Source organism: Mercenaria mercenaria, chromosome 17 (assembly GCF_021730395.1).
Source record: "Mercenaria mercenaria strain notata chromosome 17, MADL_Memer_1, whole genome shotgun sequence".
Taxonomy (NCBI): domain Eukaryota; kingdom Metazoa; phylum Mollusca; class Bivalvia; order Venerida; family Veneridae; genus Mercenaria; species Mercenaria mercenaria.
The window spans coordinates 70,647,200-70,791,378 of record NC_069377.1 but is presented as its reverse complement, the minus strand read 5'-3'; the positions used below and the strand labels follow the sequence as shown (position 1 = coordinate 70,791,378).

At 36.4% G+C, this 144,179-nt stretch overlaps 3 protein-coding genes and 1 pseudogene across 4 annotated transcripts in view; 2 read left to right on the top strand and 2 right to left on the bottom strand.

The window, feature by feature from the left end:
• LOC128550145 (uncharacterized) overlaps window positions 1-3,749 on the top strand; it is a 4,478-nt gene extending 729 nt beyond the window's left edge. Inside the window, exons 2-3 of one of the 2 annotated variants that reach the window (XR_008368133.1) lie at window positions 960-1,131; window positions 3,525-3,749. Coding sequence is in view for 1 of the 2 variants with exons in the window: in XM_053528572.1 (XP_053384547.1) it covers window positions 559-1,131; window positions 3,525-3,587 (636 nt within the window). In the remaining variant the exon portion in view is untranslated. Of the gene's footprint in view, window positions 1-522; window positions 1,132-3,524 lie in introns of those variants that run through there. The other variant, XM_053528572.1, reaches the window with a different exon arrangement.
• Window positions 3,750-49,878: 46,129 nt separating this feature from the next.
• LOC123537030 (uncharacterized protein K02A2.6-like) lies at window positions 49,879-51,362 on the bottom strand (annotated as a pseudogene).
• Window positions 51,363-52,456: 1,094 nt separating this feature from the next.
• Window positions 52,457-76,997, top strand: LOC123537026 (uncharacterized). The gene is made up of 3 exons (XM_045320567.2): window positions 52,457-52,891; window positions 63,365-63,562; window positions 75,551-76,997. The coding sequence occupies exons 1-3, from the start codon at window positions 52,477-52,479 to the stop codon at window positions 76,150-76,152; spliced, it is 1,215 nt and encodes a 404-aa protein (XP_045176502.2). The 5' UTR covers window positions 52,457-52,476; the 3' UTR covers window positions 76,153-76,997.
• A 14,577-nt stretch (window positions 76,998-91,574) lies between these two features.
• LOC123535611 (uncharacterized) lies at window positions 91,575-118,924 on the bottom strand. The gene is made up of 2 exons (XM_053528571.1): window positions 118,837-118,924; window positions 91,575-97,202 (listed from the first exon to the last, which is right to left on the bottom strand). Exon 2 carries the CDS (start codon window positions 97,187-97,189, stop codon window positions 96,176-96,178), a length of 1,014 nt encoding a protein of 337 aa, XP_053384546.1. The 5' UTR covers window positions 97,190-97,202; window positions 118,837-118,924; the 3' UTR covers window positions 91,575-96,175.
• Between the last annotated feature and the right edge of the window lie 25,255 nt (window positions 118,925-144,179).

Below are 144,179 nucleotides of genomic sequence, written 5' to 3'. Positions count from 1 at the left end.
GATTTAAATGAACAGTATCAAATCAGAGATTTTGACGAGTTGAGTTTGCAACCTGGCAATAATGAAATGAGACAAATGTTACATGATGGGTCATTTAGCAGGTCTGTCTCGCCACATCGTTCTATTTTGTCAGAAAATAGCTCTAAGGTTAGCCATTCCCAATCAGGGTTGTCCGACTCGCCTGAAGAAGGTGAAATTGAGAGATTTAGCAGATATCAAAATATTACAGGCAAACATAAATCTCCAGAAGTTTTAGAACAGCCAGATACTTTAGGGAAAAAATTTGGACATGATGCCTTAGTTGCTAAACCAAAATCGCAGGCTGGTCTTGTTTTAGAAAAGAATCAAACTGACATTTTGAAACAATCTTGGCGTTCAGCAGATCCATCTAAAATGTCTTGTTATCGGGACAGTTACAAACAGTCTTTTCCTATTCATGAATCGTGTGAAGACTGGTTCAAGGTACCTACTCATGAAAATACAATAGAAGTGCTATTGACAAAGAGATACGGACATAGGGCAGCTTTTTGGAATGCTCCGTCTTTATTTGGTAGAAATATGAAATCCTTAGAAAAACTAGCTTTCCAAGGTCAGCTTGCTTCAAGAATGGCGCTTATTACTACTTGTTACGCTCAACAAGCCTTAGGTAGTCTTTTGGATACACTTTCTCAAAAAAATGTGGACAGTGCGGTTCAAAATGTACGTGATTTATTTGCTATCACATCAAAAACGCTTGACCAAATTGGGAGATCAGGGGCTCTCCACCACCTTATAAGAAGAAAGTCTGCCCTATATGACACAGGACTTAGTGAATACAAAGACTACGCATCTACTGTTATGTCTCTACCTCTTGCAAGTGATGGTATGTTTGGTTCAGAGTTTGATCAAAAACTGAAGAGCAAACAAGAAGTTTCTAAACAATTATCTGATGTTTTACCAAATATTAGCTCTCGTTACAGCGGCTACTCAAGCCAGTACAAGAGGAAAGGCAACACTTTACCTCCAAGAGAGTATGTTAAAAGACCACGTCTGGAATCTGAATATAAACCTAGAAGCTCAAATTTTTCCAGAATACCAAAGACTTCGTTCTCATCAGGACGACGTTCAGCTACACTTACTGGAAAGCCTATGGTAAGTTTTCACAATGATTTCAAAATTCCGCATTGCTCCTGACAGCAAGATTCTAGCTTGCAAAGAGCATATACCTGTTGGAGGTCGCCTAAAATTTTTCATAAAAGAATGGGAAAAAATAACAGACGACAGATGGGTGTTGTCAACAATTCAAAACGGTCTAAAATTCGATTTTGTTCAGACACCAATAGAAACTGGTCTGAGAGAAACTCGTGTAAATGTTCAACTTTTTCCTATTTTAGAAAAAGAAATTCAAAGTTTATTAGAAAAAAATGCAATAGAACCTGTCCCTTTTATGGAACAACATCAAGGTTTTTACAGTACACTTTTCCTGGTTCCAAAGAAAACAGGAGATCTCAGACCAGTGATAAACCTTCGACCTCTGAACAAGTATATGCTAAAGCAGCACTTCAAAATGGACAGTATTGTAAGTCTCTTGAATACAGTGAAAGTAGCAGACTGGACGTTTTCGGTCGATCTGAAAGACGCATATTTTCACATACCAGTCCATCCGACACACCGCAAATTCCTTCGTTTTGGTGTAAAGGGGAAAGCGTATCAGTTCAGAGCCCTTTGCTTTGGGCCAAGCCAAGCTCCAAGAGCATTCACGAAAATAACTGCAGTAGTAGCAGCTTACTTGCGCATGCAAAACATTCGTCTGATTTCCTATCTGGACGATTGGCTTGGGATGAATCAACTTCGAACAAAATTGATCGAAGATTTAGATACAACCCTGAAACTCCTATGTCGCTTAGGTTTCATAATAAATCTGGAAAAGTCAGATTTGATTCCAACTCAAACAATAACATACATAGGTGCTCTTTTCAAACTGAAACAAGGCCTAGTCTTTCCAACATTAGAAAGGTTACTGAATCTAGAAAAAGCAGTGAACAATCTATTACAAGGTCAGGTCACGGCACACAGTTACCTTCATTTACTAGGATTAATGGCATCCTGCATAGAATTGATTCCCAATGCCAGACTATTTATGCGTCCAATTCAGTTACATCTACTCAGAAATTGGAAATACACAGTCCAAAGTCTGGACTTCCAAATTCCCTTAACACAAACATTAAAGAACCATTTAACATGGTGGTTACAAAGAACCAACACGGCCAAAGGCCGATCGTTACACCAGTGGTCGGCCTCAGTAACAGTCACAACAGATGCCTCGAAAACAGGGTTTGGGGGTCATGTCAACAATCAGATTTATCAGGGCAATTGGTCGGAGAAAGAAAAATTACTGCACATCAACTATTTGGAGTTGGAAGCAGTATATCGCATGTTTCTCAGATTTCTACCAATCCTGAAAAATCAAAAAGTACTAGTACGTTGCGACAATACCACAGTAGTACAGTACCTGAACAAACAAGGGGGGACAAAGTCCCTATCACTTTGCAGTCGAACGTGGGACCTTTGGCAATGTGCTCTCAAAAATCAAATATCGATAAAAGCAGCTCATCTTGCCTCATGTCACAATGTTCTAGCAGATCAGTTGTCCAGAACGAAAATCAGACATTCAGAATGGTCTCTGAACAATCAGATTGTTCAGAAAATTTTCAAGTTATGGGGCTATCCCCAGATAGACCTATTTGCGTCACCAGAGAACCACAAACTTCCAGTCTTCTGCACTTGGACTCCCCATCAAAGAGCTTTAGCTGTGGATGCACTGTCAATTCCATGGCAACATGTTTGGGCTTATGCCTATCCTCCAATATGCTTGATACCAAAAGTTCTAGAACACATGTCAAATTATCAATGCCAAATAATTCTGATAGCGCCCCAGTGGCCAAGACGCACGTGGTACACAAGTCTCCTCCAAAAGCTCATAGATTACCCAAGGAGACTACCACTGATCGAAAATCTTCTGTATCAACCAAAAAACAGAAATATTTCACCCATCTCCAGAAATTTTCAATCTAGTGGCATGGCCATTATCGACAGTCACTTCAGAAACAAAGGCTTTTCAAAGAAAGCTTCAGAATTACTCAAAGCATCTTGGAGAAAAGGCACAAGATCAGATTATGATTGCAAGTTCAACAAGTACCATAGCTGGTGTCTTGAACGGGGTAAAAATCCCTATCATGCCTCTGTAACAGATTGTGCAGAATTCCTTACATATTTATTCCATAAGGGGTTACAGTATAGAACTATTTGTGGCTACAGATCAATGCTTTCTTCAATTTTACCCCCAGTTGACAAAGTTTTAGTTGGTCAACACCCAGATATTATCAGGCTGTTGAGGGGTGTTTTTAATTTGAGACCACCCACAGTGAGACTTGTTCCTGAATGGGATTTACTAAAAGTTCTTAGAATGTTACAAGAACCCCCTTTTGAACCTTTGAAACATATTTCTTTAAAATATTTAACTCTTAAATGTGTATTTTTAACAGGTATCACAACGTTCAGAAGGTGCTCCGACCTACAAGCGCTCCGGCTTGGGGAAGGATATGTAAACATACAGAGCAGAGGCATAACATTTTTAAGACAGGGACTTTCCAAGCAGGATCGCCCATCTCACCAAGGTTCTAAGATTTTTGTTCCTTGTTTTAATGACAACAAGAAGTTGGATCCAAAAAGGACACTTTATTTTTATCTGAAAAGAACAGACATTTTTCGAAAACAAACTTCCAGATGGTACAGATGAAGTGAAGTTATTTCTGTCATATGTTAAACCACATAAGCCAGTTACGAAACAAACTATTTCAAATTGGATTGTTTAGACAATCAAAATGGCATATGAAGAAAAAATCCAAGTCAAGGCTCACTCAGCTAGAGCTATTGGCCCTTCATGGGCACTGTTTAATGGAGCGTCTGTAAAGAGCATCCTTGACTCCGCTGATTGGTCAAGGGAATCAACTTTCACTAAGTTTTATCTAAGAAATGTGGATATGAATGTTTTTTCGTCAGGCTGTAAATAGGAAGAATTTTGAAAAGTTTTAGTTTCTGCGAGTTGGAACAGACAGTAAAATAAAATTACAGTGAATGTTTTTAACTTTATCACAGGATGATATCAAAGTTTATATGTGTATGTAAATAATAACAGTTACAAAGAGTAACTCTGATGTGCCCAACCATTCATAGATTGGATGTGCATTATATATATATATATATATATAAGTGTGTATTAATTTTTTTTGTGTGTGTACATATTCCTTTTTGTACTGTGAAGTTTGAAGAAACTGAAATACAGAAAGAAAATTCCCAGCTATCCTTGAGAGGTAAGGCTTTTAAATCTATCCTAATGTAGAATACAGTGGTAAGAAGAAAACGAGTGAAATAAAATTGATGAATTTTATTTATAAAGTTGTAATTTTATGAAGGAGTTTTCTTCTTACCACTGTCATATAACCCTCCCATCTTCCCCTCAACATTTTCTTTGGGGAAAGAAACAAAACTGAATTTACTCAGTTAGTCACATGTATTTATTGTATAAATGTGACTTCCGGTTTGGGAATATCGTTGTCATCTTGACTAGAGTTACCTCCCCTGGGTGAGGTAAAAAGTTTATACTGCGAGTTCCGATTTCTTGGAGACGAAAATCCTAATGTAGAATACAGTGGTAAGAAGAAAACTCCTTCATAAAATTACAACTTTATAAATAAAATTCATCAATTTTATTAAGTATATGCATTTGTAAACCTGAGTTTTCACATTTCTCTTTGCAAGACTAGACTTATGGCCATTGACTTAGAAAAAAATATGCATAAAGGGCATCAACGTTTGCGTCCAATGTACATTTGTTTCTTTAAAAGTATTTGACCTAGAGTCATAAAACTTTAGAGGACTGTTGTATAGCATGTGGAGTTGTGCATCTGGTATTCTATTTTGAATTTCTCCCAGGCAGACCAGAGTTATTTCCATTAACTTTTTGAAAAATACACATACTATACAATAAAGTGCTGAAAAGTTGTGTTGCATATATCTAAAAAATATTTCACATCAGAATCATGAAAATCCATGTACAGTGACTAGAAATGGGGGCATTAGTGTATTATGGACACCTATCTAGTTTATGAGCACAGTTCTGTTTACTATTGCCAGTGATTCAGTGTTTCAGTAGTGTACGATACTTCACATTTTTCTTGCATGCCAGACAGGACTTCCCCGTGTTTTTGCCAGTGTTAGAATAACTCGTCTGACATCCCGGTATGTAAGCTCACTTACGTATTGTAGTTTATGAATTAATGCGTAAACATACGTTACTATTATAAAAAGAGCTTAAAAGAAAAGGCATTTTGTTTTACTTTAGTTCTGATATCTATTGAAGTATACGACATGCAAGAAAAAGAATCTATCACTAGTTGAAGGTGCAGACGGAAATATCTGGCTCTTAGGTTACTTTTTGGGGTAACGCGGCAGATTCTCGTTACCGTCTTAACAGTTACCCTCGGGCCAGATATTTCTATCCACACCTTCAAACAGCGAAAGATTCTTCTAGTCTTTAATGTTTTTAAATTCCAAAAGTATGAACAAAGTTCCATAACTCTAGATTTCATTTTGATAAGATTATCTTCCATTTTATGAAAGAAATATAAGACACTGGTTATTTTCTTTTTCAAATTTGCTTCTGGATGGGAGGTGGGTGTAAGGGGGACAGACAGATGGGCGGAGATACAGATATAAGAAAAGCATTTCTATATTCTCTTTACGACTTACATACAGGAATAACAAGACATATTCAAGAAAGACGAAAGAAACAGAATTTTGCAATCTAATTTGTACTAAAATGTCTGTTGTGCACTTGTACAAAATTATGCACATCTTGCTTGACTTTTCGAAGTATAGTGAGAACTATTCTGCCCACCCGGGCGTTGATGTTGGCGTCGGTGCCGGCGTCGGCATCATACCTTGGTTAAAGTATTGCGTGCAAGTTCATATCTCGGTAACTGTTGCGTGTATTGGATTGAAACTATACACAAGACTGACTTAACAATGTTAGATAACTCTTGGTTGCGTCTAATTAAAATTATGGCTCTTTTTGGACATAGAAAATTTAGTTTAAGGTTTGCGTGCAACTGACAAGCAATATTTCCATAATAACTACGTGTACTGAATTGAAACTTCACACAGTGCTTTCCAGTCATAACGCCTATTCAGAGAACTAAGTTAGATAACTCTTACTTTAAGTTAATTGAAATTATGGCTCTGTTTGATAAAGAAAATTTGATGGAAGTTTTACATGCACGTTATGTTGTAACTCAGTTACATAAAGTTTGCCGAGCAATAACCCTTGTTTGACGTAGAACCTGTAGAATATTCGAGCACGTTAACTTATGGACAGCTCTTGTTTTGATTTTTTGTTGTGAATTTGCTGCTATCTCGGTAACCACTAATGAGAATGGATTGCAATTTCACACACTTAATCATGCGCATTGCTAAGGTTCACTACTACTCATTTTTATGTTTTCATAAGTTGAGCCCATTTTTCTACTATTTAATGTCCCATAAGGCCAAAAACAGATAAAGCAATTGCCCATTTAGATGAAATGCATAATTACTGTTCACATTTTATACAGAGACATTATGAGCCTTTAACTCTTTTAGTGACAAGGCTTTTGAGTAGTATATTGTACGGAAGCATAATTGATTCGTTACAGAATTATTCCCTTTTATTGTTTTGGTCCCACATGGCTCTTGTTGATAACAGAATTTATTTATAGTATAAAGTATATGGGCCATATTTTTACACGGTGTCTTCAGTTGCAATTGGATATAAGACAGCAATTACACATTGAAATATTTCTTTTGATATATGTCATAGTCCCTCGAGTATTGATGTTCTAGTTGGACTATAGATATGGCAATTACATGTACTTCCCCTTTTTGTCTTCAGTTATCATAAGGTTCGTTTTATGGAATAAGTGTTACATTTATTTGAAATGAATTTTGGACTGAAAATTAACTGGCAGACACTTTACCATTCATTCCTATTTAAAAAAAATCCCAAATGAAAAATGATTGCTAACTTTTGTTGTCTTTTTTGTAGACTTTCAACACTTTTGCTTCTTTTCAACTTTGGGATGTATTTACAAAATTTTTGAATTCCAAATGAAAGGTAATTAAAGCAATAGAGGTCACGTCAAATCTTGACTAAACGTCTGCGCACTGAAAGTGCTACAGTAAATATAAACAGAAATTTTGATTTATTTAGATATATGTGAGGATATTTTTTCCCAATTAAAATAATTAACAATGCTTTTTTCCCTAGCTTTGGCGGCATTTCCAAACTAATGGGAATTTTCTAATACTCGAATCTTCTGCTCAGATACTGCTGGCTCGCAATTATGAAATTATTATTACCAGTGTTTCTTTGTCTAAACATGTAACTAGTATATGTCAAATATTTGGGCCCCTAAGAGTTATGGTCAGCTTTCATTATAGAAAGTTGAACAGTGTTTACACAGAATTACATATCAAATTATTTTACATCTTCGACATAGGATGCTATGACGGACAGTCACCTTTGAAATTAATGAACTTGTTAAAACTGAGGTTTTAAAGAGAAACATATATACATGTATTACAATTGACACAAAATGTCATATTTGCATTTTTTTGCTGGTTTCCTTTTAGACATCCCATCATTTTTCGGCGTTTTATTTGTTGCTCAAATTATGCCTTTCTGATTGCACCAGTAATTTATCAATATTCCCCAGTATTTCTGGTACATGAATATGAATTCTTGCGTTTAGTGATTTTGAAATCCATCAAAGTAACAAAAGGTTGGTTATGCGTTTTCAGTGGTGACCATGGTAACGATTTGATGCTAACTACTCTTTGCTCATTCTGATACATGCGCGGTTTCCTCAGTATTATACTTTTGATAACCCTACAGTAGAAATGTTCCTTTATGATTGATAAAGCAAAGTTGCGTAGCTCACATAAGAGGTGAGAATTTCCAAATGAAAAACATTTGAAGTTGTGACAAGATGGTGAGTTTGTGTGGTCCAGTACTGTAAAGCCGGTCATGCTGAAGGGTTTGGCTAGGCTTTCGATATGGAGTTACCTATATACGACCACTTACATCGCTGTAGCTTTTTGTAAGGTACAGTGCGTGCTTGTGAAACTTACGTTAAAGCATTGGTCGAGAGGGCTAAGACGCTTTCCTACGGGGCGAAGGTCCTGGGTTCGAATCCTGGTCACTCCCATTGCTGCGTATGTTTGGGCAATGCACTTTGTTCTTGAAATCAGCAGGTGATGCTACAAAATCTGTTGCTTTGTAAATCTATAATGTACATATTCTACTGTTGGAACAAAATTCTAATTATGTCAAATAATATGTAGTAATTTCAAAGGGTAGTTAACTTCAACATAATTATATGACAATACAAACATACTGACAAAGGACAATGCAAACGTACTGACAAATGACAATGCAAACCTACTGACAAAAGTGACAAGACATTTTCCCAGATGGATATAACGGAACCGTTGTCGTACACTCTGATCATATCAAAAACTGTCCCCGTTATCTGAAGAAAAACATGTATATGGAATAGACATACTTTTATGACATGCATACACTCATACAGATAGACTGACTGACCTAAAAACAAAAAGACAGCTATATAACCAATTTTGTTGTCTTTCGGAATTCAGGGGAGGCATATAATAGATAACAGTAGCCAGACTAGACAGACAGACAGACAGACAGACAGACAAAGGAATTACTGGTAATAATAAGCAAGCGTGTGAAGGTCAAGGTACGATTTTCTTTGGGTGAAGAGATGTATCTATCGTAACACCTGTCAAGTTTAAACGGAGGAAAATACATTGTTAATTACATTTTGGGGGAAAACACCAGACTTTCCAAAATGAATTGGCTAAAAATATTTAAACGTGAATGAAATACCGTTTTTGGATGACATATACATTTCTGATGATGATGGTGTGAACACATCTTGATCACTTATTTTTGTTCCCTAATAAAATGTCATTTTTTATAACTTACATGCTTTTTGTTTTTTCCCCACAAAAATTATGTTTATAGCGTTTTACATGAAAATGTAGGGCCCAACTTTCCTCAGTAGCGGATTTGGGAACCGACAGAAAGTGGAATTTCCTGTCGTTATTAAGGAAAGGGGGAATAAAGTGGAATTTGTAAAATTGACGTTTTTTTGATGATGATTTTTTACAAAAACATTTTGTCTTGTGTTTTGAAGTATAAATATGTTTCAGGAAACGTCAAACGAGGGCACTGCTTAAATATAATTATTTGAAACCTTATCAACAATGAACTCTTTGTCAAAAGATATCCAAATGATGATAATAATGCAGATTTGATAAACTTTCGGGCACAACTTTACACCCTTTTTCTTGTGTTTTTATTGCTTCCCATTTGAGAAAAAAAAGGTCATTTTCATTTGGCGAATAACTTTATTTACTGAAGTAAATCAGTGACAGTTAGGAAGAAAAAAAAACAACCTTAAGTGGTGCATATTTTGTTCACAAGTAAAATAAAATAAATGGCTTGTTATGTATTTTGAATAGAATTGTATCCTATCTATTTGATGATGATGATAATGCTGCTGGTGAAGACTGATTATGATAAATGAAAGATTTGTTTCTTTTAAATATCTTGTATATATTTTGTTATTTCCTGATGTGAAATGGAAGGGGGTTGGGTGGTTGTGGCGTGGTGTGGTGTGGGGGTTAGGGGAGGGGGGGGGGGGGGGTGGGGGTAGAGAAATGCTGTTTATACACATATGTGTCCGTTTATCTGTTTTTGACCCTTCACCCTCACATACAAACCCAACTGAAATCATTTTTGCTTTTAGTTTCTTATGTTACTTGATTCCCGTAAAATAGCTTTTTACGTTTCTTTCCTTGTGTTTCTTGATGTAGGGGCGTCCGTAACCGATGACTTCAAATCACTTGCCCCTCATCGATGTGGGTTCGAGCCTCACTCGGGGCGTTGAACTCTTCATGTGAGGAAGCTATCCAGCTGAATTACGGAAGGTCGGTGGTTTTACCCAGGTGCCCGCCTGTTATGCAATAATGCACGCAGGGGCACCTGGGGTCTTCCTCCACCATCAAAGCTGGAAAGTCGCCATATGACCTATAATTGTGTCGGTGCGACGTTAAACCAAACAAAAACAAAAATAAAGTTTTTTGATGTTGCTTCTTCGTGTTATTGAGCATCATACAGGGTCAAAGTTCTACGACTAGTGTTGCCCCTTTTGTAGTTGTTTATGCCCAATGTTTTCACTATTTTATTGTTTTAGTGACAAGGCTTTGAAAAGTCAAGCGTTGTTGTCCTCCAATAGCTCTTGCTTTAGTTTGCTGTGTTCCTTAATATTGTATTCTTTCGCGTCTAAACATAACTTCCTCTCCCCCCCCCCCCAGATAAACACCTATCCCTCTTAAAACAAATAAAGAAATACTATAATTACTTGTGTTTCTTGATATCCTATGTTTATATCCTGTCATATAAACCCACTCACATTCCCCCTTGTCCCAACCCCCAACATCAACACACGAACACAAAACACTTTTCATGTTTATTTTATTGTGTCGCCCAGTACTGTCATTTTCTCAATCAATTCAACTAACCAAACATTCAGCACCCAGATATATCCCCTTTTCAGAATGTGTTTTTAATTTTTTCATCTGTTGCGGCGAGATTCGTTAAATAATTTTAAATAATTAAAAAGCTACCCGTCCCGAATTTATAAATGGTCGCAAGCTTCTTTCTTTGCTGACAACACTTTTTTCCTTGTGGACATGCGTTAAAAAGCAATTTTGATAACAAATCAAGTCCTATGTTCTCGCCTACATGGTGATTCTGTTTTGGTCCAAGATGGTAAATGACTAGCAGAATTTTCGATACAAACAATGAAATGACCTTGAACTAGTCTCAAAATATCTTCCTTTCTCAAAGAGATCTTACGCTAAAAATTTCCGTCCACAAACCTTCTTTATACATTTGTATCTGTTTTTGTTGCCAAAATAAGCGCAAATGTACTTCTGTATAAAACTACTGGAACGGCACTGATTAAGCCGTAAGGGGCTTCTGTGACCTCTGACCCTGGCCTCTGTGGGTTCAAGAGGTGTAGTATTCTTTCATGCGAGAAACTCAACCAGCTGGATTACGGAAGATCAGTACTTCCATCCAGGTACCCACCCGTGCCTGTAGGGTCACCTGAGTATTTATCCGTATGTATCGTTGTGACATTAAACAGAAGGATGTATCACCACAAAATCAAATCTTCTGTTTCCTCATGAAGACATACTTGAAAAATAGTCATTTTGTATATACGAACCAATCACCAACACAAATTTACGAAACACCAGAGCAGCCTAGCAGTACAAAGAAGCGTGTATATGTCACGATATTCTACAAACCAAATATTAATTTCATTGCTGCTTTATATACACGTGTAGGACCCCCAAATGTAAAAACGGTTACAAATGTGAAAACAGTCATCAATGTGAAATGATTGAACAGCAAATGTACAAACTTTTCACAAACGTGAAACCTAGTAATTGTAAACGTAAAAAAGACGCTGGTCACCAATGTCATAAAAACGTCACACATGTAAAATCATTGTTTTGGTCACAAATATAAAAATCAAAAGCATGAGTAGCGAGCGGATAATGTGGTAGATATCGCGAAGCTGAATAACAACCTTTTTCGGCAACTTCGGCAAATGTTGGCATCATATTATGACATATTATCTTTACTACTTCCCCTTTTAACTTCAAACTTCATATAAGTGTTAGTCTTGGTAAGGGACAGACATCTATTACTTTTAGAGTCTGGCTTCCTAAACGTCAAGGTCACTGGGTCAAACATTATAACAGTGCTGGTTAAAGTTTGACAAACTTCTCAATTTCACCATATCCTCTTAACCATATAATCACCAAACCTTACATAAGGATTGACCTTAGGAAAGGGCAAACATCTTTAGGTTTAAGATCAGGTAGGTCAAAGATCAAGGGCACTGGGGTCAGATTTTATAATAATGTTGGTTAAAGTTTTATGGCACACTTCTCAGTTTGACATATAACTCATACTGTTTCTTTGCACTGGTATCCCGTATATCCCACATTTTTAAGCCCTACCCACACTGTCTATACCCCAATCCCGACACCTACCCAAAGATACATTCCTCACACAAACTTACATTTCATATTCCCCTCATCTCCACTACCCACCTGTCTTCACCTACTTCCACCAATCCCATTTCACCACTTCTCGCTCAAAACAAAGAAGATTTATTTTACATTTTCTTTACAATTAATTATATTGTAAATTAATGTATATCTTGTATATCATATGTTTATATGATGTTTAAGTATCCCTTATTCCCACACTTCTACTCCCAACCCCACTCACTTCCAAATTTTTTTCCTATACATGTATATTGTTTACATCTCTCACACATCACATCTCACCCTTATCTCCTATTCTACAGCAACACCCCCTCACTTTCTCTATATTTCTTTTACATCTTTCATACTCCACTTGTATTTCATTTGGATTTGTTTACCCCTCATAACCCTTACCCCTCCCTACATACACTGCTACCTCTAGCCACTCACAGAAAACCTTTTTCGTACATTTCTGACACATATTGTTTTTTAGATTCTTAGATTCCCTCATCTCCCAGCACCTACTTCCACTTAAAGACACTGATTCTGGTATGCCTGGTATGTGGCCTATGGAGATGATAAGGTCTGCGTATTGGCGATATGGGCCAATACACAAGTCGGGACCATTGGTAGACTTGCTTCTGTTTATTAAAATAAGCTACTGTATAGCTACTGTGCAGTAAATAAATTGCAGGTGATATTTCTCACCTTTATAGCAAACCAGTTCTCACCTTTATAACGAGTTTAGAAAGCTTGACTGAATTAGGGCTAAATAAACAAAGTGATAAGATACAAAAGTGTTTTTATCATATTTTTAATAAAGTAAGTTTTTTAACAATTACATCTCATTATTGCTGTTTTTATTATCAAAAATATAAAAAAATGCATTCAGGCACATAGCTTTTAAAAGTAATAAATTATTGTGTATTTTGAACAATGATATATCTTTATTGCTGGATTTTATTATACCTAAAAGAAAGTTAACTTTATTTAGACAACACAAGAGGAATTAAACATTTTTAATATATAACATCCTTCTGTCTATATACCTTCTTTATCTATTAAAAATGCATCTGAACGCTTCTTTAATTTCTAATAAAATCCAGCAATTATCTTTTTTTTTTTCGTTTTTATTTTGTGACTTTTGATAAAAAGATCATAATCATTGAATAAACAAACTTGTAAGTTCTCTTATTAAGTTTTGAATAATTATTTTATAGTGAGAATTGCTTTGCTATAAGAGTTATAATTTAATGGGCCAAGACATTACTCAACATGACTGAGCAATCAAATTTAGTATCTTATCAATTAAAATAATTTTGTGTACATTCTAAAAAAAAGACTAAAAAAAAACAACAACATTTCATGCAAAACACCGGGATAACCAATTTACCTGTAGGCAATAAAATTTATGATTCTCTGACAATAATTAGGCTACATGTCAAGTCTACAGGGGTTTTATGGACCCTTATCAGACTGGACCAGACAGGATCTTGTATATTGGGGATTAAAAAGTCTGGTATTTGGGGGGGGGGGGGGTCACTTATATAGGAGATTTTCTTTGCCTTAACGTTGATCATTAGGTTCATGGGCAAAGTCACACATGAAGGTCAAAAGTCATGGTGACAAAGTCTGGGGGTATTAATCACTTTCAGTGATAGCTTTAACTCCTCATGTTTAAGCGGCCTAAATGTATAACAAGAGCTGAATTGTATCATTTATTTTACAAGTGTTTGTTAAATTTTAGGATAAATAGTTTCAGTAAATTTAGAAAATTATATAATTTAAGATCGGTGATACAGTCGAACTATTTTTAGACGATTCATATACTTCTAGCTAGCCTTATGTTTGTTTTTGGCCTTGAAATTATGCATTTTTATTTTTATTGCATTATTTAAAAAATACATTTTTGAACACAAAATTCACATTTGACTTTGATAAATAAAATAACAGGGGCAGCCAGTATTTGTAAGAAACCACAGAATAATACTGATTTGGTTAATTATTTCAAAAGCATCTCAAATATAAGTTACTTTTAAACTGGACAGGGATAGTTTTCAAAGATAAATAAATATGTGTAGATCTGTTTATGAACACAAATAAACAACATTTTGGGACATGAGTTATACTCCGATATTTGTTTGTTTCAGTGATATATCGAAATAAGAATCATTCTAGACTCGACTCCCGCAAATATAAGCATTTGAAATAATTCAGTTTTACTTATAAATTAAAGATTTTTTTTCATTATCATGTACAATTTATCAGTGTACGTCACACGTAACGTTACGCTTTTTCTTATGGCAATAAATATGTTGGAAAAAGTAATATAGTTCTACGAGACTGATTTCTTTTTCATTTTAATAAAGTTATTTTCTACTGTTTGTTTTTTTTGTTAAAAAACTATCCGATTATGTGTAGATCTAATTCATATTCTTTCGCGTTAGATTGATGTTGCGTGCAAGTGAAAGTTGCGTTTGGATTTCTCACTTCTAAATCTGTGGGTTTATCAGGCTATAATGTGTCGTTATGTTTCAGTAATACTCTGAATGCTTGAAATAAAATTTCATACTCTAGTAACAACAAAATGTACAGATAAAATCGTAATAGTTTTATTCAAACACACATTCTACCGTCTTTTGTCTGGGTCAACCTAATGTAGCTTTTGAAAGTCATTTTGGCCTCATTTCTTGTACACTGAATTTTACACTGTTTGGCATAACTCTTAACCGCATAACTCTTAACCGACACCTTACTCTTGAGCACTAACATTAACTCTTGGGGCTGAAATGAATTTTAAAGCAACTTTGTCTTTTATAGGAACAATGTGTTAAACTTTAAATGTTTTTAGAAATGATGTAAAAAGATGTACTGATCAAATGTTTAATAGAATTGTGGGCAAACATTTTTAGTTCGCGCTTTTGAAGGATTACTGAAATATAACGTTAGATTATAACATGATAAACTCATTGTTTCAAACGGAGAGAAATCCAAACATGATTTTCACTAGTACGGAACAACACTTGAACGCGAAAGGATATGACTGGAAATTTGTTTCAAAAAGACAAAGATGTATAGTAGTGCTTACAAAACCACTAAAATAAATGCCAAACGATTAAAATGTAAACGAAATGCGTATCTTGTAGAACTATCAACATAAGCATTATGACGTCATGAAATACAGCACGACGTTACGTAACACTCGTGTCTCTGCGCGGTGGAATAAGATAAGATACGATTAGATAAATTTATACTATAGCAACTCGACAAGATATAAAACAATACAACATAAACTGTAAGTGAGCTTTTAAACCGACCATAATTGTAAGAATAAAAAAGAACGTGTAATACTGAATTATCTTGCACTCGGGAACACCAGACTTAAATTTACTCAGTGAAAGATATTTCGATCTTGTACTGAAACAAACAAACAAACAAACGAATGCCCCTTTCTATATCTTTTTATAGCAGGAGTAGGTAACAAACATGAATATTTTGAGGAATAACGGCTAAAAATAAAATTAATACACTTAAGACAGAAAGTAGTCTATTTCATGTTTGATATTATTATAATCACAAGAAGAGTGCACATTTCAATTTTCACATTTGAATTTGAAATTTACTATTTTAAAATGACATTCAAAATTACAGTATCTGTATAACTGTTGTTAGATATTTCATGGCTTATAATCCTGACTTAAGAAGAGTACATTTTCACATTTGAAAATTAACAATTTCCCTCTCTTACCATGTCTGTCTTCTAGATGTATTAATTATATACATTTTATACTTTATATTATAGTAATGTATGATTTTCTTTCTAAATGTCAGAACTTTAAATATATTAGTAAGCTTACCATTTTCATTAGGATTCAGTGAATTTTTAATTCATGTATTAAATTTTAAGATCTATTTTTATGCCCCCGAAGGGAGGCATATAGTTTTTGAACCGTCTGTCGGTCTGTCAGTCTGTCGCAATTTTCGTGTCCGGTCCATATCTTTGTCATAGATGGATGGATTTTTAAATAACTTGGCATGAATGTGTACCACAGTAAGACAACGTTTCGCGCGCAAGACCCAGGTCCGTAGCTCAAAGGTCAAGGTCACACTTAGACGTTAAAGGATAGTGCATTGATGGGCGTGTCCGGTCCATATCTTTGTCATCCATGGATGGATTTTCAAATAACTTGGCATGAATGTGTACCACAGTAAGACGACGTGTCGCGCGCAAGACCCAGGTCCGTAGCTCAAAGGTCCTAAACTCTAACATCGGCCATAACTATTCATTCAAAGTGCCATCGGGGGCATGTGTCATCCTGTGGAGACAGCTCTTGTTCAGAACTTTAACACTAAAATTATACTTGAAAATGTTTTTTATGTTATTTATTGTTGCTTGAAAAATGAATAAACGCCACTGAGTTGTGTTGTTTACTTTAAAAAAAAATGAAATGTCAAACAATTGCATTAATTATTGACGTTTCGGAAATCTTTTCAACATTAAATATGACCTTCCTTAACTAAATTTACTTCCTTTATATGCAAAATTCAAAGAGGAGTATCCTGACCAACTTGTACTATAAGGTGAGGTTACATTCCGAACCGTTTTAAGGTCACTCTTACTGACCCGTTTTATAGTCACCCAGAGTTATTTCCCCTTCCTCCCTCGACACCATTTGCAATGTAATAGGGAGGTCACTCTTACCTACCCGTTTCATAGTCACCCAGAGTTATTTCCCTTGCTCGACGCCATTTGCAATATAAAGGAGAGGTCACTCTTACTGACCTGTTTTATAATCATTCCTCCCTCGACGCCATTAGCAGAATAAAGGGGAGGTCACTCGTACAAACCCGTTTCATAATCGCCCAGTTATTTCCCCTTGACGCCATTTGCAATATAAAAGGGACACTTACCTACCCGTTTTATAGTCACCCAGAGTTATTTCCCCTTCCTTGACGCCATTTGCAATATAAAAGGAGAGGTCACTCTTACCTACCAGTTTTATAATCTCACAGAGTTATTTCCCCTTCCTCCCTCGACGCCATTTGCAATATAAAGAGGTCACTCTTACTGACCCGTTTTATAATTACACAGAGTTATTTCCCCTTCCTCAATTGACGCCATTTGCAATATAAAAGGGAGGTCACTCTTACCCGTTTTATAGTCACCAAGAGTTATTTCCCTTCCTCGACGCCATTAGCAGTATAAAGGGGAGGTCACTCTTACAAATCCGTTTCATAATCGCCCAGTTATTTCCCCTGCCTCGGGCCATTTGCAATGTCAAGGGGAGGTCACTCTCACAGACCCGTTTAATAGTTGACCAGAGTTATTTCCCGTTCCACTCGACGTCATTTGCAATATAAACGGGAGGTCACTCTTACCCGTTTATAATTGCACAGAGTTATTTCCCCTCCCTCCCTCGGCGCCATTTGCAATGTAACAGGGAGGTCACTCTTACCTACCCGTTTTCTAGTCACCCAGACTTATTTCCCTTGCTCCCTCGACGCCAATTGCAATGTAAAGGGGAGGTCACTCTTACCCGTTTTATAGTCACTAAGATTTATTTCCCTACCATGAAGCCATCGGCAATATAAAGGGGAGGTTACTCTTACCGACCCATTTTTAGTCGCCCAGAGTTATTTCCCCTTCCTCTCGACGCCATTTGCAATATAAAGGGGAGGTCACTCTTACCTACCAGTTTTATAATCACACAGAGTTATTTCCCCTTCTTCCCTCGACGCCATTTGCAATATAAAAGGGAGGTCACTATTACCCGTTTTATAGTCACCCAGAGTTATTTCCCATGCTCCTCCGACGCCATTTTCCCTTCTTCCCTCGACGCCATTTGCAATATAAAAGGGAGGTCACTATTACCCGTTTTATAGTCACCCAGAGTTATTTCTCTTCCTCTTTCGACGCCATTGGCAATATAAAGGGGAGGTCACTCTTACCTACCCGTTTTATAGTCACCCAGAGTTATTTCCCTTCCTCCTTCGACGCCATTTGCAATATAAAGGGGAGGTCAATCTTACTGACCCGTTTTATAGTCACCCAGAGTTATTTCCCTTCCTCCTTCGACGCCATTTGCAATATACAGGGGAGGTCACTCTTACCTACCAGTTTTATAATCACACAGAGTTATTCCCCTTCTTCCCTCGACGCCATTTGCAATATAAAGAGGAGGTCACTATGTCCCGTCTTATAGTCACCCAGAGTTATTTCCCATGCCCCTTCGACGCCATTTGCAATATAAAGGGGAGGTCACTCTTACCTACCCGTTTTATAGTCACCCAGAGTTATTTCCCTTCCTCCTTCGACGCCATTTGCAATATAAAGGGGTGGTCAATCTTACTGACCCGTTTTATAGTCACCCAGAGTTATTTCAATTCCTCGACGCCATTTGCAATATAAAGGGGAGGTCACTCTTACCTACCAGTTTTATAATCACACAGAGTTATTTCCCCTTCTTCCCTCGACGCCATTTGCAATATAAAAGGGAGGTCACTATTACCCGTTTTATAGTCACCAAGAGTTATTTCCCTTCCTGCTTCGACGCCATTTGCAATATAAAAGGCAGGTCAATCTTACTGACCCGTTTTGTAATCGCCAAGAGTTATTTCCCCTTCTTTCCTCTACGCCATTTGCAATATAAAGGGGAGGTCACTCTTACTGAACCGTTTCATAGTCACCTAGAGTTATTTTCCTTCCTTCGACGCCATTTGCGAAGCCCGCCCGCTTAGCTCAGTAGGTAAGAGCGTTGGTCTACGGATCTCGGGGTCGCGAGTTCGATCCTCGGGCGGGGCGTATGTTCTCCGTGACTATTTGATAAACGACATTGTGTCTGAAATCATTAGTCCTCCACCTCTGATTCATGTGGGGAAGTTGGCAGTTACTTGCGGAGAACAGGTTTGTACTGGTACAGAATCCAGGAATACTGGTTAGGTTAACTGCCCGCCGTTACATGACTGAAATACTGTTGAAAAACGGCGTTAAACCCAAAACAAACAAACAAAATCGATGCCATTTGCAATATAAAGGGGAGGTCACTCTTACAAACTCGTTTTAGAATTGCCTAGAGTTATTTCCCCTCCCTCCCTCGACGCCTTTTGCAATATAAAGGGAAGGTCACTCTTACTGACCAGTTTTATAATCACACCGAGTTATTTCCCCTTCTACCCTCAACGCGATTTGCAATATAAATGGGAGGTCGCTCTTACCTACCCGTTTTATAGTCACCCAGAGTTATTTCCCCTTAACGCCATTTGCAATATTAATGGAAGTAACTCTTACCTACCCGATTTATAGTCACCCAGAGTTATTTCCCTTCCTCCTTCGACGCCATTTGCAATATAAAGGGGAGGTCACTCTTACCTACCCGTTTTATAGTCACCCAGTGTTATTTCCCTTCCCCCTTCGACGCCATTTGCAATATAAAGGGAAGGTCACTCTTACTGACCAGTTTTATAATCACACCGAGTTATTTCCCCTTCTACCCTCAATGCCATCTGCAATATAATGAGGAGGTCACTCTTATCTACCCGTTTTATAGTCACCCAGAGTTATTTCACTTCCTCCTTCGACGCCATTTGCAATATAAAGGGGAGGTCACTCTTACCTACCCGTTTTATAGTCACCCAGAGTTATTTCCCTTCCTCCTTCGACGCCATTTGTAATATAAAGGGGAGGTCAATCTTACTGTCCCGTTTTATAGTCACCGAGAGTTATTTCCCTTCCTCCTTCGACGCCATTTACAATATACAGGGGAGGTCACTCTTACCTACCAGTTTTATAATCACACAGTTATTTCCCCTTCCTCCCTCGACGCCTTTTGCAATATAAAAGGGAGGTCACTTTTACCCGTTTTATAGTCACCAAGAATTATTTCCCTCCTTCGACGCCATTTGCAATATAAAAGGGACGTCAATCTTACTGACCCGTTTTGTAATCGCCCAGAGTTATTTCCCCTTCCTCCCTCGACGCCATTTGCAATATAAACGGGAGGTCCCTCTTACTGACCAGTTTAATAATCACACAGAGTTATTTCCCCTTCTTCCCTCGACGCCATTTGCAATATAAAAGGGAGGTCACTCATCGGTTTATAGTCACCAAGTGTTATTTCTTTTCCTCCCTCGACGCCATTTGCAATATAAAGCGGAGGTCACTCTTACAAGCTCGTTTTAGAATCGCCTAGAGTTATTTCCCCTCCCTCCCTCGACGCCATTAATGGGGAGGTCACTGGCAGACCCGATGTTTTAGCCGCCCAGAGTTATTTCCCCTCCCTCCCTTGACGCCTTTTGCAATATAAAGGGAAGGTCACTCTTACTGACCAGTTTTATAATCACAGTTATTTCCCCTTCCTCTAGACGCCATTTGCAATATTAAGGGGAGCTCACTCTTACACGTTTATAATCGCACAGAGTTATTTCCCCTTCCACCCTCTGCGCCATTTGCAATATAAAAGGGAGATCACTCTTACCTACCCGTTTTATAGTCACCCAGAGTTATTTCCCCTTCCTTGACGCCATTTGCAATATAAAAGGGAGGTCACTCTTATTGACCCGTTTTATTATCACACAGAGTTATTTCCCCTTCCTCCCTCGACGCCATTTGCAATATAAAGGGGAGGTCACTCTTACAAACCCATTTCATATTCGCCCAGAGTTATTTCCACTTCCTCCCCCGACGCCATTAATGGGGAGGTCACTGGCCGACCGATGTTTTAGCCGCCCAGAGTTATTTCCCCTTCCTCCCACAACGCCATTTGCAATATAAAGGGGAAGTCATTCTTACCTACCCATTTTATAGTCGCACAGAGTTATTTTCCCTTCCTCTCGACGCCATTTGCAATATAAAGGGGAGGTCATTCTTACCGACCCGTTTCTTAGCCGCCCACAGTTACTTCCCCTACCTCCCTCGACGCCATTTGCAATATAAAAGTGGGTGGGCGTTGGGGAGGCTTTGGGGGTGGTGAGGAGGCGGGTCACTCTTACCGACCCGTTTTATAGTCGCCCATAGTTATTTACCCTCCCTCCCTCGACGCTATTTGCAATATAAAGTGGAGGTCACTCTTACCTACAAATATTTTCTAGCCGCCCAGAGTAACTTCCCCTACCTCCTTCGACGCCATTTGTAATATAAAAGGTGACTTCTACCAACCCGTTTTATAGTCGCCCAGAGTTTTTCCCCTTCCTCCCTCGACGCCATTTGAAATAGAAAGGGGAGGTCACTCTTACCGACCCGTTTTTTAGCCGTCCAGAGTTATTTCCCTTCCCTCCCTCGACGCCATTTGCAATATAAAGTATAGGTCCTTCTTACCGACCCGTTTTATAGTTGCCCAGAGTTATTTCCCCTTCCTCCCTCGAAGGCATTTCCAATATAAAGGGGAGGTCACTCTAACCGAACCGTTTTAAATCGCTCATAGTTATTTCCCTTCTTTCTTCTACGCCATTTGCAATTTACCTCATTCTGCCCTAAAGCGTTATCTCCACTTCTACTCTGCTGATATTTATCTTTCAGCCACCTAGGAGGCTGATAAGCCAATCTACCCTGAATACCGAGAGATGTTTTGAGAGATAACATTGATTTCGTAGTTTTTTGCTTCGGATATTGTTGTTTATTAGTGACATATGACATCAAATATGTGCTAATAGGTATGGAATTTGCACTCTTTGTAAGTAAATTGAAGAAGCTACGCAACAAAGTTAATTTCATGCAGCTTTGTAGTACAACAGACTGTTGAATTAAAGACACAAAACAAATGACCGTATTGTCTCATCAGATATTGTTTTGGCTAAACAACATTTATAAAATCTAAATTTTATCATGCACATATTTAAACAACAAATATGAACATTTCTTAAAAATAATTTTATAAATACATATTATAGTCATTTTCTAACACTGGTTTTACTCATTTATACGCATCCAGGCAATCAAAACGCATCAAAATAAAAATATTTCTCACAAAAAAATAGCGTATGTGTTTAGTATGAAGATGTAATAAAATGAATATTTTAGCTATTTTAGACAGTAACTATTGTGCTGAAAACGAGATTATTTTGGGCTAATTTTCAGAAAACATGTACATGTACTTTATGAAAATTTTAATTTTGAAACAATTTTGTGGAGTTTCTAAAGTATCACAAACTAGCTGTCGAAATAATTGAATTATTATTAACACTTTATTCTATGGATCAAGAGACAGTCTCGAAGTTTAACAACAAATTAAATAGATGAATAAATAAATAAATAAATAGATAGATAGATACCAACGAAGATGTTTTTACTTTTTTATACACACATGAGCATTGTTATATCGCATACGTAAGAATCGAAGATCTGGTGTGCATGAGTTGAAGATAGTTTAATCTTACATGTAAAAGAAAATATTTTAGTTCTTTTCTTTTTAATGATATAATCCACAATTCTACCAGTTTTGTTCAGGCAGTGTTGTGTGCGTTCACGGTCACGACGCAAAGATGTGACAATGTTCACGCGGTATGAAAGTGTAAAATAATTCTATGAAATTTTTGTTTTGCATTTCGGTATGATACTTACACGTTATTTTTGTGCGGTAATTATGTGCGTCCGTCTTTACTGAAGTGTATTTTTATAACAGTACCCGATCATTTATAATTCAATTTTTTTCCGCACTCAAATGTTTAGAACCCTACTTATAAAGAATATACTCAACGCCTTTTATAGCTCCATAGCTATGTTTTTATATTTATCTCTGTTAAATTTTGACAGATTTAAATGAAACTCTGGCACAATGTTTAATGATAATTTTATTGTAATAAAACATAAGAATGATAATAATGAGAATAAAACTCATTCAGCTGTAAAATTGTTTGATCCCGCAGATGGTATTATTTGCCGCATAGGGACGAGCGAAAAAGTATATACTTTTAGGTTGCATTATTTAAACTGTCATTTCTCAATGAATATTTGTTGGTATCTATTTATTTCTTTATTAATATTTTTTTATGTTTCGATCATATAAAGAATCAGGCATCGAGAAATCAAAACAAATTATAACTCGAACGGTGCTCGCTTTTACAGCTTTTTCAACGAAAGCATTTTTTTTCACAACATCCGGTTTTATTTATGTTTTAAAAATGTTACGCAACAAAAACATTGATTGGTCCAACTTGTTAGAAAGAACTAAAAGATTTTATTTAAGACCAATGAAATGTGACGACTGAATGCGTCATGCGGAATTCAGAGCTATTACTGTAAAGACGCATGTATGCGGCGTGCGGTTTCCAGATGTAGATAACAACACCGCCTAGAAGCGGCACGCGGTATTCAGATAACAATTGGTCGACGCATTAATGCGTCGCGCGGGCAGAATGAGTTAAAGGCGAGGTCACTGTAACCCACTGGCACCAGACCAGAAAGAAAATGCCTCTGTACTTTTTATATCCTACCCCTAGGTATTCTATAAGAACCATGGTCGTGAACGGGAAAATATACTAACCTATTTCAATTGTGCATTTCATAACTAAAACACGCAGTTCGGTAAATGTGTACTATGGATATTAAACATGCGATAATTTATCTTCCATTGTGTACCGGTCACATTTCTTCAACACCTCTTGTCTTAGAAAAACAACGCGTAGTTTACAGTTTTTCAACGTTACACAAAAAAACTTGCTTGAACTTCCCTGGTGAAGTTCCGGTCTAGATTACAAAACCATTCTGATTGGCTGATGTGAAAATGTATGTCAATCGTCATTTTACCACACGTGTATGCTAAAATGTGTATATGCAGGATAAATGTGCAAAATAAACAGAACAGATGTTTACCAATGTATGATTTCAAATTCAAAATCACATACAAGATGAATTTCATTCATCATTTCGAGTTTTATTGTATAACTGTGAATATTTTGCATTCTGTTTTTGTTTGTTTACATTTCGCCTGACATGTGCACACTGCTGTGACCTCTAGACCGGATGTTCATTAGGGGAGTTCACGCAAGTTTTTTCTGTAACGTTGACGAAAGCATAAAATATGTGGAGCATCTCTGCAATACGGAACATTGAGACAATGTGACTGGTGCACGATGGAAGATAAATTATCGCTTGTTCAATATACTAGGTACGCATTCACCGATCTGCACGTTTTAAGTGAGCAATATACGATTGAAATGGGTTAGTATATTTTCCCGTTCACGACCATGGTTCTTATAGAATACCTAGGGGAAGGATATAAAAAGTACAGAGGCATTTTCTTTCTGGTCTGGTGCCAGTGCTGTAACCGACCCGTTTTAAGCCGCCCAGATTTACTTTTACCTCCATCGCCGCCATTTTCAATATAAAGGGGAGGTCACTGACGGACCCTCTGTAGTCGCCCACAGTTACTTCCCTTACCTACCTTGACGCCATTTGCAATATAAAGGGGATGTGACTGATCGTAGTGACCGGCCAGTTTTTTTAGCTGCCCACAGTTTCTTCCTCTACTTCCCTCGACGCCATTAGCAGTATAAAGGGGAGGTCACTAACCGACCAGTTTGTTTAGCCGCCCACAGTTACTTCCCCTACCTCCCTTGACGCCATTTGCAATATAAAGCGGAGGTCAATCTTACTGACCCGTTTTGTAATCGCCCAGAGTTATTTCCCCTTCCTCCCTCTGCGCCATTTGCAATATAACAAGGAGGTCACTCTTACCTACCCGTTTCATAGTCACCCAGAGTTATTTCCCTTGCTCCCTCGACGCCATTTGCAATATAAGTAGGGAGGTCACTCTTACTGACCCGTTTTATAATCACACAGAGTTATGTCCCCTTTCTGCCTCGACGCCATTTGCAATACAAAGGGGAGGTCACTGACCAACCCGATGTTTTAGCCACCAATAATTATTTCCCCTTCCTCCCACGACGCCATTTGCAATGTAAAGTTGAGGTCACTCTTACCTGCACGTATTTTTTAGCCGCCCAGAGTTACTTCCCCTTCCTCCCTCGACGCAATGTCAAGGAGAGGTCACTCTTAACCTACACGTATTTTTAGCCGCCCAGAGTTATTTCCCTTCCTCTTTCGACGCCATTTGCAATATAAAGGGAAGGTCACTCTTACCGACCCATTTTATAGTCGCCCAGAGTTATTTTCCCTTCTTCTCGACGCCATTTGCAAAATTTTCTTTTTTTTTAATCTTTTTTTTGGATTTAACGTCCATCGACACATGATAGGTCATAAGGCGACTTTCCAGCTTTAATGGTGGAGGAAGAGCCCAGGTGCTCCTCCGTGCATTATTTCATCACAAACGGGAACCTAGGTAGACATTTCCGATGTAAAGGGGAGGTCACTCTTAATCGTTTATAATCGCACAGAGGTATTTCCCCTTCTACCCTCAAACGCCATTTGCAATATAAAATGGAGGTAACTCTTACCTACCCGTTTTATAGTCATCCAGAGTTATTTCCCCTTCCTGACGCCATTTGCAATATAAAAAGGAAGACGCTCTTACCTACCGGTATTATAGTCACCCAAAGTTATTTCCCTCCCTCCCTCGACGCCATTTGCAATATAAAGGGGAGATCAATCTTACCTACAAATATTTTCTAGCCACCCAGAATTACTTCCCCTACCTTCCTTGACGCCATTCGCAATATAAAAGGGAGGGCACTCTTACCAACCCTTTTTATAGTCGCCCAGAGTTATTTCCCCTTCCTGCCTCGACGCCATTTGCAATAGGAAGGGGAGGTCAATCTTACCGACCCGTTTTTTAGCTGGCCAGAGTTACTTCCCTTCCCTCCCTCGACGCCATTTGCAATATAAAGGATAGGTCACTCTTACCAACCCGTTTTGTAGTTGCCCAGAGTTATTTCCCCTTCGTCCGTCGATGCCATTTGCAATATAAAGGGGAGGTCACTCTTATCGAACCTTTTTAATCGCTCATAGTTATTTACCCTACCTCCCTCGACGCCGTTTGCAATATAAAGGGGAGGTCACTCTTACCAACCCGTTTTATAGTCGCCCAGAGTTATTTTCCGTCTTCCTTCTACGCCATTTGCATGTAACCGACCCATTTTAAGCCGCCCAGATTTTTTTGTTTGTTTGTTTTGGGTTTAACGCCGTTTTTAACAGTATTTCAGTCATGTAACGGCGGGCAGTTAAACTAACCAGTGTTGCTGGATTCTGTACCAGTACAAACATGTTCTCCGCAAGTAACTGCCAACTTCCCCACATGGATCAGAGGTGGAGGACTAATGATTTCAGACACAATGCCGTTTATCAAATAGTCACGGAGAACATACGCCCCGCCCGAGGATCAAACTCACGACCCCGCGATCCGTAGACCGACGCTCTACCTACTGAGCTAAGCGGGCGGATGCCGCCCAGATTTACTTCCTTTTGCAATATAAAGGGGAGGTCACTTACGGACCCTCTGTAGTCGCCCACAGTTACTGCCCTTACCTACCTCGACGCCATTTGCAATATAAAGGGGAGGTAACTGATCGTAGTAACCGACAAGTTTGTTTAGCCGCCCACAGTTACTTCCCCTACCTTCCCTCGACGCCATTTGCAATATAAAAGGGGAGGTCACTCTTACCGACCCGTTTTATAGTCGCCCAGAGTAATTTCCACTACCTTCCTCGACGCCATTTGCAACATAAATGGGAGATAACTTACCGAACTGTTTTAGTCGCCCAGAGTTACATCCTCTACCTCAATCCATGCAGTTTGCAATATAAGTGGGGAGGTCACTTACCGATCCGTTTTGTTAGCCGCCCATAGTTACTTCCCCTACCTCCCTCGACGCCAGTTGCAATATAAAGGGGAGGTCAATCTCATTTACCCGTTTTATAGTCGTCCAGAATTACTTCCCCTGCCTCACTCGAAGCCATTTTGACGGGGAGGTCACTCTTACCGAACTGTTTTTGTTTTTTTTACATACAGAGTTACTTCCCCTACCTTTGTCACTCTAACCGACCTGTTTATTTAACCACCCAGGGTTACTTTTCCTTCCTGCTGCGACGCCTTTTGCGTAATAAAGGGGAGGTCACTCTATGTTTTGTTTTGTTGGGTTTAACGTCGCACCGACACAATTATAGGTCATATGGCTACTTTCCAGCATTGGTGGTGGAGGAAGACCCCAGGTGCCCCTCCGTGCATTATTTCATCACGAGCGGGCACCTGGGTAGAACCACCGACCTTCCGTAAGCCAGCTGGATGGCTTCCTCACATGAAGAATTCAACGCCCCGAGTGAGGCTCGAACCCACATCGATGAGGGGCAAGTGATTTAAAGTCAGCGACCTTAACCACTCGGCCACGGAGGCCCCTGGAGGTCACTCTAACCGATTTAGTCTTTTTTGACTTCCAGAGTATCTTCCCTTGCCTTTCTCGACGCCATTTGTAAAATAAAGGGAGGTCACTCTAGCCGACCTGTTCTTTTTAACGTACACAGTTACTTCCCCCTTCTTTCTTGATGCCGTTTGCAAAATAATGTGGTCACCCTAACAGATCTAGGATTACTTCTCCTACCTCCCTTAACGCTATTTGCATAAACAAGAGGACCATGATGGTCCTGAATCGCTCACCTCTTCCCAGTTTTGAGTATGACGTCGTTTTTTCTATTATCTGACATAGTGATCTAGTTTTTGAGCTCATGCGACCCAGTTTTGAACTTGACCTAGATATTATCAAGATAAAAATTCTGACCAATTTTCATGAAGATCCATTGAAAAATATGGTCTCTAGAGAGGTCACAAGGTTTTTCTATTATTTGACCTATTGACCTAGTTTTCGAAGGTAAATGACCCTGTTTTCAACTTTAACTAGATATCATTAAGGTGAACATTCTCATAAATTTTCATGAAGATCTCTTGAAAAATATGGCCTCTAGAGAGGTCACAAGGTTTTTCTATTTTTATACCTACTGGCCTAGTTTTTGACCGCACGTGACCCAGTTTCGAAATTGACCTGGATATCATCAAGGTGAACATTCAGATCAATTTTCATGAAGATCCATTGAAAAATATGGCCTCTAGAGAGGTCAAAAGATTTTAATAATTTTAGACCTACTGACCTAGTTTTTGACCGCAGTTGACCCAGTTTCAAATCTGACCTAGATATCATCAAGATGAACACTCAGAGGAACTTTCATACAGATCCCATGAAAAGTATGACCTCTAGAGAGGTCACAAGGTTTTTTTATTATTTGCCCTACTGATCTAGTTTTTTTAAGGCACGTGACCCAGTTTCAAACATGACCTAGATATCATCAAGGTTAACATTCTGATCAATTTTTATGGAGATCCATTTACAAGTATGGCCTCTAGAGAGGTCACGAGGTTTTTCTATTTTTAGACCTACTGACCTAGTTTTTGATGGCAAATGAAATGACCCTGTTTCGAACTTGACCTAGATATCATCAAGATGAACATTCAGACCAACTTTCATACAGATCCCATGAAAAATATGACCTTTAGAGAGGTCACAAGGTTTTTCTATTATTTGACCTACTGACCTAGTTTTTGATGGCACGTGACCCACTTTCGAACTTGACCTAGATATCATCAAGAGAACATTCAGACCAACTTTCATACAGATCCCATGAAAAATATGGCCTCTAGAGAGGTCACAAGGTTTTTCTATTATTTGACCTACTGACCTAGTTTTTGATGGCATGTGATCCACTTTCGAACCTGACCTAGATATCATCAAGGTGAACATTCTGACCAATTTTCATGAAGATCTCATGAAATATATGGCCTCTAGAGAGGTCACAACGTTTTTCTATTTTTATACCTACTGACCTAGTTTTTGACCACACGTGACCCAGTTTCGAACTTGACCTAGATATCATCAAGAGAACATTCAGACCAATTTTCATACAGATCCCATGAAAAATATGGCCTCTAGAGAGGTCACAAAGTTTTTCTATTATTTGACCTACTGACCTAGATTTTGACCGCACATGACCCAGTTTCAAACTTGACCTAGACATCATCAAGGTGAACGTTCTGACCAATTTTCATGAAGATCTTGTGAAATATATGGCCTCTAGAGAGGTCACAATGTTTTTCTATTTTTGACCTACTGACCTAGTTTTTTAAGGCACGTGACCCAGTTTCGAACCTGACCTAGATATCATTAAGGTGAACATTCTGACTAATTTTCTTGAAGACCTTATGAAATATATGGCCTCTAGAGAGGTCACAAGGTTTTTTTTTATTTTTAGACCTACTAACCTAGTTTTTGATGGCACGTGACCCACTTTCGAACTTGACCTAGATATCATCAAGATGAACATTCTGATCAATTTTCATAAAGATCCCATAAAAATTGTGACCTCTAGAGTGGTCACAAGCAAAAATTTACGGACGCACGCACGCACGCACGCACGGACGGACGACGGACACCGCGCGATCACAAAAGCTCACCTTGTCACTTTGTGACAGGTGAGTTAAAAAGGGGACGTTACTCTAACCGTCCTGCTTTTTTTAACTTACAGAGTTACTTCCCCTACCTATCTCGACGCCATTTGTAATATAATCTTACAGACCTGTTCTTTGGTAGCAGGGTACACTTTCGAATTTTGGCCCCCGTCAATATTTGTTATAAAGAGAACATCGTGATTTTGGATGTCTGTAAATTAAGGTGAGAGATAATGATTATTAATTCTTTAGAAAATTTATACAGCCGATACATGTAAAATTCTGATGTCTGTTGGAAAACTAACTGCTGGTAGCTTTGTATGATCAATGAGACACCATTTCGCGGAAAAAATGTAATTCACGGAAGGTAGGCATTGTAACTGAAAATACAAACTTTACGTAGGAGCTACCTATATTATATGTATGTAAAGTTAACTGCATCAGAATACGAGGACTGAAAAAATTATTAAAATATCATTTCCTGAAAAAGAGTTATTTGAGCTGAAAAAAAATGATCTCGGATGAAATATTTGGAAAAAATGGAGACAACTCCGCAAAGACTTTATGATAGGCTTAGGTGACAATTGACCTAGTACCTCAGGCAAACTACCCACTTTTTACCTCTAATCATGAAAAAAGCATGCCTACTTGCCACATGAATTAGCAACCTGAATGCAAAACTATGTAAAGATCAAATAATTGATTGCACTGGGGAAAGCGGGACATTTTATGTGGTGAAATTTGTCAACAAACAGACGATTTTTTTTAAAAAGTCAAAACCCACAGAATTTCACAAGGTGATATATGTTGAAAAGGCTACTGCTGGAAAGAGAACAATCTCAACTACCCATACATATGCGTCAAAGTATGGGAAAAATATCTAGAAATATGAGAAAATCGAAGAAATTGATTTCAAGACTGTTAGATGCATAACTGTGTAATCATACATGGCATGTATCATAGATAGGTTACTTTTCCTTTGCACTGATATAACAGGGACAGGATTAGGATTAAGAAACGGTGTTCACTCAACAATTTCACCATATAATTAGATTGTTTCCCTTGCGTAAAGAAGGCTTAGGGTAAATCTCTACGGAAGGGTTATATGCTTGTTGATTGATACTCGGGAACATTTTCGTTATTTTCCGAAAAAACGAACTGGATGGGCCCCCATTCCGTTTATGTCCTGACGTTCAGTAAGGACTATTAAATTAAGAAATGCAATAAAATTGGACAGTGTTCTTGCAGCGGGATCATTGTAGACTGTTCAAAAGGTGCAAAATTGATGATTTTGGCACGCTATTTTTCATGGATGATGTAAACCTTTCGCTTTGATAACTTTCTTTATTCTTGTATGAGAATCCTGATCTTGCCATTAATTAAAGCACAAAACATGCACGCAATTTATAAAATAGCCACCCAAATTTTGTCATATGGGAAGTGCAATATTGCGACTCGCTATATGTAAGACCGTCCGTGCCCAAAATTTTCGCATCTAAATGTACCTTGCTACCTTTATGTACAGAAGTACTTCCCTTACCTTTCCCGATGGTATTTGCAAAATAAAGGGTGGGTACTCTAACCGACCTGTGTTTTTAGCAATCCAGAGTTATTTCTCCTACCTCCTTCGGACGCCATTTGCAAAATAAAGGGAAGGTCGCTCTAACCGTCCTGTTTTTAACATACATACAGAGTTACTTCCGCTAGTTATCTCGAAGCCATTTCGATAAAAAGGGAAGGTCACTCTAACCAACCTGTTTCTTATCAAACGGATTTCTTCCCCTACCTCACTCGACACCATTTGCAAAATATAGGGGAGGTCACTCTAACCAACCTGTTTTTAAGTATACAGAGTTAATTTCCCTATCTCCAACATAAAGGGAAGGTCACTCTAACAGATCATTGAAAGTTACTTCCCTTACCTTCTTCCATGCCATTTGCAAAATAAAGGGGAGGTCGCTCTTATTCTATGTACCTTTTTATGTATTCAGTAAGCGATTTGTCTTTTTGAAATACTATATATTACATTTTGAATGAATATCAAGGGAAATCGAATCTGTATAATCATGTTTTGCTATCATTTAATGAAAAGTTTGTTCCATATAAAGACAAAACGGTTCCATATATTGCATTGTCCAATTTATATAATGTGTGAATGAAAACTATAGCACGCAGAATTTGAAAGCACCGTTTTATTTATTCTATTGAATCTCCTCGAGTTTACTTTATGACATATATTGTACAAAATCTTGATCGGAAGTTCAGTAAAGGAAATAATTACAATACACTTATCTGACCTTATCTCTTGACCGTTTCTTGAAACTGAGTGAATTCAATATAGAGTTTCAAATTATTTGTTGATTTTTTAATGTGACCAAAACCTTTGTAATTTTCGTGATGACCTTTTAAACTTAAATGTGGGGAATGAAATGTTTGCTGCCAGTTTATTTGTATACATATGTTAATAGAATGGTCTAAGTATAAAGGTCTTATTAGTTTATACAAATTTATTTTAGCTCGATTGTGATGAAAGTTTCAAGCTTATTTGAACCACTCTCGAGTCCGCTTCTTGGAAAAACCAGTACTGGTATCATATGAGAAGTTAGTGAAACATTTTTGGTGAGAGCTTAATGCTGCGTTGGCAAGCAAAATGGCCTTGGATGAACCTATCGGTCCAAAAGTACAATTATTTTCCCGTTTGTTACATATAAATATATCAATGCAATACTTGACACAATGTTCAGGAGACAAAAGCAAATACCTTCTTTATAGAAATATATCCGAGAAAAACACTAAATTCCATGTTAAGTGACCTGTTGACCTGCTCATTTTCTCCTCACATCTGTTAGAATGACTAGTGTATTGCTTTTAATCAAAATGAAGCGTTCCAGTCTACTGTTTGTATAAATCCGTAGAAAGTCATTTGCTAAGAAATTATTTTCCAGCATTTTTACCCCTTTCTCTTTATTTACACCGGTTCTATAAAAACTTTGGTTACTTTCAGAAGCTCAGGATATCCACTTTCAATCAAATCTATCATGAAATGAGGGACTGCTTTTTTCACGGATTCACTTCCTTTAGGTGGGTAATTAGGGGCAGATAACTGTACCTTATTACCTATTTGACACGATGACGGAAAAACAGTCTTTGTCTTTTTGACACGCATTTGTTACACCTGCTCCGTCTAGACTGAGTAAGAGTGGAACACTTTCAGCAACTGACCAAGCTGAAAGTTCTTATAAATCCGTTTTTCTTACTTAGAAGAACAGTAAAGGAAACTTTGTCTGATGTATCTATTGTAGGTTACATAGACAAATTATTGTAAAACAGTTGATTTTGTTTGTTTGTTTTGGGTTTAACACCGTTTTTCAACAGTATTTCAGTCATGTAACGGCGGGCAGTTAACATAACCAGTGTTCCTGGATTCTGTACCAGTACAAACCTGTTCTACGCAAGTAACTGCCAACTTCCCCACATGAATTAGAGGTGGGGGACTAATGATTTCAGACACAATGTCGTTTATCAAATAGTTACGGAGAACATACGCCCCGCCCGAGGATCGAACTCGCGACCCCGCGAAGTAAAGCAGCTGAGTTACGGAGATTTGTACATTGTCAACTGGAGAGAAGATGTCTGTAAATATGATGGAAGAGGATCCAAGAAGCTCAGCACTTGTTGTCCATTCAAAATTGATTTATGTTATCTTATTTTCCCCTCTTTTAGCTCGACTACACGGTGTATATTGAAAGCTGTCCTACCTGCCCTGGAGTCGGCGTCGGCGTCGGCTTCTGCATCTGCGGTCACAGCGTGGTTAAAGTTTTGATGCACTTTCACTTTACCTCTGTTATTACTTGATGGATTCGCTTCAGACAAATATTTTTTCCTCTTCGTCACCCACATCACATGACACAAGAGACACAATTGTCACACCAATATTTGAACCGCACCATGAGAAAACCAACATAGTGTATTCGCATTCAAATCCTATTGCAATTAGAGAAACCGTTAGCCAGCAGTATGGATCCTGACCATGCTGGTCGAAACTATTTTCTTACAATGAATTCGAGCTCTCAGTTCATAATGATTATAATGTTAACCCTTAGTCTGCTACATTTCTAAAATGGACTGGTCCACCAGTCAATTTATGCAATACCATTCACTATTCGAAAGGGTTTCTCTGAAAATTTACTGACTGAATAGCGAACAGGTCTTGGTCTGCACTGGTCGCAAAGATAGAATCACTTGCCACCTGCAGACTAAAGGTTAATGCATGGTTGAGAAAATATTAAAGCTACTTGCATGCTTGATATTCTGGTTAAGAAAATTACACATAGTGAATATAATGCAAATAACAAAACAATATTATATTTACGCCTGTTTTGCAGCAACAGTATAATTCAAACTGTTCCTGTATTGTAACTTTTAGCCTGCTAATTTTCTAAAATGGACTGATCGATCATTCAATTTGGACAGTACCACTAGTTCATCAAAGGGGTCTTTACCGAAAATTTACTGACCGAATAGCGAACAGTGCAGACCATGAACAGCCTGCACGGCCGTGCAGGCTGATCTTGGTCTGCACTGGTCGCAAAGGCAGAACCACTTGCCGCAAGCAGGCTAACGGTTAAGGAGACAAAGGAAACTAAAGATTGTGGTGGTATACATTTTCTTCTGTTTCTTAAGGGTGTGCTTGTACAATGGTTTTGATCGGGATAAATTACATCCGAAATTGAGGAAGCGACGTCAATGTAGTATTTTAGACAGTACATTGAAAAACGACAAGATGTATTATTGAATGAATCCATATTTTCCGAATTCGTTTTATCTTCTATCTTATTTTGGTTAAATATAACGTAAGCAAATCATGTTCTTTCTCTAGTCTTTAGATGACAACTTTGTAGCATCAAAACCGCATGCCCATACCATGTTTAGCAACATATCAACTTTGTGTAAAACTTCTGAAATAAAATGTTACATGTTATTTATAAAGAGACATTTTGAGGCAAACAAACAGTTTCTATAGAAATGTTTTTAAAGATTTATAACACACCGTTACATTTACCGTTTCTCGAAATATATTTTCTAAACTTGGTCAGTATAAATTCTATTTGATACCGGTATATCTTTTTAAAATTCCGGAGCAATAAAGTTTACCATGAACATGTATTAGTTAAAACTTACAACAGATGTTTGATAAGAATCGGCTGACACATGTATGAAATATTTCTGTCAGACCAAAATAATTTCCACTAATAAGACTGATACGCTGAACTGAAATACAAGAAAATATAATATCCTGTTTTATATGTTTTACAAGGGCAATGATTGTTGTTTGAAGACTATTTTCTTACCAGTGACGCTCGAACTTGTACTAGTCCGCAAGTAATTGTCAAAGTAGTTAACTTCAGGCACAGTGTCCTCTATCAAATTGTCAGACAGAACCTGTTCCTCGCCCGTCGATTGAACTCATGACCCCATGATCCACAAATCTGCGTTCTCCTCCCTGCTAAGATAAGTGGATCGTTTTGCAACGGAGAAATCATTTTGTATATGTCTTGTAAACACACACAATTGTATGAATGCAGTAACAAGGTAACTACGATCTCACTTTAACAAAATTAGTCAGATCGGATTATTATTCATGAGTCAAGGGAGCGTTTTTACTGTGTTATAAAATGTGTGCCTCGTAGAAGTAGACAAAAACACTGCGTCTGCAAGGTGCTGGACAATATGTTAAAAAAGAAACTGAAACTGATTAATTTGATTAAACGCTTATATCTATACAATGTCATAGTCAATGGCGTTGTACATTTGATTTAACGATCTTTGAAAATACAAATGAGGAAATGTAAAAACACAAAAATTTAAAAACTTACACCTGTTGTTATCGCATTTGAAACAATTATCAAAAAATAGAAAAAAGAATTATGGTTATTGGCCTTCTTACTCATATTAACTGATGATAAAAATGTTTGAGATTTCAAAGCTATAGAAAGTATTCAAAAAAGTGAACTTGAACAAAAACAACAAAGAAATACCGACATTCTAAGTTAAAAATGCTCATAATTATGACAAAATGCAAAAGAGAGCTGTGGTTTTTGACCTTCACACTAATTTAATATTTATTAGCAAGTAGAAAAAATGACCTAAATAAAAAAAAAGAAATTCAAATTTTCTAAGTACATAAAGAGTAATAATTCAGACATATCAGACTTACGGCACGTGGCCTACTTACTCACCTAATGATGATAAACAAGTCTGAAAAGTTCTGATAGTATTCAAGTGAAGTGGACCTTAACAAAAATTTGAACAAAGAAATTCAAATTGTGTAAGTAGAAAAAGAACCGTTATTCTGTTGGCAGAGCACCTATGCATTTAACAGAATTGCTTACAGAGTATGTTCCTAGTAGACAAGGTTTGAGATCGTCAGAAAATTCTGAATGTGGTTATGTTGTTCCGTACAACAGGTGCAAAACATTTAGTGATAGAAGTTTCTGTACTATTGGTCCAAAACTGTGGAATGAACTGTCGTTAGAATTATTAAATTAAATCGCTTGATATATTCAAAAAGAATTTTAATACACGGTATTTTATAAACTTCTGTTTTAGATGATAACAGCAGGTGTTAGCTTTCAATTTTTTTTGAGTTTTTACATTTCATCATTTATAATTTTAAGCTTTGTTAAATTAAATGTACAACGCCACTGAACATGTCATTGTATAGGAATAGGCGTTTAATCAAATGAATAAGTTTCAGTTTCGAGCAATTTTATTTGAAAGCAATTTAAATAAACGTGCTTCATTATGTTTATTCCTAGAGAAAAATGCAAATGTTGATGCTGTGCATAGATACATTCTGTACTAAAATAAATTAATAAAACTAATTAACTACTCTAAGCCTTACATTCTGCATAACACTCATGATTTGTTTAGTGAATATAAGTACGACAAATATAGTTACAAGGCCATATTCATGCCTAACGCATCGACCATTGGACCAGATTTCAGATAAAGTTGCATAATATTGCACTATATTTCATAAATCGTGCATTAAATTATATGTTCACGACATTGAAATTTATTAAATGCGCGTATTGTAATTTTGTGTGATATCTTTGTTATAAGGCAGTAACATTTGCAATTGTTGTATAATATTGACTTACAAAAGTATTTCTGGCTGCGAAATACTTTATTTATATCTGTAGGTGTACATGTGTAATACAATTACCTATTTTAGCTACTTTTCAAACACACTTCTGTATTGTTTTATTTTTTAACACCTCTATTAAGTGATGTTTTTTACTTACTTTCTAATCTTAAATGTGTCTCAACAGTTCGGCTTATAGTGAATAATACATTGTGAGGCCAAATATATGACTGTCAAAACGCGCAAATACTTCTCTATTGTTTTAATTCTTTTTCTCAGACAGGACAAAATAACATTATCAGATAATATATTAATTGAAACTAGATGCCCACGGGCAACATGTCGAGCCCACCGACTGTCAAAAGGACTGGGTGTTACATGCGGCTTTGAATTCTTTTGTTGTTTTTTTTTAAGTCCACAAAAAAGATAACTCCTTACCAGGTAGAGATACCTTAAATACATCTAAAATTTGAAAGTAACATCTATGTTGTATCAGAGAAAAGTGGTCTTGGGTTTTCCCTATCGTCAAAAGTTACAATATAAGTTATATGTAGTAACAACAAAGGGAAGTTAATCTAAAAAAATCTAAGTCCACAAAAAATCCTTACCAGGTAGAGATAGGTCAAAATACACCTCAAAATTGGGTTGCGCATGACATTCTGTCTCATGAAGGTGAACATTTGTGCCATATTAAATCAAAATCCCTCCATGCATAAAGAAGAAATGCTCCGGACAAAGTCATTATTGAATTGGACCTTTGACTTGTAAGTGTGACCTTGACCTTTGAGATAGGAACCTGGGGTTGCGCATGGCACTCCGTCTCAACAACGTACATCATGCCAAAATATAAACAAGATTGCTCCATCATGTCAAAGTAGGGTCCGGACAAACAATCGGACGGACGCACCACGGACGCAGCACGCGCACATACACGAAAGCCATTGGACAACTATGTCGGCTCGACAAGCATAAATTGCAATAACATCTAACTTAAGGAAGACTCTTGCTAATATTTGAAAACTTGTGTCAACCTTTTGCCTAATATAGTAACTATATAGTTATCAGTTCTTAGTGAGAAAGTGGTAAGTTCGAAAGGCGATTCAAAAAAATTGTACAAGTTGGTATCGGAACTTACTGGAACAAAGTCTGAAAATCCAATGCCCGCTGAAGAAAGTAACATTACATTGGCAGAGAAATTTGCAGATTTCTTTTTGAGCAAAATTGAAAAGATCCGTGAATCACTTGGAAATTATGAAAGTTACGTACCAGAAAAAAGGGATGTTCCACGTTTTGAGGTTTTCAGAGATCTAAGTGAAGCAGAAGTGAAGAAATTGATAAATGAACTTCAAACCAAATCCTGTGAGCTTGATAAACTACCCACAAAAATATTAAAGATGCTTCTCAATGAATTTGTCCCTTTAATAACTGACTCGGTTGATTTGTCATTACGTCAAGGGATTTTTCCGTCGAAGTGGAAACATGCGATAGTCAGGCCTTTGTTGAAGAAGGTCGGACTCGAACTTGTGCTATCCAATTATCGCCCTGTGAGCAATTTGCCATTTCTATCGAAACTTATAGAGAATGCAGCTCTTTTTTCCTTAAATAAACATGCTAGTGAATACCATCTTCCCAAGAATCAGTCAGCGTATAGACGCTTTCACTCGTGCGAAACGGCTTTACTCCGATTAACCAGTGACTTGTTGGAAGGCTTGGAAAATCAGAAGGTCAGTGCTCTAATTGCACTGGATCTGAGTGCCGCCTTTGACACTGTTGACCACGATATTTTAGTGCAAGTGTTACACTCTCAGTATGGGCTATGTGGTACAGCTCTCAACTGGATTGACTCTTATCTTAGGCCACGCAGTTGTAGTGTAAGTGTAGAAACTGCTGTTTCAACTCCACGCCCATTACAATGTAGCGTTCCCCAGGGTAGCTGTTTAGGCCCCTGGCTCTATCTCACTTACGCAGGAACACTATTTAATGTCATTCCCAGGTCAGTATCAGTGTATGGGTTTGCTGATGACCATATTGCCAACAAACGCTTTCGACCAACTTCAGTTGAAAATGAGAAACAGGCTATTCAAGAACTTGAAAAATGTGCATTCACCATCGATAACTGGATGAAACAAAACAAACATAAAATGAATACGTCAAAACCCGAATTCATCTTATTCGGTAGTAGACAGCAAATTGACAAATGTTCAACAACAGAAATTGACATTGCTGGTGACAAAATCAAATCAGTACATTGTATAAGGTACCTAGGGGCATTCTTAGATGAAAACCATGTCAAGAGAAAATGTCAGACCGCAATGGTTAATTATCTTAGAATCAAAAATATTAGAAAATACCTTACTAATGAGGCTACTGAAATTCTGGTATTATTACTGGTCATTTCACATATAGATTATTGCAATGCAATATTGTATGGTATTCCTCACTGGGAAATTCAGAAAATGCAAAGGATACAAAACATGTGTGCCAAGCTCGTTTTAAGACTCAGCTAGTACGACAGTTCAAAACAAGCTTTGTTCCGACTACATTGGCTTCCTATCAAAGCTGGAATTGAATTTAAGATTTTAACTGTCATGTTTAATTGTTCAATCGGCCAAGCTCCATCTTACTTGACTGAACTATTATCGGAACAAGCACCAAAACGTAGTTTAAGGTCTTTAGACTCTTTTACAGGTTGTTACGAGGTACCATTTAAAAAACGTAAAACATTTCGCGACAGAAGTTTTCAAACTGTAGGGCCGAAACTATGGAACAAACTACCAGCAGAAGTGAGAAATTCTGATTCGGTAGACACTTTTAAGAAAAAGCTCAAAGCACTGTTTTTTAAAAGCTTTGAATCATGTTTCTGATTATTTCCCTGTTGGTGGACTGAATATGGTAGAGACGCTGAGTATACTCTATCATGTAGTGTGATCGACGTATGCTTTATACGCAATGTTGTAATTTGCACTGTATAGAAATTTTGTCAAATATGTCGTGTTTCATTGTTTGATACCATTATGTATATAATTTATCATGATTTTTCTTTTTTAATTTAATGTACAACAGCAGTGAATATACTATGTGTAAAATTAGGCGTTTAATCAAATAAAGCAGTTTCAGTTTCAGTTATATATCCTTTCCGTGCCTGTAACCTAATAAAACATATTGTCTGATGACCCTTTAACGCTTCCGTAGAATCAACATTTATTAAACGAAATTCATTGTTAAACTATTTCTGAAATGTCTAGGTCTGCAGCTCTTAAATACGAAAATATCTAACAACCGAGGCATATACTGAAACTTTAGACAACATCAAAAAGGACGTCAAAAAGGATCTTTTGAACGCAATGGCGATGTTCCAAAAATCTCCATATACCCTTGCTCCGTTACGGACCCCTGTGGGATTTGTGTTTATTCCGAGTTTAAACCTTTTTTCGTAGATGAAAAGCTGACATGTTGTGCTAAAGCCCAGGTATTTTCAAATCGTTAGAAAGTGCTGAAAAAATTGACTCCCCATTTGCAAAAAAGTGGTCCACGCGCATTCATTTAGACGAGGTGGGTCAAAATTTTATATACAAATTCAATAATTCAATAGGGACCCTTTAATGAACCAAATGTGAGTATACATAAATATTCCGAGCAGGATGTAACAACAATAAATTAGCAATGTATTCCAATCAATTCGGTGCAGCTTCAATGAAATCCGGGCAGATGTTTCGAAGATGAAGTACAAAAAAATCTTTTCATAGACTTTATGTATGCTAATCAATGGGGACATTACTTAGTGCAAAATCATTCAACATCTAGCCCGTAATATATGCACAGCTAGGATTGACACGGATCAATTATATGAAACAGCCTTGAAATCCAACCAATTATAAAGCAATTCGGTTCAATCTAATTTAAAATTAACATTTAAGGGACCCTTTCTCCAACAAGAGGGTCATGATGGCCCTATATCGCTCACCTGTTAATCTTAGCCTTGGAATCATCAAGATAATCATTCTGACCAAGTTTCATGAAGACATGGTCATAAATATGGCCAATAGAGTATTAACAATCACTTCCTTTGATTTGAGAGGGTGACCTAGTTTACCCCATACGACCCAATTTCAAACCTGGCTTAGGAATGATAAAGATGAACATTCTGACCACGTTTCATGAAGATAGGGTCGTAAATGTGGCCTCTAGGGTGCTAACAAGCTTTTCGTTTGATTTGACCTGATGACCTAGTTTTGACCCCACATAAACCAGTTTCAGACATGGCCTTTAGATCATCAAAATAAACATTCTGTGCAAGTTTGTTTCAAATCAAAGCATAACAGGGTGGTGGACGTATTTTGCATTTTGCTGCTTTTTAGGCGAGGAAAATGCTGTTTGCAGTTCAAAAGTGTGTTTATTATATACAAATTTTCAAACGATAACGCCCAGTCGGTGGCCATATAATTTAGCTTCACTCGGCTTTTGGTCGTACATGTTTATCGTTGTTTGTTAAAAAGTTATTGAAGGTACAGTGCCAGTTTATAGTGACGAAAAAATGGTAGCCGTGCATGAAAATGTAATTCCTGTACAAAACGAACTCTTTACGGGATGTTTATTGATTTTTACATATACATAAATTTATACTCTAATTTAAGATTTTATCTGCTACTTCTAAAATGGTAGAAACGCATTAATAGATGTGCTAAAGTGAGAAATGAAATTACACTGTAGTATGAAAAGTAGTTCCAAGTTACAACATTTTAATATTGATCTCAGGAAAAATCTCTCGAAAATGGCTTTCTCGCCATCGTGCTTATAATTTGAAAAGGGGCAGGCTGACGCATTTTCTGAGTTGTTTACTTTCTATTTTGGCACGGTTTTCCGAAGTATTTGATAAAAGTGAAACGAGTATTCCTTGATGATCAGAGCACATCTTGCGCTATATGCCGTCTATGACAATAATTTCAAAATAACTGAAAAAGATAATTTTCTGACCAAAACCGCTCCATTTGATCCGAAATCATGCGTTACTGATCCAGTTTTTCCAAGTAACGATTGGACACGGTGTATATGCTTTGATTTGATCCCAGTTCACTTTATTGAAAAGGTGTATTTTACGCAGGGTTTGTTTATCAAAGTTTGGTCTAATATCAACAGAAGCACACACAATATCATGGTCTGAAATAAATTGAATTTCTGGCACATGTCAGAGTCACGTGATCATGGATTCTGTTTCTGCTGGTTTACGTAGAAGGACCACTTCTGTATTAACCCTACAATGTAGGATGACTCTAATCAAGTTTTGGAGGGCTTAAAACCCTCAAGTGTATTCACATGCGCAAGTCGATCATCAAAGTAGTTCAAGTCCAAAAGTGTTTTCAGGAGGAAATAGGTTTTAGATTGATCTGTGTGAGCAAGTAGTATTTTAAAGCACGGGTGTTATTGGCTGCTCTTTTTCCACGATATTTGTTGTAATGAAATCACTGAATATTTTAATATTTATTGACCTCCCTTCGGTTTTACTTGTCAGGTGTACATCAGGGTGCTCTGCCGGCACCTTGACCCTTGAGGTCGTTTACAGCATCACAAGTCTGTTGTAGGTAAAGCGATATTTAATGAAATAGAAAAAGTGGAAAACAACAGGTCGCCCAACAAGGCATAAACGGAAATGTTGAAGGATCGGTTTGATCGAGTCTGTTCATGGACGGTAGTGAAAATGCAAGCTACCGCCCACGCCCTCTAGCCCCGAGTTGAGCAAAACTCAATATTTACTAGAGTTATAAGTACCAGAAAATAATTTAGAGACATCCGCAGATGTATTCATACGGCGGTGCACACGGAACCTCCAATGATGCACAGAGTGCAATTCCATGACAATCGGCGTATGGTCTCCAGATAAAATAATGAGTCAAATTTCAAACTGGTAAGCATTTGCATTACACATCCTAATTCCCTATATGGATAATCATTCATTCCTTCAAGATTTGTATCGTCCATACTTTCCGAAGACGAAACCCAAAAGTCTTCAGGTGTTACATCAACACTTTTGTGTCTCACCTTTGAATAAGTACGGCATTACTTACAGCCGGAACAAAAAAGAAGGCTGATATTCTCAACCAGCAGTTTAACTCGGTGTTCACCAAGGAAGACAAGTCCAACCATCCTAGACTACCAAAGAGCCGCATACTAACAATTGTCACCAAGAAAGGTGTCCAGGACTCAAGTCCCATAAAGCTACTGGCTAAAACAAAGTACTCACCAGACTTCTTAAGAAAGGAGCCAGACAACTTGCACCTGGCTTATCCTAGTTATTCCAGCTGTCTCTAGACCAAGGCAAACTCCCTAAAGACTGGAAAACTGCATTAGTCTCTCCGGTCACTACCGGTCAATTTCCCTGACACCCGTATCCTGTAAAGTATTGGAGCACATCATATACAGTAATATCATGTCACACTTTGAACATCATAACGTCTTAATGGACCTTCAACATGGATTCAGAAGACATCGCTCCAGTTACACCCAGCCGCTTCTTACAGTCAATGACTTTGCTAGAGGCCTCGATACCAACCAGCAAATAGACGCCATACTATTAGATTTAGTGAGGCATTTGACCAGGTGGCGCACGACGTCTACCACAACAGTTAGACCACTACAGGAGACAATTTATTATGGTGGATTCAGGGCTTCTTATCAGGCAGAACTCAACAAGAGGTAGTGAGGGGGAAAGCTCAGACATCACGTCCGTCACCTCAGGTGACCCACAAGGGAGCCTGCTTGGCCCTCGCTCTTCTTAGCTTTCATCAACGACTTGCCGTCAAAAGTCAGATATGCCCACTTGTTTGCTGATGATTTCTTGCTCTGCAGACCAATCAGAAGCCCACCAGACACCCAGAGTTATGTTCAGTGTCTTTAAGGATTATTTGACTGTCTGATTTCTGTGCTGGCTTTTGGGACTGAAAAGATTTGATAGTTGACCAAACATATTTTGGTCCCCTGTCACATCTTTCCTTAAAATATATTTGTATAGATTCCCTTTTAGACCTAGTCTTAAGATTTCTTCGGAGCTTACTGTATTTCAACCAATTTTCATTAGTTATATTCTGTAAATATTCATTTTTAGCCTGTCTTGTTTCATATATCATTATTCGGTACTGAGAATTTATGTAAGGGGGATTCTCTTGGGCTTTTTAATTTCTATAGGGGCAAGCTCATCAGTTACTTCTTTTAACAAGTGTTCATGGGTCCGATAGATATCATCTATATCATCGAAAACATGGGCTACATGGAGGGGGCATAAGATAGATCTTCTTCAAACAATTTGTAGCTTTTTTGTAGATACTGGATGGCATTGTTCTTTTAGAGAAGTTGCAATAAAACTTGACAATCACTAAGACCCCTTTGAAATACTGTTGAAAACCGGCGTTAAACCCAAAACAAACAAAATCAACTGAAATAAGCTATGTATAGCATTTCAGTTTTATCTTAATTCTTCAAAATGAGGTAAGAATTTGTTCTCTGAAACGGGTGTTCTGCTTCGTTCAATTAATGATACATTTTGGCCATGCGTGAGGGGTTAAAAAGTGAAAGACTTTCAGGTTTCCCAAGCTACTCAGTCCACTTAGTACTCCCTGACAGTTGGTGATAAAAAAAGTGCAAAACCTAACACCTTATAGCCCTAAATGTAAAATGTGTACATACATAAGCTGTTGTGCAGGAAAAAAGAAACATAAGTAAGGTTAAAATCAGTTATAAAAGCAAGTATATGTAGTAATTATGGTTGGAACATCGATGCAACCAGTGCTGATTTGAATCCGAGGACAGTTTCAACACTGACTACATGAGATGGTAAGATGTTCCACTCTACCACAGTTCGGGGTAAGAATGAGTATTTGTAGTACTCAACAGTGGTGAAAGTTATTTGCAGAGCTAAGTGTTGGTGATGTCTAGATTGTCTTGTAATTGGAGCGAGATATTGTTTAGGATCGACATCAACATGATTATGAACCCAATGAACCATTTTATAAAATAAAACTAATTGACCTACTATATTGCCTTCTGGATTGGATGGAATTCCAATTTCAATTTGTTATGACATTTGTGACTGTGTCCGGGGTCTTGCTATAATTATTTACTGCAAATCTCGCAGCTTGCCTCTGACTGGGATATTTACAGACAAATCCAGAAGGAGAACCAGAAAAAGTGCCGAACCTCCAAAAACGAGTACGTGCGAAACGTGGTTAGTGAGTCAGGTACCAAAATCAAAACAGTTCTGGGGTTGCACCGCTGAAGAAGGATGGCTCAGGTCACTCCGAAGCAAGCACCAAGGCAGAGATACTCAATGACCAGTTTGCCTCTGTCTTCACTAGAGAAGAGGCAGATGAGTTACCACACATGGGACCAGGCTTCCAAGTCTCAGCACCCCCGCTGAACATTCATGTGAATGGTGTTAAGAAACTGATTGAGGAACTCAACCCACAAAAGGCAACTGGACCCGATATGATTTCGTCCAGATTCCGTAAAGAGATGGCTACAGCTATAGCGCCAGCACTCACTCTTATCTTTCAAGCTTCACATGACCAGAGCCAAGTACCTGACGATAGGACAAATGCACTTGACACACCACTCTTTTAGAAGGGTGACAACAGCAAGGCTGCTAATTACCGCCCAGTTTCATTGACATCAATTTGCTGCAAGATTATGGAGCACATCGTCCATAACCACGTGATGAAGTTCCTCGACGATAATCACCTTCTTGCCGATCAACAGCACGGCTTCAGGAAGAGGAGATCATGCGAGTCGCAACTAATCACCACTGTCCATGACCTTGCAGCAGGTTTGAACAACAAACAACAGATTGACGCCATCTTACTGGATTTTTCCAAGGCGTTCGATAAAGTACCCCACCGACGTCTGTCGGCCAACCATAACCATTATGGGATCTGGGTCAAGACTCTAGGTGGATAGATAGCTTCCTCGCTGACAGACAACAACAGGTCGTACTTGAAGGGAAGACATAATCAACAGCACCAGTGACATCAGGCGTCCCACAGGGGACAGTACTAGGACCCTCCTCTTTTTGGTCTACATCAATGACTTACCAGGGAGAGTCAAGTCTACAGCACGCCTCTTTGCCGACGACTGCCTTCTCTACAGAACGATCAGCTCGAACAAAGATAGCAAGGCACTTCAAGAGGACCTTGGCCAACTTCAGGAGTGGGAACGGGAATGGTTGATGGCGTTCAACCCCGACAAGTGCGAGATGATTCGCATCACTAACAAGCGAAATATCATAGATGGCTCATATTTCATCCATGGCCAAACATTAAAACAGACAAACAAGGCGAAGTATTTGGGCGTTACACTCAACAATACACTATCCTGGAACGACCACATAGACAACACAGCCAAGAAGGCCAACACAACAACTGCCTTCCTACGTAGGAACCTATCACATTGCCCACGCGACATCAAGGCAACTTGCTACAAATCATTGGCCCGACCTCAGCTCGAGTATGCGTCGTCAGTATGGGACCCCCACACCCAATCCAACATCAACAAGATCGAGAAAGTCCGAAGGAGGGCAGCCCGGTTCTGTACTGGTGACTACAGACACACCAGCAGCGTTACCGCTATGATGCAAGACTTGTACTGGGAGACACTAGAATCCCGTCGTCAACAAACCAAGGCAGTAATGATGTACTGGGTCATAAGTCACTTGGTGGACATCCGAGCCCACTTACTGGTTCCAACTGGCGTACACACCAGAGGCCTTGCAAACAGATTCCTACAGCCTTTCACCCAGGTAAACGCATTCAATTACTCATTCTTCCCTTCCGGAATCCAAATTTGGAACAGGCTGCCAGAAGAAGTATTGTCAGTCCCGTCTCTAGATGTCTTCAAGACCAGGATGGGCAGGCTACACATGTAACTCTGGAGCAGAATGTTTTTATCCTGTTTTTATCCTGTTTTTAGATGCACTGATTTTCACTCACACATGTACATAGTCACAATTGTGCGACGATGCTCCAGATGAGTCCAGCACATTATCCGGAAGAAGAAGAAGAAGAGTGTTTTCTAACTTATCTATATCCTTCAGATGAGAAGAATCCCAAACACTGGAACAATACTCTAAAGTGTACTGTATTGAGAAATGAGTAACTCAATAAAACTATTCTACAAGTTTATTTACTAAGGCACTACAAGTGGTCATATCGCATGCATGTATTCAACTAACTTATAATGGTATCAGAGAGACATCCTTCTGCTAGGGAGCTAGTGGGAGGAGCTGCTATCACTTGATTGACATTGTATTTAACAACACTACAATTCCTCCCGGCCAACATTTGAAATTAGCAAGAACAAAAGAATGTTTATACTAATCAAATTCTCCAACAGCAGTGTCATTGTTTCCAAACATTAACTGAGATTACAACTGTTTGTCTTCACGAGTGTCTGTCCAGATAACGAGAGTTTTATTTGTAGCGATGATAGGCCCCTGATTGCTTTATCATCTAATCTCAACGTTAATGTTCAATGGATGATTTAAAGATTGGTTCCGATAGCAATTACTGTCTACACGTGTTCATAAATTACTTTTATGTTTCTAATATTGTGAAGGAGACTGGCATTTCATTCATGTAAATAAATTATATGCCCGATGATACAAAATGAATTTGCAATGAAGGTCAGAATTATTATTCTAAAACAATAATGTAAATCAAGTAACAAAACGGTGTAGGCATATGAATGGCATGTATTATTTCAATGCACCTGTTGCATGTATAAATCATAGTGAATTACATTTTATTGTTTAATCCTTTTACATCTCTTTGATTTTTTTTTTTACACAACGTTACATATGTAAATGGTAGATTATTGATTAACACTTTTAAATTCCAATTTCGAATGCAGCTTTTAAATCAAAGATTATTGATTAACACTTTTAAATTCTAATTTCGAATGCAGCTTTGCGAGTCTGTTTTGAATTATAGCGGATTATGCCGCTATTTATTACTTTGACACACATAATCTTTTAAGTGATCCGGCGTTGTTTTTTGTCTTTGTGTTCGTGGTAATACGGCATCGCCAGACTCGTTGCCTTGGTGTGATTGGGTTTCGTGCCTGGTTTTCTTCTCGAATTGTGATGATACGGTCGTATCATGGTTGGCGTTGGTTTTCTCGTTGTTTGGCTCATTTTTCGACGTTCCGATACGTTTAAAGAATGCATAGTTTCGAGTTATTTGTTTGTCCTCGCGTTCGGCGGTTACCATTGACCCTTTTGTCTTGATTACCTCATAGGGTATTAGATCGTATGGGGTTGAAAATTTGTTGTGTTTGTCTTGTTTTACCAACACATTGTCACCAATTTTAATTTCAGTTTTTCTCATGTTTCTCCGTGTATCAGCATAGTCTTTCATTTTCTGCTTTGATTTTCTGTCATTTACTCTTGCGTTTTTGTGTTTTTTTTTCGAGTTCTTTTGCCTTTGTAAGAATGGAATTTTAATGTTTATGGGTCTTCCATAAAATAGGTCAGAGAGTGTTCGGATGTCGTTCCGTGCGGTGTCGATCTGTAATTTCTCAGAAAAGCATACATGTCTTCTTTCCAATCAGATGATGGACATGGGAAGCTCTGATTGTTTTGCCTATTGTTTTCATGAAGCGTTCACATTCAGCATTTGCCTGCGGCCACAGCGGAGTTATTTTCTTGTGTTTGAAACCCATATGCTTAGCAAAGTCTTTGAACTGGTGTGAATTCATGGGACTTCCGTTGTCTGACTTTAACACTTCTGGAATTCCTGCTTCTGAGAAAATTTTGTCTAGCACAGGAATCACTGTGTTGCCTGTGATTGAATTAAGTACTTCAACGAACGGGAAACGTGAGTATTCATCCATTAGCACGAGTAAATATTTTCCATCCGGAAATGGTCCACAAAACTCCAAGCTAACTACCTGAAACACATATTTTGGCATTTCACTCATTTGCAGCGGTTCTTGAGTCTTTTTATTTGTTGCTGCTAGACACGGAATGCAACTTTTGCATTTTGCTTCTACAAATTGATCCATACCTGGGAAATACACTTTCTCTCTTAATAATTGTTTGGTTTTAACAATTCCCTGATGACCCTCATGAGCTAATGATATTACTTTATCTTGTAATTGCCTAGGGATAACAATCCTGGACTCATGCAGCAGAATTTCACCATTTTGAAGATTTACTACGACAGCTCGTTTTTGCAGCGTGACAGGGTATCAATGATTTTATTTTTGCTTGGATTATTCCAGTTTCCAGATTTGACATATTTAATGGCCATTTGGAGGTCAACGTCCTGGGATGTTGCTTGAATTATTTCATTCATGTTCATGGCTACAGGGGCATCATGATATGCCAGGACATTAACATATTTCTCTGCCACACTTGTTTGTTTGTGTTTTTCTGTGTCTGGGTGTCTGCTCAAGAAATCCGACATGTTCGAATCTCCACTTTTATGTATGACGTTAAAGTCGTATGATAATAGTCGCATTCTCCAGCGTCCAAGTCTTACTGATCCAATTTTTGACTTCGGATTATTGTAGATGTTTTCAATGAATTTCGCATCAGTGATCACATAAAACTTATGTCCATAAAAGTATATATGACAATGTTCTACACTCCAAACTTGTGCCAATTTTTCTCTTCCTTGCTGAGAATATGAATTTCTTTCAATGTCTGTCAATGATCTGCTTGCATAGCACACAACTTTTCCTTCTTGTAGCATTATTGCGGCTACTCCAACGGGACTTGCATCTGTGATGATCTGTGTTTCCTTATTAGGATCAAAGTAGGTCATGAAAGTATCATTGCTGAGAATCGATTTCAACTTAAGGAATGCTTCTTCTTGTTCATTTTGCCATGTCCATTTTACGTTTTTCTTTATCAGGCGTCTTAGAGGCTCTGCAATTGTGCTGTAATTTTGAATGAAGCGCGACACATAATTTGTCATAGTTAAAAAGCTTCTCACCTCTGGCACATCCTTGGATGGTGGTGTGTTCTTGATAGTTTCGACCTTCTTTGGGTCTGCCGACATGCCGTCTTCACCAAATACATATCCAAAGAACTCTAATTTGTTCTGGTTAAATTCACATTTCTTTTTATTTAGCATAATGTTCATTTGCTGTAGTCGCTTTAAGACTGCTTCAAGCCTTCTATCATGCTCTGTTTGTTTTCATTTTTCACAACATCTAGTCCCTCTAGAGTCGTACTTAAAGCGTTTTGGAAAATTTCCGCCGCACTATTTATACCAAAGCTTAGGCGTTTGTATCTTCTCAGTCCAATATGTGTGGTGAATGTCGTAATGTTTCGTGATTGCTCTGATAGTCCCAGTTGGTGATATCCCTGATTCAAGTCTAATTTAGAGAACACTTTAGCACCGTTTAAGTCCACGATCATATCATCAATAGTATGAAGTATATGTCTTGTGCGTTTTATTGCTTTATTAGGCAATCTCATGTCAACACAAATCCTTATTTGGTTTGTTTTGCTTTTGGGCTTCGGGGCCACCACTATCGGTGATACCCAATCTGTCGGACCATCTACTTTCTCAATGATGTCTAACTTTTCAAGCCTTTGGAGCTCATCTTCAGCTTGTTTTCTCAGGTGAAAATGTATGCGTCTGTGCGGCTGGGTGACAGGCTGAACATTTTTGTCAACATACACCTTTACTTCAGTGTCTTTCATTTTTCCAATGCCCTTGAAGACAGATCCATATTTAACGCAAAGTTCGTCGACCTTATTCTGTGTTATGACACTTATTTCAGGAATAACCTGGAGTTCAACAGATGTCAAATAAGATAACAAGCTGCCACTTTTACCTTTTGCCACATATACTGGAGCTGTTGTGATCTTGTGTTTGGTTCCAATTGTAGCCTGGAGCTTTCCTAATAAGTCCACTTTATTAGCACCATAAGCATATACATTCGTGTCTACCTTACTGAGAATCACTTTGTTTTTTAGCTTGTTGTATGTCCTTTACATTTATAGACGACCCTGTGTCTATCAATGCCTTGACAGACTGACCGTTTATTTGGATGGTCAAATTAGGTCTTGATGACTGCAACGAATTCACTTATAATCCAAATATGCTATTTTCATTTTCACTTTCGCTTCTATTTTCACTTTCGCTTCTATTTTCACTTTCAGATTCGCTTTGAGAGCTTTCACCATCCCATTCTGTTTACGTTTTTCCTACGATTTCTCTGCTTGGACCTGCACACGTTTTCAAAATGACCTTTCTTTTTGCAGTATGTGCACGTCTTTCCGTCCGCCGGACATTTTCCTGATTGCTGTGGGTATTTGTATCCACAATATTTGCATGTTGCCTTCTTTCTGGTCGGATAAGAGTTGTGTTTTGTTGATGCTGAATTGTGTTTCGATTTCATGACATTCACTGCATCTTTCTTTGAATTGTTCTCAATTTCGGACGCTTGTAGATCCGATAGTTCCAGGGCACGTGCTTCCTTAATTAAATTGTCCAACGTGAGATCATCTCGTAAAGCCTTCCTACGTAACCGTGTGGAGGCACAACCTTGAATGATTTGTGATTTAGTTTCTTTGTCTGTGTCAGGAAATTCGCAATTCCTGCTTAATGCCATCAATCGCGTGTGAAAACTGTCTATACATGTTTCCGCTCGAGTCCTGTTTTGCCTGTCGAAATTTGAAGATTTCGTACTCAGTGCACTTTTTTGGTGCGAAATATTCAGTCAGTTTTGTTTTTGCAGTTTCATAATCGTCCCCGGTGCCTTGCAATGTATCAAATATGTCGTTGACTTCTTCCCCTACATAGTGAAGAAATAATGCACGTTGTCGCGTTTTGTCTTTGATATTCATTCCAATCATAAGATTTTCAAAACGGTTTGTCCATTTTTTCCACCTTGTGTCTATGCCAGGCTCGTTTACACTAAATGCGGGAAAAACTGGTAATCCTTGTGCCATATTTATTGTCAAAATATCAGTGTTATTGATAAATGACAGTTATTGTAACAAAGGTGTCCAAAAAAGTGTTCTAAACTTTTAAGTTCCTGCTTATATGTGTAATCATAAATTCCAGCGTTTTTTGAAAGTACACTTTTTATTTTGATTTATTGTAGGTCAACTTTTTTATCCTCGTCGCCATTGTACTGTATTGAGAAATGAGTAACTCAATAAAACTATTCTACAAGTTTATTTACTGAGGCACTACAAGTGGTCATATCGCATGCATGTATTCAACTAACTTATAATGGTATCAGAGAGACATCCTTCTGCTAGGGAGCTAGTGGGAGGAGCTGCTATCACTTAATTGACATTGTATTTAACAAAACTACATAAAGTTGGTCTAGCAATGGTGTTATAGGCAGCTGTTTTGGTACAACTCTTAGCAGAATGTATATTACAATTTAAGAAACCAAGACTTTGACATGCTTTACTAGATATTTTGTTTATATGTGGGGACCAAGATAAGTTAGATGTTACTTCTACACCTAGGTAAGTAGCTTGACTGACAACAGACAGAGGCTGATCATGTAAGGTATAGACACTAAGACAGTATTCACTGGTTTTCTGGACCTAGAAACATGCTATATTTGGCAACTATTTAAAGAATGCCAGTTTTATATAGAATATAGAGGGAATACTATTTAGGGGGTGTGACCTGTAGCGGACACATTTAGCTCCTTCTAACCAACACATTAATGATAATCACGATCTAAAATTTTTACAACACTAAAAATGGTCGAAAAGGACGCAAAACGACGGAGAACTGAAGAAACGGGTGTCGATCCCATTTTTCAGTCATTTTGGGGAGATGATTTCACCATCCAAAGAGACGAATTAAGAAGGGCACTAAAGATTTTGGAAAACGGATCTGATGGCACAACATTTGGTCTATTGCAAATCCATTACACAAATGCTAACAGAAGTCACGACTTCACTGCTGCATCGATTGAGTATAGCACGATAAGAGCCGCGAAAGATCCTGTGTCGGGCACTCCATTTGGTATTTTCTTTAGTGATCTTTTCAAGAAAGGAATGGATATACTGAACAATTACTTGGACGACAATTGCTCCCAAGTCTACATTCCAAAAGAGCTGCCAGAGAGAAAAGCATTGCAGAAGTTATTGGAATTCCTTTCCAGTGAGAAAGGTGATGTGAAATAATTAATAATAATATAACTAGTACAGGTTATAAAATGCTTGAAAAAGTAAATGAAATAGCGCTATGACTAGATACCGGAAAGGGCCCTTTCTGCAAAAAGGGCGGAGCACTTTTAGAATCTGTCCGTAGGTAAAATCTGCATAATTTGCAATATCCAGTACCTGTATGGTTTAAATAAAGGTAAGGCTTTTTTAGTTTGTATATTTCATAATTGGGGGGCTGCTGCCCCCCACACCCCCCGCATTTTCTAAACCTGGCGAGGAAAATATATCCATGCTACCATATCGATAAACAAAAGAATGCCCAAATAACGAGAATAGCTACGGACAGATTCTAAAGTCTAGCCAGAAGGGCTTAACATGATCGGAAAGGGCCTGCCATATGTTTATTATTGGAATTTATTTAATTATTTCTTCATATTTCATTATGACATAATAAAAGAAAATAAATTATGAAAAAAAGTTATCAATTTTTTTTTATTTTTAAATGAATTACAGCATAGACAAAATACAAGTCATGGCATAAACCGCGCTGATCGGAAAGGACATAACATGAAGGGAAAGGGCCTGTCATATGTTTATTATTTGAAATTATGTAAATATTTCTTCATATTTCATTTAACAAATGAAATAGAAAATAAATTAAGAAAAAAATATTATCAATTTTCGATTTTTAAATGAATTATAGACAAAATACGGGTCATTGCATAAACCGCGCTGATCGGAAAGGGCTTCAATCGGAAAGGGCCTGTCACATGTTTAATATTGAAAATTATTTAATTGTTTCTTCATATTTCATTTAACAAATAAAAAAGAAAATAAGTTATGAATAAAAAATAGCAATTTTCGATTTTTAAATGAAATATAGACAAAATACGAGTCATGGCATAAACCGCGCTGATCGGAAAGGACATAACATGATCGGAAAGGGCCTGTCACATGTTTATTATTTGAAATTATTTAATTATTTCTTCACATTTCATTTAACAAATGAAACAGAAAATAAATTCAGAAAAAAAAAATCAGTATTTGATTTTTAAATGAATTATACACAAAACACGTGGCAGTACATGAACGACACTGATCGGAAAGGACAGTCCGTATGTTTATTACTGGAACTAATTGAATAATTTCTTCATGTTTAATTTGATAAATTAAGAAGAAAATAAATTATGAAAAATCAGTTTTCAAAAGAATTATATTATGTTTAATATATAATTACAAAAACGTTTACTGCGTTCATTGTCAAAGCACAATTAACATAATGTATGCGGCGTAACAAACACGTGCCTCTGATTAGTCCTGATAGAGTTTGATTGGATTATCACACCTATTGATTATATCAATTAATCAGTATATTTGTAAGCACACACAAGTGACATGCGACAAATAATGTCTAACAATTTCTTTATACTGGACAGATAATCGCCTTGATTTAACTCAATGGCAGATTATTTTAACAACGAAAAGCCGTAAAAACATCCTTAACCTTCTTTAATTATTTTGATTGACACGTATAGCAATCAGTGTTTACTCAACTTGTTGCTTGACAGGTGACACTTGAATAACCTGTCCGTTCGTTATAAACAATTACAAGGTACTTTAAACAGAAAGATAAGCAATAAATTTTTAAAAGTATATTTCAAGAATATTGGTTATAATTAAACTTCCAATTGATCTGTATCAATTACATTCACGTATCATGTTTAATTTATCAAATTAAGAATAAAATAAATTATTAAAAAGTATTTCTTTAGATATATGAGATATTTGAAAACTGTTCATTCTTCAGTTTTTAGGATATATATGATATCAGTTGTGACTGTTATTCATACAGTAATGTGGATGTCTAAAAGTAAATTATTAAAAGTCTCTTGTAATTCATTTATGAATGACAATGTACTTTAGTTTATATGTTTTAACTCCATGTATATTGTACATTGATGAGACTATAATGAATAAAATATATAATATCTGAATATCTATTTTCTATCTTATGCCAAAAAGAAATATGAAGAAATAATTCTATAATTTCTGATAATAACCATTTGACCGGCCCTTACCGATCATGTTAAGCCCTTTCCGATCAGCACGGTTTATATACTGACGCGTATTTTGTCTATAATTCATTTAAAAATCGAAAATTGATACATTTTTTTCGTAAGTTCTTTTCTTTTTGAATTGTTAAATGAAACATGAAGAAATAATTCTATAATTTTTAATAATAAACATTTGACCGGCCCTTTCCGATCATGTTGAGCCCTTTCCGATCAGCTCGGTTTATGTACCGGCGCGAATTTTGTCTATTATTCATTTAAAAATCGAAAAATGATATATTTTTTTTCGTAAGTTCTTTCCTTTTTAATTTGTTAAATGAAATATGAAGAAATTATTAAATTATTTCCAATAATAAACATATGACATGTCCTTTCCGATCATGTAAGGCCCTTTCCGATCAGCGCGGTTTATGCCATGACTCGTAATTTGTCTATAAATTATGTAAAAATATATAATTGAATTTTTTTTGTCATAATGTATTTTCTTTTTTAATGCAAAAATGAAATATGAAAAAATAATTCCTTAATTTCTAATAATAAACATACGGCAGGCCCTTTCCGAACATGTTAGGCCCTTTCCGATCAAATACCACGGAAAGGGCCCTTTCCGGTATCTACAGTCATGCCCACTGAAATAGATTACATAACTTAAAACAGTTACACCCCTGACTGTTCAGGTGATTGTTAATTTAGTGGTCGTTTACCTTGTTTATTGATTACACTTCTATCGATTGGATTAAATCACTGAATCGCTGTCACAGTTCTCGCAAAAATCTCACAAGTACCTGAAGTAGGGGGAGCTTAAATTATACTATCCGCATGTAAATTCAACTCGTCTTGACACCTAGCAAATTGTCAGCAGCTGAATTGCGGTAATTTGCGTATGTAGATCAAATTAAAAAAAAAAGTCGTGTTACTTGAATTTCGGCTCTTTATAGATGAACAATGTATTTTCTGTCAGATTTTCTACGCATGCATTTTACACGTGGATTTTTAAAACTTGCGTGCAAGTGACTTTTCATGCGTGAATTACATTAGCATGAATGGGAATGCTGTTAAAACAGTGACAAACTCATGTTTTGCTGTTTATTCACATAAACATCAATTGAACATGTTGAATGGAAGGAAAAAATGGAATCACTAATATTTTTGTTTTTTAATAGTTAAAATGCGATATAAAAATCGCCACGTGGAATCGTCGCGTAAGGTTCAGCACAGAAAAGGTCCTTCCTACGTTGTACGTGGAGGAGAGATATTGACCTGTGCAAAAATTTTCACAATATCACGACTCACATATAGTTAGTTGAACTACCTCGCCCCCTACTACAATGCGCCTTGGTCAAAATAATTTGACGTTTAGATTATTTATGTCTCCCCTCATATTGTTTTTGCCCTGTCCGTCCGTACATCACACTTCATTCCCGAGCAATAACTGGAGAACCATTTGACCTAGAACCTTCAGACTTCATAGGGTTGTAGGGCTGCTTGAGTAGACGACCCGTATTGTTTTTGGGGTCACTCCGTCAAAGGTCAAGGTCACAGGGGCCTGAACATTGAAAACCATTTCCGATCAATAACTAGAGAACCATGACCCAGAATGTTGAAACTTCATAGGATGATTGGTCATGAAGAGTAGATGACCCCTATTGATTTTGGGGTCACTCCGTCAAAGGTCAAGGTCACAGGGGCCTGAACATTGAAAACCATTTCCAATCAATAACTAGAGAACCACTTGACCCAGAATGTTGAAACTTCATAGGATGATTGGTCATGAAGAGTAGATGACCCCTATTTATTTTGGGGTCACTCTGTCAAAGGTCAAGGTCACAGGGGCCTGAACATTGAAAACCATTTCCGATCAATAACTAGAGAAGCACTTGACCCAGAATGTTGAAACTTCATAGGATGATTGTACATGCAAAGTAGATGACCCCTATCGATTTTAGGGTCACTCCGTTAAAGGTCAAGGTTACAGGGGCCTGAACATTGAAAACCATATCCGGTCAGTAACTTGAGAACCACTTGACCCAGAATGTTGAGACTTAATAGGATGATTGGTCATGCAGAGTAGATGACCCCTATCGATTTTGGGGTCACTCCGTTAAAGGTCAAGGTCACAGGGGCCTGAACATTGAAAACCATTTCCGGTCAGTAACTTGAGAACCACTTGACCCAGAATGTTGAAGTTTAATAGGATGATTGGTCATGCAGAGTAGATGACCCCTAACGATTTTGGGGTCACTCTGTTAAAGGTCAAGGTCACAGGGGCCTGAACATGGAAAACCATTTCCAATCAATAACTTGAGAACCTCTCGACCCAGAATGTTGAAACTTCATAGGATGATTGTTCATGACCCCTATTGTTTTTGGGGTCACTCCATTAAAGGTCAAGGTCACAGGGGCCTGAACATTGATAACCAGTTCCGATCAATAACTTGAGAACCACTTGACTGAGAATGTTGAAACTTCATAGGATGATTGAACATGCAGAGTAGATGACCCCTATTGATTTTGGGGTCAGTCTATTAAAGGTCAAGGTCACAGTGGCCTGTTCATGTTAAATCATTTTTTGGAAATAACTTGAGAACCACTTGACCTACAATGTTGAAACTTAATAGGATGATTGGACATGCAGAGTAGATGACCCCTATTTATTTTGCGGTCACTTGATCAAAGGTCAAGGTCACAGGAGCCTGAACAGTGACTTGAGAACCACTAGGCCAAGAGTGTTGAAATTTAGCGGGATGACTGGACATGCCAAGTAGATGATCCCTATTGCAGCCAACCATCAGTGTCTCTTTGACTTTCGCTCCTGACCCCTATTGACTTCTTGCCTATAGGACTTTGCATTGGGGGAGACATGCGCTTTTTTACAAAAGCATTTTCTAGTTTATATTTGTGACGGGGCAATATAAAAGACGCAAATGGGGATATTGCCCATATGAAATTTCCTAGGATCGCGTCAGATTTGTTGGACCTCTAGGGGTACAGATCATGGTGTATATTCCGATACAATGCTTATCATACAACAGAGGTAAAACTTGTCTAAGCTAATTTTTTTTTAGCTCAAGGTGAGCTTTTGTGATTGCCCTGTGTCCGTCGTCATCCATCCATCATCGTCAACAATTTGACTGTTAGCACTCTAGAGGTCACAATTTTGGCCCAATCTTAATGAAACTTGGTCAGAATGTTACCCTCAATAAAATCTTGGACGAATTTGATATTGGGTCATCTGGGGTCAAAAACTAGGTCACCAGGTCAAATCAAAGGAAAAGCTTGTTAACACTCTAGAGGCCACATTTATGACTGTATCCTCATGAAACTTGGTCAGAATGTTAATCTTGATGATCTTTAGGTCAAGTTAGAATCTGGGTTATGTGGGATCCAAAACTAGGTCACCAGGTCAAATCAAAGGAAGAGCTTGTTAACACTTTAGAGTTTACATTTATGATTATATCTCTATGAAACTTGGCAGTGATTTTTTTCAGTTTTGGGGAAAGAGGGTCGGTGCCCTTTGGAGGGGGAAAATACGACATAAAACTAAGAAAAGGGGAATTTTCATGTGTTGAAATAAATTATAGTTTCAAGTTTATTGATAAATTCAGGGCCCATAAGAGCATGTGACATGACATATAACACAATGTAGCATATCAATACCAGATAACCAAATAAATTTTTCAGATGTGGAGGATAAGACATCAATTAGACTACCAAAATTTACAACACTAGGTCCCTTCCTAAACAAGTTGGTGAGTGGCTGTTTTTTTTATTTCTGTCAAATTCTGACATTTGCAGTTACTGTTACATTTGACCTGTCACAGTAAAAAACAAACTGTAAAAAAATGTATGGGTTGGACTAGTCCCTTACCAAAGCATAAAATCAAACCCTGACTGACTAGAAGACGGAAAACTCAACACTACCCGGCCAAACAAATAGAATGCAAATCATTTACAGACTAACATTCCACAGCATTGTTGTGCAGAATAATAAAGCGCTTCGATGATTCTGATTTATCAAGGGAAGTTACTCCAACCAGTGTCGATGTAAACAAAACGCGAGATACCGCGGTGAACTGTTTTCTATATATGAAAATAAATAAAATAAACTAGTGAATTATGATTTAATTGACTGGCATTTTTTTAGCTAACCTGTCACAAAGTGACAAGGTGAGCTTTTGTGATCGCTTTTGCTTGTGACCACTCTAGAGGTCACATTTTTCATGGGATCTTTATGAAAGTTAGTCAGAATGTTCACCTTGATGATATCTAGGTCAAGTTCGAAACTGGGTCACATGCGGTCAAAAACTAGGTCAGTAGGTCTAAAAATAGAAAAACCTTGTGACCTCTCTAGAGGCCATATTTTTCATGAGATCTTCATGAAAATTGGTCAGAATGTTCACCTTGATGATATCTAGTTCAAATTCGAAACTGGGTCACGTGGGTTCAAAAACTAGGTCAGTAGGTCTAAAAATAGAAAAACCTTGTGACCTCTCTGGAGGCCATATTTCTCAAGAGATCTTCATGAAAATTGGTCAGAATGTTCACCTTGATGATATCTAGGTCAAGTTTGAAACTGGGTCACATGCGGTCAAAAACTAGGTCAGTAGGTCTAAAAATAGAAAAACCTTGTGCCCTCTCTAGAGGCCATATTTTTCATGAGATCTTCATGAAAATTGGTCAGAATGTTAACCTTGATGATATCTAGGTCAAGTTCGAAACTGGGTCACGTGGGGTCAAAAACTAGGCCAGTAGGTCTAAAAATAGAAAAACCTTTTGACCTCTCTAGAGGCCATATTTCTCAATGGATCTTCATGAAAATTGGTGAGAATGTTCAGCTTGATGATATCTAGGTCAAGTTCGAAACTGGGTCATGTGCGGTCAAAAACTAGGTCAGAAGGTCGAAAAATAGAAAAACCTTGTGCCCTCTCTAGAGGCCATATTTTTCATGAGATCTTCATGAAAATTGGTCAGAATGTTCACCTTGATGATATCTAGTTCAAATTCGAAACTGGGTCACGTGGGGTCAAAAACTAGGCCAGTAGGTCTAAAAATAGAAAAACCTTTTGACCTCTCTAGAGGCCATATTTCTCAATGGATCTTCATGAAAATTGGTGAGAATGTTCAGCTTGATGATATCTAGGTCAAGTTCGAAACTGGGTCAAGTGCGGTCAAAAACTAGGTCAGAAGGTCGAAAAATAGAAAAACCTTGTGACTTCTCTAGAGGCCATATTTTTCATGAGATCTTCATGAAAATTAGTGAGAATGTTCACCTTGATGATTTCTAGGTCAAATTCAAAAGTGGGTCACGTGCCTTCAAAAACTAGGTTATTAGGACAAATAATAGAAAAACCTTGTGACCTCTCTAGAGGTCATATTTTTCAATGGATCTTCATGAAAATTGGTCAGAATTTTTTATCTTGATGATATCTAGGTCACATATGCTCAAAAACTTGGTCAAAATGTCAAGTAATAGAAATAACGACATCATACTCAGTTCAACACTGGGTCATGTGGCGACAGGTGAGCGATTCAGGACCATCATGGTCCTCTTGTTTAATTTTCGGAGGGGAATTTTAGGCATCAGAAAGGGGAATAAAACATACTATTGTGAGGGGGGTTATGGGGCCGAATTTCGCCGAATATTTTGGTGAAAAAAAAACGCTGCTTGGTCAGAATGTTAATCTTGATGATCTTTAGGTCAGGTTCAAATCTAGGTCAAGTGGAGTCAGAAATTAGGTCACCAGGTCAAATCAAAGAAAAAGCCTGTTAACACTCTATAAGCCACATTTATGACCATATCTTAATGAAACTTGGTCAGAATGTTAATCTTGATGATTTTTAGGTCACTTTTAAATCTGGGTCAGGTGGGGTCAAAAACTAGGTCACCGGGTCAAATCAAAGGAAAAGCTTGTTAACACTCTAGAGGCCACATTTATGACTGTATCTTCATGAACCTTGGTCAGAATGTTAACCTTGATGGTCTTTAAGGTCAAGTTCAAATCTGGGTCAGGTGGGGTCAAAAACTAGGTCACCAGGTCAAATTAAAGGAAAAACTAGTTAAAACTCTATAAGCCACATTTATGACCGTATCTTAATGAAACTTGGTCAGAATATTAATCTTGATGATCTTTAGGTCAATTTTAAATCTGGGACAGGTTGGTCAAAAACTAGGTCACCATATCAAATCAAAGGAAAAGCTTGTTCACACTCTAGAGGCCACATTTATGACTGTATCTTCTTGAAACTTGGTCAGAATGTTAACCTTGCTGATTTTTAGATCAGATTAGAATCTGGGTCATGTGGGTTCAAAAACTAGGTCACGAGGTCAAATCAAAGGAAAAGCTAGTTGACACTCCAGAGGCCACACTTATGACCATATCTTAATAAAACTTGGTCAGAATGTTAATCTTGAAGATCTTTAGGTCAAGATTCAGTCTGGGTCAGGTGGGGTCAAAAACTAGGTCACCAAGTCAAAGCAAAGGTAAATCTTGTTGACACTCTTAGAGACCTAATTTTAAGTTTGAAAATCATGGGAATTGATCAGAATGTTTGTCTTGATGACCTCTAGGTCAGGTTCGAATCTGGGTCATCTGGAGTCAAAAACTAGGTCACCAGGTCAAATCAAAGGTAAAGTGTATTAACAATCTAGAGGTCAAATTTATGACTGTATCTTCATGAAATTTGGTCAGAATGTTAATCTTGATGATCTTAAGGTTAAATTCCAATCTGGGTCAGATGGGGTCTAAAACTAGGTTTAACTTTATAAGTTAAACTATATTACATGTATATACCCAATGCATTTGTAAATCAAATATTGATGGTACGTAGTATATTTTAAAGCAGTGTCGATTTAAAATATCAACCTCCAGTGTGGAGTAAACAACAAAATGTCTCTTTCTAAGATTGTAAAAAGTGAACAAACACTCTACGCATCTTTAAACCAACAAGAACCATCATTGAAACATATTTAAAGCTATATTGAGTATTCTGTTGGATTCAGTAGTGGTGTTTTAAGCCAAAGTAAGCCAAGGGAAAACAAAAAGCGAAAACTTGAATGCTGAATTGAAACTGAACTGCAAGCAAATTCATGGGTGTTACACCAAATTAATAAATATGTTATAAAACCGTTTTCTTTTTTTTTCACATTTACAAATTTTTAGGAGTAAAATTACTCCTAGTAAATTTCAGAGTTTAACATTTTACTCATTCACAAAATGTATGATGTGTTAATACTAATAGAACAAAAAAATTATCTGGAGCCCTGCCCCAGACAGACCTGTTAAGGATTGTCTTAAGTCCAAATAATAGGACATTTCAGGACAGCGTGATAACTTCTGACTGTCAGTGGCTGTCCAATCACGTCCAAACTTATTCTGCATATTTCTGTTAGGAAATCCCCAATAAAATCTGTTGGGAACGGTTTGTATATGTACAATGTATTTGTTATGATTACATGTACAACTCTGTTAATGAATTTATGTGAAATTGACCTTTTTAGCTAACCTGAGCACAGAGTGCTCAAAGGTGAGCTATAGTGATCGCCCTGTGTCCATCCTCCGTCCGTCGTCAGTCGTCCGTCGTCAACAATTTGACTGTTAACACTCTAGAGGTCGCCAATTTTGGCCCAAACTTAATGAAACTTGGTCAGAATGTTACCCTCAATAAATCTTGGATAAGTTCGATATTGGGTCATCTGGGGTCAAAAACTAGGTCACCAGGTCAAATCAATGGAAAAGCTTGTTAACACTCTAGAGGTCACAATTATGGCCCAATCTTAATGAAACTTTGTCAGAATGTTACCCTCAATAAAATCTGGGGTGAGTTCGATATTGGGTCATCTGGGTCAAAATCTAGGTCACCAGGTCAAATTAAAGGAAAAGCTTGTTAACACTCAAGAGGTCACAATTTTGGCCCAATCTTAATGAAACTTGGTCAGAATGTTACCCTCAATAAAATCTTGGACGAGTTTAATATTGGGTCATCTGGGGTCAAAAACTAGGTCACCAGGTCAAATCAAAGGAAAAATCCCAATTTTTTGGGGTAAAGGCTATGTTCCCAAAACAGCAAGACTTAGTAAAAACCCTGGTTTTGTCTTTAAATGGGGCACTTGGCCCCTTTAATAGGTCACTTTAGCTAAATAGAAATATCTTTTAGCGATTTTACACTTGAAATGGCTGATGGATCTTGTAAGGTCCTCTTTCATGTTCAAATGGGAACTTTTGATCTGTTTTATACACAGTAGTTACCATTTATGTGTCAGGGTGTCCTACATAATTATATTCAAGGTCAAATAGCCAATGACATGTGAGTGGACTTTGATCTATATTCTTTTTAATCTTATTAGAACAAACATTTTCACAATACATGTGTCATACAATGTTGACATTATTCTTGTTTTATTACAGATCATGAAGTTCTGTTGGAAGAGAAAGATTATGATGAGTCACAATGGTCTGTTGTACTTGCACAGCATCTTTTGTCAAAACTTACACCTGACCGAAGATACATAATTGATTCATTCCGTCCTCTAGCACTTGAAACTAACAAGTGTCTGTGTGATGAAATGGATAATCTGGTTGGTCAAGTTGGAGATACTAGCTTTGGTTTGTATTAACAGTTCAAAAAAGTGATCTAAGATTCATGCTTATTTACATATGTATGCAAGTGGTCATGGTGGTTAAAGAACATACTGGTCACAATTCTCAAACTGTGACTGTTTACTTACCGAAAGTTTCAGAAAATGTAGTATACACTTCAGTTTGTGAAAAATTATCTTTTGACGTAAACAGAAGATTGTCCATAAAGTAATATGTATTAAGTTTGAATCAAATTAATTTTGTAAACTTGCATATGTAGATAAGCATTAATCTTAGATCACTTAGGCCATACCAAACTGATATGTCGTTCGTCGGAACTACCGCATCAATAACTTCATTCCCGAGAAAAAAAAATAAAAATTACCCGCCCGCACATACATAAAAATCTCCGAAAAAAAAAATTTTTTTTCGATTACGCGGTCCGGAATAATAACGGCAAAACAGGTTTTATCGCTGTTTTAATGCGTCAAAGTGATATTGATCGGATTTCATGCGTCCGTAATACATGTAGCTGATGATCCAAACTCAAAAAGTCAGGAATTATGGTGTTGTTCATTATATGTTTTAAATCTGGAGTGTCTGTGTTAGTGCCACACATGGCCTTCGATGTGCCGGTAGGTAATGAAATAGGCACATTCTACTTTTGTTCAATACAGTGAAAAGAACGAAGCCCGACTTGTCAGACGTGCACGGGGATGCAGTTAAAAATATTTGGAAATATTGTTCAGATATAAAGTTTTCAAACCATTTGTTATCAGTTGTTTAATTCAGCATGTTAGATCTGGAGCCCAAAGCTGAGGCCAACTACTATCTTGAAAAAATATTTGTTCACAGATCCTGACCGACCTATCACATTGTCTCGGCCCAAATCTGTTTGAACGTAACTTCTTTAGTACAGCAGTCAGATATTCTATCAAAATGCATTTAGTCAATTTAAAAATTGTTTAGCTTTTCAAATAAGTAGTGTTGATTTGAAAATAATTTCAAACAAAATCTGTCCTTTTGTAACCCCAGTTTTGCCTGTTTGTACACATGACGCCAGGATATATTTAAAATTGGCTGTAAATTGATTGAACGAAAGAAACTGAAAAAAAAACAGACTTCCCCAACTCTAAATTTCAAGTTCAGTCAAGGCACAACAAACAACACATTTAAGGGTGGCCATATTGGGATCATTCTTTGTCCGTCTGTTATTATTTTTGCCTGAAATGAATCTCTACCACAAAAGCTTAAGCTAGCCTGATCATGATCCGTTAAGAAATTATTCCAAAGGGATTCGAGCAATGTTGAAGCATCTGTATGCCCAACTTCGTTTGGTCTCACTGGTCAAGTGGTTTATTACTTCCCCTGTCACCTCTATGGGTTGGAGTTCCACTAGGGGCACAAATTTGTTCATGTGTGAAAGCCATCTAACTGTGTTTCAGAAGAAATGTTATTCCACACAATCATGTGCCTGTTTTGTCTTAAATATTCCTCATCCTTTGCCATTAAATAGGCACGTCTTCAGATTAATGTGGAAAAATCAAAATTAAAAATAAGACACTCATTTCTTACTAATTAAAATTACAAAATAAAAAAAAAATAAAGTGATTCAGTGAGTTTTGGCAAGAATTTATTTGCAAAATCATTCATGTAGTCTTTAAAACATATAGAAAAGCTATATACTGTGTTACCCACACTGTAAATGTTTGATTTCTGTGTTATTTCTAAAGAAATGTTAACTTTATATATAATCATAACCGCCTCCTCAAGGGTTCAAGGTGGGAAAAAAAAATATAAAAAAAGCCCGCTCGCTCCATGTAAAATTTACCCGCCTCTGAAAAAATCAAAATTGAGAAAAAAAAAATAAAATAAAAATTTCGCTCGCCCGCTCCTATTTTTTTTGAAAATTTTCCGAAGAACAATCAATTTGGTATGGCCTTATCCATGTTAAACTATCTGATTATTTTTCCTTTTTAGCTCACCTGAGCACAAAGTGCGCAAGGTGAGCTTTTGTGATCGCCCTGTGTCCGTCGTCGTCGTCGTCAACAATTTGACTGTTAACACTCTAGAGGTCACAATTTAGGCGCAATCTTAATGAAACTTGGTCAGAATGTTACCGTCAATAAAATCTTGGGATGAGTTCAATATTGGGTCATCTGGGATCAAAAACTAGGTCACCAGGTCAAATCAAAGGAAAAGCTTGTTAACACTCTAGAGGTCACAATTTTGGCCCAATCTTAATGAAACTTGGTCAGAATGTTACCCTCAATAAAATCTTAGCGATTTCAATATTGGGACATCTGGGGTCAAAAACTAGGTCACCAGGTCAAATCAAAGGAAAAGCTTGATAACACTTTAGAGGTCACATTTCTAGCTCACCTGAGCACGAAGTGCTCAAAGGTGAGCTTTTGTGATCGCCCTGTGTCCGTCGTCAGTCGTCCGTCGGTGTCGGCGTCAACAATTTGACTGTTAACACTCTAGATGTCACAATTTTGAGCCAATCTAAATGAAACTTGGTCAGAATGTTACCCTTAATAAAATCTTGGACGAGTTCGATATTGGGTCATCTGGGTTCAAAAACTAGGTCACCAGGTCAAATCAAAGGAAAAGCTTGTTAACACTCTAGAGGTCACAATTTTGGCCCAATCTTAATGAAACTTGATCAGAATGTTACCCTCAATAAAATCTTGGATGAGTTTGATATTGGGTCATACGGGATCAGAAACTAGGTCACCAGGTCAAATCAAAGGAAAAGCTTGTTAACACTCTAGAGGTCACATTTTTGGCCTAATCTTAATGAAACTTGGTCAGAATGTAACCCTCAATAAAATCTTGGATGAATTTGACATTGGGTCATCTGGGGTCAAAAACTAGGTCACCAGGTCAAATCAAAGGAAAAGCTTGTTAACACTCGAGAGGTCACATTTTTGGCCCAATCGTAATGAAACTTGGTCAGAATGTAACCTTCAATAAAATCTTGGATGATTTTGATATTGGGTCATCAAAAACTAGGTCACTGGGTCAAATTAAAGGAAAAGCTTGTTAACACTCTAGAGGTCACATTTATGACTGTATCTACATGAAACTAGGTCAGAATGTTGATATTGATGATTTCAAGGTCCAGTATGAATCTGGGTCTTGTTGGGTCAAAAACTAGGTCACCAGGTCAGATCAAAGGAAAAGCTAGTTTAAACTTTTGAGGCCACATTTATGACCATATCTTAATGAAACTTGGTCAGAATGTTAATCTTGAGGCTCTATAGGTCAAGTTCAAATCTGAGTCAGGTGGGTCAAAAACTAGGTCACTAGGTCAAATCAAATGAAAAGCTTTTTAACATGCTAGAGGCCACGTTTATGACTGTATCTTCATGAAACTTCGTCAGAATGTTAATATTGATGATCTTTAGGTCAAGTTCAAATCTGGGTCATGTCAAGTTAAAAACTAGGTCACTGGGTCAAAATCAAAGGAAAACTTGTTAACAGTGTAGAGGCCACATTTATGACTGTATCTTCATGAAACTTTGTCTGAATGGTATTCTTGATGATCTCAAGGTCCACTTTTTAATCTGGGTCATGTAGGATCAAAAACTAGGTCACCAGGTCAAATCGGAGGAAAAGCTAGTTTACACTGTAGAAGCCACATTTACATGTATGACCATATCTTAATGAACCTTGGTCAGAATGTTTATTTTGATGATGTATAGGTCATGTTCAAATCTGGGTCATCTTGGGTCAAAAACAAGGTCACCGAGTCAGATCAAAGGAAAAGCTTGTTAACACTGTGGAGGCCACATTTATGACTGTATCTTCATGAAACTTGGTCAGAATGGTAATCTTGATGATCTTAAGGTCCATTCTGAATCTGGGTCATGTCGGGTCAAAAACCTGGTCACCAGGTCTAATCAAAGGAAAAGCTAGTTTACACTTTGGAGGCCACATTTATGACCATATCTTAATGAAACCGGGTCAGAATGTTAATCTTGATGATCATTAGATCAATAGGTCAGGTGAGTGATACAGGGCCTTCATGGCCCTCTTGTTGACTCAATCTTAATGAAACTTGGTCAGAATGTGACCCTTAATAAAATCTTGAACAAGTTTGATATTGGGTCATGTGGGGTCATAAATTAGGTCACCAGGTCAAATCAAAGGAAAAGTTTGATAACACTTTAGAGGTCACATTTTTAGCTCACCTGAGCACAAAATGCTCAAAGGTGAGCTTTTGTGATCGCCCTGTGTCCGTCGTCCGTCGTCAGTCGTCCATCAGTGTCGGCGTCAACAATTTGACTGTTAACACTCTAGAGGTCACAATTTTGAGCCAATCTTAATGAAACTTGGTCAGAATGTTACCCTCAATAAAATCTTGGACGAGTTCGATATTGGGTCATCTGGGTTCAAAAACTAGGTTACTAGGTCAAATCAAAGGAAAAGCTTGTTAACACTCTAGAGGTCACAATTTTGGCCCAATCTTAATGAAACTTGGTCAGAATGTTACCCTCAATAAAATCTTGGATGAGTTTGATATTGGGTCATATGGGGTCAAAAACTAGCTCACCAGGTCAAATCAAAGGAAAAGCTTGTTAACACTCTAGAGGTCACAATTTTGGCCCAATCATAATGAAACTTGGTCAGAATGTTACTCTCAATAAAATCTTAGACGATTTCAATATTGGGTGATATCTGGGGTCAAAAACTTGGTCATTAGGTCAAATCAAAGGAAAGGCTTGTTAACACTGTAGAGGCCAAATTTATGAATGTATCTTCGTGAAACTTGGTCAGAATGTTAATCTTGATGATTTTAAGGTCCAGTTTGAATCTGGGTCATGTAGGATCAAAAACTAGGTCACCAGGTTAAATCAAAGGAAAAGCTAGTTTACACTGTAGAGGCCACATTTTGATCATATCTTAATGAAATTTGGTCAGAGTGTTAATCTTGATGATCTATAGGTCAGATGCAAATCTGGGTCAGGTGGTGTCAAAAACTAGGTCACTAGGTCAAATTCAAGGAAAAGCTTGTTGACACTCTAGAGGCCACAATTATGACTGTTTCTTCATGAAACTTAGAATGTTAATCTTGATGATCTTTAGGTCAAGTTCGAATCTGGGTCATGTCGGGTCAAAAACTAGGTCACTGGGTCAAATTAAAGGAAAAGCTAGTTAACACTTTAGAGGCCACATTTATGACCATATCTTAATGAAACTTGGCCAGAATGTTACTCTTGATGATCTTTAAGCCAGTAGGTCAGGTGAGCAATACAGGGCCTTCATGGCCCTCTTGTTTTTTCATTCTTGTGTATATAACTTTTGTCAACCCTGCGTACTTGAGCTCGGCATAGTCAAGGATAGTGTGTATAGTCAAGGATAGTGTGTATCTGTTCACTTAGAACTGTCCAGATGCGTAAAACAGTTTTTAGCTCGACTATAAGAAGTATGAAGAGCTGTCCTACTCGACCAGGCATCTGTGACTTTCCTCGTCCGCAGCTTGGTTAAAGTTTTGGTGCACTTCCTCTTTATCTCTTTTATTACTTAATGGATTTTTTTCAAACTTTAGATAATTATATCATATATATATCATATTATGTCATATGGCACAAGGGCCATAACTCTAACACCAATATGCCAGCCCGCTTAGTTCAGTAGGTAGAGCGTTTGTCTATGGGGTCGTGAGTTCGATCCCGGACGGGGCGTATGTTCTCCGTGACGATTTGATAAAAGACATTGTATCTGAAATCATTTGTCCTCCACATCTGATTCATGTGGGGAAGTTGGCAGTTACTTGCGGAGAACAGTTTAACCATTTGTACCGGTACAGAATCCAGGAATACAGGTTAGGTTAACTGCCAGCCATTACATGACAGATACTGTTGAAAAATGGTGTTAAAGCCAAAAAAGACAAACAAACGAACACCAGTATTTCACTCTACCTCACTAATTACTAAACGGATTTCATTCAGGCTTAAAATAATTGTTCCACATCATCAGCAACATCATTATATGACACAAGGTCTGTAACTGGCACCAATTTTCCATGAATTATGCCCCCTTTTACTTAAAATTTAAGGTTTGTTTGATGCATTTTCACTATATCTCTGTTATTACAGAGAGGATTTGATTCAAACTTAAAACGGTTGTTCAACATTATCACTCACATCATATGAAAAAAGGGCCATAACTCTTGCTCCAGTATTTCACGAATTATTCCCTCTTTTTACTTAGAATTTCAGGTTTAAGTTTTGGTGTACAGCTTTCACTCTGTTTCACTTATTATGCCCCCCTTCAAAGAAGGAGGGGTATATTGTTTTGCAGATGTCGGTCGGTCAGTCGGTCGGTCGGTCGGTCGGAATGTAGACCAATCCATTTCCGGATGATAACTCAAGAACGCTTGGGCCTAGGATCATGAAAGTTGATAGGGAGGTTGGTAACGACCAGCAGATGACCCCTATTGATTTTGAGGTCAGTATGTTAAAGGTCAAGGTCACAGTGACCCTGAACAGTAAATTGGTTTCCGGATGATAACTCAAGAACGCTTAGGCCTAGGGTCACGAAAGTTGATAGGGAGGTTGGTCATGACCAGCAGATGACCCCTATTGATTTTGAGGTCAGTATATCAAAGGTCAAGGTCACAGTGACCAGGAACAGTAAAATGGTTTCCAGGCAATTACTTTAAAACGCTTGGGCCTAGTTTCAGGAAAATTGATAGTTAGGTTGGCCATGACCAGCAGATGACCCATATTGATTTTGAGGTCATTAGGTCAAAGGTCAAGGTCACATTGGCCAGGAACAGTTAAAACGGTTTCTGATCTTGTCCAAAACCATAGGGCCTAGGGCTTTGATATTTGGTATGTAGCAAAATCTAGTGGTCCTCTACCAATATTGTTCAGATTATTTCCCTGGGGTCAAATATGGCCCCACCCCGGGGGTCACATGGTTTATATAGACTTATATAGGAAAAAACTTTGAAAAACCTCCTGTCCAAAACCACAGGGCCTAAGGCTTTGATATTTTGTATATGACATCATCTAGTGGTCCTCTACTAAGATTGTTCAAATTATTCCCCTATGGTCAAATATGGCTCCACCCTGGGGGTCACATGGTTTACATAGACTTATATAGGGAAAAACTTTGAAAATCTTCTTGTCCAAACCACAAAGACTATGGCTTTGATATTTTGTAATGTAGCATCATTTAGTGGTTCTCTACCAAGTTTGTTCAAATTATCCCTCTAAGGTCAAATATGGCCCCGCCCCAGGGGTCATATGGTTCATTATCATATAGACCTATATAGGGAAAAACTTAGAACCTTCATGTCCATAACTTACATCATTCAAATTTGGACCACATGTATAGTTTTGAGTGGCAAGATGAACCTTGACATGAGTTGACCTTGATCTTGACCTAGTGACCTACTTTCACATTCTCGTTAGCTACAGCCTTCAAATTTGGACCACATGCATAGGTTTGTGTACCGAAAAAAACTTTGACCTTGTTATTGACCTAGTGACCTACTTTCACATTTTTGAAGGTACAGGCTTCAAATTTGGACCACATGCATAGTTTTTTGTTCCAAAATAAAATTTGACCTTGATTTTGACCTAGTGACCTACTTTCACATTTCTCAAGCTACAGCCTTCAAATTTGAACCACAAGCATAGTTTTGTGTACTGAAATGAACTTTGATCTTGAGATTGACCTAGTGACCTACTTTAACATTTCTGAAGGTACAAGCTTCAAATTTGGACAACTTGCATAGTTTTGTGTTCCAAAATAAAATTTGACCTTGATTTTGACCTAGTGACCTACTTTCACATTTTTCAAGCTACAGGCTTCAAATTTGGACCGCTTGCATATTTTTGTGTTTTGAATTGAAATTTGACATTGGTTTTTACCTATTACCTACTTTCACATTTCTCAAGCTACAGCCTTCAGATTTGAAGCACATGCATAGTTCTGTCTACCGAAATGAACTTTGACCTTGCAATTGATCTATTGATCTGCTTTCACATTTCTCAAGCCACAGCTTTCAAATTTGGACAACATACACATTTTTTTGTACCGAAATGAAATTTAAAATTGATTTTGACCTTGAGCTAGTCTTGAAATTTGGAACATTCAAAAATGGCTCAGTGGATGGCGCCAAGATCACTCTGTGATCTCTTATTAGGTTAATATGTTAAAGGTCAAGGTCAGATTAAACCAGAATGGTAGAGCTTTTATTTACAGTGAGCATATAATTTCTGTTCCTTGTGCTATTACTGAATGCATCAAGGGGGGTATTTCGTGTTCGACGAGCTCTTGTTACTTTTTGGATTAATTTAGACTTAAACTAATTGTCACCCACATCATTTAACACAAGGACCATCACTCTTGCACCAATATTTCATAAATTATGCCCCCTGTTTGCTATGAATTTCAGCAGGGCTTTTTTCCCCTATAAATCTACCTCCGGTAAAAGGAGGTAATCCCAATGCCAAAAAGTATGTTTTTTTCCCAAAGTTGAATTTAAAATTCCAAAATGATTATACCTTTTAGGGTTTTTGCTGTTTTAAGATGGTTTTGCTAATTTGTATGTATATTTAGGTAAATTATAATACTGTTGAACAATTACTGAAATGCAATTCATTAATACTTCACACAAAAACACATTTATGTAGATTTTGGCAGTTTGCAAATTGTCCCAATTAAGATAATTTCCGAGAACATTTTCCCAATTCCACCTGTGTCGGTGGCATTCCCAAATTGATGGAAAAAAGGCCTGTTTCAGTTTAATTTCGATGCTTTTTCACCATGTCCCTTTTATACTTATTTGATATTTTGATACACTTTGATATACTTTTTATGCCCCCGAAGGGAGGCATATAGTTTTTGAACCGTCTGTCAGTCTGTCTGTCCGCAATTTTCGTGTCCGGTCCATATCTTTGTCACCGATGGATGGATTTTCAAATAACTTGGCATGAATGTGTACCACAGTAAGACGACGTGTCACGTGCAAGACCCAGATCCGTAGCTCAAAGGTCAAGGTCACACTTAGACGTTAAAGGTCATATTTCATGATAGTGCATTGATGGGCTTGTCCGGTTCATATCTTTGTCATTCATGCATGGATTTTAAAATTATTGGGCATGAATGTGTACTACAGTAAGACGACGTGTCGCGCGCAAGACCCAGGTCCGTAGGTCAAAGGTCCTAAACTCTAACATTGGCCATAACTATTCATTCAAAGTGCTATTGGGGGCATGTGTCATCCTATGGAGACAGCTCTTGTTACTTAATACTTTTCACACAGATCCAATCTTCATCCACATTGGAGTCATTAAAAACTTCAGTGACAGCTTCAGCTTCCCCAGGTGTGCCTAGTTTCACTATCCAGTATTGAAATAGTTGACAGCTCTTGTTTTTAGCTCGACTATACGAAGTATAAGGAGAGCTATCCTACTCGCCCCGGCGTCGGCGTCGGCGTCTTTCCGCGTCCCCACCTTGGTTAAAGTTTTGATGCACTTTCTTTTTTTTCAACTTATCTCTGTAATTACTTGATGGATTTGATTCAAACTTGAAATACTTATTCCTCATCATCATCCACATCATCTGACATAAGGGCCATAACTCTGGCACCAATATTTCATGAATTATCCCCCCTTTTCACTTAGATTTTCAGGTTAAAGTTTTGATGCACTTTCACTCTATCTCTGTTATTACTGAATGGATTTGATTCAAACTTAAAATAGTTTTTTCAGCATCATCACCCACATCATATGACACAAGATGCATAACTCTGGCACCATTTTTTTATGAATTATTCCCCCTTTTTACTTAGATTTTCAGGTTAAAGTTTTGGTGCACTTTCACTCTACCTCTGTTATTTCTGAATGGATTTGATTCAAACTTAAAATAGTTGTTCAGCATCATCACCCACATCATATGACACAAGATGCATAACTCTGGCACAATTTTTCATGAATTATTCCCCTTTTTACTTAGAATTTCAGGTTAAAGTTTTATTCATTTTCACTCTATCTCTGTTTTTACTGAATGGATCTGATTCAAACTTAAACAGTTGTTCAACATCATTACCCTTATCATATGACACAAGGTGCATAACTCTGGCACCAATTTTTCATGAATTATTTTCCCTTTTTACTTAGAATTTTAGGTTAAATTTTTGATGCACTTTCACTCTGTCTCTGTTATTACTGAATGGATTTGATTCAAACTTAAAATAGTTGTTCAACATCATCACCCACACCATATGACGCAAGGTGCATAACTCTGGCACCAATTTTTCATTAATTATTTCCCATTTTTACTTAGAATTTTAGGTTAAAGTTTTGATGCACCTTCACTCTGTCTCTGTTATTACTGAATGGATATGATTCAAACTTAAAATAATTGTTCAACATCATCACCCACACTATATGACACAAGCTGCATAACCTGGCACCAATATTTAATGAATTATGCCCCTTTTTGCTTAGGATATACTTATATAGTGTTTTGATACATTTTATCTTTACCTCTCTTATTACTTTAAGTTTATATTTTTGACATAGACTCAGACTATTGTGCAATATCTTCATCCACAATCGGAGTCATTAAACACTCCAGTGACAGCGCTAGTTTCCTCAGATGTGCCCAGTTTCACTATCCAGCACCGAAATAGTCGAGCGCGCTGTCTCCTGTGACAGCTCTTGTTTATACCCCTGCCGAACCTTGTTTAGGGAGTTTTATAGGAAGCACTTTGTCCCATTGTGTCCTGTACAACCTCTGGAAGCCATAAAGATGTCATGTTTAAGCTTCCAACATGCATGTAGGACCATTAGTTAACAGACCCGGGGTGCGTTTCATAGCAATCTTAGGAATGTTTACAGACATATGTGAAGAAGTTGTTGAAAATTCTGATTGCTTTTCTGGAAAAGTTCTAAGTGCAGTTTAAAGAGTAAAATTCCTAGAGATGCCTCCAAGCACTTCTTAGTGATAATTTTGTGCATCCACTCTTCACCAATTGAATTTTTAGGGTGTAAATGGCACACAGATTTACTCATGCCCGTCTGTCCATCCTGATACCTGTCTGTTCAGATTAGTGTTTCACATATTGCAGAAAGTATTTGAGAGATACGAAACCTTATAAAAATATTCTTCAGTATGTAAAGTTTGGGATTTGGGTTATTTCGGGTTTAACACAGTTAGGCCTGAGTTAAGGCTTATGACAGTTGAAAATGGGTTAAGGGCCTGAAAGTTTTGTGTTGCACCTGAGGTTTTGTTTGTGATTTTTCAGTAATTGAGAATTATTTCCCTTGACTTAGTCAAAGATATGTATAAAGGGCCTAAAATATTGTGTCACACATATCTCAAAAAGTATTTGACTTGGAGTCATGAAACCTCACAGAAATATCATTCAGCATGTGAAATTGTGCACCTGGGTTTAGTTTGCAAGGCAGACAAGAGTTAATGCCCTTTACCTAGTTAAAAATATAAATAAGGGCTTAAAAGTTTGAGTCCCACCTTCACTAAGAGTCATGAAACTTTATAGGAATGTTATTCAGCATGTGAAGTTTAGTTTGGGTTTCCACTCAGCAAGACTAGTGTTTTTGGCCCTTGATTTTGTGAAATATTATGCATAAAGAACTTTAAGGTTTGTGCTTCTTGTATCTCAAAAAGTGACCTGGAGGTATGAAAAATGGAATTTACCCCCTCCCCCCACCCACACCCACACAAATATTCTTTCGTTAATACTTTTTTCAGTTCCTTTTATCTTGTGTTTTTGATGATGTTTTATCTATCTACAGACACCACCCTCCATGACTCACACCCCAACTCGAGACAAGATAATATGAAAGTTAATTTTTGCCTTGTCAGCTAGAAACTTAGGTCTGTACAGTGACAGGAAGCAGAGGCTTGATTGTCCCACAGGTGGACATGCATCTAGTTTTTATTTGAACCTTGACACATAAAATATAAGCACTACAGTACTGTCTAGCTTTTAAAAGCTTCAACAGACTTTTATCACTTTTTTTTCAGGATGTGAGAAAGGATGGCATGGAAAAACTGACATTATACTGGACGAACAAGTTCCTGTATCTTTACTCAGAAAAGAAGAAATCTCTGAGACAGAAGATGATTCATCTATAAACTGTAGACTTCCCACAGATTCACCTATACCTAAAGACTTGCCGCAGATAATTGCTCGGACAATGGTTTTTTCATTTTTGCAGAAAAAGTTGAATAAGAGCAAATGGAAACATTTTTTGATACCAGGAATAGGTTTTTCAGGAAGTGAGCTAATAATTGTTTTTTATGATTCAGAAAACGATGTGCTTATTTCAACAAAACCAGTACAACTTTTTGATCAAAAGCGAATAATATATTCATCTCTCCTCCTTCTTTGGTTTTCACTTAACTTCAAACTATTTTGTTTAGGAATACCAAACACGCTGAAGAATTTCAAGGCTTGCTTCTTTGATTTTCCTGGAATCTCTGAAATGTATACTAATGAAGTTACACGACCTGTGCAGTTTTCAAATATAGATCAGGAAGAAGGCTTATCTTGGTCAAGCAACTGGGCAGTATCATTTAACAAAGAAGAAGAAATACATGTAGATTACATAACCCTTAATAAGTAGGGCTAAGGTACTTACAGCAAGGCTGATGTACTGGTTTTTAGCTTGACTATTTGAAGAAAAGTCAGAGCTATTCTACTCACACTGCATGCAAGTATGTAAAGCTATCATTTAAAGGCATATAGCTTTGAAAGTTATTGTTTTCTTTTTCTAGGCCAATTATCAACATCACTGGGTCAAGTCCCATAACTTTGACATGTATTTTGGCTAGATTATGCCTCCTTTTGGACTTGGAAAATCCTGGTTAAAGTTTTGCATGCAAGTTACTATCTCCAAAACTAATGCAGGTATTGAATTGAAACTTCATGTGTCTTCTGGGTTATAAAACTAGGTCATAGCATCAAGTTCCATAACTCTGACATGTATTTTGCAAAATTATATCCCCTTTTGAACATAAAAACTTCCGGTTAAAGTTTTACATGCAATCTCCAAAACTAATGCCGGTGCTGGATTGAAACTATAGATATTTTAACATTTCGGGTAATATTTTTATGCCCCCAAAGGGAGGCATATTTGTTTTCAACTGTCCGTCAGTTTGTTTGTTCGCCCCAACGTTAACTTGTTGCATGAAGGCACTTTACTCGCGAACCACGGCACCCAGGACATTCAAACTTCACATGCTAATAGTACTTACTGAGTACACGACCCCTATTGACTTTGGGATCACCAGGTCAAAGGTCAAGGCGCTGCGGGGGCATTTGTCACCATTAGTGACAGCTCTTGTTGTTTCTGGGATAACAATTCAAATAGTCGAGCATTGGCTGTCTTACGAACAGCTTTCGTTTTTGCAAGACGTGAAAACTTCCATATCATGCATGTTCATAATAAAATAAAATATAAAATGTCTAGACTGTTTTTAGCTTGACTATTTGATGAATAACGAGAGTAATTCTGCTCACCCGGGTGTTAGAATAGTGTCAGTGTCACACCTTGTTTAAAGTTTTGTGTGCATGTTCATATCACAGTAATTGTTAACTTACATTGTAGTCAGACCTACAGAAATGATCAAGTAAGATAACTCTTGGTTGAATTTGATATAAATTTTGGCCCTTTTTAGCTCGACTATTCGAAGAATAGGGGAGCTATCCTACTCGCCCCGGCGTCAGCTTGAGCGTGAGCGTCACACAAAATTTAATGTTTGCGTACCACCCCAAATATTTTCAAAGTCCATTGAGATATTGCTTTGATATTTTGCATACTTGTTTACCATCATGACCCCAGTCTGTAAAAAGGAGGAGGCAACTCTATCAAGCATTTTGACAGAACTATGGCCCCTTTTCGACTTAGAATAAATGTTAAAGTTTGCGTACCACCCCAAATATTTTCAAAGTCCATTGAAATATTGCTTTCTTATTTTGCATACTTGTTTACCATCATGACTCCAGTCTGTAAAAAGGAGGAGGCAACTCTATCAAGCATTTTGACTGAATTATGGCCCCTTTTCGACTTAGAATATGCTTATTGTAATGTTAAAGTTTTACTCATTGCTTATTCTATACTATCAAGCACTGAGAATAGTCGAGCGCGCTGTCCACTGACAGCTCTTGTTAGCTCACCTGAGCATTGCTCATGTTATCTATTGTGATCACGCTGTGTCCGTCGTGTGCCGTCCCGTCATCAACAATTATGTATTTAAAAGACACCTCCTCCAAAACCACTGAATGGATTTTGATGAAACTTGGCATGGATGTTTCTTGGATGGTCCCTATCAAAATTGTTCAAAGGGTTCCACTTGGTTGCAAATAGGGGCTGTCAGAGCTAAAAATAGAAAAATCTTCAAACAACATCTCCTCCAAAACCGAGTGTCCGATTTTGATATGATTTCACACAAATGGTCCCTATGCCTCCCTCTACCAAGATTGTTCAAATTGTACCGATTTGTCAAAAAACATGGCCGCCAGGGGGCCTGGTCACTTTTCCCTATATGTATATACTGGAAATTTAAAAATCTAGTGTGAAACTGCCAGATTTTAAAATAATTATACACAAATGGTCCTTTTGTGACCCTCTACCAAGATTATTAAATTATTTTGATTTGTCAAAAAACATGGCCACCAGAGGGCGTGGTCACTTTTCCCTGTATGTATATAGTGAAAACTTAAAAAAACTGCTTGTGTGAAACTGCTGGCCCGATTTTAGAATAATTTTACACAAATGGTCCTTATGTGACCCTCTACCAAGATTGTTCAAATTATTTTGATTTGTCAAAAAACATGGCCGCCAGAGGGCGTGGTCACTTTTCCCATATAGTGGAGACTTTAAAAAACTTTTTATGTGAAACTGCTGGCCCGAATTTAGAATAATTTTACACAAATGGTTCTTGTGTGACCCTCTACCAAGATTGTTCAAATTATTTTGATTCGTCAAAAAACATTGCCGCCAGAGGGCGTGGTCCCCTTTCCCTATATGTATATAGTGGAAACTTTAAAAAACTTCTTTTGTGAAACTGCTGGCCCGATTTTAGAATAATTTTACACAAACGGTTCTTGTGTGACTCTCTACCAAGATTGTTCGAATTATTATGATTCGTCAAACCGACTTGTCAAAAAACATGGCTGCCAGGGGGCGTGGTCACTTTTCCCTTTATGTATATAGTAAAACTTAGAAAATATTCTCGTATAAAACAGTTAGCACGATTTTAATATAATTTCAAACAAATTGTCCTTGTGTGACCTTCTGCAAAAAGTGTTCAAATTTTTCTGAATTGTTGAAAAACATGGCCGCCAGAGGGCATGGTCACATTTTAATTTCTTTAAACAACATCTCCAAAACCACTGAATGGATTTTGATGAAACTTTACACAAATTATCTCTTAAAAATAGGTTTTCAGCTGTCAGACTTTGGACATGCAATCTGATATATTTAGACCCTGTTGGTAATTTACTTAGGGGTCACTTTACAACGTTGAAAATTGACCTCCTGGGTCATATTGTTATACCACCATTACATGACAGACCTGTATTGAAAAAAGAATGTCATATCCAATTGGGCACTGTTATAATCCTGTTATATTAATCAGAGAGACCTCCGTGGCCGAATGGTTGAGATCGCTGACTTCAAACCACATGCCCCTCATCGATGTTGATTCTAGCGACATTCGGGACGTTGAATTCTTCCAGCAGGCTTACGGAAGGTCGGTGGTTCTAACAAGGTCCTGCTTTTATTGTGAGAAGCAGACAAGAATTCGACCTTTCTCAAAATATACTCCATAAATGTCTAGCTGACACGGAACCCCGAGCTGAGAGGAGATGGGTCATATGGTGTGCCCTCCCGACACACTTTTGATTTTACAGATATATGTTAAAACTCTTCAATCACATTCAAAATGACACATCACCAGACACCTTGAAGATTATGGACCCTATCCAGGCGCGTAGGAAGGCTTCACCAAATAGGCCAGGGGTATGAATACATGAGCCTCCATGGCAGTGCCCTGGTGGGGTGGGGGCAGGCGGGCGAAGCCCCCCTCCCCGGGGAAAACAATGGTTTTGCAGAAAATTATGTAATATTTCAAGCTCTTATTGTTGATATTATCGATCAAAATTTTACAGTTTATGGTAATTAAATAAACCTTATAAACCTATACAAATTTAAAACCATATAATTATAGGCCAATTTTAGACCATAATTTTTAAAATTTAGAGACAAATCCTTGCATCCATTTTACATAGATAGTCACTGGTTTTTACTAAATCATTATAACTTTAATTTTAGCATAGAATTTTTAAAGATATTTTGACATAAATAAAAGTCAGAAGTCTGAGTCTTTGCGTTTTCGTTTTTCGGCAAGACCGACTCTGATTTTATCAAATTTTATCAAACTTTATTCAATTTTAACAAATTTTTAATAGTATAAACTTTTATCTAAATAAAACTAATAGAATGGCCGCAAAAATAACTTTATAAAGGACACAATCAAGAACATTACAAAATAAACATTTAAAGTTAGGTCAGCATTCTTTTATGCATGTGTTAGGGACCTATGGTGACATACAGCGCACTGTTCAGCACACCATGTAATATAAAAAAAGGCCACCATAAGAAAGTCCAGTAGTGATGATGTACAGTACAAAACCAGACGACGTCAGGAAGAAGGTAAATGTTTAGTACAACGAAATAGGTAATCAAAACACCGCAAAATTTAGGCGTTACGTATACAAAAAAAAAAGAAAAAAGACAGTAGTGTATTCATCATTTAATATTACAACCTGAAACTTTTAACACCGCTAAAAAACAAACATAGCTCGAATTCTAAAGCGTTAGTGCGTGCGTAAACTTTTGTTTGTGACCACTCTAGAGGTCACATTTTTCATGGGATCTTTATGAAAGTTGGTCAGAATGTTCATCTTGATGATATCTAGGTCAAGTTCGAAACTGGGTCACGTGCCTTCAAAAACTAGGTCAGTAGGTCTAAAAATAGAAAAACCTTGTGACCTCTCTAGAGGCCATACTTTTCATGAGATCTTCATGAAAATTGGTCAGAATGTTCATCTTGATGATATCTAGGTCAAGTTCGAAACTGGGTCACGTGGGGTCAAAAACTAGGTCAGTAGGTCTAAAAATAGAAAAACCTTGTGACCTCTCTAGAGGCCATATTTCTCAATGGATCTTCATGAAAATTAGTCAGAATGTTCACCTTGATGATATCTAGGTCAAGTTCGAAACTGGGTCAACTGCGGTCAAAAACTGGGTCAGTAGGTCTAAAAATAGAAAAACCTTGTGACCTCTCTAGAGGCCATATTTCTCAATGGATCTTCATGAAAATTGGTCAGAATGTTCACCTTGATGATATCTAGGTCAAGTTCGAAATTGGGTCATGTGGGGTCAAAAACTAGGTCAGTAGGTCTAAAAATAGAAAAACCTTGTGATCTCTTTAGAGGCCATATTTCTCAATGGATCTTCATGAAAGTTGGTCAGAATGTTCACCTTGATGATATCTAGGTCAAGTTCGAAACTGGGTCACGTGGGGTCAAAAACTAGGACAGTAGGTCTAAAAATAGAAAAACCTTGTGACCTCTCTAGAGGCCATATTTCTCAATGGATCTTCATGAAAATTGGTGAGAATGTTCACCTTGATGATATCTAGGTTAGGTTTGAAACTGGGTTACGTGCGGTCAAAAACTAGGTCAGTAGGTCGAAAAATAGAAAAACCTTGTTACGTCTCTAGTGGCCATGTTTTTCAATGGATCTTCATGAAAATTGATCAGAATGTTCCTGTTGATGATATCTAGGCCAAGTTCGAAACTGGGTCACGTGCGGTCAAAAACCAGGTCAGTAGGTCAAAAAATAGAAAAACCTTGTGACCTCTCTAGTGGCCATATTTTTTCATGAGATCTTCATGAAAATGGTGAGAATGTTCACCTTGATGATATCTAGGTCGGATTCAGAAGTGGGTCACGTGCCCTTCAAAAACTAGGTCATAGGTCAAATAATAGAAAAACCTTGTGACCTCTCTAGAGGTCATATTTTTCAATGGATCTTCATGAAAATTGGTCAGAATTTTTTATCTTGATGATATCTAGGTCACATGTGCTCAAAAACTAGGTCACTATGTCAAATAATAGAAATAACGACGTCGTACTCAGTTCAACACTGGGTCATGTGGGAATAGGTGAGCGATTCAGGACCATCATGGTCCTCTTGTTTTATATAAAATTACCTGTAATATTTCATACGGCGCAATCGTAAATAGCTATTTCGTTTCTATCGTTAATAATTGTGAAACACTACGGGCATAAAATTCAGACTTTCAGAAGATATCAAAAACAGAACAGAAAAATCTTTGATAACTAAGAAACGGCAGCATTTTGAAAATATAGAATAAACAGGGTTGTCAAACAAAATTAATTTCTGTTAAATTTATGATAGCTGCTTATCGAACGAAGCGTTTAAAAGTTACAAATTTTAAATAAATATTTGTTCTTAATTTTATTATGTTGTTTTTAGTAATAAAAAGTAGAGTATAGACAGTCCATGAACGTGGCAGTTGTTCCCTTCAATGTCAGGAAGGGAAACCGCGGGTATCCTTGTGGATGAATACGTAAAATAATAACTTGCAGTAAACAGCATTAAAACATTTTCGTAACATCTAATTAACATTTTTTTGTGATCGTGCGGTGTCCGTCGTCCGTCCGTGCGTGCGTCCGTCCGTAAACTTTTTGCTTGTGACCACTCTAGAGGTCACATTTTTCATGGGATCTTTATGAAAGTTGGTCAGAATGTTCAACTTGATGATATCTAGGTCAAGTTCGAAACTGGGTCACGTGCTTTCAAAAACTAGGTCAGTAGGTCTAAAAATAGAAAAACCTTGTGACCTCTCTAGAGGCCATATATTTCACAAGATCTTCATGAAAATTGGTCGGAATGTTCACCTTGATGATATTTAGGTCAAGTTCAAAAGTGTGTCAAATGCCATCAAAAACTAGGTCAGTAGGTCTAAAAATAGAAAAACCTTGTGACCTCTCTAGAGGCCATATATTTCATAAGATCTTCATGAAAGTTGGTCAGAATGTTCACCTTGATGATATCTAGGTCAAGTTCGAAAGTGGGTCACGTGCCATCAAAAACTAGGTCAGTAGGTCAAATAATAGAAAAACCTTGTGACCTCTCTAAAGGCCATATTTTCCATGGGATCTGTATGAAAGTTGGTCTGAATGTTCATCTTGATGATATCTAGGTAAAGTTCGAAACTGGGTCACATATGGTCAAAAACTAGGTCAGTAGGTCTAAAAATAGAAAAACCTTGTGACCTCTCTAGAGGCCATATATTTCATGAGATCTTCATGAAAATTGGTCAGAATGTTCACCTTGATGATATGTAGGTCAAGTTCGAAATTGGGTCACGTGCCTTCAAAAACTAGGTCAGTAGGTCAAATAATAGAAAAACCTTGTGACCTCTCTAGAGGCCATATTTTGCATGGGATCTGTATGAATGTTGGTCTGAATGTTCATCTTGATGATATCTAGGTCAAGTTTGAAAGTGGGTCATGTGCCTTTAAAAAGTAGGTCAGTAGGTCAAATAATGAAAAAACGTTGTGACCTCTCTAGAGGCCATATTTTTCATGGGATCTGTATGAAAGTTGGTCTGAATGTTTTTCTTGATGATATATAGGTCAAGTTTGAAACTGGGTCAACTGCGGTAAAAAACTAGGTCAGTAGGTCAAATAATAAAAAAACCTTGTGACCTCTCTAGAGGCCATATTTTTCATGGGATCTGTATGAAAGTTGGTCTGAATGTTCATCTTGATGATATCTAGGTCAAGTTTGAAACTGGTCAACTGCGGTCAAAAACTAGGTCAGTAGGTCTAAAATAATTAAAATCTTTTGACCTCTCTAGAGGCCATATTTTTCAATGGATCTTCATGAAAATTGATCTGAATGTTCACCTTGATGATATCTAGGTCAGTTTCGAAACTGGGTCACGTGCGATCAAAAACTAGGTCAGTAGGTATAAAAATAGAAAAACCTTGTGACCTCTCTAGAGGCCATATTTTTCATGAGATCTTCATGAAAATTAGTGAGAATGTTCACCTTGATGATATCTAGGTCGGATTCAGAAGTGGGTCACGTGCCTTCAAAAACTAGGTCATTAGGTCAAATAATAGAAAAACCTTGTGACCTCTCTAGAGGTCATATTTTTCAATGGATCTTCATGAAAATTGGTCAGAATTTTTTATCTTGATGATATCTAGGTCACATGTGCTCAAAAACTAGGTCACTATGTCAAATAATAGAAATAACGACGTCGTACTCAGTTCAACACTGGGTCATGTGGGGATAGGTGAGCGATTCAGGACCATCATGGTCCTCTTGTTTTATATAAAATTACCTGTAATATTTCATACGGCGCAATCGTAAATAGCTATTTCATTTCTATCGTTAATAATTGTGAAACACTACGGGCATAAAATTCAGACTTGCAGAAGATATCAAAAACAGAACAGAAAAATCTTTGATAACTAAGAAACGGCAGCATTTTGAAAATATAGAATAAACAGGGTTGTCAAACAAAATTAATTTCTGTTAAATTTATGATAGCTGCTTATCGAACGAAGCGTTTAAAAGTTACAAGTTTTAAATAAATATTTGTTCTTAATTTTATTATGTTGTTTTTAGTAATAAAAAGTAGAGTATAGACAGTCCATGAACGTGGCAGTTGTTCCCTTCGATGTCAGGAAGGGAAACCGCGGGTATCCTTGTGGATGAATACGTAAAATAATAACTTGCAGTAAACAGCATTAAAACATTTTCGTAACATCTATTTAACATTTTTAGCTCACCTGTCACAAAGTGATAAGGTGAGCTTTTGTGATCGTGCGGTGTCCGTCGTCCGTCCGTGCGTGCGTCCGTCCGTAAACTTTTTGCTTGTGACCACTCTAGAGGTCACATTTTTCATGGGATCTTTATGAAAGTTGGTCAGAATGTTCATCTTGATGATATCTAGGTCAAGTTCGAAACTGGGTCACGTGCCTTCAAAAACTAGGTCAGTAGGTCTAAAAATAGAAAAACCTTGTGACCTCTCTAGAGGCCATATATTTCACAAGATCTTCATGAAAATTGGTCGGAATGTTCACCTTGATGATATTTAGGTCAAGTTCGAAAGTGGGTCACGTGCCATCAAAAACAAGGTCAGTAGGTCTATAAATAGAAAAACCTTGTGACCTCTCTAGAGGCCATATATTTCATAAGATCTTAATGAAAGTTGGTCAGAACGTTCACCTTGATGATATCTAGGTCAAGTTCGAAAGTGGGTCACGTGCCGTCAAAAACTATGTCAGTAGGTCAAATAATAGAAAAACCTTGTGACCTCTCTAAAGGCCATATTTTCCATGGGATCTGTATGAAAGTTGGTCTGAATGTTCATCTTGATGATATCTAGTTAAAGTTGGAAACTGGGTCACATATGGTCAAAAACTAGGTCAGTAGGTCTAAAAATAGAAAAACCTTGTGACCTCTCTAGAGGCCATATATTTCATGAGATCTTAATGAAAATTGGTCAGAATGTTCACCTTGATGATATGTAGGTCAAGTTCGAAAGTGGGTCACGTGCCTTCAAAAACTAGGTCAGTAGGTCAAATAATAGAAAAACCTTGTGACCTCTCTAGAGGCCATATTTTTCATGGGATCTGTATGAAAGTTGGTCTGAATGTTTTTCTTGATGATATATAGGTCAAGTTTGAAACTGGGTCACGTGCCTTAAAAAACTAGGTCAGTAGGTCAAATAATAAAAAAACCTTGTGACCTCTCTAGAGGCCATATTTTTCATGGGATCTGTATGAAAGTTGGTCTGAATGTTCATCTTGATGATATCTAGGTCAAGTTTGAAACTGGGTCAACTGCGGTCAAAAACTAGGTCTGTAGGTCTAAAATAATTAAAATCTTTTGACCTCTCTAGAGGCCATATTTCTCAATGGATCTTCATGAAAATTGATCTGAATGTTCACCTTGATGATATCTAGGTCATTTTCGAAACTGGGTCACGTGCGATCAAAAACTAGGTCAGTAGGTATAAAAATAGAAAAACCTTGTGACCTCTCTAGATGCCATATTTTTCATGAGATCTTCATGAAAATTAGTGAGAATGTTCACCTTGATGATATCTAGATCAAGTTCAAAACAGCGTCACGTACCTTCGAAAACTAGGTCCATAGGTCAAATAATAGAAAAACCTTGTGACCTCTCTAGAGACCATATTTTTCAATGGATCTTCATGAAAATTGGTCAGAATTTTTATCTTGATAATATCTAGGTCAAGTTAAAAACTGGGTCACATGAGCTGAAAAACTAGGTCACTATGTCAAATAATAGAAAAAACGATGTCATACTCAAAACTGGGTCATGTGGGAAGAGGTGAGCAATTCAGGACCATCATGGTCCTCTTGTTATAACATGTTTACAATTTGGAGCTTTAGACTTCCTGACTTGGTCAGAGCAGCTTTCTGATAATGCTGGGCCAGTTGGGACACATGTAGGCTACAATATGCAATGCGCAATCGTGGAAGTGTCTAAGAAAATATTTTATCTTGCTGGAAAATGTTGTTTCTTGATATGAAACAATCATGATGAATATGTCATTCAAGTGCAAGGTATAAACAGGGCAAGAGTTATATATCCAAACTGACTCAAATGCGAAACACCTACTTTTTCTCCTTCTAATGTTTTTGATGTTTACAAGACGTATACTTTCTCAGTAGAAATATAAAACAACACATTATCATTTATTCATTTTATTTTATTTTGAATATGAAGAAAGTAACATTCCTATGAATACATATGTGTTATGTGCAGTCAGACAAAATAAATTCTAATATGCTTTTGTAGGGATAATACACGTTTTTTTGTGTATTAACGTCTGCAGAAGCCCGCGGGATTGTTTGTGACCGAGACCGAAGGTCGAGGTCACAAACATATCCCAAGGGCTTCTGTAGGCGTTAATACACAAAACAAACGTGTATTGTCGCTATTCTTGCATAAAAAAACATTACACGACGACTAAATGCATTGTTTTCATATGTGATGACTTGACGATTCCGGTACATTTTTTATTTACCATTCTTGTTGTTCTTGGAAACGGTAAACATGTTTTAAATATCCATAACCGGGGCACACATAACAACATCACTACTAAAAGCGTGATTTGAAGGTTTTTGAGCATCTTATTTTTATTTTTAGTTATTACAAACGTTACATTACACATAATTTTGCATATAACTTAAAAATTTGATAAACAGGAACACAATTATTTTAAGAATAACAACTTTACATTCGAATTATTTTGAGTACGAACATACAGAGTACGGATGAGTACGAAGCTAGTGACTAGCTTTCGAGGTTTATTATATGAATTCTGCGAACAATCAGGTAAAAACAAACCGACTGATACTAACACAAGTCATTAATATAATACCTAAAAACGGGCAATAGCACAAGTTACACGCGATACTTATTTATTTACAGTTATTTACAATAACTGAACAGACGCTTTGTAAAGGGAGTAAACTCTAAGAGAAGCTAGAGCGTACATTGATGGGGGCAGTACGTTTGGGGTTGGGAACTGATACAGCTAAACGTACTATGGATTACATTGTATCTATAATGCTACAAGAAGAGGTTATTATGGAAGAAACAAGATGCAGATGCCAAATATCAGTCTGCGCAGAAATACATACATACGTCCCTGGCAAAGCATTTCAAAAATAAAAATCATGTATTAACAGCACGTGAATTGCCTTGTTTGCACACGTTTTTTCTCCCGTTTATACATGGGCGGATCCAGCGAAAAAAGTAGTTTTTATGCAAGAATCTCTGTTAAAACACTCTTACACTAGAATTACGTCACGTTAACGTGCAGTGACGTTAATGTTTTTGTTGCAACCAAGAAAGAGCGCTACTATATTTTATCTACTGTTTTAGATTAAGGGCATATTGGAATCAAAATAATTTATACCAAAACCGTGTTTTAACACTATTTATACACTCGGGCGGTAATAATGCACCCTCGTGAAATTATTACGCCCGACGTATAACCGCCCATCGTGCATAAATAGTGTTAAAACACTCTTTATTAAAGATTGTGTGCAGTGCTACTAGAAAAAGCGTAGTTGCTCTACACACCGCCGGCATCACCTTTAAGTCAGAAACAGATGGGCTGTTTACGCAATATAAAATATCATTTTTTAATGAAATTCTGAAAACACAACAGTATTTCGTTGTTGTTTTTTCATGCCATAACAAATGCCGTGTTTGCCGTACCGGTGCGCTAATTTGTCGTTTTGGTGCGTTTGAAGGAAGCCAACACGCCAAAATGATGTACAAATGTACCGATACGATAAATAGGTAGTATTTTGTGGACATGAGGCCTATACGTTATTTTCTTTCATATTTATTTAAAGAACGCAGTTTAAGGTATTGTCATTTCAAGGTAGAGAACTTCTGTTTTTCAGTGTTTTGATCATGTTTTACAAACCACTTCACTCTTCCATTTGTATGTATTTGTATCATGCCTTGTTTTATGAAGGTTGATAATACTACATGTATGTTTGACTACTTTATATGTGTACAGTAGTTTAGCTTAATCAACTGTAGGAACTATATCTGCTTTGTATTTCGCTTTCAGTCTGGTTTTAAAAATATTCAATGAATCTGAGTTTTTAATATCTATTTCAAGATTATTCCATAGAGAAGTAGCAGATGGAATAAAAGATGAATTTTATACCTGGGTGCGACAGGCTAATGTCATGTAGTCATTGCTATTACGAAGTCGGTATGAGTTTGATTCGGATACAGTTCCAGGAAATAAATCAGCAAGATAATCTGGAAGCTTTCCTTGTCTTGCTTTGTATACAGTAGTTAGTTTTTGAATAATACGTCTGTCTTTTATTTCTGTTATTTATTTTTCAATGGAGACAGATCGGGTTTGTCCCGTGACAACTCTCGCAGCCTCATACTGCAGTATTTCTAGAGATTGCTTCTCATATTCAGTACACCCATCCCATACGGCAGAAGCATACTCTAATATGGGTCTCAAGTACGAAATATATATCTGGTTTAGTGAATTACGATTTATTTTAAACTTTAAAGCTCGCATAGATCCAAGAACTTTCGATGCTGATGAGATGATGTTATTAATATGATCATGCCATTTTCCATTTGATCTAAATGTCAGTCCTAAATGTTTATGACTTTCGACAAAATCGAGTTGAACATTGTTAAATATGAACGAAGGTTTACGTTCTGACCCTTAGGTAAAAAATACTACATCAGTTTTTTTTTTTTTGGATTGAATTCAACGAGCCATTGCTGGGACCAGTCACTAATTTTCTGAAGATCAGAATTTAAAGTATTTTGCATAAAGTTTATGTCTGATCATGAAACAGCTAACGAGCTATCATCAGCAAATAAACATGTAGCACTCAATAAATTTTCAGTGATGTCGTTAACAAAGATTAAAAAGAAGAGAGGTCCAAGCACTGAGCCCTGGGGAACACCAGCTGTAACATATTTCGTATCAGAAAAAGATGATCCAACAAACACTTTTTGATTACGTTCTTTAAGATAGTTTTTAACCTATAGCAATAGATTATCATTAATACCATTTTGTTTAAGTTTGAAAATCAGACACTCGTACCATACTCTATCAAACGCCTTTGATATGTCACAGAACACCATACATGTCGGTATTTTAGAATCGAATGAATGACAAATTTGATTGTAAATATCTATTAACTGATACACTGACAAGGTATGAAACCTGACTGCTTTGAGTATAATAAATTATTTAAATGTAAATGGTTATAAAAATGTTTAAACATGATTCTTTCCATAATTTTCCCAATGCAACTGATATGCGAAATTGGCCTGTAGTTGGAGGGTGTATTTTTGTTACCTTTTCTTCCATATGTTCGGGTATTCGCAATCGCGTAGTGACCTGTTATACAACATACTTAATGGCTTATTAATAATATTCTTACATTCTTTTAGCATCCTATGGCTAATTTCATCCGGGCCTGACGCTTTATTAACAAACAGAACTGATATAATATCAGTAACTTCTTCTTCAGTTATCACAAATTCTTCTAGTATATTCCTAGTTTTCAATGTAAATTGAGGAAGTTTAGATTTAGAAGAGTTGACTGTAGAGATTGAAACAAAATAATCATTTAAACAATTTGCTTTTTCTTGATCAGAAATAAAATATAAAGTGTTGTTGTTTACGTATAATTCAAGTCACTACCTTTGTTTTGTTTAACTAGCATTTTCGGCATTTTCCAATAAAACCTTGGGTTGCTTGAACTAGTTTTATTAAGAGTAAATTCTAAGTTATTGAAAAATTGTTCTTTCGCGTGCTTAATTAAGTTACTCGCTTTATTGCGTAATTTAGTGTATTGTTTCCAATCAGATATATTTTTTGTAGTTAGAGCTTTTCGTTTCATTCGGTCTTTTTGTCGAGTCACACGACGAATTTCAGAGTCGTACCATGGCTTATTATTGGGTCTTATTGTGATATAACTGGTTGGAATGCAGTTCTTCGCAAGTTCAATAAATTTGTTAGTAAATTGGCATGACGCCTCATCAATAGTATTTGAATTTATAAACGACCAGTCAGTGTTTCTAATCAAATCATTTAATTTACAGAAATCTGCACGTTTATAATTCCAGACACGCCGTTTATACGGGACTGAGGAGGGTCGGTCAAATTTAATGTAAATAAAAGTACCTAAGTGATCACTGATGTTTGGCGGAGTATCAAATGCACCATGGTGCAAAACTGAAATATCATTTGAAATAACAATCGGATCAAGAAGAGTTGTAGACAGAGGAGTTATTCACGTTGGTTCTATTATAACATTAACCATGTCGTTTAACATTAGTATATCTCTTAATTTATGTTGTTTAAATTTGTTGGTCCTCGTTGATGTCACCTACAATCAAGATTTTATTGCTTAAATCAAAAGCTTTTTCAATAGAAATATTTGGTCTCTCCAAATCGACTGTATCATTAGGCGGTCTTTAAACTGTAGCAATTAGATATATTTCATTTCGACATTTTACTTTAACCCAGAATGATTCAGGTAGATTTATTTCGAGATCAAAAATTCTACTAGATATAAGATGTTCTGTGACATATAATAAAAGGTCTCCCGAATGACTGGTAATATCTTTGCGATAAGGCTCACTATAGTTGTCTAACTTCAAAATTTCTACGTCAACTTAGATATCTAAATGAGTTTCGGTAAAGCAGAGCAAATCTAAATCTAACAAGTTGTCTCTTACAAAATCAAGTTTGTTTCTGATAGACTACTTCTAATATTTTGATAAAAAACCGACAAACTGTTCTCATTGTTTATCGGACCAGGATATACTTCAACATCCCCTGATAATATCAATATTTTTATCAAGATAAAAACATATTCAAGATTCAAAAACAAATAATCGTCTGCTGGAATAAATTCTCTGATAGCAGCATTGATAGTTCCAAAGGATACTGAAATTCCATTTTGTAGATTAACAAAATTAAGAAAAATTATTATTATTATTTGTCTTAATAGACAAAAGGTGCCACGTATTATTTGTAATAAGGCATTAACAATGGTTAGAATTGGATGGCAGTAAAAACGACATCTTCCCTTAACTTTCTGAGTACTATTGTAAAAAAGACCTATTGCTGCTCGGTATACACATAGCTCATTCATTACCTAAATGGATATAGAAATATGTAGAAAGTATAGTTTGTAGCGGCGTATTGGTTGTAATACATTTTTATGATCGCTGGACAAGCAGAACAGACAGAAAATATAGAGAGAAAAATATAAGAAAAAAATGTACATGAAAATAAGCTCATTCGACATACACAGATGTCGCATGTTATAAATAAACAGCAACTGCAACAGTTGGAAAATACAACATTACAAGTGATACATAAAATGAGCAATTTGACGACTGTATATTATCTCAAAAACATAACATATTCGTTCGCTCTTATACACACACATATATAAATATACATCTGTACATATTTACATATATTTACATAATCATACAAATATACCTATACTAAATATTCATAGCTAGATGTACTTAATAGGTATTCTTGTACGTAAGTTCTATCTTAACTCAAGGAAGGGATATAAATCTGTTCAATGTTAGAAGTAAAATAATTGAATTAGCCTCCCTTGGATCAGAGTTTTCTCTAAATATATGACTATTCGCGATCTGCATGGATATCACGGACAAATCTTGATCAGGGTTTTAATACACACACGTATATGAATATACATCTAAACATATTTACATATATTTTACCTAATCATACACATATACCTATTTTAAAGTCCTAGCTAGGTGTACTTTATAGGTATTCTTATACGTAAGTTCTATCTTAACTTAAGGAAGGGATATAAATCTGTTCAAGGTTTGAAGTGTAATAATTGAATAAGCTTGGACCAAAGTTTTCTTTGAATATAACACTATCAGCGATCTACTATACTGAGTGTGTTAGAAATGGAAGCAATGGGTATTTATACAGGGAAAATGCTTTTTTTTTTTTTTTTGGAATTATGAAGGTACTCATTTACTTGTTGATGTTTTGTATGATTTTGGGGCATTCATGCATGTACGTTTACTAATACATGTGGAGTGTTGACATACATTTTACACTTTGTGATAAATGTGTAAACGTGCAAATCGCACAGTTACCTAACCCTTCTTAATACTTTTACGGTTTTCTCACGGATATAAATAATGCTCTTATACATAAATAGTATGTAAATATGTTGTTACACGGACATTTGATTTGGACTTCATTTGTAACAATTATGTATACAATTTTGGTCAATGAGATAATTCATTATCGTAATGGGATAACTCAGTTGATTTTAATGTACATTATTTACTACGTGTATTTGCAGCACGTACACGTATACGTGCACTCTAGGAAAAAAAATAAAAATTCATTAGTAACAATTATGTATACTATTTTGGTCAGGGAGGTAATTACTTATCGCTATAAGGTTCGCTTTAAGGTTACATGTTGTCAGTTAATTGTAATGTTCGGTGTTTAGTACGTGCATTTATAGCACGTACACGTATACGTGCACTTGAAGAAAAATAAAGATGTCATTTGCTCTATACCCGCTAATGACACCTGAATGAACACAGTATGATTTTTTTAACGATTATCAAGCATACGGTGTTTTATATCACTGATAATAAAGCTTACATCAATTTCGGTAAGAGTACAGTAAATCTAAATATTCATGACAAAAACAATTAACGACTTCAGTAAATGTAAAAAAATCTAGACATTGACTACAATAGTGTATACAACTCTGCACATTGATACAAAATAGCGTTTCTCTATCAAACCAAAACATAGTTGAATATATACAAATAGTCAGGGCGAATTAAGCACGCATGTACATGTATGAATTAGTGCAGATATACTAAAGAATTGTTAAAGTAGAGAACGGGCATTTTGATATATCATTCGGCTTCACTTTTATTATGGAATGCGCTAGGTATGCGTTTACTACTACAAACATAAGAGTAATAAAATACAATGTAAGTAAACAAACGAAATATAAGCTTTTATAATAATACCCGAATTGTATTAATTAGCATAGAGTGTAGAGGTATGCGTGTACTAATACATATATGTACATTGTAAACAAACAAATGTGGTATGTTTCATGTAATAATACTCAAAACATTGCAACAATGTTCATAGATCAATTCATAGAAAGTAGAGGTATGCGAATAGTTATCATGTAGTTAAAATGTAAATAAACAAATGAGGTATGAGTTTTTGTAATAATACCGAAGTATATCAATTAGTATAGAGTGGAGAGGTATGCGTGTACTTATTCAAATATCTGTCATGTAACATACACATTGTAAACAAACAAATGTGGTATGAGATTAAGTAATAATACTCGAAGCAAAATTATTTTTATAGAATGTAGAGGTTAGCTATGCATAAACTTGTACAAAGTATTTATCGTGTAATTTATTGTGATGTTGAATAAACAAACGTGGTATGATGTTTCATGTAATAATACTCAAAGCATTGCAACTATGTTCATAGATCAATTCATAGAAAGTGGAGGTTTGCGAATAATTATCATGTAGTTAAAATGTAAACAAAGAAATGTGGTGTGTGTTTTTGTAATAATACTCGAAACATAGCAAATTAATTTAAAGTTCCAATTATCGAATGTAGAGGAATGCATACCATCTATTATAGATATTAATCATGATATTAAAGTACAATGTAAATAGACAGTTCTATTTATAGAATGTTGAAGTATGCGTGATAAATGATACAGAAATTTATCATGTAATTAAAATACAATGAAAATACACACAATTGTGGTATGAGTTTTTGTAATAATACCCAAAGCATATAGTGTCAATTTGACAATTGTGTAAAGTACCCAGGAGCTCGCCGATGTTCTGGAATATAGATTTAAGTTATCCATATAAACCAGATGTGATTTCTGTTATTGTAAGAAACAGAAATGTTCATATTCCAATACCACTAAGTTAGCTTTTCATTATAATAGCTGTTGTCAACTTATGTGAACAATTTTTGAAAAATAAAGTTTACTCTATATTGAAATATGATTCCCTAATTAAACAATAGTTTCTTTGAATTATCTGTTGTGCCATTAAATAAAACACATGATTGTATAATACCTGAAAATGTAAAATATGTTTTATATCAGATACGTGGCTGATTAATTTGAACTCCATATGTGGCGGAACAAAAGCGGTTGATATACACGGATTTTTGAAAACGTGTTCATTGATGAAGTAATATATATCCAATCTCTGTTTTAAAGGTAAATGAAGTTGTTTGCTCAATATGAGGGCCATTCTAAAAATAATGACAATCTTGCTGGAATATGATACACAGTCTGTGAACAGACTTCAAATATAGTTTATCCCTTCAAAGTATTCGTCCTTGACTCCCCTGCACTTCCGCAGTCGAGAAATCCAACATGAACGCTGCAGAGTAGTCTCCCCTTGGTATTTTCTTGACTTACTGAAAAATACCACTTCGATAAATATTGCATCTTTTACAGCTTTGGAAATATGAAAAAGTCACAAGGACTTAGATCTGGTGAATACGTGGGATGATTGATTTGTACAATTTTTCATCTTTCAGAAACTTTTGAACGATGGTATTTTTGTTAGCCGCGGCGTTTCATGGATCAACTGGAGACCACGATGGACTAGTCCTTGGACGCATTTTTTGTTTGTTTAACAGCTTTCAGTACATTGTTGTTATAAAACATTCCATTGTTTAACTGTCTTTACGGTGTCAGTGCCCCTTGAGCTAAAGAAGATGGAACACGAAACCTTTTTGACACTTTTTGCAGCCACTGTTGTCTATGCGATGTTGTGGCACAAAAATAAATCCAGGCCTCGTCTCCTGTTAAGGAGCACAAACAACTGAGGCTCCACCACGCCTGTCAACTGTGAGTATATTTCAGCATTTTAACACGAACTGACTTTGTGTGGAAATCATAACATGGTTTATCAATCGTCTGTGGTTAGAATCTGTGACATTGTGAGATCATCTAAATCTGAGAACTTTTTCAACATTTCTTTAGCACATTCGACCCTATTAGCACCCATCGGGCACGAATCTTTATTGAACTCAAATGATTGAGGAGAATCTCGTGAGTTCTCCCCGTTTATCTTGGACACCGTGTGACTGATTTCTTTATTAATCGCACCTCTTATAGCAGCAGTGTTCTTTGACGTCACTGCTGTTCTGGGCCTGCCAGCACGAGATCTTTCTTTAAGGACTGCCTGGCCATTTTTAAATTTACGTATCCACTTGTAAACAGTTTTCTCTGATACTGCAGACTTCCTATTTGAAGTATGCAGTTCCCCTGAGTATCTGCCTTGCAGGCATTTCTAAAAAAAAGAACATACTCTAAGCTACATGTGTTGTACTTAATGTATATTTTCACACCTGATACAAAACTAAATAACCTTTCCGCGGCCGTAACGTAATAAAATGTATTAGCGTCTGATGGCCCTTTCACGCTTTCGTCGAAACAACATTTATTACACGAAATTCATTTTGAAAATATTTCTAGATGTCTTAATGTCTAGCTCTGCAGCTCTCAAATACGGAAATATCTGACATCCGAGGCATATACTGACACTTTCAGACAACATCAAATCGGACCTGACGATTTGACGAAGTTCCAAAAATCTCATTTCACAGTGAAATACCACGAACTTCCTGAACAACTCTTATGAACAACCTTTTTTTAATGAATGAATCTGGATGTAGATGAACAGCATTTCTACGGGCTGACACGTTAACTAATTATAACTAGTGAATTTTTTTATCTTTTTGCCATTCTTGTGTATACTTCATAATATTTCCTGAAATTTTGAAGTAAAACATTCATGACTATTACTTTCATATTCGTGATGGAGACAGTTATCGTATAAAGCTTTCTACGGGCGAACTGAGGACTTACAGTAGAACGAAGAATACCCTCGTTGATTAGTCTAAGTTTGAAAGATATTCTGTTAATCTTTCTTTATCAAACGTTAAAGTTTTCGCAAGTCGACCTTTTTTCTTATGGTCAACAATGTATCTACTGCCGTGAGTTTTTAAATGTTTGACAATCCATGTGGATAATTTTGTTGATCTTACTGGTTTGTAAACCTCTGTGATCCAGTCGTCAGCCCACCAGTTGTCGAAATAAGGAGGATAATAAAAATCGAAAATTTCTAAATGTGTACGATGAACCATATCGTGTGTCAATATATGAGTGTTTCCTTCATGACATGTGGGCCCAACGACACCTACGTTTAGCGGAGTGTAGTGTAGTAGGGATGAAATTCCTACTGACGTCCAGTTCCGAGTTTCAAATGAACTATCATCGTTAATACGAACTAAATAATCCATGCCGTCTTGATAAGCTTCTCGTGCTATTGCATTGACAGTTCTTGTAAATGTTCCACCACGGGTCACAACAGTTTTAACTTTGTCAAACGTTGTTTCCAGTTTATCTTTAACCGTCTCTAAATAATCACCTTTATCAATTCCAACATATATAATGTAGGTATATTCCTCTTCTATAGTTTTGTATATAGACGGTATGCAAATCTTTACTAAACTTAATTGTTCTAGAAGTGGATTTTTAATTCTTTTCGTTGAAGATGGTACTAAAATGCCAACCGTAATGGCACTTTTATTGAATTGTACGCTATCACTATTTGCAACACTAATATTCAACGGAAAAGCATTCTGCTTGCTTTTGTCTGTGGTGTTCGAAAACATGTTATTTATATTTGAACCACCTGTACTTGAAGTTGAATTATTATAAACTCGATCTCTGATGTGTCTATCTTCTATCACTGACATTTTGCGTCCCAAAAGTCTAATCGATGAAAAGGGCTTTGTATACATAACTTCATCCATTTTAAGCACGACATAGACTGAAGACGCAAACACGCAGATAATAAGAACCCAACTTCCTTTTGTTTGCTTTTTCTGAATACAGCGTGCCATTTTAAAATCCTACCTGTAATAAAAACATATAACTGATATCATGTACTAGCTAGTTTAAAGCCGCTTCTGTGCTAGAACCGACACTGGATCGCAAAAGAACTCCATCTATATCAGCATTAAAATCAACGATATTTATATAAAGGACCTCGGACATTTTCCTATTCAGATTGCCTATCTGATTAAGGAAAAAGTGACATAGGGATAGACTTCTGAAATTGCATAGTTATGATAGTTGAAGACCATTTCTTGATAAATGCGACTTCATTTTACAAGTTTATGAACAAAAAAGAAGACTTTGTAGACATTTCTCATTCTCTTTTCTATTAAAATATGAACATAAATGATTTTTACGTTTTAAACATCTTTCTCCCCAGTGACGCAACAAAATAGTTCCCATGCCTTTGTAAATAATTATTATATACGTATGTTGCAAAAATGGCACTTGGTCACTGGTGGGAAAGTGTTTAAAATTGAAAAAAACTACATACAGGGTGTCAGCAAATAAATTTTTACATAAATATTTGACACTTATTGCATGTGTTTCCTAAACCTTACATATATACAGCTTTATTCATTTTTGTAAATATTTCAAGCACAGAAAACACTAAACTAAATAAATAGGGGACATAGAAAGTGAAGCTAGAAAGCAGACAGATCCTTATAAGTATATCTTATGAATTGTTCAATCAGATCAGTTACCTCTTGACAGTCTAAGTCCGTCGATTGAGTGTCATCAGGATTGAGACAACTGCATCTGTCGTAAGTCAAGAACCAAGCAAGTGGCTTCGACATATTACATATGTGTCTTCAACGTAAACATGACAAAGAAATACAGACGAACTTCTATACTTAGGTGCAATTTTTTTACCTTTTGTAGGACACAGTTGAAGCGAACCTAGAATGCATTTTAAGAGCAACATTTGCTTTTATTTGATCCAGCATCCTATACCCTAACAGAACTACATCAGACACCATCTCATTAACTAACCTAGTTGCTTCCAGAACTTACACTGACACCCATAGAACTAATACTGGCTCGCCCATAACTAACACTGACACGCCCAGAATTAACACGTCTGAAACTTTTTTCGAAGCCAACCGAAATACTATAGTAAGGACCTCAAAGAACTAACACAGACACCCCAAGAATATCTATATAAATGTTGATACTAGCTAGTGAAGTTCTGTTCCACCGATATAAAATGCTAAAAGTAAGGCATCCCTGAACCCGCAGTGGAATAGGCAGTCTCCTGCACCCCTCCGTTTCGACTGAAAAAGGCCAACTATGCCAATGTATGGCCAGCTACACCACTCCATGTATTCAATAATAATCCTCCACATAATGCCCGGTCAGTATTTTATACATGTGTATAAATACAGTATAGCAATAGATGTATAGAAAACAAACAATAGGATATGATCAATGCAATCATTGTTATCATGGGCACTCGGGTGGAAATAACTGAAGTACAGTTAGGGACCAAATGTTTTGTTCCACTTTTATTTTTTCCGTTTCGTTTATTTTCAAAAATGTCAATAAAACTGATAATCTGCATGGTATCAGTTTATTTATTGTGTTAAAATATTTCATAGTAGACATACCTTAAATACCAATGCTTATTTTAACTAAAAATACACATTTTAAATTTTTCAAAAATATGACCCTTAGTTACAAACTGTTCGAATTTCAAGAAAACGAATATAAAATAAAACTATTTTTTGTGACAGTTTGATAGGAATATTACTTATCAGTATTTGAAGCGGTTATATAAAACTATCAGCTACTGAAGTCAAAAAATAGCATTCAACTTAGGGCAAATCCCTAGCATAATGTCCGATGTCCTTTACGAATTTGTACCAATGGATTCCTTTCATACTACCAGTAAGATTTATATCAAACGAGACTGAATTCAGCAGTCTTGTCATAATTTCAGCTTATCCATCCCGAAACTTATGTATGTTTACAAGTCAGACATTGTATTGTATATTTTTTAAAAGCAAAGTTACTATAATTGCCAAAACGATCCATGGTAATATTCTATATTAATAACAGCGGTTGCAGCAGGGAAGAAGCAAATTGCGCAATCTATAATGCAAATATTATGCAAAGTGTCTGATATCACTTGCCTGCTACTTTTTTTTATACCTGATATCAAAATTAAGCCCCTCCCATATCATCCGACTAGTTTTTACATCAGTTTCCTTCCAGATTGAATTTTATTACAGTCCAGTTTTAATGTTGCACGACTTTTTTTCCAAACAGATTCTTTAATCTCTAAATGGCCATAGCGACTAAAGGGGCAACCGAGGCACTTGCCTCGGTCATTTTTTTCTGCCTCATTTGCCTTAGATGATTATTTTGTCTCGGCCATTATTTTTGGTCTCCGTCTTTTGTTGTGCCTCAACTGTATGAATTACCAGGCAACCGTTCCGGAAGAATCTTATTTCGATTAAGTAAGTATTTTGATTTTCGAATCTGTTTTTATATGAAATAGACAATAGTGTAGATAGATCTACGACGTCATGTGCAACTGTGTGACGTATGCGAGATATTTCAGTATCGTACTTAAGTTGGTGCGCGCATAGTCCCAATCCGTGATTCTAGTTACCTCCTCTGACGGTCCGTCCGCAGAGTCACAAGCAGCCACTATTAAAAATCGGCGTAATTTAGGTATTTCAGTCTTTCAAACATGATTGCAAGCATATTGATGATTTAACGGCGAAACAAAAAATATTTCTAAACAGCAATTTTATTCTTGTGCTTGTCTTGTGAAATACACGATATGTCAGGTCATGAGCACTTCGTAGTTCCTGAAGAAAGTCACCCACTGACCTACATTATCGATTTGTTTTTCGCCATTGGTGACGACACAGCTTTATTAGGTCACTATTGGCGCATTTCATTCATCATGAGTCAGGTACCGGTACCGGATGAGCACAGCGTCTCAGGCTAATTCTAAATGTATTAGCGCAATATTATTTTACATTTACTACGATCTAAAGTTGAATTATAAAATTTGAAGACAAAACAAAATTGGGAGAGAACTATTCACATATATTCTCATGTGCTCGAACGCCCGGGATAAACTTTGGTGAACAAATCGAGTACGACTTCACATTGTGCTAAATGCTGTACGTTCATACATGTATATTTAATAGCTGTTTTTCTATAGTTTTTTATGCAGAACATGTCAAATAACATTTCTGTTCACGAGATAAATGTATTACCTACAGCAAATTAAAATATTTCTTTCGTTTTTCATACTGTGAAGCTTATAATTCATGTTCATATTTTAATCACAAATGATTACGCCCGTGTGCGGACGTGGAGTTGGACGTTATATCAGACTGAAATGAAATGAAAGTGATAATTACGTCATGAGTTGGACTAGTGCGCGCATAGTCCCGATACGAGGGTATTGAGTCAGTGATTGCGCATATTAATAGTTTTTGTAATTTTGTAAATTTTAGAAAAGAGTACAGGGCTGTAGTTTTGCTGATTTTAAGTATTTGGTGTATGATGTCTATATATACAGTAGAACTATAAAAATGCACCCCATATATATAAATATCAATACAAGTCACCTCGCAAATGTTTTATATTGCATTTATGGGGAAATAATCTCGACGTTTAAATCATTCATTTAAGATGTTCCACGTGATAAAACATTTCTGTTGCATACGTATATTTTGAAACTATAGATCTAGCATACGGTATGAATATGGATTTCAGATCTGTCTAATGCAGGTAGCATATTTTTTATTATTCAGGCCTCCTGCAGCTGTTGCAGCCGTTGTTATTCATATGATAGCACCTGTCCAGGTAAAATAACCTGCTCAAACGCTAGGATTTCATAAAGGTTTATCATCAACGCAAACAATGAATACAAGTTTTTACCACTATTACCATAAATGGATGTTATGTTAACATATTTTGATATCATTTCACGATTCAGACACATCAGTAAAGAAATTTAAGTAGCCTAATGTTCGACAGATTTGCCAGATATAATACTGAATCAAGTTTTGCGGTTAGAAAACTGGGCTTTGTATTAACCTGATAATTCATGTAAGCACATACCCTTGTATCGTAATATATGAACACAGTATCTACAATACTCTGGAAAAATAATCAGATGAAACTGCCTGTATATTACGTAATGAACGCCGCAATGTACTAATTAATCTTTGTGCTTTTTAGCTCACCTGAGCCAAAGGCTCAATGTAAGCTTTTGTCGCCGCTCGATGTCCGTCGTGTGCCAACAATTTCTAAAAAAAAACTTCTTCTTCTAAACCACTTGGCAGATTTAAACCAAACTTCACAGAAAAGATCTTTGGGTGGCCCCATTCAAAATTGCCCAACGAATTAAGATTCATACAGAACTTTGGTTGCCATGGCAACCGAAAGGAAAATCTTTAAAAATCTACCCATCAGAAACTATGAGCCGGATTTCAAAAACATTTTGCAGAAAAGATCTCTGGGTGATCCTCTACCAAGATTGCTGAAGCCGTTCTATTTCGGTAAAAAATATGGCCGCCAAGGGGCGGGGCTTATTTTAGCTAGATGACTATATTGTAAACTTCAAAAATCTTCTTCTTCAAAACCACTGGGCAGATTTAAAGCAAACTTCACAGGAATGATCCTTTGGTGGTCCCCTTTCAAAATTGCCCAAAGAATTAAAATCCATGCAGAACTGTGGTTGCCATGGCAACCAAAATGAAATTTTTTAAAAATCTTCTCAGAAACTTGTTTTGAGCCTGATGTTTTGAACCCCTCTCACTTCCTAAGCATTGCGTCACACCAATCAACATGGGGTCACACTCTGCACATGCAAATAATGAAATATTTTTAGCTTACCTGAGCCAAAGGCTCACCTGTCCGCTTGATGTCCGTCGTCCGTAGTACGTCGTACGTCGGTCCGTCAACAATAACTAATTTTCAAAACCACTGGGCAGATTTACACCAAACTTCACAGGAATGATCCTTGGTTGGTCCCGTTTCAAAATTCTTCAAACAATTGAATTTCACGCTGAACTATGGTTGCCATGGCAACCAAAAGGAAAACTTAGTAGGGATGTTTGTCCTGACTAGTAGATGACCCTGAGGGTAAAGGTTATGGGCAAGGTCACCCTTATTCAGGTGAGAGATATAGGGCCATTATGGTCCTCTTGTTTAGTTGCTGTGATCTCATTACATGGTAGACAGGACTTACTGTATACCATCATAGTATGACTAAATGTGCAAAACGTCCATAGAAATTTTTACTTTATCAAAAACCTCACCCAATCAGCCTTCAAGTTTAATTTGTGGAACTTCGTTTTTAGCTCACCTGTCACGTAGTGACAGGGTGAGCTTTTGTGATCACCTTCGTCGCCGTCCGTCCGTCCGTCCGTCCGTCCGTCCGTCCACAATTTCTTGTCTGCACAATAGTGGTTTCATTTATGATTTTATTTTAACCAAACTTGCACACAACTTGTATCACCATAAGATCTTGGTTCCTTTCTTGAACTGGCCAGTATCGATTCCAGAGCTATGGCCCCTGAAAGGGCCAAAATTAGCTATTTTAACCTTGTCTGCAAAATAGCAGCTTTATTTATGATTTTATTTTTACCAAACTTGCACACAACTTGTGTCACCATAAGATCTTGGTTCCTTTCTTGAACTGGCCAGATCCCTTATGGGTTCCAGAGTTATGGCCCTTGAAAGGGCCAAAATTAGCTATTTTGACCTTGTCTGCATAATAGCAGCTTCATTTATGATTTGAATTTAATCAAACTTGCACAAAACTTGTGTCACCATAAGATCTCGGTTCCTTTCTTGAACCGGCCAGATCCCATAATGGGTTTCAGAGTTATGGCCCCTGAAAGGGCCAAAATTAGCTATTTTGACCTTGTCTGCGCAATAGCAGCTTCATTTATGATTTAATTTTAACCGAACTTGCACACAACTTGTATCACCATAAGATCTTGGTTCCTTTCTTGAACTGGCTAGATTCCATTATGTATTCCAGAGTTATGGCCCCTGATAGGGCCAGAATTAGCTATTTTGACCTTGTCTGCACAATAGCAGCTTCATTTATGATTTGAATTTAATCAAACATGCACAAAAACTTGTGTCACCATAAGATCTTGGTTCCTTTCTTGAACTGGCCAGATCCCATAATGGGTTCCTGAGTTATGGCCCCTGAAAGGGCCAAAATTAGCTATTTTGACTTTGTCTGCACAATAGCAGCTTCATTTATGATTTGATTTTAGCCAAACTTGCACACAACTTGTATCACCATAAGATCTCGATTCCTTTTTATACGCCCTAAGAGACGTATTATGTAATCGCCTAGGTGTCCCTCTGTCTGTCTGTCTTTCTGTCTGTTTGTTAGCAATTTCCCTTCCGCTCTGTAACTCTTGAACCCCGTACATATCTGTACCTTTAGGGAAATTTTAACTATATTTTCTCATGATTCTTTTGATTGATCTTGTTTATGGCCCTCTTGTTACTTTTATTTTTTATTGTCGAAAATGACGATATGATTGTGTGTATATTCGTATGCCGAGAAACATACCTATCATGAGCATTGTAGAACTACGCAGGACATGCTGGCCATTCACTTCGACCAGAAGCCACCAATTATATTTCTATTCTTAAACTTTCCTAGGAAGATGATTCCCCTTTTCACACTCTGCTGGCTAATAAATTGGTTGTGTATTGCATGCGGATTGCACAATAAATCCCAGAACCTCTGTTCTCAAGTGAGAACTTGAGTTCTCGGCTGAAGAACCTAGGTTCTCACTTCAGATCACAAGTTTTTTTTTCAAAACCTATGTTCTGAATTGAAAAATGAACAATATTTCGGTAGGGTTTATTACACATGTATGAACACCAGAATAAATGAAACCCAAAAATAACCAGAAGTTGTCAATTCTAGATACATGTATTTAGATCATCGTAAAACAAATAGGACTAACTAATGATTCTATTGTTGCCACTAAAGAAAAATAATTCCTATATCTTCTTATTTATTATCAAATAGTACTTACTGTATAAAGAATTAGAATAACCGATTTAATCATATCCAGTTATTTGGACCTATCATACATGTAAATGTACAGGCTTCGACGGTCATCTTCTATTTCAGGTAATGGAATGGATATGATTTTGGAAATTAACGGACATCTTATCATCTTATCATCATTCAAAAACGTTTATAAGTTTTTAAAATGTATATGTTGTTATTTCACATGTTTTCTAGAGAAACTTAGACGTGATAATAAAGGAATTTATATCTTTAAAAATGACGTATGTTGTGCGAAGAATATTCCTCCAGCCGATATACAAATAAAAGGGACACGTGCATATTTTACTTAACATAGAATACACTAAAAACAAGAATCTCTATGTGCAAAAGGATATTAAATGTTTCATTCATTCCGTGCTTTTTTGTAAAAATAAATTTTATCTCTGTGATAGGCCCGGGCCATGCTTCATAATACCATCATTCCGTCTTTTGCTCCTTCTGTTTTTTTATATTAAATGTCTAAATATGGTCATATATGGGGTCATTTAAAGTGTAATTGTTTTAAAACCATTACATACAAACCTTTTCATACTGTCAATAAATATCTTTTGAATTATGCATATTTAATTTTTGTTCACTTATTTTAGAAAATACTGAACGGTCTTCAGCGCAAAGTCGTTGTATAGCCACATACAGACGATTGCTAATGCCGCGTTGACATTATGATGAAAAGATGAAAGTTCACATTTGTTATTTATCATTTTAGTTAATAATTATGTATTTCCTTTTTGTGAAAACATAATACGGTTTATTTTCACATAATATTTTGAAGAACAACTTACTTAAGCGCGACGTTGTTGTTGCAGCGTCATATGCAGACGGCAGGTAATGGCTATCATGATTATTGATGATTTGATTTTAATACAAAGAATCAATCGTTATGCCTTCGAGTGGTTTGTCGTCTAATTTATCACGGTGCAGAGTTCAGATGCGCAGGAATCGAACCACGAGTGGTTAAATATCTAAGCATTTGAACGATGAACCTTGGTAAAATGGTTTTATACTATTTCTTTCAATCACATATCAAGTCGTTTTAACAACATTAATTTTTTATTGAATGATGAGATATAGAAAAATAATGTCATTTTCCTCATGTGTGCAACGTAAGATTGAACTGTATTGAGCGATTTGGTAGATCGCGGAGTGAAAAGGTAAAGTTTTTCTTTTATATAAAACCAACGCACCAGAATGTGTTCTTTTATGCCATATTATGATATTTGTTGCAGCGGCAGAGCGTGGGACACACCCTCCCACACCTACCCCGTCGGCGGTTTGCCTATGCCGTTCAAATTTTATCCAGCAACAAATGCGCATACTTATTTCATTTGCCTCGGTAAAATTTAGTCGCTTGCTATACGGACATGGGAAGGGTGAGGTTCCCATATCAGCCTCGACTTGATAACATTGATATGAAAAGACAGTAGCCGGTTATTCTCTATTAAGGATAGTGTACCTCCTTTTGAAGAGTATTAAATTCCTACAATAAACTTACTTTGACTTAAATTTTTCAAGGGGCATAGGTTCAAGCCCAACTGGGACCAATTTTTTTCCTTATATTCCTTTTTAGCTCGTCTGATTTTTTTTTAAAAACTACGAGGTTAAGTCGTCACTTGATCGTCTGCGTCGGCGTCGGTGTTGGTTATAATTTTTGTTTAAGGTCTACCTTTTCATTCTCAAATACAGTAAGAGCTACAGCTTTGAAACTTTGCACACTTGTTTATCATCATTAGGGAACAAAGTAGGTCAAGAACCATAACTCTGATATGCATTTTGTCAGAATTATAGCCCTAATATAAATTTCTTTGTTAATTTTTTTTTGTTTGGTCTGCCTTTGATCGCTACAGCTTCACACTGGATAACCGGCTATCCCGAAGCCCGCTGGACAACAAAAACCGCTGGAAAATACCCGCTGTAAATGGGTACGTAGAGTTTTTCATTTATTTCTATTGATGCGAAGCCAAGCCTTACAATTCAGCTTTGCAGTTTTGTTGAAGAATGGACATGGCTTACATTTCCAATTTCTGGTCTGAAAATGATCGTTATATTTATAGAAAGTTCCTAACAATTCCTTCATTTCTTTGGCCTGAAAATTCTGACAAAATACCAAAGTTTTACGCAAATGTCTTTGTTTATGAACAACCTGTGAAAATTTCAATGATTTGGATTAACAGATGTATCTTTTCGGAGCATCTGTGTGAAATTTCCAGGTTCAACGTTCTATCTGAAAAAAAGATATTAGCCGTAAAACATGTATGGTTGAAAAAATATGACTTTCGAAAACCGCCGGTAATACTGTCGCTGAACTCGGCTGTTGACATTTATGGACTATCCATTAACTCAGATGGCTATATGCATATCTTTGTATATAAAACATATCATTGGTAGTGATTTGACCCACTGGCACCAGACCAGGGAAAAAATGCCGCCGTACATGTTTTACCCTACCCCTAGATATATACTATAAGTATACCTAGGGGTAGGGTATACATTTTCAGTTGCATTTTATTTTGGTCTGGTGCCTGTGATTTGACCAAAACCTAATCAATAATAAAAGAGACTTTGTTTCGTTTCATGCGGCTTTGTCAAATATGACCGTATTCCTTCGCACCCTGAGTAAATTTTTACCAAGCACTCGCAGTATTACCACACCTTCACCATACAAAAGATACTAATATAGAAAGTTTTGTTTAGTTTTGTTTAGTCTGTTGAGTTTACAGTCACACTGGCATAATTTAGATCGTATTTTCCAGCTTTTGACAGTGAAGGAAGACCCCAGGTGACCCTCTGGGTTACTTTAGAAAGTACTTTACCGCGGATATTGTAAGTGAAAATGATTGCTTCTGGTAGTCAATCCTTTGAATAGCTTTGAATACAAATTACAATTAATTCATAAAACCATACATTCAATATTACAATTCATACATATGCTAAGATGAGAGGATCATATCTTTAATGCATCTCTACCTTTAATATAGATATTTCCTCTCACGTATTTTGCAAAAGAACCTACTTTTCTGTATTTTAACTCTTCATTATGGTGAAAGTGCAACAAATGACGTATAACTCGTCGTACATTTTAAATCCACATTTTCAGTAGTAAAAATTACATATAGTTATTTATATTTTTTCTTTTATTTTACAGTAATTATTTGTGGTTCTTTTACTGGAGACCGATCCTCGTTCACCCCCGTAGATATTTGACTACTTTTTTGTTGTAACATGTCGTAGTTTGAATGGGATAGAATACTTGTAACACTTATATCACGTTGTTCTGGAATAGCAAACTCAAATGTTTTAGTTTATCCAAAGTTTCCCATTTTAAAGTTCATTTTTTTCTCCTTATACATTGTCATGTTTTAAGATAATTATAATTTATACAGCACTGGATAGATTTTGAAACTAGAATTCATTTAGAACGTGAACCAAGTGATTAAACACTTAATATTAATGCTTAGCAATACTTGTAAACCAGCTACTTAATATTTTTATTAAAGAAAACAAGCACGAGAGTCCCACAGGAAAGGCCACATTAAAACAAGTTAAATTGTCATGTAATACAAATAAAGTCTGTAAAAAGATCCTTTGGAAGCATAGAATGCACGCCCCTAGCCCCGGCTTAAGCGGAATTCTATTACAAAGATACTGAATGGACTCCATGATCCCAAAGGGCCAGAAAATATAACAACACTGAACAAATATAACCTGATACAGATATCGCAGTCAGGCTTCAGACAAAACCATTCCTGTCAAACTGCGCTAGTTAAACTCATAGATAAATGGCTCACAAATATAAATAACGGAGAGATAATTGGTGCTATATTCTTTGATTTAAGAAAGGCGTTCGATCAAGTTGATCATGAAATTTTAATTGAAAAATTGAATTATTATCATATAAGTCATAATTCATTGTTTCTTTTCAAATCTTATTTAGAAGAACGGTTTCAATATGTCGTTGCTAATAACGAAATGTCAAATAAAAATTTAGTTCAATCAGGGGTTCCTCAAGGCTCTGTATTAGGACCTGTACTTTTCTTACTTTTTATAAATGACTTACCACTTTTTATGAATAGTTGTGATACAGATATGTTTGCTGATGACCCAATGATACACACCCATAATAAAGACCATACGGTAGTCGCAACAAACTTACAAAAAAGTGAAATGGTGCAGTGAAAACAATATGGTGGTTAATGTAGAAAAATCTTCAGTCATGAGTTTAGGTACTGTACAAAAAACCACAATAGCACCACAAATAGATATTTCATATGATGATAAAATATTACCTCATGTAGAAACTCAAAAAATGTTAGGAATCTATATTGATAACAATTTAACTTGGAATAGACAGATAGATCAACTGTGCATCAATGTTTCACGTAAAATAACATTACTCAAATTACTCTCTAAATATGTTCCTAGAGAATCGTTAACTGTATATTATAATTCATACATTCTTCCTCTATTTGATTATGGTTGTGTCGTTTGGGGTGGTACTTCTGCCTACAACATAGGCAGACTGTCCAAACTTCAAAAACGTGCTGCTAGGATAATCCTTAAAGCTGACATTATGACACCCTCGGCGGACATGTTCAGGGACTTGGGGTGGCTGTCAATCACTAAACGAGTGACCTATTACACATGTCTTTTAACTTATAAATCACTTAATAATATGACACCGCAATACATTAATAAATTGATCACAAATGTTTCTTATTCTAACAATAGAACCTTAAGATCGGTCACAAATTAACATCTCAAAGTTCCTAGATCTAAAACAGCATTATTTGATAGGTCATTCTCGGTTGGTGGGCCCAGGATGTGGAATGGACTCCCCTAAGAAATCAGAAATCGCGAAACTCTAAGTTAATTTAAAAAAACACCTTAAACTGTATCTTTTAAATGAAACTATGTAAACAATCTCGCTTTTATTCAATTAATTCAAACTTAATTTACATATTTCAATACTTACTGGTACAGGCTCCGTGGGTATTGTAACCTCGTGGGGCAGTGTGTAGTATTGTTTCTTTAAAAAAAAAATAGTGATGGCACAATTAACCAGGGGGTTTGAACCTCTATATGCAGCCCGTCTGGACGTACCATGTAAAGCTTTCAGCACTGGTATTAGCAATAGGGGTAAGATAGCCTCAGGGGAAGGGTGCTATTATGATCGTTCGTTTCCTTATTTCCTGATTTGTGCATTCCATTTCTCTGACCACCACCCACAATATCATTCATAGGTGTAAACTGTTCATTCTTCGCACTCGTGAGTTCTCAGACATTGTAAGTTTCACGAAAAAATTCTTACATACATTTATAAAGATATATATACATTATTCATTACAAATCTTCTCTTGATGTTTTTTTTTTTTTTTTTTTTTTTTTTTTTTTTTTTTTTTTTTTTAACTTACTTTACTTGTGGCACTGCTTTCATTTTTATTTTTTATTCTCTTCTTATCTAATTAGTTATGTATAATTCATATGACAATTTTGTCAAAAAGATAATTTTCTTCTTATTTGTTTTCGTTTTTTCTTTCTTATTCATTTTTATCTCCCTTCATGTCTTATCAATAAGTGTAACAGCCTTGCAATGTTCGCATTTTTATATCAACAGTTATTATGTTTACTTTAGTCTATATCTGTTATTACATATGTAACATAATAACAATATTATTTCCTTAAATGTAATCCAACGTTTTCCCGTATTTTTCTCACAAAAGAGTTTTAAGGGTTTTAGTGCGCGGATTACAAATAACATTTATTCTTTCACCACTTGTACATAATTTTATCTTATCTTAATCTCTGTTCATTGTACTACATACTGTTTATGCCACTAAGAATTAATTTGTTCATAATACATTATTTTTATCCATGTCTTTCAATTCACTGTATATATTAGGATGATTTTTCCATTATTATGCTAGAGGACCATATGTTAGACTGGCTATAGCCAAATATGTTATCCTCTTTAAATAAAGTTATTATTATTATTATTATATTATTATTATCCAAGTACGGGGAGACTTTTAAGGCCGCCATACGGCCCTTAACGATTGCTGTTGTGATAGTTAATAAAATATATAAAAAGATCCTTTGGAAGCATAGAATGCAACCAAGAAAAATAATAGCAGACTCGGTTTGATCCTTATATTAATATATTGCCCTATATAATCGATCTTTAGCCGAAAACCGGTCTATGGATGTAGAAGTTACAGCCAAGACAATGATTTCCGGATGGACAAAGCGACGGACTGAACCAAGCAAACCTTTAGCCCGAAATACCGCAAAAGGACGGATCATGGAGGCAACCAGTATTACTCGATATGGCATTAAGGGATCTGTAAACTAAATAACAAATAATGAATAAAATACGAAATAAATTGCAAAAAGAACAAATAGGTTAAAAAGATACAAAACATACATAAGAAGGGATACAGTAGGGTATAAAATGACAACATGACTGTTTTAAAAAAAAAACTTGCATTCGACTGTATTCTCGATAGCCAGCATCCCAATTCAATGACTGTACCGCCGGCCGTTTTCGACAGTCATATTTTTCACCCATACATGATTAAGGTGGAATGCGCCTAATTTGAAGTTATCGGGTTTCGTTACGAAATTTTGATTAACATAAAATTCAGCATATTCCTCGTAGACTGCGGAATTTACTTTTTTGATATTTCTGTAACTTTTTTCTCTGCAAACCTTCAAAAATGACCATTGACGTCCATTTTTGATGAACCGCGATTTCACGTCCATCAGACGATTTTCGTAATCGTTCTGTTCATTCTACAAAAATCGATTTGCTTGCTAATCATCATATTTTAATTTAAAAAATGTCTTTAAAATGGTGTTTAATTTATGGAGATCATTTTAACGTAAAAGTCGAGATTTATGCACGTCAGAGCGACATATATGACGTTGAGTTTTGAATAAAATTTTTACTTCTATCTTGTCTCATGTAAAATCCAAACGATAGAATTTGACAAAAAACTAACATGATGATGAAAACTTTATTTTCTGTCGATTTATGGAATAAAATTATGGGGTCACCGAATTCATTTTCGCGTAAAATTACATTACGCTACCCCTACCCCCAAATCACAACATAGCTTAGTTTACGTGTTTTTTCTGATATATCTCTATTAAAATCTAAGTATTTTACGCTCTCATTCATCAGAGGCTCACTTCAGATGTAAAACGAATCTTGGTACGTGAGAAAGAGGGTTTTCTTTTTCAAAAGAGGTCTTTATAACTGTAAAACTGGCGACCGGTGCGAAATGGTTTCAATGCAGAATTTTTCGACAACTTTGCGTAAAATACTGATCATGTTATTTTTGAAAATCGCTTTAAATATATTTCTTTATAATAATGAATATTTTTCTCAACTTTTTCTTATTCAAAATACCAATAAATAAGTTTTCCGTTGTAATACACTGCTAAAATGAAAAGACTATGCATATGCAATTGTATATATAGTTCGGAGTTTTCACACTTGAAACAATATTATTGTAAAATATCATAGTTCAATATCATACAACTTCAAATATTTTAAAGTTTGTTATTTCAGACGTATGACCATCGACTTAGCCGCCCCGCCACGGTAGTAAACGTTGTTTGAATCTTGTTTTTCTTTTTATTATCCCTAACACTCCCCAAGCACGCACGAAAGCACGCACGTACGCAAATCCCATAAGATGACCATAAGTTAAGTTGCCACGGGCTTGCCCGGTAAATTACCTACTCTACACAAATGTTCATATATACGACGGCAGAATTCGGTTTTAAAGGTCAGAGTTTATTTTTTATTCTTTTGATATTTTATACCACAGGCGCTATTTGAAATAAATCATAACTTCTATAATTTCCGTAATCATGATATAAGAGATACTATCCCTAGGTTACATGTACGTGTTAGTGTATCCTTATAAACTTCCGATGAATGTTGAAAATCGTTACATTCAGAATTTGGACATCTAAGACGCTTTTTGAAATAAAATGTGAAACCTTACACATATACACGTGCCCGTACAAATCCCAATATCTCGTAAATACGAAAGCAGGGTTTGCAAGTTTGAGCCTCCAGTCCTCCGTACAAAGTTACGATTCTTGAGTCGCACATATAGATAATGGCAACATAAAATTACACATGTTTAACAATCAACCGCTGTTGAATTAGAGAGTCTCTGCCACAACCGCTACTTTCTTTTTTTCTTTTACCCCACCCGCTGAGCTCAATAGAAGGAACGCAGATCTATGAATCGTGAGTTCGATCCCCGGGTAGGGCATGACGACTTGATAGGAAGCACGTGTCAGAAATCATTCGTCCTCCAACTCTGATTTATGCGGCGAAGTCGGAAGTAACTTGTTGAGAATACAGAATCCAGAAACACTGGCTAGGTTATTTCTCGCCGTAACATAGAAAACAGCGCTAAACCCAAAACAAACATTTGTTTTTCGTGGAATATTTATCAGTTTTAGTAGAATGTTTACCCATATTTGTGGTGTTTGATAGGTTTCTACTGTTAGGAAAAAGAATTACATATGGAATATGTTTCTATTACGTGTCTATGAATACAAGGATAACCTTCTATACACTCTTATCTGGAGAGCTAAAACCTCTTAGCAAAGGATGGTGTTTCTTTTCTAGCCAAATTAATAAATAAATTAACCTTTTCAGAGCAACAGCCTCCGTATAACAAATATATTCTGTTTCCCCTGAGGTAGTCAAAGAGGATGCACTTTATTCAAAATGGGGTGTCCGAAATCGGGGTGTCCGACTACTCTCCAAACAATCGAAATATTCCCCAAGCGTAAAATTTGTAGTAAAGTTAAATAAATTAATAAAGTTTACTCAAAAATGATGATAAAAATTACCTCAAATTTTCTAAAGTTGTATTCTATTTGTTTGTCTCATTTCATTTCTTTATGTATCCAGTTTTACGCTTAGATAATACGTAACGGAAATAGCGGCTTGTGATGGAATTCTGTACAGGTAATAGTTAAAATTAAAAGGTTGAGATAATTCAATTAAAAGATTTTAATTATATTCTATCGTTTTCTTATTTATTTTTGTAAATGTGCATCAATACAGGACTCTTCATGTATTACCGTTAACTTGCGAAATAAATCATTTCAATCTCAGAAATGTCAAATGAAATTATTGCACAGTTGTAAAGAACTCAAAGTGTGTTTGTCTTTATCCCAAGACATAAGAAAATCCATTGAATCATTATTTTTTAAATCTGGGAAACGGATAGAGTAATGTAATTCAGGGCAACGGTAATGCGGTGTCGATTTTGTCGCATTTTCTGAATGATTGAATATAATCTAAACATTAAAATCTGAGTTCTACACTGAAATGATTTCGCCGAAGATAGCAGAATTGTAAAGAGTATTATGATTTAATTGTACTTAGAAAAATAAAAAAGTAGATTTATGGAAGAAAAGAGGATATACTGGAAAAAATACTCAGTTGCGCTATCTTGTGATTTGGGGGTAGGGGTAGCGTAATGTAATTTTACGCGAAAATGAATTCGGTGACCCCATAATTTTAATCCTTCAATCGATAGAAAATAAAATTTCATCATCATGTTAGTTTTTTCTCAAATTCTATCGTTTGGATTTTACACGAGACAAGATTGAAGTAAAATTTTTATTTAAACTCAACGTCATATTTGTTGCTGTGACGTCACTTAAACGTAAATATCGACGTTTACGTTAAAATGATCTCCACAAATTATACACCATTTTAAAGACATTTTTAAATGAAAATATGAGTAGAAAACAAATCGATTTTTGTAGAATGAACAGAACGATTTACAAAAATCGTCTGACGGGCGTGAAATCGCGGTTCATCAAAAATGGACGTCAATGGTCGTTTTTGAAGGTTTGCAGAGAAAAAAGTTACAGAAATATCAAAAAAGTAAATTCCGCAGTCTACTAGGAATATGCTGAATTTTATGTTAATCAAAATTTCGAAACGAAACCCGATAACTTCAAATTAGGCGCATTCCACCTTAACGTCAGAAAGAACTTAGAACAAGGAAATTTCACACAGATGCTCCGAAAATAGACATCTGTTTAACCAAATGATTAAAGTTTTCACTGATTGTTCATTAACAAAGACATTTGCGTAAAACTTGTCAGATTTTTTAGACTGAAGAAATTGTTAGGGAATTTCCATAAATATAACGATCATTTTCAGACTAGAAATTGGAAATGTAAGGCATGCTGCCAAGTTAAATTGCAAGGGGGCGTCAGAATAGCCGGTTATCAAGTGTGAGCTTTGAAACTTTGCACACTTGTTTACTATTATTAGGGAACTTAGAAGGCCAAGAACCATAACTCTGATATGCATTTTGTCCGAATCATAGCCCTTTTTGTACCTAGAAAATTTGAGTTTCTTAGTTAATTTTTTTGTTTAGGTCCACAATTTCTCAAAAACTTTAAGAGCTACAGCTTTGAAACTTTGCATGCTTGTTTATCATCATTAGGGGGACACATAACTCTGATATGCATTTTCTCAGAATTATGGCCCTTTTTGTGCTTAGAAAATCTTAACTATAACTCTTTTGTTACATATTGTCCAGCACTTGTACTCGTAGGCGGTGCTCTTGTTCTAGTAAGATTTTACTTTTTTTCAAGACTTATTATTGCGTAAAATTTTTTTATTTGATAAGTGATTTCTTGCCGTTCAAAGTGAAATCACCTCTGAAACAGAAAGGACAGAGTTAGACATCTTTAAAAATACTGAGTCACATGCGGTAAAAGTTCTCTATTTCGCCTTTACTCTTTAGATTACATATTGTCGGAGAAATGTAGGTAGGTTTTACTTCTGCCCCAAGCTTATTTTTGAATGAAGTGATCAAAATTTAAAACAGTCTCACATAACTCGATCTTAATTTTTCAATGTAAGAGTTGGAATTCTGTTCATTAAATGCTTTCTCTTGAGGCACACTAGAAAAAAATGATATTAACAGTTTTATTTTGTGTTTTATAATTGTTTACCAATAGTTTGACGTTTCTTTTATCAAAATTAATGGTATAATGAATTCTCTGCAAACGTTTTGGACAGTGGTCATCACTTTGAAATTTGTGTCTACTTGAGCTTGAGGAAATATCATGGCTTATACAAAATTTATAAAAAAAAAAACGACACGGTAAAAGTTGTTTAAATTTTGCATACAAGTCTCTCATTGGATACAGTATATTGCTGTAACATTGTTTTGAAAATCATGGCCGTAGCGACTACTGAGGCAACCGAGGCATTGCCTCGGTTATGTTTTCTGCCTCACCTCAGTCGAGTTTTCTGCCTCAACTGCCCCGGTGTGTTCTTACCGCAGCCATTATTTTTAGTCTCTGTCTTTTAGTTTGCCTTAGCTGTATGAATTACAGGCTTTACGGTAGTATCTAATCTCGGTTTAGTAATTATGTCTTCAACTATGAATATGTATGTTATATAAAATATGGAACAGTGTAAATACACGATACGACGTTACAACTATGTGATGTATGTGAGATATTTCAGTATGTGCGCGCATTTCAGATCTCTTATGCAAGTGATCTCATATTACACGTGGTCTCTCAAGCAAGTTTGACTGTACTTAAAATTGGAAATCCGTTTATAGCACTGAAGGCTACCTTCCACCCTACTCCCAACCACACATTCTTTAATGAAGTTTATTAGTACAGTGAGTGATTTTCAACAAATGTTTTTACCGCTTTAACAATAAATGGATGTCAGGTTGATATTTTGATATCATTTCATGAATCAGACACGCAAGTAAAGAAATTTTTAAAAAATCTTCAAAAGATTTAACAAATATAATAGTAAATCAAGTTTTGCAGACAAAAATGTTACTCATTAAGTTACACTTACATCGTAATCTAAACACGCTAGATGAAACAATATATATGTACAATACTGTGGAAAAATGATTTTAAAATGTATGAAGCGTAATGAACGCCGCAAAGAATGTCTTTATGCCTTTTTAGTTGCAAGGATCACATTACTTGGTAATACTGGCATAGGTTGCAGTGTCATTGAATTTGTAAAATAAAATGGGAATAAAGCAGCCATCAAAGAGAGCGACTCAGCTTGGCTGCTTAAGACAAGTGGAAGCTTAAGTCATGTTGAAATTAGTTTGTTGATTGGCTACTTAAGGCAAGTGACTATTTAATGCAGGTTACCGCTAAAGCAGGATTTACTCTATACCTCTGTCACAGTTCATTAGATTATATTGTTATCAAATGTGTGCAAAATGTCTCCCTGAAACTTGCAAAATATGTTTAACAACAATAGATCTTGGATTCCATGATGAATCAGTCAGATCTAATCATAGGTTCCGGAGTTACAATCCCTTATTTCCGCCCCCCCCCCCCCCCCCCCCCCCCCCCCCCCCCCCCCCTCCGTTAAAGAACCAAAATCTGTGAATTTCTGCCTTGTGAACACGGTAGAAGTGCCATTTTACATTTGATTTTCATCCAACTTACGTACATCTAACTTACAACTTAAGTCACAATAACTTTTCGATTCCTTTCGAAAACTGGCTAGATTCCATCATTGGGTCTAGAGTTACTGTCCCTAAAAGGGCAAACTTTTCTATTTTAGCCATATAGAGGTTTCCTTTATGCTTTGATTTGAAACAAACTTGCCGGAAATGTTTATCTTGATGATCTCTAGGCAAAGTTTGAAACTGGTTTATATGGGGTCAAAAACTAGGTCACCCAGTCAAATCAAAAGAAAAGCTTGTTAACACTCTTGAGGCCACATTTACAATCCTATCTTCATGAAACTTAAATAACGAGGTTTATCTTGATGATAGGAACTGGGCCATGTGGGGGTCAAAAACTAGGTCACCCGCTCAAATCAAAGAAAAAAGCTTGCTAACATTCTAGAGGCTATATTTATGACCATATATTCATGAAACTTGGTAAGAATGTTTATTTTGATGATTCCTAGGCTAAGTTTGAAATAGAAAATAATAGGTTAGTGCCGTAGATGAGAAAGTTTATCTGGCGAGGTGGAGGAGGTTATCGGGTGAGCCGAAGGCGAACCTGATAACGTCCGGAGCCGAGCCAGATAAACTTTCTCCATCTTAGGCACTAACCTATTATACTATTTATCTTGTCATTACTTCATTTTCCGATATTTGGCAATTTATTTTACAAAAATAAGTGTGCGAGAGCCGTTTTAATGACGTCATATTCGTATTGACGTCACTTATATAATGACGTAATCACCGACAAAATCGCAATAACTTCTTCAATTTTGAATAAAAACTCATTATTTGACCACTCATTTTCTTAGTTCGGACATTTCCAACACAATGGTGATGGTTTCAATGCAAAATTTCTTATGACAACAATATCGATCATAAGGTCACATGATCAACTGACCGTATATCACTGGTCACATGATCAACTGACGGTATATCAAAAAAAGATATACGGCACCCTGATATCGGGTCGAAAATACTGCAAGTGACAGGATAAACTGGATTATAAGGGATCAAAAACTATGTCACCACTAAAATCAAAGGAAAAGCTTGTCGCAGAGCACACATTCATGATCCTATCATGATGAAACTTGGTCAGAATGTTTATCTTGATGATTCCAAGGCCAAGTTCAACATGTAGGCGATATACGGTCATCATGACCCTCTTGTTATTTTTTGTGTGCTAAGAGCAAAATCATTTAAAGTTAAATAATCGGTACTGAAACAGCTTTATTTGGAATTATAAAGAATTTACTTTCTGGTTCCATTCCCTGTGTAAGCCAAGCTGACATTTGTCGATTAAAGATATAGAGAATCTGTCATTGGTTTTTGGTTAAGATCAGAAAATCCCAACCCGAGGGCGTAACCGCTCAAGTTTTAAAAACGAGTGCCAGTGTCGTGTGTTAAGAACTTAGAACGGTGCGCCCGAGGGTTGGCCGATTCCCGATCTTTCACAGTAAAAGAACACCAATGATGGAGTTCAATTTCCTCACTAACCGACACCATAAACCTCCCAACAAAGCAAAGAAAATATGACATAATTAAAACGCGGTGAAAATGACGACCTACGCATAAGAGACGTCGTGACATTCAAGACGCACAATAACAAAGTTTACCGCTTTAGTTTTAATGGTATGTAAGCTAACTTTACGTGTTTCTAATCTATAAAATAATTAATTTGAATCGGAATACACTAAAAGGAACGGAGAGAAAAGATAAAGTACTAGATTTTTAATATTTTACATAAAAGTATGTATATTCAGGTGCATGAAGTAGTCCCTACACAGGATGTGGGAATAACCATGTGAAATAAGATTTTCCAGCATTCTAAAAATAGAGATTTTCTGTCCATAATTTAGAAAAACAAATACGGACTTAGATCTCAGTTATCTTAAATTAAGTATATCATTAGATATCATAGTATCTTAAAAATGTAGGCACGGATACTCCAAATTTAGCAGTTTACTGCTAAAAATCCAGAAATCGTCCATTATTCTATTATTCTTTCCAATAAAAATATATTATAGTAGTACATGGAACTTCCAAATAAATGTATAGATTTTAAATTTTACCCTACAGATTTGGTAATCCTATTCCTACAGCATAGTAAATATTTCACAAATGGTCAATCAAAAATAATTTTAATAAGATGCGCACTTTATATTTCAACTTAAATGCTCACCATCTTCAAAAGCAAATGAAACCATACTGGATTATGACCGACAATTTGCACCACTACGTACAAAAATGGAAATACGTTCAACATAATTTGATATCCTTTCATGAATCTTTCATGATTCAGACACGTCAGTAAAGAAATTTTTAGTAATCGTCCAAAAGATACAATTACTTCCACTTATATAGAAGAGTTTCTGTAGAAGCGTCATGTGCAGACCGATAGGTAATGCCGCATGACATGTGGTACATGATTAATTGATGAAACTTCATTTATGCTGTAATCATTAATTAATTAAGTATTTGAATTGTTCTTTTAACCTAATGAAGTTTTTCTTTATTTTTACGTCGCAAACAATTTAATTAAAACGCATTCTGCTCTTTTTCTGTGGTGATTTATAATGATATCCAGTCTTTTTTACCAACATCCTAGTCATTGTTATGAAAGACGGAACATTTTTTTATAAAAAAAACTACATGTCCTTTTTCAAGCAAGAGAGCAATATAGACGTAACTTCGATTGAATTTTTACATTTCATTTCACCCGAGTGAATGGATACACCAGGTGCTCCATCAAGAAGAATACAAGAAAATTCATTGATGCTAGCATCAAAGACGCCGCCAAGTGTTGTGTCTAAAGTAACAGTTTATAGCAAAATGAGAAATCACCTAATCATTACTTTATTTGTCTGACGCTACAAAGTATCAACAACAGAAACAATATATGTTATAAACTGTTAAAAAACATGAAGAATAAACATGATAGAAAATATTCCACATGCAATACAAATCCACTGCTGCAATGACATTTGACATTTCGCGTAGGTGGTCCCTTTACATACAAAATTAAAGATATTATTTCACCAAGGCCACATCTGTGGAATCTTATTTTATGCAGGAGCGTGTGTATGAAGTTTCACAAAACTGCAGTTTGTTGGAAAACTGAGGTTTATGTAAAAGATAATTATTTCAAAGCAGTGGTTCACCTGAAACCATAATTTTTATTATCATGTAAATGTAATGAGTGTTTTCTAGATTCAAATGATGAAGTTTCATAGACCTTATCTCCTACATTTATAGATTTCAGAATGCAGAATAATACACAATTATACTGTTTCCGTTGCCAAAATAAACAAACATTTGTCCAAGAAAAGAATGATGAAACATGAGTAATCTCTATATTGCCCCTATTCACAAAGCATGAATCATTCATGTTACTTTTGGAATATCATAAATTCATTTTTTTCGGAAGAACGATTAACTTGAAGTCCTCGATGAACCGTAAATAAGACAAAAGTTAAAAATAAAGTTAACAAGCGGCACTTCCTTCGTTCATTTCAACATCTATATGCTTATTGAATACCTAAATTATAATATTTTAATACGTTTTTTATACAATGAATTTTATGCAGGCAAGTGAATTTTCCGTATATTTACTTTTTTTGATTATTCTCTTCTTCCAAGTTTTACTGAAATGGGTATTGTAAAATACATAATGCTCCAACTTGTCCACAATTCACAACGTTTGCGGTATAACAGTATGTGTAATTTCTATTAGAGAAAGAGATAGGTAAGTAAGGTTGCATGCTAAGATCAAAAATATGAAATCTTGACTTACAGATAAACCTGCACCCATATCAATAAATCGGTCAACATTTTGACCGAAATTGTAAATAAAAAATATTTTCGTGCTCTCCAAATAAAAGAGAGAATGAAACAGATAACACTGTTTTATATCACAATTAAATCTGTTGCATTACATACATTTTTTTATGTTTTCCTTTTTGCCATTTTGATTTTGGGTTTATTCTCTAAAATCTATTTGTGCATTATCGTTGGTCATTTAAAACAATTCACTGTTGTTCAGTTTATCCCTCCGAAACTATCATTACATCTTTACAGGGTCCGAAATAAAAAGTGTATCCCAAATACGCGAAGCCGCCCTCCCGGGGGCGTCGAATAAAACGCAGAAATCTATACCTTCCCAAAATAGAAGTCCTGTGTTGCATCCGAGAATCGCAGTCCATCGCAAGAGAGAACACAGACATTTACAAACGACCATAAATCCGTAGTAGTACCCATCGGGGTAGATTAGTGTAGTTAAAGTGGTCTTTTTCCTCTTTTACTGGCAGTAAATAAAAACAGCGCACCAAAGTGTTTTTTTTTTTTTCATATCATAAATCCTATTTTTTCTTGGGGGAGCCCCCCACAAACCCTCATATGGGAGAGGGTGGAACACAATCTCCCTATCCAACTCCTTTTGGCCCTTTGCCTTTACCTTCAAAATATCTAACAAATCAGAATGGTTTTTAATCGGCCGGGCCAGAAATTTGCACAAACCGGTACAAAAGTTGCGAAAGTCATTTGTGCAGTAAAGAATCGTTTTCCCATAGTCCAATACTGGACAGGTATAGTGACCATTGCAACGGACAACAGCCAATTTTTTCTCAGAGGGGGTCCGATAGCCCTGCCCCTCCCCCCCCCCCCGCCCCCGACCCCCCACTCTGGAAATATTGAAATTTTAGCACTTCCTTTTTTGCTTCTGGACAGTTTTTATGGACTAACCTGTTTTAAATTTGGGAAAATGATAAAATCAAGCTTCTTGAAGGTAAAATTTCTTAGTTTCTTTTAGATAAATAATAATAATTATGTCGGGGTCGTATAGTACAGCCGCATATACATTACATGCAGTCGTAAAGTATGCCTTTTTTTTCGAAAACATTTTCTTTCCTTCTTGTCTTCTTTCCTTTTTGTAAAGATTTCTACAGGGGGTCCCGGACCCCCGTCCCCCCCACCACCCTCACCACCCCCTGGAACCGGCCGCATGGTGAATATCATGGCTTTCTGTTTATGCAGGTAAATTTGTGTTAGGTTAAATTTCAACAGAGCACAATTGTCTGAACAGTGTTACAAACACATTACCTTTTTTTTTCAGGCAAGGGTGGGGGGGAAAAATGGTAGACATATGTAAGCAGAATCATTTTTATTAAAAATAAAAAACAATTGAGACAAACATTTCCAACATCTTGGACGTTTTTCAAAATCCCATGTTAAAACATACATAAAGCCCGAAACGCGTGAAATGTTCCGAATGTAAACCGGAGTGAAGTAAGCGCTCTATGTATAGAGTAGACTATGCACTAGATTTGAATTAAACTGGGCAAGTCTACTTACTTATTACTTGAGGATTGAAAAAAACGTGTTTTATTTAAACGTTGCTCATAAACAAGGTGGCGGTTTTGAACTGCTAAAGTACAACAACAGTTAATTCACAAACAAATCGTACGGTATGTTTTCAATAATCAGTAGAAGCTAGTCGTATTTGCCATATGAGACCTGTTTCACCCGTAAGTAAAGAATTCACAGGTCCATCATGAAATATTTTCCCCAGCGCGCATATACTTTACCTATTCATTATGATCGCGATCAACAACCACGAACAAACGCTCATACTCAATTTCCTCGGTAAATTTTAGTCTCTCTGTACGGCCATGATAATATTCACCATTAGGTGGGTCATACCTTAAACAGGACATCAAGAATTTTATCTACATCCTTAACTATATCCACCAAAATATCTGCCTGTTTTGTGTGATTTCTTTTCTAGCGTGCCGCTGTAAATGTTTGAAGGTTTGATGTTATAACTGTGGCGAGAAGTAGCGTGTTGTTGCACAATAGCATGCTGTTTCAATCTTCTGAAAAAATGGTCCTACTTTTTAATTTTATCTTTTGGCAGTTTCTGTGATATGCAGGCTCCATAACCACCAATCCTCCCTCTAAATTCCAGTTTGTTTAGTTCTGCCCATTGTTTACACGTTTAGGGCACAGCCATTATTTTTATATTCGGACAATACGCCGCTTTTCATGGAATAGCACTCTGTGCAGCATCATTGCATAATCAATGCGCACATCTGATCTTTTCTTAAATATATATTTCTGGTGTTTTTTTAACAAGTGTAAATGTTGAGTCTTGCTCAAACCCGGCTAGAGGCGTGGGACGGTATCTTGCAATTTCTACTACCGTCCATTCTAGACAGCTCAAATCAAACGATCCCCAATATTTACGTTAAGTCCGTGTTAGGTGACCTGATGGTTACCCACGTCCACCGCAAATGATTCACAAATTTTACGGCAGAATTTGGTTTTACATTTCATTATTTTGAAATTTTATACCGCAAGCGCTATTTGAAATAAATCATAACTTCTATAACACGGGCTGTAAACACTAGCTCACACTCTTTATGGAGGTGAGTTGAAAAAAGAGCCAGCGATACTTCAGAGGCGGCGCTAATGACCGGAACTACACGAGAAATGTAAACAAAGACAGAGTGTGAGTTTATTTTTAACTTTCTGTAACAAATTTAGGTCCTTATTCCAGAAAAGGGGCAATGTTATTGCACTCGAATTAGTTAAACCTCTTATGTATGCAGGTCGATCTGCAGAGCGAAGGCATTTGTTGACGACATTAGAACATTTTGAAAATGTAAACAGGACCGAATTAAACCGAAAGTGGACATATGTCTAATTTATTTCGCTCTAATTTACAACAAGTCAGAGATTTTAAAGTCATCGTTCGGATGTTGTTGAAAAGAATGTCTTATTACTGTATAATCTACCCAGATAGCAGACATGCGTTGGCCCAACGTTGGCCCAACGAATGATTTGCAACGTTGGCCCAACGCCAATATGCTAAATGGTGCGCAATCTTGGCCCAACGTTTGGTTACAAACCGTTGGCCCAACGACTGGAATCCAACACTTATCGTTGGGCCCTCCCTTGGGCCAACTATGGATCCAACACTTATCGTATTTTGGCCCTCCATGGGGCCCAACACATTTTTTTTCGTCTATATGGTTGGGGTCCTACGTTTGGCCACTCAATCTCTCTTTGTTGGCCGACAGAAAGGATGCAACGCTATTCCAACGATAACGATTTGAAAAAATAGACTAAAATAAAATTATTTAGTACACAAATTATTTTCAATAATTGTGATTTTGTTTAACATTTAACAAAAATAAATCTAACTATATATATTAAAGTTTGTTTTGCAAGTCTCCTGAAGAAATATAACCGAATAATTTTCAATCACTAAGCATGTCAAATATTATTCCAACCATATATAAATCTATTTTTTTCTTTTTTTTCATTAACTTGATAAATCCTATAAAATGAATTTACTTCTTTGGCGTTTGACAACAATTTTTGAAACAGTGCTTTACAAATATCACACGATACAAAGTTCAGCATAACTAACATCTTAGGTATAAACGAAACGTTTTAAGACTCTTCCTCTTTTCGAAATAATTAAACAAAGTCTGAAAAAATTAATAAATTTATCCTAACATACCGAAAACTAGAATACAAATCATATGCCCCCGAAAAAGTAAATGTTACAAGAATTCTGAAGAATGCACAAAAAATATACCAAATAAAAATCGTACGGCAAAAAATCATACAAAAATCTAACAAATAAATTTCTTACCTCGATCGAGCATAAAGTTCTAGCAAGACAAAGAAAAATTAATCAGACATAGATTCGTCTATAATGTCCGAAGGTGGTGTGCGCAAGGCATATCTAGTCCAGTCTATTAAAAGGGTAAATGTCCCGCCAACAACAAAATTTCATTTCATGGGATACACGGCCTATGCGTAAACTCTTGACTATTTGTAATTCCAACGGGATTCACGATCTAGCCGGTAAATCTGACTACTTTGGCGCGGATTGAAATTGACAAATTTGAGGCCCCATTATAGTGGTTTTTATTGGGATAAAACCAAAATTACTGAAGTTTATAAAATATCAACTTTCTTATTACTTGAACGCGAATTTAAGAAATTACTATGGAAATTTAAGTTTAATGAAATACAGAAAAACATTAGAGGTAATTTTATGCGTGAAATCTGACATTTACCTCAATAACTCAAAAATTTACAAAAGATGATGCAATACCTGCATTTCAATAACAGTAAAATAAGGCCCGTATGTCAATTTGTGACACACATCGTCCCCCCATAAAAAGAAAATTTATAATATTCCTTAAATGAAACAAAATGACAACTGAAAATAGCAAACACAAATAAGAAAACACCCACAGGTCACTAACTGAACATCATGAAAATATAGCCACCTATGTCCCTACACTCTACTACAAATAATCAGCGCCTACAGTTTTTTCTCTACCAGGAATTGCTCTAATACTGATCCTATATGTGCTGCAATCCAATGCCCATCTCATACACCTGGAGTTTGCTAAGTTTCGCTTTATTCAAATAAGTGAGATTGGGCTGATGATCCTGTCCTCTAATACAAAGTCCTTACCGAAAAATACCGTGTGAAACTTACATACTGTCCATACTATCGCAAAACACTAAACTATAAACCTCCTTCTCATCACTGAGTACTATTGCTTCCCTAGGAAGCAAATTTCCTACTAGCATACGCTACAGGATAATTTCTCTCCACAATTTCCTGAAGTAATACGTCCCAAACCTACAACCGAAGCATCTACTCTCATTATAAAAGTCAGATCTAAATCTGGCAACTTCAAAATAGGGAGGACCCATTAACTAGCTCCAATCAAATCTGGAAAGCTTTTCTTGACTTTCACAGCCCAGTCTTACCAGATTTGGCTGACCCTTTTTCGTCATATCTGTGAGTGGAACTGCAATGTGCGGGGCAAAAATTTTGGGATAAACTTTCTGAAAATGACAACTACACCTAAGAATTGAACGTATGCCTTCTTGTTTTTCGGTCCTCTCGGCATCCTGTATAAGCCTGTACCTTATTTGGAACTGATTCAAGGGTCGGACATCTCCTATCATTTTGCCCTAAACATTCTAACTTCTTGAAAACCTATAAAACACTTAGTCCCCCGTTTTTTTGCGGTTAACTTAGCCTCTCTTAGTCTGGTAACAACTCAGAAAGAGCTATAACATGTTCAGCTGGCCATGTGATTGTATACACCAGGAAATCATCAATGAAGCATTCCGAGTGCGCCTAAGGTCCTTCAAAACCTACCTCATCAGTCTATAAAACGTTGCAGGTGCGTAACTAATACAAAGGAAGGGCATCAATAACGGAATTGAAACAAACCTTTTTTCGGGGTTTACAAAAGCATCATGTTTTTTGCCTTTTCGAGACCAAGGACAACCTGCTGTAACCTTTGCTCAAGTCTATTTAGAAAAATATCATACTTAATAGCTTTGAATACATCGCCATGTTTTGGCATAGGTTCCGCAATTCGAAACTGTCAGTTTGTTTGACCGGGAGAAGAATCTATACAGAACCTATAACTGTTATCTTTTTATTCCTTATGGAGACAATGGTGGAAGGAAAAATGAGCATTAGAATGGTTCGATTACTCCCAACGTCCAAACATTTTAAAATCTACTTCCACTTTCACTACTGGCAGCGAATGAAAAGAATAGGATAACCCCCTTTACTCTTACGAACTTAGTTGGACAACTGAATGTCATGTACAACTAAGTTGTATTCCCAGGAATAACTGTTCAGTAACAATCGAGAAATTTTTCTAACAAATCTACTACTTCCTGTTTTACATTCTACTGTACCTCTGGATTTATCTGTACATCTTTGTACGTTTTCTGTACCCAGCATTATAGGACACAAAACTTTATCCTTTACTACTCTACTCGAAAAACTCATCACTACATTCAATTCGGATTCTAATCTGTCATAATCCTACATCTGATCACCTCTACAATAGCGCTCCAAACCTTTACTTAAATATACCCTTATCTGTTATAGACATACTATCATCCTTCCTTCCACAGTACTGTTTCAGCCATGTTTGTTGCGTGAAAAGTGTTGCCACTGACCGTTCCAAGAAGGCGGTGCCCCCACTGTTTCCTTTTGGTTGTTCGTTTTGGTTCTTGGTGAGTTTGACTTTGTGTGCGCGCGTGTGTGTATGCTTCTTGTTCGTCTGTCCTTATGTGTATGGCTATGGGGTGGTGTGTGTTTTGTGTGTGTGTGTGTGTGTGTGTTGTTCGTTTTGTCCCTGATGATGTAAGCTTTGAGTGTGTGTGTGGTGTCACGTCGTTTGCGTGCTGGGGGTTCGTTTTGAGGAGGCTGCGCTTTTTGGTGTCGCGGCACTCCCTGTTTGAAATTTTTCTTTGTATTCCAACTTTTCGTCAACCTCTATCCTGTAATCTAGTCTTTTACTACCTCTACTACTACGATAAAGGAACCCTTCCAATGTAACAACAACTTATTATGTTTCGTAGGTAACAATCCAAGTACCTTACTACCTGCCTTAAACCTCCTATCCTAACCTTCCTATGTAATACTTCATGTATCTAGCACTACTTTTTGCTAACTGTTAATCTGACTCTCTACACGTATCCTCCAACTTTCTTTGCAAATCCAAACATACTGTAGTGATTTTAACCTCATCATTCTCACGTCTTACCAGCCCATAAACTCTCTAGCACAGTTATCGGTCCACGGATTTGTTCTACCATAAAGTAAACTCAAAGGGAGAAAATCCCAAACTTTCTTGCGGACTTCACGGTAAGCAAACAACATAGCATCAAATACCTATCCATTCTAGTCTCTCACTACACAATACGCCGCTTCAACATTTGCTACAAACTACCGTTTAAACTTCCTACTAAACCGTTTACACATAGGTGATACGGTGTTGTAGTTAACTGCCTTAATGACAATACCTACAACGTCTGGCCATAAGGTCTGACGTAAACTGTGGCTCCACAATCGGTAAGCATTTTCCTCTGGCACTCCTAATCTACAAAACATATCAACTAATGCCATCTGCTAACCTAACAGTTTCAATACTAGTATGCAATAGCTTCGGAATCTAGTATCATAATACTACCATAGACAAAATATATCAGTTTTTTTTTCCTATCAGTCATAGATTCTATCGCACCCAACGATGTCGACAGAAACTCCTCTTAAAACGGAGTATCATTCAAGGCATTTTTCCTAACGGAACTTTACTTACCTACACCTTAGCGTATTAGTACGTTGACAAAAACTACATGACTGAACAGTAACCCCTTAACCTCCATGCCATTACTCCTAGCACAGTAAAATTCTCCTAATACCCTATCACTAGTTTACCTTACACCTTAAATGGCCTGACAGTAACGAATCATGTGCAACTTTAATCACAGTTTCTCTAAACATTTAGGTTACAATAAACTGTCTACTTTTGTCTAAATTACTGGGCGTATACTCCTCTATATAACAACTCTATTCCTTATCAAAACCTAACTGAACCTTTCCCTCAACACGGCTTAATCGTACCTTCCTCAGCCTTCATTCCCAACACAAATCTAAAGTGCTAATCTTTCTGTTTGCTTGTCTAAGAATTTCTTCACTAGATACATCCTAAAATCTGAGACGGAACTTTAAGCTTTACCTTCTTCTATAACTTTGGCTTGCGCCCTATTTCTACTGCTGACGCTAAACTACTAACTGAGGTTCTACAGCTCCTCCTACATTACCAATTATAAACCATCATGGGAAGGATTATCTACAACCAACGCCTCTACTGTACCCTTGACATACGACAATATCTATCTAGCTACATCTAGCCTATGTTCGACATCCCACTATGTACTTACATCTAGCGTGTTTTCTTTCTCTAAAAATTGCTTCTACTAAGTCCCGTATTCACTATCACACATGTACACCAACCTGTATTCTCTCGCATAGCGATTACATCCCTACCCTTACAAGTACCACCCGGGTGTTTGAAGGACATGTAACTTACACTAAGCATACCTAACTCGTCAACATCACTTATTACATAAATAAACATACTATTTCCACTCTCTGACCTATCTTGCTTAACTCCTGTCTCTATCACTATTTCTTCCTCTACCTCTACACCTAGAATCGGTCACGGCCTCTACCTCATTACTATTTTCCTTACTATATCAATTCTCCAATTCCTTCCTCCCCTTTAACAACATTCCTGTTCCTCTCGCTCTACTTCTAACTCTGCAGCTGCATAGCACTATTACCGCCCGTACTTTCCACACCTACAGTAATAAAAGCTAGCCCTTTCGACCACACTTATTACACTTCAGTACAACCAAAGGGTTTGATAACCTTCTCACCTCTATTAGCAACATTTGCTACACACCTCTATTACTACGCCTACCATTACGACTACTAGGAACTGTCTTCTGAGGGTATTTCATAGGTATAAGGTTCCGGTACATAATGATCCGATTCCACGACATACTTGGACCTCCACAGTCGTTTGCAAACAAATCTGCATCTTCTGCTACATCCTTAGGCTTTAACACTAACCTCTACTACTCAAATTCTGGTATAGTATTAACTATTATATACATCTACAAATATGGTCCCTAAGTATAAAAACAAAAAACCCTCGTACTTTACTTCCTTACCTAACTCAATCTAAGAGCCAACCCTTTAGTATCTACTTATTCAGGCTAGCAACATCACAAAGGACTCATTATCACGAGGCCTTTCTGTTCTAAAACTTTTTTCTTCCAATCGTGTCATGAGTTCGAACTGACGTAAGCAAAGCGGCTTTCCAATTTATTATACCTCCTTCCTATCTTCCAACGGAAGCCATCAAAAACCTCTCTTGCCGTAACCCTTTTAGAAGGAACGGTAAGTTAAGTGACCATATCTCTTTATCCCAATCCTTGCGCAACAGAGTACGTTTCGTACACAAATCAAGAACGCATCCATGGAACATTTTCTCATCAAAAGGGAGACATCTAAACCTTTTCCTTTTTTCTACTCATCTTTTCAAATTCTTCATAAACTTATGCTCTAGTATCTAATTTCCCCTACTTTCTGCATCCCCTTCCTCTGTTTCTAACTTCCCTAGCTAACATTAACCAACTTCTCCTTTTCCATTTCTTAACATTATCCTTTTCTATCAGTACCCCTAACTAAGTTCAAATTCCATCTTTTTCCATCTGCAACCTAGAATCTAACTCTAACTTTTCCCTTTCTCTGCCTCTAACTTTCTCTCTCACTATGTCTCTCTCTGCTTCTACCTATCTTTCCTCCTCTGCATCTAATCTACTATGTCTTTCCTCAACGTCCCTAGCCTGTTCTTCCATAACAAATAACGTAACTCCTCTCTTTGTAACCCAAACTCATTTCCTACCTTTCGTTAACACTACTACACTAGTGAATGTTTAAACACTATATAACACACAGTACAACAGCTACATAACAACCTGAGACACTAGTTAAACAAACGTGATGGAATACTAGACAACACTAGTTTACACGAAGGCTATACATTACACTGAAGCCAAAAAAAACCAATACTATACACTACGTAAATACTACCCAAAACGTGCCTCACTAAAATAATAATACAATAAGTTGCGCAACAGTACATGTGTCAATCAAGTTGCATCTCAACAATCACAACAATGTACAGTGACAGTATGCTGTAACATACCCTACTAGCAATATCAAAATATCAATCAACTGTAACTAGTGTTAACACTTTATTGTAAACAAATTACAACAAAAAATAAAACCAAAGTGCTTTATCCTAAGATTAAGTATAGTATAACACAACTGTGTAGCACTAAAACACAAGCGTAGTTAAAAGATTGCAAGTAAACAAGCTTCTAACAAACACACACAAAGTAAAATACTGGTATCTAGTAAGTATACAGTACACTAATTAAATATTAGGATCACTGGGAATAGGGCGACGCAACAATTAATAAGTGAGTAGGAAAACTCTCTCCTTTCAAGGGCGGTCACCTCAGCAAAATATAGGTGGCATAAACATAGAGTGACACAAAATTAACACCAAAAGAAAAAATAAAGTAACCACCTCACCCCAGAATACCAAGTGACGTTTGCCAACTGTCTATCAGTCCTGACCACTAAAGCTGGGTTATCTGAAGCTATGGATCTTCTGGTCTTGTCTAGTCAGACGTAAGACGTCACCTTCAGAAAAATGAATAAAACTATTATGTGTGTAAACATAGAACAAAACAAGAGTAATCTTTTATTTCAAATTATTGCTGCATTTTAATGGGTTTAATCAACAAACCTTTACAATATTTGCAAATTATTTACATAAGATGATTATCACAAGGCATAGATGATATGCAAAAAAACTGATTATAAGAAAGAAAACAAATCAAAGTTCAGTATCACCGGATACAAAAGATCTTACAGTTCCATTCTAAAGTGACTTGTCACAGATTCTTTAATTTAATTGCCGAACTTAAAGTACACAACACAATATATCAACGTATCTGTAAATTCAAGGTCCCTTTAAAACCGGGAATACGTTGATTCCGTTTTGGCTTCCTTATGGTGGTAAGGTGATTGGCATTCCCAGAGCTACTTTCAGAGGATAACAAAAATCTTCGTTTTGCTGTATACGGCACAACCATGTGACGAAAGCTCTGCTCTGGGAAAATCACATCCAGGCGAGTGAAAGACAAGTGAACCTCGGGCATTGTACTTCCAGGTATATGACCACACCAGTAAATCGTCCTGGCGGAGGAAGCTAAAAATATAAACAAATGGAAAGCAACCATAGCAAAAAAAAATAAGTCAGGGATAAAAACTGCTCCTTTGGTACACCATACCTCCTAGTCTCCCATAAATAAATACGTGCTACTTATACAAAATAATGTGCTACTAAGTACATACGTCACGTTATTAAAATACGTCACTAATTACTCCATTATTACAAAACTTACTTACTTAAAAGACTAAAGTCAAAAAAAAAAAATGAAAAGATAAATGAAAGCTATGATAAAAACATATTATAAGATACGGACATGATAAACTGCAGTATTATTTTACAACTACAAATTAACAAATTCAATATAAATCAAACTGTTATATCATAGTTGAACAATCCATATAATATCTAATGCCATACACTACAACGGGCATTAAATAGATGTGCTATAGACAGGCACACACAATTACAAAATTCAATTATATATTACATACATGGTGCTAGACTTGCCATAATAGATTTATACATGACAATACAATCAGTAATGGCGTTCCATAATTAAAAAAATGTTTGACATAAGTTTTTGAAAACAGTGCTTTACAATTATCAACGATACAAATATCAGTATAAATCTAATACTTATATAAACGAAACGTTTAGACTCCTCTTTTCGAAATAATTTTACAAAAGTCGAAAAAATATTACTAAATTATCCTAACATACCGAAACTAGCTAAAAAATCAAATGCCGAAAAGTACATGTTACAGAATTCTGTAGAATGCACAAAAATTTACAAATAAAAATCGTAATGCAAAAATCATACAAAAATCATAACAATAAAATCTTACCCTCGATCGAGCATAAAATTTCTAGCAAAGAAAAATTAATCCAGACATACATTCGTCTATAAAGTCGGAAGTGGTGTGCGCAGAGGCATATCCAAGTCCAGTCTATTTAAAGGGTATGTCCCGCCAAATACTAAATTCATGGGATACACGGCCTATGCGTAAACTCTTGACTATTTTATTTCCACGGGAATTCACGGATCTAGCCGAAATCTGACAACTTTGGCGCGGATTGACATTGACAATTTTGAGGCCCATAAAGTGGTATTTTGGATAAAAACATGAATACTGAAGTTTTTAAAATATCACATTTCTTATACTGAACAGAATTTCATGAAATTTACCATGGAAATTTAAGTTATGAAATACAGGAAAAACATAGAAGAGAGGTATTTTATGCGTGGAATCTGACACTTTATCCTCAATAACTCTAAAAATTAGTTGCAAAAAGAAAATGCAATACCTGCATATACAATACAGATAAAATAAGGCCCGAATGTCAATTTGTGACAATCGGACATTCGTTCAAATCACATGTAGTGTCTCAAATAGATGAAACTATAAGTCAAGCAAGCACCTCATCTTCTCTTATTGTAAAAAGAACGAACAGGCATGAAGTGACAGCCTACAAATATGCTTAATGTCATGTCGACATCTCCAATGTAGGTCAAAGAAGCCATTAGATAGATAGATTTATTCGTGAATATATATGTCATGAATACAAATATTACAAATATCACATTATAAAAACCAACATAATTACAAAACATACATTCAATTATATCACAGAAATAGCTATGTCTTATATCTCAGAATGATGTTAAGAAAAAAATGGACTAGCTCTTTTATATAATAAATAAAATAAATTTTGTGACATATATATCACAGGATAACCCATAAAGTATTTCTACTTATTTCCAATGGGGTCCTTGTGAAAAATTAAGGTACAAAATATTAACTGTTTTAAATACAACATTGTTCTAAGAAAGACAACTCCTACTATCATAAAAGAAAATCAAAATCAAGAGTTACATGTATTTGTCTATCAAAGAAATAAGTATCACAGTTATATTCAATTATGACATACGTATCACAGAATAAATCTGGAAATATTGCACACATATTGATAGAATAATATCATACAATTAATAAAAGATAAAATGTGATTTTTCAGCACTTTGCATACATTCAATGAGTTCCATTTTGACTGCTTTTTTAAAGGTATACTTATTTTTTTTAATTTTTATGTTATTTGGAAGTCTATTCCAGTCATTTATAGCTTGAAAATAAAAAGTAGTCGATGTAGAACTGTCAACCTGAGGCGCATGAAATGATGAAAGCTGTTAACACTATGTCTACAATTATAAGACTGTTTCTTAGAAACAAGAGAAAAGTTATTGTGCAAATATGCTGGACAACTATTATTAAAAATTTTATGAACATGATTGAGCCTTAGTTGTTTGACTCTGTTTTCAATATTAAGCTATCCAATATTACAAAAATCTGACACTTTCAAAGATCTCTTATAATGATAACCACAGATAAACCTGATAACTTTGTTTTGAGTCACTTGTAATATATTTTTCAACTGTTTTGAAATACCACTATACCAAGATGAAGAGGCATAGTCGAAATGACATTGTATTAAAGAATTACATATATTCTTTCTCATATTCATATTTAAACAGTTACTTTGCCTATACAAAAATTTCAGTTTAGAATTTACTTTTTTAACAATATTGTTAACTGTAGTTGTAGCGGAAAGATCATTGTCTAATACACTTCCAAGATATTTAACAGATTTTTGTGATTCTATGGTATGACCATTACAAAATACATTGAATTTGTCAACCTTTGCTAGTTTTCTTTTAGAACCAAACAAGATACATTCAGTTTTGCCAAGATGCAGAGATAATTTGTTGTCAACTTACCATTTACTACAGTTTTCAAGCTCTCTTCCTAGAACGTTTTCAATTACCTCTGGATCTTTATGAGAAAATAGGATAGCACTATCAACTGCATATAAAATTAATTTGCACTTATTACTAATACTAATACTCATATCATTGACATAGCATAGAAAAAGTAAAGGACCCAATATGCTTCCTTGTGGAACACTGCATGAAATATTCATAAAATCTGACATAGAATTATTCACATTGACTGTTTGTTTACGACCGGACAAATAAGAATGAAACCACTCAAGTGACTCCACACCCATTTCTTTTAATTTGTCACATAGAATTATATGGTCCACTGTGTCAAAAGCTTTCTGGAGATCCAACATGACCATTCCTGTTTACATACCTTTGGAGTTTTGATTTTTAATATGGTCGGACAAGTGAATAAGGCATGAGTCAGTGGAGTAATTACATCTAAAGCCACTTTGAAATTCGTATAAAAGACCTTGTTTAATAAGAAAAGACTCTAGCTGACTATAAACAGCTTTTTCTAGAATTTTTGATATAATACACAGGATGCTAACTGGTCTGTAATTTGAGACATCAGATCTATTATTTTTCTTAAACAAAGGTTTAACTTTAGCACTTTTAAGTTCACTAGGTGTTGCTAGAAATGGAGCTATTTACTGAAAAGGTAATGTGTATTTTTGAATAAGGAGCAGCATCTTTCAAAAAGCGTGCTGGAATATTGTCTAAACCAGTGCTTTTAGAGGTGTTGAGTTTACTCAATTCTTTGTAGATATAGTCTTCACTAACAGTGTGTAGTTTGAATTTCTTAGACTCTGGGTTCCTGTTCCTTTAAAATTGTTTAAAACTGTCAGAATCAACACTAACAGGTTGTAAGCCGAAGGCAGTTTTTTAACTAAACTAGAAGCAACACTGGTAAAAAAGGTATTAAAATGATTTGCAATCTTAGAAGGCTCAAAACAATTAGCACTTTCTATGTTTAGAATAATGCTAGGAGAAGATATACTTTTGTTACTATATCCAAGTGAATTTGAATCTGACCATAATTTTTTAGGATCTTTTTTATTTTCTTCAAGTTTATAAGACATGTACTCAGACTTGGCCTTTTTTACTTCCCTCTGTACCATGTTTCTGTAATAACAATATTTGATATATATCTCTTTCTGTTTGTATTTTTTATACTTAAAAAGAAGAGTCTCTATGACACATCAGATCTGAAATATAAGAGTTTAGCCATGGCTCGCTTCTTTGTTTCAATCTAACTTCCTTCACCGGAGCAACAGTATTTAAAACAGATATAAAATATCTTTGAAAAATAACCATGAATCTTCCACAGATTTAGCAGTAAACATACTTGACCAATCACAAAGTTTTAAACTATTTATAAAAAAAATTTCAACATTGTAGTTTTTCAAAGACCTAATTACAACATTCTTGTGTTTATTATAAGTTCCTTTTTGAGTTTTTCTTGTACAAAACACAGGCAAATGGTAACTAAGACCTACAGACAAAGTACCAGATTGAACAATCTTTTCAGTGTGACTACATAAAATGTGATCTAGCAGACTAGAAGAAGTAGATGAAATTCTGGAAGGGCCCTTAACAATCTGTTTCAAGTTAAAGATATTAAGAACTTGCGTCATTTTTATATAGGTCTGATTTCACTTGTAAAAAAAAAACAAATATTAAAATCACCGAGAATATACCATTCTATATCAGAGCTAAACAAAGATAGAACAGATTCAAAAATTTCCACAAAATCTGTTTGTTTAGGTGGTCTATAACATGACCCAATTTAAATAGGTTTAGGTTTTGACAGTAAAATGTCAGCCCAAACAGCTTCCAGATTGTCTTTTTCCAGGTCATGTCTTTCGCCAGGTCCACCTTGTCTATCCCGGTCCCTTCTGATCACATTGTAGCCTTCGATATGAATTTCTGAGTCAGTGGTAGAATTATCCAACCACGTTTCTGAGAAAGCTAAAACAGCAAATCTAAATTTGGAAGTTCTGATAATTTAGGTAAGAGCGATCTAACGTTAAAATGTATAAAATGTAGCCCTTTTTGTTCAAAGCAATTAAAATTGTGACAGGATTCAGTAAAACGACCTTGATATCCTTGATGACCATCATCTCCTTGGAAGGAACAGTTTAGTTCTTCACACCGGTTAAAAGGTAAGTTAATAAAGGTACACTTCTGACATAAAAAATTAAATGATGTATTACTTTCAATCAAGTTTGAGTATTTCGCATCATCAATATTTCCCGAACATTTTATGTGAGTCCATACTTCACAAATGTCACAGCTAACAGCTTTACTTCGAGTAGTTACACCTTTTGCACAAACCGGACACGGAAATTTGGGTTGTCTCCCTGTCCTCTTTGTTGACGTTCCGGATTTATTGTCAGTTGAAACATAATCTACGTTTCCCGGTCCTGGGTGCGGATGCACGTCTCCGCTTTGCAGTAGAAAAATTAGAAACACAAATCTTAAATTTGTAGTAGCATAGTATTTCTATAGATTCACAACAGTTCTCATTGAAGGTACGAAATGACTGAGTCCAATATTAATCAGTGGTGGCGAAAGGTACGATATTAAGTCAAACGTAAAAATATCTCTTGTAGGATTAAAATCTAGAATAATCAATGTCTCTTCAGCACGATAAAACTCAAAACTTCTTTCTGGCTGGTTTGACTTCGATAAAAACGCACAGCCGCCATTTTGTGACCTTGACCTTTTTCTTAACCAGAGTTGTTTCCCTATTGCCTCAGCAGACGTTGTTAAGTAGATAAGAATAGGAATTTTGATGAAGTTAAAAAGATCGAACAGGCATGAAGTGACGACAGCCTACAAATATGTTCAATGTCATGTAAGCATCTTGAACGTTGGTCAAAGACAACCGTATTACTAACAGGGGATTCCCCTCACAGTCTATATAATCCTTTTAGAGTAGTCAGAATAGAATTTTCTCTAATGTGAAAAAGAACGAACAGTCACAAAATATATGATAGCATTGAACAAGTACACAAGTTCGTTCAAAGCACATGTAGTCTCATATAGATGAAAACTACAAGTCAAGCAAGTCGCCCTTCTTACAGCGCGAATTGAAAAAGGGCGATCATCTTCTCTAATGTCAAAAAGAGTGAAAAGGCATTAAGTGTCTCAATGATAGCATTGACAAGGTTGCACCAGTCTCATAGTCAAGCAAGCACATCATCTTAGAACGAACATGCATGAAGTGTCTCAATGATACCATTGCACAAGATCGGACTTTCGTTCAAAGCACATGTAGTGTCTCATATATCTCAGTCAAGCAAGTCGCCCTTCTTAGTGCCTCAAATGAGAAAGGGCGATCCTCTTCTTTAATGTAAAAAGAACGAACATGCATGAAGTGTCTCAACTGAACAAGATCGGGCGTTCGTTCAAATCACATGTAGTGTCTCATATATCTCAGTCAAGCAAACACATCATCTTCTCTAATTGTAAAAGGAACGAACAAGCATGAATAGTCTCAATTGAACATGATCGGACGGTGCGTTCCATAGTCCATGTTTGATATTAATGAAGGCAACATGCATCTTTTATACCTGTGACAATTCAATTTACTCAAAACTTATTTTTGTCTTTGTCCCGGATGTCTTTGTTTGAAAATGAACGAACACTCATGAAAGTACACCCCCATTGTATAGCGCGGGGGTCTTTTACCAATCTATTTCTCATTTTTTCTCGCAAAATTTTCTTTCTCAACACTTCACCTTTCACACAAGCACTCATTTTCAATTCAAATTTTTCCCTTAACCTGTAAAATACGCATTATATGGGGAAATTGGAATATGCTGAATTTTATATTAAATAAAATGTCCAAACGGAATCCAATAACTTCAACTTAGGCGCATTTCACCTTATAATGTGTATAGAAATACACTGTCACGTCATGACGTGCCCGTCAGACGCCGTATTTTTATTTGCGTACTGCGATTTTCAAAGATTTTTTTGCAAAAAATCCACCGTGAACACATACCTTTTTTATTTCAGTTATCTAATTAACATACCTTAAAAAATGCCAAAAAGTAAAAAAAAACTTTCACCGCGCGCAAAAAAAAAAAACATTATATAAGACAAAATATGCGAACTGAGGTGCAGTTTTTAGTATTTATTTCACCGCTCAGAGCGTGCGATTTCCTTCAATAATTGCTTAGATATAGCTTAAAAATTGATTCTTGAGTATTTAGTTACTTGCAATATGAAAAAACTGCCAGCAGGCGGGAACACATAAATTCGGACAATTTTCCACTTGCTAATGGCGGAAAAGATAACTTTTCCATGATAAAAGCAGGTACTATAGGTGGCGCTACATATAACACATTAGACAGGAACTGTGCAAAATATATATGCATTTTCGAAAAATATAGTCTTTAATCAACATTTAGACCAAATTTCTTAAATGTACGTTAATTTCTTACTTTTTTTGGTCTAAGGTGTTAATCCAGCTTAAAATAATTTTCTTTAAAAGCATTTTGAACATTTGGAATTAACGACTGAACAAAAGTGAAAATGTCTTGCATATCACAACTGTTGTTTTAAGAATTGCATAACAACTGTAAAATAAAAAGAGCAAACACAGTATCTGGATGAACTCATTTTCGTAGCAATTTGGAAAAGAGTATTATTGCATTTGATTAAATATTTGATGTTCCATGCAATATCGTTGCGATCCCATACTGTTACACTACGTGCAGTAAACTTCTATGTATGTTAAAAAAACACTTGCTTAAATACAAATGAATTCCATCTTTTTGCTCGAAGTATAACTTATCAGATTTATGTTTTAGAAATTGCACAAGCTATCTCATTATGAATTTCGACAACTCGGGAGTTTAAAGAAATATAAAATTTACAAATGAAATGCTACTCGTATGTGTGCACTTACAACAATACTGAAACGTATTGCTAAAGTATATTTTCATTTCATAACTTCTCAAAATATGATGACAGTGAGTTGTTTTTTTACCTGATAGTTACTCTAGCACTTTTTCCGATCTTCTCAGTTATTATAGCTCATATGCCCTGCTCACGGTCATGACAAAAATATGCGAATTTAAGCATTTCGTCCGGTTGGAAAAAGGTTGAAAATAATAAATTGATCTTGAATGTTGACATAATTTTAATGTCTTTATTCTTTGTAGAAAACTCCTTATCTACACACAAGATCGAACTTTACAGCAACATGATAGTGTGTTAATAACTTTTCAGGATACCAGCACTGTATTTTACGATGAAATGTTTAGTACATGCATTTATTTTAGATTAAAACATCTTATCTCAAGCCCACGACATTTTATCTCGAGCCCACGACATCTTATCTCGAGCGCATGGCATCTTATCTCGTGCGTTCGACATCTTATCTCGTGCGCGCGACATCTTATCTCGTGCGCATGACATCTTATCTCTTCCCTTAAATAATGCACAAACGGGCACATGGGGTCTCCTTCATCATCAAAAGCTGGAAAGTTGCTTTACAACCAAAATTGTGTCGGTGTGACGTTATACCCAGCATCCTTCTGTATAATTTTTGTTGTCGCACATTGGGAAAATACTATTTGCTTGCCTCAGTGAGATGAATTTTTGTGAGCGCGACCTTTGCCTAACCCCTTCAGCCAAGCGTGAAGTTTATCTTACAGATAGAGGTCCTATGTTTGCTCGCGGGAATCGATCTCACTGAGTAAAGCATAAAGTATTTTCCAAATGTACGCCAGAGTTATAATCTGGACAAAATTAGCCGGACAGATGGACGGACGCACGGACGCACACATGCACGCGCGCATGCATATTTCCCTGTATCTATATGACATGAAAACATTAAAAGTTACACATCGTGTCACTGATGGACTCACTGATGGATTGAAGAATATGGGGTGGGGTCAGGAGAATGGGGATAGAGTAGTAACATTTCGGTGGGGACTGACAAACTGATAAATATATCATAACTATTCATTACGTTTACCACCTTTTACCTCAAATTTTATTAATACAATCGTGTTATTCCGGAAGGCTATTTATACTATTAACTGAAGCACAGGTGTTTGAAGCTCTATCAACGAAATATATGTGCAGGTTAGATCTCTTGAAGAGGTCGTAGATCTCTGTACTATTTCATAGCATATATTTATTGATAGAGCTTCAAGCGCCTGTGACTGAAGGTTGCTGATTTCTGCGCACGGTATATTTATGTCCACCTTCGAAGAAGGAGGGGTATATTGTTTTGCAGATGTCGGTCGGTCTTTCAGTCGGCCGGTCGGTCTGTATGTAGACCAATCCGTTTCCGGATGATAACTCAAGAACGCTTGGGCCTAGGATCATGTAAGTTGATAGGAAGGTTGGTCATCACCTGCAAATGACCCCTATTGATTTTGAAATCTGTATGTCAAAGGTCAAGGTCACAGTGACCCGGAATAGTTAAACGGTTTCTGGATGATAACTCAAGAACGCTTGGGCCTAGAATCATGAAAGTTAATAGGGAGGTTGTTCATGACCAGCAGATGACTCCTATTGATTTTGAGGTCAGTATATCAAAGTTCAAGGTCACAGTGACCCGGAACAGTTAAACGGTTTCCGGATGATAACTCAAGATTGCTTGGGCCTAGGGTCGTGAAAGTTGAAAGGGAGGTTGGTCATGACCAGCTAATGACTCCTGTTGATTTTGAGGTCAGTAGGTCAAAGGTCAAGGTCACAGTGACCAGGAACAGTAAAACGGTTTCCGGGCGATAACTCGAGAAGGCTTGGGCCTAGGATCAGGAAAATTGATAGGGAGATTGATCATGACCAGCAGATGACCCCTATTGATTTTGAGGTCATTTGGTCAAAGTTCAAGGTCAGATTAGCCAGGAACAGTTAAAACGGTTTCTGGACTATAACTGGAGAACGCTTGGGCCAAGGGTCATGGAAGATGATATGAGGTTCATTATGACCAGCAGATGATCCCTATTGATTTTAAGGTCAGTAGGTCAAAGGTCAATGTTACAGTGACCCGGGACATTTAAACCTTTTCCAGACAATAACTTGAGAATGCTTGGGCCTAGGATCATGAAACTTGATAGGGAGGTTGGTCATGACCTGCAGATGACCCCTATAGATTTTAAGATCTGTAGGCTTAAGGTCAAGGTCACATTGACCCGGAACAGTTAAACCCTTTCCAGACGATACCTTGAGAACGCTTGGGCCTAGGATCACTGAACTTGATAGGGAGGTTGATGATGACCAGGAGATGACCCCCGTTGATTTTGAGGTCAATAGGTCAAAGGTCAATGTCACATTGAACCAGAACAGTAGAACTTTTGTTTACAGTGAGCAAATAATTTATGTTCCTTGTGCAATTACTGAATGCATCAAGGGGGGCATTTCGTGTTCGACCAGCTCTTGTTTGGATTATATTTAGAATATAAAAATGTTCCAGAATAAAGCAGGCCGTCCCTGCACGGGGCCCCTCCATCAAACGTATAGGTTCTATTTCATAGTTTTAGAGATCATGTGATATGTTAATTTTGGCTTGAAGAAACAATCTCCCGCCGAAATATTTGTGCGAGTACGTTCTAATTATGGCATTGACAGACAATTAAAACCTGATAATGAATCAAATAAAAAAAGTAATGTCGCAATATCAGGAAGTTATCGAATTGCAGTAAAGGTCCATGCGGGATAATTTATTTTTTTTTAACTTTGAAGGATAGAAAAATGAGAAGGCCCGTAAAGTTGAAACTGTAGTGCCAATATTTACACGTTCTGTAAAAACGATTTGAATATGGCGGGCGTTCAAACCAAAGTAAAAATTGACAGAGCGCACCGTATCAAGCAATTTACATAGATTCATAATGGTGAAATTTAATCATAACTCGACTGAAAGGAAATGTAACAGAAGGAATTTGAGAAGTTGAAAAGAAGGCTTCTACAAAATGTATATCTGTTAAATGCAGTGATCAATATGCCAAAGCGCTTCAGGATCGCAGAAAAAATAATACCAGGGAGAGGACAGAAAGACGGCAGTTCTGACACACCAATGGTAGTTTGTTACGCGAATCAGTATAGGAAGCAAATTAGGAAGAGCAGAGGAAGTTCACTTTCCTTTTATGGGACACAGAAGGGCGTGTAAATAAACTAAATGATTGAAACTTTTTAAATTACATAGGCAACCTTGACATGTTATAATTCACAGAAATATGGAACTCAAAAACAACTAATATTGAAACGTTAACTGACTTGTATTTCTTTAACTGTTACGCACCGCTTCAATGTGGATTCAAATGCTTATAGAAACAATTCGTCTTTGACCATTTTTGAACAACTTTATGATGATATTAGAAGCTACAATAATTTTGGTGATATATATTTGACATGTGGTTTAAACTCTAGATCTGGACAACAGCCTAATTTTATCAGAAACATCAATCTGGATGCCTTGAGATGATATAGTGGTAAATAACATACCATCACGTGCATCATTTTAAGATATACGATCCACAGATATTTACAGAATTTTCATTATTTTACTTTATAGTCTTCAATGATACTTCAACAGAAATCTAGTTATAGGCCTAGATCTGGAAGGTGAAACCCTCCCCCTCTAGGGATTTTTGTAGACCCCATTATTTTTGAAGTACCTTGTATGTAGATCATATTTCTGAATTCTGCCATCTGGCAAGCGGGTTCTCTATGAGTTACAGCCTGTTATTTACGTTACCTTAACAATTATTTAATAAATGATAAAACTGGAATGTGGTGATTTATATGGTAGAAACAACCAAAATCATCAGCAAGCGGGTTTAGTAATATGCAGAATATGCTGTTGTCAATGTTCCGGCTTAGTTTTGTTCTCTAAATCGATCATTTCATTTTGTAATTTACGTTACCATTCTGTTTTATAAAAATACGCGTATCAATTAGTTCAATGGGTTTAATTGTCAGAAAATATCAGATATGTCTAAAAAGTATAGTATTTTCAGATACACATTACATTAGTATTTAAGAATGATCGTTCAACAGTTTTAAGAACAAGTACGTTACCATCATTATATACGTTACTAAAATTCACGATATATTATTTTCATTTCTCATAGATTGTTTATATAATCCTTATAATGATGTTCAAACTTAGATAATGCGAGTATCTGATCAAGTTCGAACTAGTTTGATATAAAAATGCATATAGCCCAGCACTGACATTGTAACCTACATTATGATACGTTACTGAATGTGTATTTTCGTAATAGGAAAATACACGCTTACAACTGCTTATCTGTTTAACCAAATAAATTCAAATAAATCAAATTTGAGAAACAATTAAGTTGCGGGGTTAAGTCACCTAAGTCATCATAATCACTGTCTGTTTCGTATATGGTGTCAATTATATTGGTCATCTCTTCTTCTTCATAGTCATCATCAGAGTCACATGTTGCTGGTGTGTCACAAATATCCACTTTCATCTACTTTTGGTAGAATGGGTTAAATCGATAGTTCACACATGTTATGTGCATTCTAAGTGACAATTGGCACAGTGGAAATAGACTCATGTCCATACCATTATATGTACTCGGGACATTGCCAGCACGTACTTGATACTTTGCAAGAAACATGTCATATATAAGTATGTTGATGTTATTATATTCTTCAATCCATAGATTGCACAGACAATATTCTCGATGCTGTTAAAGAGGTCATCAGATCAGTGATGTGTATGAACTACTTCTGCTAATGTTGCAACATACACCTGGTTTTCTCTACTAATTTGAGCGGTGTTACTTTCCCTGTGCGAGCACCGGTTATGTCAACCAGTCAGATGGTGTATTGCAGGCAAAACTGAGCAGATTCTTTGTCCTCTGCTTATAAAGATGTTGTGAGCATTTAAATGGCGTCTCTTATTGCCTGTTCCAGTGTAAAATAAAACAGTATTTTGTGTTTTTGAAGATACCACCAATAACATAAACGCGTCTATCTGGGGATCTA

Bases quoted from the DNA above. Each gene is read 5' to 3' on its own strand.
- LOC123537026 (XM_045320567.2), top strand. From the start codon at position 52,477: ATGGTCGAAAAGGACGCAAAACGACGGAGAACTGAAGAAACGGGTGTC. The intron at 52,892-63,364 runs GTGATGTGAAAT...GTTTTATTACAG, and splicing joins ATTCCTTTCCAGTGAGAAAG to ATCATGAAGTTCTGTTGGAA. The intron at 63,563-75,550 runs GTTTGTATTAAC...CTTTTTTTTCAG, and splicing joins AGTTGGAGATACTAGCTTTG to GATGTGAGAAAGGATGGCAT.
- LOC123535611 (XM_053528571.1), bottom strand. From the start codon at position 97,189: ATGGCACGCTGTATTCAGAAAAAGCAAACAAAAGGAAGTTGGGTTCTT.